Source organism: Enhydra lutris, unplaced genomic scaffold (assembly GCF_002288905.1).
Source record: "Enhydra lutris kenyoni isolate GAN:26980312 unplaced genomic scaffold, ASM228890v2 scaffoldscaffold17, whole genome shotgun sequence".
NCBI classification, from domain to species: domain Eukaryota; kingdom Metazoa; phylum Chordata; class Mammalia; order Carnivora; family Mustelidae; genus Enhydra; species Enhydra lutris.
In genome coordinates, this window is record NW_019154101.1 from 4,363,409 (window position 1) to 4,500,089 (window position 136,681).

General features: G+C 52.6%; 9 protein-coding genes across 13 annotated transcripts; 4 read left to right on the forward strand and 5 right to left on the reverse strand.

Moving 5' to 3' along the window:
- The first annotated feature begins 561 nt into the window (after positions 1–561).
- On the forward strand, positions 562–12,966 carry LOC111147807 (alanyl-tRNA synthetase 2, mitochondrial). The gene is made up of 22 exons (XM_022504051.1): positions 562–804; positions 1,767–1,958; positions 2,503–2,648; positions 2,865–3,032; positions 3,775–3,919; positions 5,976–6,121; positions 6,346–6,454; positions 6,813–6,851; positions 6,953–7,064; positions 7,545–7,678; positions 8,124–8,268; positions 8,527–8,699; positions 8,939–9,052; positions 9,142–9,282; positions 9,947–10,084; positions 10,177–10,286; positions 10,444–10,552; positions 10,850–10,972; positions 11,123–11,233; positions 11,762–11,845; positions 11,961–12,071; positions 12,471–12,966. The coding sequence occupies exons 1-22, from the start codon at positions 562–564 to the stop codon at positions 12,699–12,701; spliced, it is 3,024 nt and encodes a 1,007-aa protein (XP_022359759.1). The 3' UTR covers positions 12,702–12,966.
- Positions 12,967–21,328: 8,362 nt separating this feature from the next.
- LOC111147456 (t-complex-associated-testis-expressed 1) lies at positions 21,329–28,377 on the forward strand. The gene is made up of 4 exons (XM_022503467.1): positions 21,329–21,608; positions 22,512–23,080; positions 25,130–25,579; positions 28,168–28,377. The coding sequence occupies exons 1-4, from the start codon at positions 21,329–21,331 to the stop codon at positions 28,375–28,377; spliced, it is 1,509 nt and encodes a 502-aa protein (XP_022359175.1).
- A 734-nt stretch (positions 28,378–29,111) lies between these two features.
- On the reverse strand, positions 29,112–37,128 carry LOC111147795 (transmembrane protein 151B). The gene is made up of 3 exons (XM_022504033.1): positions 36,976–37,128; positions 34,356–34,796; positions 29,112–33,159 (listed from the first exon to the last, which is right to left on the reverse strand). The coding sequence occupies exons 1-3, from the start codon at positions 37,093–37,095 to the stop codon at positions 32,032–32,034; spliced, it is 1,689 nt and encodes a 562-aa protein (XP_022359741.1). The 5' UTR covers positions 37,096–37,128; the 3' UTR covers positions 29,112–32,031.
- A 4,749-nt stretch (positions 37,129–41,877) lies between these two features.
- On the forward strand, positions 41,878–49,331 carry LOC111147725 (NFKB inhibitor epsilon). The gene is made up of 6 exons (XM_022503947.1): positions 41,878–42,469; positions 44,906–45,008; positions 45,722–45,944; positions 46,911–46,999; positions 47,166–47,405; positions 48,216–49,331. Exons 1-6 carry the CDS (start codon positions 42,102–42,104, stop codon positions 48,279–48,281), a joined length of 1,089 nt encoding a protein of 362 aa, XP_022359655.1. The 5' UTR covers positions 41,878–42,101; the 3' UTR covers positions 48,282–49,331.
- Positions 49,332–50,022: 691 nt separating this feature from the next.
- On the forward strand, positions 50,023–53,473 carry LOC111147501 (solute carrier family 35 member B2). 3 transcript variants are annotated; one of them, XM_022503519.1, is made up of 4 exons: positions 50,023–50,103; positions 50,636–50,829; positions 51,020–51,174; positions 51,929–53,473. In XM_022503519.1, exons 1-4 carry the CDS (start codon positions 50,093–50,095, stop codon positions 52,865–52,867), a joined length of 1,299 nt encoding a protein of 432 aa, XP_022359227.1. In that variant the 5' UTR covers positions 50,023–50,092; the 3' UTR covers positions 52,868–53,473. The 3 variants fall into 3 exon arrangements, with proteins under 3 accessions (XP_022359227.1, XP_022359225.1, XP_022359226.1); XM_022503517.1 differs by having other exon boundaries at positions 50,041–50,293; positions 51,024–51,174; XM_022503518.1 differs by lacking the exon at positions 50,023–50,103 and having other exon boundaries at positions 50,265–50,829.
- A 240-nt stretch (positions 53,474–53,713) lies between these two features.
- LOC111147500 (heat shock protein 90 alpha family class B member 1) lies at positions 53,714–60,229 on the reverse strand. The gene is made up of 12 exons (XM_022503516.1): positions 60,134–60,229; positions 58,513–58,659; positions 58,014–58,220; positions 57,743–57,902; positions 57,467–57,600; positions 57,049–57,357; positions 56,018–56,183; positions 55,471–55,661; positions 55,209–55,356; positions 54,815–55,083; positions 54,219–54,552; positions 53,714–54,097 (listed from the first exon to the last, which is right to left on the reverse strand). Exons 2-12 carry the CDS (start codon positions 58,657–58,659, stop codon positions 53,988–53,990), a joined length of 2,175 nt encoding a protein of 724 aa, XP_022359224.1. The 5' UTR covers positions 60,134–60,229; the 3' UTR covers positions 53,714–53,987.
- An 11,440-nt stretch (positions 60,230–71,669) lies between these two features.
- LOC111147638 (solute carrier family 29 member 1 (Augustine blood group)) lies at positions 71,670–82,025 on the reverse strand. Of its 3 annotated transcripts, none has more exons than XM_022503830.1 (14): positions 81,949–82,025; positions 79,354–79,457; positions 78,094–78,176; positions 76,033–76,114; positions 75,723–75,925; positions 75,493–75,632; positions 75,050–75,184; positions 74,837–74,934; positions 74,607–74,685; positions 74,031–74,128; positions 73,675–73,783; positions 73,359–73,444; positions 72,762–72,961; positions 71,670–72,398 (listed from the first exon to the last, which is right to left on the reverse strand). In XM_022503830.1, the coding sequence occupies exons 3-14, from the start codon at positions 78,120–78,122 to the stop codon at positions 72,287–72,289; spliced, it is 1,371 nt and encodes a 456-aa protein (XP_022359538.1). In that variant the 5' UTR covers positions 78,123–78,176; positions 79,354–79,457; positions 81,949–82,025; the 3' UTR covers positions 71,670–72,286. The 3 variants fall into 3 exon arrangements, with proteins under 3 accessions (XP_022359538.1, XP_022359537.1, XP_022359536.1); XM_022503829.1 differs by having other exon boundaries at positions 78,094–78,237; positions 81,949–82,024; XM_022503828.1 differs by lacking the exon at positions 81,949–82,025 and having other exon boundaries at positions 79,354–79,918.
- A 4,046-nt stretch (positions 82,026–86,071) lies between these two features.
- On the reverse strand, positions 86,072–87,057 carry LOC111147840 (myomixer, myoblast fusion factor). Its single transcript, XM_022504093.1, has one exon. It carries the CDS (start codon positions 86,908–86,910, stop codon positions 86,656–86,658), a length of 255 nt encoding a protein of 84 aa, XP_022359801.1. The 5' UTR covers positions 86,911–87,057; the 3' UTR covers positions 86,072–86,655.
- A 34,384-nt stretch (positions 87,058–121,441) lies between these two features.
- Positions 121,442–133,254, reverse strand: LOC111147672 (calpain 11). Its single transcript, XM_022503878.1, has 21 exons — positions 133,018–133,254; positions 132,590–132,659; positions 130,693–130,811; positions 129,680–129,813; positions 129,326–129,494; positions 126,942–127,025; positions 126,759–126,844; positions 126,479–126,553; positions 126,138–126,298; positions 125,839–126,014; positions 124,869–124,880; positions 124,352–124,563; positions 124,016–124,055; positions 123,849–123,917; positions 123,709–123,766; positions 123,512–123,576; positions 123,186–123,254; positions 122,282–122,360; positions 122,071–122,187; positions 121,570–121,628; positions 121,442–121,468 (listed from the first exon to the last, which is right to left on the reverse strand). Exons 1-21 carry the CDS (start codon positions 133,243–133,245, stop codon positions 121,442–121,444), a joined length of 2,109 nt encoding a protein of 702 aa, XP_022359586.1. The 5' UTR covers positions 133,246–133,254.
- Positions 133,255–136,681: the final 3,427 nt, after the last annotated feature.

The window sequence follows — 136,681 nt, forward strand, 5'->3', positions numbered from 1 at the left end:
GATCATACCTGAGCCGAAAGCAGAGGCTTAACCCACTGAGCCACCCAGGCGCCCCTACTGAATGCCTCTTGAATGAATGCTGATATTACCTCTCTTGGCACTCTGCCTTCTTCCCTCGGCCCAGAAACACAAACATAACACACGCGCAGACACATGAAGTTGAATCCATGTCTGTTCACTGCAACTCCAACCGTAACCTTGCAAAATTAATAAACATAACAATTACTACTACAATATAGATTTCTGGAGAGCAAGGATTTTTGTTCAAGTTGTGACTAACATACTTTAAGGGCCTAAAACAATGCCTAGCACTAGTAGGCTCTAAGCGAATATTTGTTTAATGACGAATGAATTAAGGGCCTACTAGGTGTCAGGCAGCTGTGCTAGCTAAACCTAATCCCGCTTAAATCCCCTTCCCAATCACTCTACCTGGGCAGTAGAGGCTGCCTTGAGTCCTCCTACCGCCAGGGACCGCTGTAAAAACCGCACGGCTTCCTTTCCAAGTCACCGTCTATCTCCGCGGTGCCCTTTGACCCCGTGAAGTCACTGCCCCGAGTTAAGATGGCGGTATCGATGGCAGCCGCCGCCGGGCGACTGAGGCGGGCCATTCGAAGGTCGCCCCTATGGGGGAGCCCCAGCCGTCAGCCGCTCTCATCCGAGCCTTCTCCAGCCCAGGCCACGGCCGTACGGGACGCCTTCCTGAACTTCTTTCGGGACCGCCATGGCCACCGCCTGGTGCCGTCCGCTTCCGTACGGCCCCGTGGCGACCCCAGTTTGCTTTTCGTCAATGCCGGCATGAACCAGGTGGGGGCTGAGCCACCCTTATCGAGGGCGGAGTTTGTGATTTCCCACCCCACCCAACCCTCCCCGGGAGAAAGGCGCCGCGGGATTGGGCGAAAGAAGAGAGGGGCGGAGCTCATGTCCTCTGGGGAAGGGGCAGTTCGTGATTGGGCTAAGTGATTGGGGACACGAGTTTGGGCTTGGGGAAGGCTCCACTTGGAAACTTCAGGGTTTGGGTTGAGTTTTAGGGCCAAGAATGCAGGGTGTGTGGGATGCCTGGGTGGCTCAGTGGGTTAAGCCTCTGCCTTCAGCTCGGGTCATGATCTCCAGGTCTGCGAATCGAGCCCCGCCTCAGACTCTCTGCTCAGCGGGGAGCTTGCTCCCTCTCTATCTGCCTGTCTCTCTGCCTACTTGTGATCTCTCTCTCAGTTAGGAGGAAAAAAAAAAAAAAAAAAAGAGTGGAGGCAGACTGGTGGAGGAAGTCTGGCTTCATTTATTCATGCTTAAAATAAAAACTAATAATTAGTATTGCTAGACTGTGTTCTCTAAGCTTTTGACTTTGAGCACCATTTACCCTCTGAATTTGTCTTCATCTGTAAAGTGGGCGAGGAAGGGGAGTATGTTAACCTTAGAGGCTGTTAAATGCTGACTTGTGAGACCTGCCCTGTGGTCTCGGTTTCATACCCTGAGGTTATTGGGTGTGGTTTGGAAAAGCTGAAATGGAGGATGAAGCCATTCAGTGCCGTGTTACCAGCCCTCTTTTACCTTGCCTAGTTTACTAGCAGAGGGTCTCTGTTTCATGATTTATCTACCCTTTGTCTGTTCCACACACACTGGAGATGGGTGCCTCCAGGCTCCCAGATTGCCCTGTTGGCCAAGACCACACTGTACTCTGAGGGCAATAGTAAGCCTTCAGTCTGAATACCCCACTCCCCACCTCTCCTTTCTGCTACGGAATGAGAACTGAGATCTTCATGTGTTTCCAGTTCAAGCCAATCTTCCTGGGCACTGTGAATCCACGAAGCGAGATGGCAGGTTTCCGACGTGTGGCAAACAGCCAGAAGTGTGTGAGGGCCGGAGGACGCCACAGCGACTTGGAGGATGTGGGCCGAGACCTTTCCCATCATACCTTCTTCGAGATGCTTGGCAATTGGGCTTTTGGGGGTGAATATTTTAAGGTGAGTCTCCAGGAAGCCCTGGATTTAAGAAAGGGTCAGTAGTCAACCAAGAAGAGGCTGGAGATTAGTCCTGTCTCCATTTTTAGTGTCTGCTTAGACAGAACTCATACTGGACACAGAGGCGAAGTGCTAGGTGAACATGTATGGTAGGAATGTGTTTCACTTCTATATTGGATTGTAAGCTCTTTGAGGGCCAGGACTGTGCTTCTTGCCTAATGGCTAATCAGTAATTGTATGAATAAATGGTCAGGCAGAAATACTAAAATGCAGGAGTTAGAAATCAGCCCAGCTTAAGGTGGAAAGACAATTTCATGAAAAGGAAAGGACTTGAAAAAAAGGATTTAGAGGAGGGAAGGAGCTTCCTGGGCAGGGGGGGGAAAGAAAGAAAATTCAAGCAGAAATGGTCCAGGTTTGTTCTGGAAACAAGGTGGGCAGTGGAACTTTGTCTTAAGCTGAGAGCTGAAACTCATATGGCTTGATTGGCACTTCAGTGGGGCCCTCTTCTCACGTTCCTCCTCCCACCCCATGTGGGTTTCCCCTGCAGGAGGAGGCTTGCAGCATGGCCTGGGAGCTGCTGACTCAGGTCTATGGGATCCCTGAGGACAGGCTCTGGGTCTCCTACTTTGGTGGTGACCCCAAGGCAGGGTTGGACCCAGACCTGGAGAGCAGGGACATCTGGCTCAGCTTAGGGTAAGTTTGCCTCTGCCCATTATGTCCACTCCTGGAGGGCAAGAGGACTGGCAAATAGTATCAGCATCAGTCCTCAGAATCTCAGCGAATCCTAGGAGATTGGAGTCAGCCCTAGTTGTCCTCTTGCTGAGCTTAATAGAGAGGCTTTCATGGCTGAGAGGGTTCTGGCTCTCAGGTTTGTCTGTCTCCCTACCACTCACTTGGCTTTCTTCTCAGGGTGCCTGCCAGCCATGTGCTTTCCTTTGGACCCCAAGAGAACTTCTGGGAGATGGGGGACACTGGCCCTTGTGGACCCTGTACCGAAATCCACTATGACCTCACTGGTAGAGTGGGAGCCCCCCAGCTGGTGGAGCTTTGGAATCTGGTCTTCATTCAACACAACAGGTAATAGGGGCTGAAGTGGGAGGGAAATCCCTGGCCAGAAGTGGAAAAGGTAGCAGTCAGGAGACTTTGATCCATTTCTTACAAGAAACCCCAAACATTTAAATGGTGCTTACTGTGTGCCAGGCACATTTCTAAGTACTTTTCAGATAATAACTGATTTAACCCTAGACTGCTCATAACAGTTTGTTTATTTTCTTAGAGAGTGGGAGAGCACAAAGGAGCAGGGGGCAGTGCAGAGAGAGAGAGAGAGAGAATCCCAAGCAGCCTTTCTCCTCAGCGAAGAACCCAGTGCAGGGCCTAGTCCCATGACCCTGAGATCATGACCCGTGCTGAAATCAAGAGTCAGATGCCCAACCAACTATGCTCATAATGGTTTAAACTAGTCACTGCTGCTCTCAGGCCTCAGCTCTTTTATCACATGCTGAAGCTGAGCTTCATGATCTCTTAAGATTTTCTTCTAGCCTTGACCTGTCTCTTTCTCAAGGCAAAGAATTCTGTCCCAGAAAGGGCACATGTGGATTCAGGCAAGGGCCCGAGCAGGGGTGTGGGTGGAGATCACCCTTTACGAGAAAGTACATATAGGAACTAAGGCCATCGCTGTCTGCCTTTGGTGGGGAGGGGTGGAAACTGCCTTCTGGTTCCTCCCACTGTCAGCCCCCTCTCATTCCTCCCCTGCACGGGCATCTGCCTCACCCCTGTAATCCTTTGTGGGGCCTCACCTTGCACACCCTTCCCTGGCCAGAGAGGCAGATGGAAGCCTGCAGCCCCTGCCCCAGCGGCACGTGGACACAGGAATGGGCCTGGAAAGGCTGGTGGCCGTGCTGCAAGGCACACGCTCCACCTACGACACTGACCTCTTTTCCCCACTGCTCAAGGCCATACACCAGGTGAGCCTGCTTCTTCCCTTCCAGCTTTGGCTTTCCATCTTTATTAAGAACTCTGCATAAACAATGACCGATCAAGGATACCAGAGTCAAAAATGAGGTTGGGGTTCATGTTTATTACCTGATATTACCCCTAACTCCTTCCTTCATTTATTCAAAAAATATGTGTTGAGTGCCTCCTGTGGGCGAAGTCCTTTGTGCTTGGTACGGCAGAACAGCAGTGAACAGAAAAGAGATCACGGAGATTACATTGTAGCCTAAGAGATAAATAATAAGTAAATGTATTTAAGAACAAGATGGCAGATTTAACCAAGAATGCAGATTGTAACCTGGCAGTAAACATGGGTGATAGTAACTAGGAGAGGGTTGGGTCCAGAGGGCTCTTACACCAAGTGTTTGGGGAAGGCTCACCAAGGACATGATCTCTGAGCTGGAACCTGAAAGAGGAGGAGCCAGCCACAGGAAGCTCATTTCAGGTAGAGGGGACAGCAGGTACCAAGACCCTGAGGCAAGAAAGGAACACAAAAGTGGCCAGCTAACTAAAGAAGAATCACATGGGATATAGCTGGAGAATGTGTCCCTGAGATTTCACTGTCTAACAAACCACCTACCACTTTGTAGTTTAAAGTAACAACCAGTTAGTTGGTGTAAAAGCCTGTGGGCTAGGAAGGTTGGCTGGGCTTTTGTCGGGTCATTCTTTTGGTTTTCTTGAGTTCATTCATACATCTGTAGTCAGTTGTGAGGCAATTCTACTTCTGAGGATCGGCTGGCTGGCTGGCTGTTTGGGGCAACGCGGGGGACCAGTCTGTGTCTGGTAGCAGGCTAGCTGGGGCTTGTTCACGTCACATCACAGCTCAGCAAGGTTTTAAGAAGAGCAGGCACACACGAGGACTCTTGAGGCCTAGGCTCAGAGCAGTGTTAGCTGCACCTCATTCTGTTGGCCGAAGCAAGTAACAAGGCTAGCCCAGATTCAAGGGGTAGAGAAACAGATTCTGTCCCTGGATGGGAAGCAGCTGTGGTCACACTGTAAAGTGGCACACACATGGAAAAGGAAAGGATTGTGGCCCTTTTTGCAGACAATCTACCGTACAAAGGAAGGCTGGAGTCAAACCTTGTGGGGCCTTGAAGTCCAAAGTGGGGCTTTTATTCTAAGTGTGATGAGAAGTGTTCTGAGGTGGGGCGGGCCATTCTTGTTGCCCTGGGGAGGGTGGGCTGGAGGGAGACCTGAGATGACACTAAGAAGCCAACTGGGAGGCTAGTTCATCATCCAGAGAAGAGACAATAGGGCAGGGGTTAGGCTGGTAGCTGTGGAAGTGGAGAAGAATAATTGATTTGAAAGATCTCACAGACGTAGGAGCAAAAGGCCCCAGTGATGGATGGGATGGGATGGGGAAATAAAAGTTAAGGCCTGCTCCTGAGTTTTTGAGTGGAGTAGCGTGGTAAGTGGCAGGACTGTTCATGGGGGCGGGGGGGGGGTGGCAGAAGGGAAGTGCCACCAAGACACAGATTTGGAGCTCTAGGTGGGGAGCTGGATGGACCAGGCATCTGATTCCGAGCACTTCCATGGAGGCACAGCTTACGACGTACACCCTCCCTCCCTGCCCCCCACAGAGGTTGGAGGAGTGGGTGTGGGCCATGGAGAGCGCCTGAGCTCAGGCAGGCCAGATTCAGATCTCAGATCTGCTCCAGTGCGATGCAATATGATGCATGGCCTTGAGGCATTAAGCTAGTTCCTCTGAGCCTCTGTTTCCTCTTTTTAAAAAGAGGCCAGTAATACCAGAGCAGGATGTTTTGGATATTAGACAACGCGTCATTCAAGCACCCACCCATTCTCATAGCAGAAATTCAGTACGTGATCACAGCCGTGATCATTGTTAGGGCTGAATGTGGCCCCGGTGGGACAGGGAGCAACTCCTTTTCATGTCGGAAGCTTCTCCATGTTCCAGATGTGATCAGCTTTAGGGGGTAGGGCAGATGCTCTGGTGCTGATGAAGAGTACCCCACCTGGGCCACGTTAGGCAGGGCCAGCAGCCACATCTCCTTGTCTCCCACTTGCCAGGGTTGCGGGGCACCCCCTTACTTGGGCCGGGTAGGAGCAGCCGACGAGGGGCGCACAGACATGGCATACCGCGTGGTGGCCGACCACATCCGCACACTCAGTATCTGCATCGCTGATGGCGTCTACCCTGGAATGTCAGGTGCCCCGTGAGTCTGGAAGGGCTGCAGGGAGAGGCGTGTGCTGCTGGGGGATTGCAGGGGAGAGGAAGGAAGGAGATGGAGAGGTAGGTCAGGTTGAGATGGCAGGAGGAGTGGGGGAAGGGTGAGGGCTCCAGATGGAGAGCACACACTCTGGACCTTGCCCTCCCCACTCTCCATAGTGCTGACCAAGGGAGACTGGGGGTTCATAGCTGGCCTCTGAACCCCTCTAGGCTGGTTCTCCGTCGGATCCTCCGTCGAGCTGTGCGCTTCTCTACAGAGGTGTTGCGAGCACCGCCTGGCCTCCTCAGCAGCCTGGTGCCCATCGTGGTGGAGACACTGGTGAGGGCAGAGCTTACCCTGCTGAGCCTCCCTGGGTACTCGGGAAACTTGCAGCTGAGCCCAGACAGTGCCCCCAGCCTAGGCTCTCTACCCTAAGTGTCCAGCCCAGGTCCTGTGGGGCTGAGAAAACTGGGATTGCATACAAGAAGTGGGGAGCCCTCAGGAGGTCTCCTTGCCCGGGCAGCTGAGCCTTTGAGTTTGGGATCCCCTTCCTCCTGTATTCCCTATTTGGCTCCATTCCCCATCCTTCGATCTGAGCTGAGCTCCCCAGGCAGGTGTCCTCAGGGAAGCCCAGGGTGGGGAGGTATGGAGTGGGTCATTTGCCTTTCACACCTTCTCAACCCTCCACCTCCCTCAGGGGGACGCTTATCCAGAATTACAGAAGAACTCAGCCCAGGTACTGGCTTCAGATGGGGAGGCAGGGGCCAGCAAGATGGGGTGGAGAGCGGCTCTCCTTCGGAGGAGGTCTAACTCTAGTCCCTCCCTGCCCTGGTTCAGATAGCCAGCCTGATATCAGAGGACGAGGCCGCCTTCCTGGCCTCCCTGCAGCGGGGTCGACGGATCATCGACCGGACCCTGAGGCGCCTGGGGCCTGCTAAACTGTTCCCTGGTGAGTGAGGTGCCTGGCCAAGGTGTGACAGCCTCACGCAGGCGAGCCAGGGCAGGCAGAAGAGGGAGCTCGGGCAGGCCTGTGCCTAGCATCCACACCCACGTTGCCCCATGCCCCTTTCCCTGCACTGTCTCCCAACACCTAGACCTCTCTGTTGCCAGACACCACCCTGATTCTCTCCACTTCCCCACTGCCCAGCTGGCCCTGCCTCCAGTTCCTGTTTCCCAAGGCTGGCTTCTTTCCTGGAATGAGCTTCTCATGTCCTCTGAAATGACAGATGACAAAGGAGTACCCTGGGTTACCCTCAGCTCTGGCCTGACCCCTGTCCTGGACCTAGCCGGGGTAGGCAGGGGACACTTGTGCTTGGCACCTGGTAGCTTCTGTGTGCTTAGAAAGCCCTGGCCCTTACTCCTCCCTCATTCCTTTCCCTTTGGGCTATCCCTTGCCCCCCCCAACACCCTTTGTCTTCCTTCCTCAAAGCTGAAGTGGCCTGGTCCTTATCGCTGTCTGGGAACCTGGGGCTCCCCCTGGACCTGCTAGAGTTGATGCTGGAGGAGAAAGGTGTGCAGCTGGACTCGGCTGGGCTAGCCCGACTGGCCCAGGAGGAGGCCCAGGTACAGGCTGGGGAACACCGTCCCAGGGTTCTTTGGGGACAACCAGATCCCCGGCCCTGAGTTCCGGGGGGAGGAACTCTTAAGGACAACAGGAGGCTGAGGTGAGGTCTGTCCCCTCACCTCTGAATGACCCATATCCTGGCGAGAATACAAGTGCAGTGGGCTGACCAGGAGCAGAAGGGGAGAGACCAGCATAGTGGCCTAGAGAGGGGACCTCCAAGGGCAGCGGTGGGTGAGGTGTGGGAGGGAGGCCTGATCCTGGGACCCTGCGTGAAGGCCCGTTCACTGACCAGCCCAGAGTCTAGCAGCCAGCCAAGCCCTGGCGGCTTACTGAGGGGGGCTGCGGGGTCCACACAGCCGTGTGGCAGGGACAGGGCTTTGGGGAGGCTCAGGTCCCATGGCACCATCCACATGCCCCTCCCAAACGCATCTGCCCATCCCGCAGCACCGGTCACAGCAGGCCGAACCTGTTCAGGAGCAGGGACTGCAGCTGAGTGTCCATGCACTGGGGGAGCTGCAGCGCCGAGGGGTGCCTCCAACGGATGACAGTCCCAAGTACAACTACTCCCTGCGACCCAGCGGGGGTTATGGTGAGAGTCTGGACGGATGCTGATGGCTACAGGTGTACCTGGCGGTGACTGGGGAAGGAGGGCTGTGACAGGAAGGAGGGCGGCCATGGTTGCTCCCGGCCCTGCACATTCCTGGGATAGCCCCCAGGGGTCGCTGTGACACCCAAAAGGGCCCCGTCCTCTCCAGCCACGTGCCTGTTGGCTTCAAGTAAGGCACAGACCCACATCCCAGGTCCCACACCCTGGCCTAGCACCGACAGCGGTTCTTCTCCATGGCAGAGTTCAGCACCTGTGAGGCCCAGGTGCTCCAGCTGTATACAGAGGATGGGACCTCCGTGGCCTCCGTGGGGAAGGGCCAGCGCTTCGGCCTCCTCTTGAACAAAACCAACTTCTATGCCGAACAGGGGGGTCAGGCTTCAGACCGAGGCTACCTAACGCGGGTGGACCAGGAGGTGAGACACACACACACACACACACACACACACACACACACACACACACATGACCAGGAGGTGAGACACACACACACACACACACACACACACACACACGACCAGGAGGTGAGACACACACACACACACACACACACACACACGAGTGAATTTCTGCCCGCCCAAGCTGGGAAGGGAGCCAAGGGGAGGGAAAAGCTACAAGCCGCCACTCCAGAGCCATGGCCCCTGCCCTTCCTCAGGATGTGCTGTTCCCAGTGGCCCGGGCCCAGGTCTGTGGAGGCTTCATCCTACATGAGGCTGTGGCCCCTGAGGACCTGAAGGTGGGGGACCAGGTGCAGCTCCACGTGGATGAGGTAAGGACCCCACCACTGATACTTGGGATATCCTGCCGCCTCCCAACTCTCCCCACGCCCCAGCATCCTGGGTGACCAAAGTGTTTCAGGCCTGGCGTCTAGGCTGCATGAAGAAGCACACGGCCACCCACCTGCTCAGCTGGGCGCTGCAGCAGGCCCTGGGCCCTGGCACGGAGCAGCGAGGTTCCCATCTCAATCCTGAGCGCCTGCGCTTTGACGTGGCCACGCAGGTGAGTGGGTGCAGAAGGGCTTCAGGTGATGCAGCAGGCTTACAGGGAGGTAGTCAGGTGGGGGGGGGTGTTGGGGGTTCAGCCAGCCCAAGGACCTGAGCCTCCCATGGCTCAGTCACCGTGAAGCCGTGGGGGGACATCTTGCCCTCAGGCTCCTGGTGCACCAGGGAGGGGGCCGGCCAGACAGTGTCCAGAGCCCTCCTTTCACCTCCAGCCACCCAGCTTCCTTGTTCCTGCTGTCACCCAAGACCTTCTTGCTCCAACTGAGCTGCCCTCCCTCCCCTGCCACCCTGTCTCCCTTCCCTCCTTGCACATCAGGCTCCATCCTTGCCCTTGCGCACCCCCCACCCCACAATCCTGGGTTTCTCTTCTGTTGGGCTGCCCCTTGTTGGGTGCTCCCTTGGTACAGAAGAGCATGTTCGATTCTTCATCAACTTTCAGTGCCTAGTGAAAGGCCTGCAGTTCCCGGCAGGCCCCTACCTACTCCCAGGTAGCTTTCTGAGGAAAAGAACTGCCTGCTCCTTGAAGGCTGAGTGAGCTCCGCTCTGGGCTAGCCACTGTTTCAGCAGCGGAGGGTAGTCAGCCAGCTGACTGCTTCTTGCCGTGTCAGTTACTGGCGTGGAGCTGACTTCCTCAGTCTGTCCGTTTTCCCCCACCCCACCAGGCTCCACTGACCTCACAGCAGCTCCGGGCAGTGGAGGGCACTGTGCGAGACGCTGTGGTACAGGACAAGCCAGTGTACATGGAGGACGTGGCCCTGGCACGCACTGCCCATGTCCCTGGCCTACGCTCTCTGGATGAGGTGAGCTGCCCGCCCCCCACCAGTGAAGAGCACCTGCCCCCTGCCTCCCCACACACAGGCTGGGTAACAGACTTGTCCCCTTCCACCCTCAGGTGTACCCAGATCCTGTGCGGGTGGTGTCAGTGGGGGTGCCTGTAGCCCATGCACTGGACCCGGGCTCCCGAGCTGCACTGCAGACCTCTGTGGAGCTGTGCTGTGGGACGTGAGTCACTCCTGCCTGCCTGCCTGCCCTCACCTGGGGCCCCAGGTCCTCACCCTTCTCTGGTCTTTGGAGCCACAAGCCACTGGTTCGGAGCTGAGGCTGCTCTTTCCTGTGCCACCGTCCCCACCGACTTCCTTCTCTGTACCCCTGGCCGCAGGCACCTGTTGCGCACGGGGGCTATCGGGGACCTGGTCATCGTTGGGGAGCGCCAGCTCACCAGGGGCACCACCCGCCTGCTGGCCGTCACTGGGGAGCAGGCCCAGCAGGTTAGCATGCCAGCAGGGCCCAGGAGGCTGCTGGATGGGGGCATGGGGGGCAAAGGGGCCCATGCAGCTGACACTCCCAGGCTGGGGGATGGCGAGCAGCAGCAGCAGCGGGATTCAGACCTGTATGCTGATAGGGCAGGGCCGGCTGCTGGCAGCTGCTGTGATTGGCCAGTGCTTTGAGTGGTCCTGATGGTTAAATATTTCTGATTTGGCCCCCACTGGCAATGGGTTGAGCCCCTATCCTGCGGAGGCAAGAGTAAGCCAAGCGGCCCTGAACATTCTCTTCCATCCCTGCAGGCCCGAGAGGTGGGCCAGAATCTGGCCCAGGAGGTTGAAGCAGCCACAGAGCGGCTGAGTCAGGGCAGCAAGGATGTGGTGGCGGCTCAGAGACTCTCCAAGGACATGGGACGACTTACCGATGTGAGGGTCACCCCCACCATGGACCTGCTCCCCACCCTCTCCTGGCCCTCTTCCCTTCTCCATGTCCGCCCCCCCGCCCCATTCTCCCCCTACCCCAACTCCAAGTCTGTAGCTCAGGGAAGGGCCCAGCTGATGGGCTTCTGGCTGTAGGCCGTGGACCTGGCTGTGATACCCCAGTGGCAGCGTCGGGAGCTTCAGGCCACGCTGAAGGGGCTGCAGCGGCGCGCCAACACGGCTGTTCGGAAGCTGGAGCTGGGGCAGGTAAGAAGAGGTTCAGCTGACACACTCGGCAAGGGTCAGAGCTGCTGGAGTGGCACACCGAGAAGCCTCTCGTCCTGACATGGGGGGCGGAATGGGTAGCTCCTCCCTCTCCCGCCCACTGGGCACCATCACCAGGCCATCCTGCCACATCCCTCTGCCAAACTGTTCCTCTCCTTCAACTCCCAAGTCTGGCTCAGACTCTCCCTCCAGGAAGCAGACTGACTTGATTAAGCCATTCAGCCCTCATGGCTCCTTGACTGTAGATCTGCCTTCCTCCCGCCCCCTTTCATCCATCTGGACTCCAGCCTTAGACCTTGACCTTCAGCAGCATATTTGTGAGGATCTGGAGCTCTGGTGAAAGGACAGAGATGGGGGGAGGGGAGGGACACAGAGCCCCTGGCACCTCTGTTCAAAGCCGAAGACCGTTGCTGGGGGCGGGAATTTCTGGACTGGGGCTCACTGTGGACGTTGGGGCCGGTTACCTTCTTGCCTAATGCCCGTGCCATCCTTCCTGCCCCCCTCCCCCAGGCTGCACAGAAAACCCAGGAGCTGCTGCAGCGGCACTCACAGGGGCCCCTGATTGTGGACACAGTTGCCGTGGAGTCCCTCTCAGTGAGCATTGGGGCTGGGGGTGGCCCCAGTGTTCAGAAGAGGGAGGAGAATCCTGGGTGGGAGGCAGCTGGGAATCCAGAGAGCAGCGGGCTCACCATCTCCCTCCCTTGCCCAGGTGCTGGTGAAGGTGGTGCGGCAGCTGTGTGAGCAGGTGCCCGGCACCTCTGTGTTCCTCCTCAGCCCCCAGCAGCTGGGGCATGTGCTATGTGCCTGTCAGGTGGCCCAGGTGAGGGATGGAGGAAAGGAACCTCCCCCACCCCCAACCCTTCCCGGTCCAGCCCTATGGTTCCCTACCTTTGATTCCTCCGAGGCAGGGTAGAAGGGATGTATAGGGACACCCCAGGACGGGCATAGGGCCATCTCTTAGCCCTAACCACACCTCCTGACCAGAGAAGGCGCCATGAGCTCCCCTAATTACCGCCCTGCTCCAGGCCGCACATCACTTGCAAACAAATAGCAGACATTCATTAACCTCCACCCACGTCCCCAAACCCCACCATCTCCTTACCTGATTCCCCTGCCATGTGCCCAGCTAATCACCATGATGCCACTCTTGAGGGAGATGGAGTGGATGGTGGCAGGCAGGGATGCCCTGCATTACTGTCCCTTCTGCATCTGTCCCCAGAGTGCCACGCCAGCCTTCACAGCAGAGGCCTGGGCCCTGGCAGTATGCAGCCACATGGGGGGCAAGGCCTGGGGCTCTCAGGTGGTGGCCCGGGGCGCTGGAACCACCGCTGACCTGGAAGCTGTCCTCAGTACCGCACGAGCCTATGCCCTGGACCGGCTCCAACCCAGCTCACTCACGGACTCGCATAGACTACACAGACAGCAGACAGGCCCGGGCCAGGAGCCCTGAAGGAGTTGGCAGGACCTCCCTGGAGGCTGAAGCAAAAGACTAAAGGCTGGAGGCCAAGCAGCTAAGCCCAGGAGGGCCACCTGGGGCCAGGCCCTGTGCGGACACAAGGAGATGGGGCTGTGGAAGGCAGAGTGGACCCAAAGATACATCCCTCTCTCACCGGTTGAATGTGGAGCCACGACTGTCTTGGCTGTGATTGCTCATTAGGAAGTATTTTCACCAAGGGGCACCTTGGTGGCTCAGCCGGTTAAGCATCTCCCTTCAGCTCACATCATGATCCCAGGGTCCTGGGATCCAACCCCACATCAGTCAGGAACTCAGTCAGAAACCTGCTTCTCCCTCTCCCTCTGCCTCTCTCCCTTGTGCTCTCTTTCTCTGTGTCAAATAAATAAATAAAATCTTTTTATTTATTTATTTGTTTGTTTGTTTATTTCACCAAAGCTAGGAAGCTCCAGAAGGTCTTTTGCTTATAAACAAGAGCAGTTTTCCCCACCCAGCATCCACATCGGAGCCATCCTTGTCGCCCCTGCTGCTCAAAGGGCTTTCTATGCCAGCCTGTTCTGGGCACCCACGAGGGTCTCCCTGGCCACAGAGACCCAAGCCTGCCCTATGAAAGTCACGACAGCAGGGCAGATCCTCTCTGGTGCCACTAGTTTCATTAACAGCGACTTCCCATTTTCATGAAGGGCCTGTAGATAAAATGAGCAACAGGTACTGGTCAGTTGCTGAGAATGTGGTGAGAACCAAAGGCCTAAAACTTGCTGCTTTTGTGGAAGCTTGCTGCTAGTGGGGAAATACACAATGAAGAGAAGGAAGCGGATGTAAGGCAGCGATGAGGTCTGCAGAGAAAGTGGGACAGGGATCAGGAGGGTGGGTGACTTTGTTGTTTCACCGGGAGGTGCCATCTGAGGGGAGGGTGTGAGCCACGAGGGTATCTGAGGGAGGAGTGCTCCAGGCTGAGGGCACAGTGCAGAGGCCCTGCGGGGGAGGTGAGGAGGCACAGGGAGTGGTGGCAGGTGGTGGCGGGTCTGGAGAGCTGAGGGGTCAGAGGCACGTGACTCTTAAAGACAAGTTGCACAGCACCTGCCCCAACCCCAAGCTGAAGCTGACAGAATGAATGTGCTCAGCACCCAGCCAGACTCGGAGCTCCAACTCTGTTCCCAGATCTCTGTTGCTAGAGGAGGGAAAGGACCTCAAGGGATCCATCTCCAAGTCAAAGGCTCCCTGGTGACCAAGTTCTGGGGCCGTTTAGTTAAAACTATAAGCGCAAAGCATGGCTTCTGGCACAGTTTCTCATTCTAATCGCACCGGTTGAAAGGGCTTGCAAGGGGGACCAGTCCCTGCCAGGATGGGATGCCGAGGATTCTGCTGGGGCTCCGACTGCTTGCTCAGCCCTGTGCACACAGCGGCACGCCGCGCCACAGCAGCACGCACCCGGTGCACACGCGGGTATATTGCTCACATGCGCACTGGCCCCCAGCCCCGCCCCCTGGCGACGCGGGGCGTCCCTAACGACCGGCGGGGCGTCCCTAACGACCGGCGCGGCTGAGCGGGGGGGCCTGCAGGAAGGTGAGTGCCCGGGCACCGAGAGTGGGTGAGGTGAACCCCGGAAGAGAGGACGCTCCACCCGGGGTCTCCCTAACTCCCCCTGCCCCAACTCCCGCCTGCCTGAGGTTGGCTTGGCTCCGGGCCTGTCTGTCCCCTCAGAAGGCCCCCCATCCCCACCCATTCGAGGCGGAACTCTTGCCTCTCCCCCTTTACGGTCACATCTGCATACTGGCCCAGAGGCTAAGGGTCTGCAAGTAAAGGGGTGCGGGGGGGCACCATGAGAAGAAGGAAGGGGAAAGGAGCCTCCGATAAGGTCGTGGAGGAAAGCAGTCTTGAGCCCGGTGCCGCAGCCTTCTCTGAAGGGCTGACTCCCACCCCCAGCTTCTTCGGGCTGCAGTCCTTCCTGCAGGTCCAGAAGCTTCGGCACCTCCCTTCCTCCCTCCCTCCCAAAGCATGGTTGGTTTCCCTTGGTTACCAAGGATGAGCAAGGGCCTCTTCACCACAGGCAGGTTGGGGGAGGAACTCGCTGCCCTTTGGAGCTGAGCTTCCCTGTTGGGTGTCTGAGCCCAAGGCAGGATCTAGGGGTGGGAAGCGAATACCCTGGAGTCCTTTCTAAGATAACAGACCAAGTGGTCAGGAGTTGGGAGGAGGGCCAGGCCCAGGGTTGTGATTAAGTGTGTTGTTTCACTGGGGCCAGTCACCCAGCATGCTGGACCAGGCTCTGTCAGAGAACTTTGGTGTCCCTCTTTTGTGATTTCACAAACTGAGTGTTCCCGAATGGGAGTGATATGGCCTGCGGTAGGATCTGATAGGGGCACGAAAGACATCAGGGGAAGTCAGACAAATGTCCAGGTCCCCTGAGGACACGCCCAGGGAGGGTTCTCCTTGGGGGTCCTAAGGGGAAGGGGAAGCTGAGAAAGTAGAGGAAGCACAGTGGGAGAAGTGGGTGCAGAGCAGAACCCATCTAGCTGAGCCAGCCCTGGGGGTGGTGCCAGGGGCACAGAGGTGCTCCGGCTCCTCAGTTAAGAGGAAAGCAGGGGAGAATGAGGGCCAGAGATGTGATGAGCAAGAAGGGGACAGGCTGCTCCCCCAGCCTCTTCAACTTTCCCCTTTGGGCAGGGGGAGAAGCTTCTGCCCACGGTAGTTAGATTTAACTGGGGACTTAAGAAGAGTAGAGAAGTCTGAGACGTCCAAGAAGAAAGAATGTGCTAGACATTCAGGCACTGATCCCAGGTCTGTGAGGAACATCAAGCGCCCAATGTGAGCCATGGGGCAGGAGAGCACAGCTCTGCAGGATGTTCTTGGGTCCCCAGAAGGCTGAAGGATACAGGCGATGGCGCAGTTCTGTGGAAGGGCCTGGTGCCTGGCAGTGAATTAGGGGGTTGAGGGAGGCTGAGTTGTTTAGGCCAGCATCAAAAGGGTTAAACAGAGATGCCAAAAGCTCATGAGCTGGGAAAGTGGGAGGCCCACTGGAAAAGTGATGTGAACACCCGATCTCGCCAATTTAGGAAGCAACCCCAGCAGCTCATTATTTGTTTACACTTTTGTACATGGAAGTAACGGACAGCTTTGGACAGGTATCAACTCAAACCTTAGCTTTCCCACTTACCAGCTATATGCTGCTTAGCAAATTACTTGTGCTTTAAGCCTGTTTCCTCATTTGTGCGATGGGGATAATAGTGTCATAATAGCAATAATAGTCCTCAATAATAGTCCTCAATAAACATATGTAGGTGAGGCCTGTAACATCTTCATCCCAATATCTATCACATATTTTGAATGCTGGCTCTGGGCCCAGCACTACATGAAATGTCTCACTCACATCAACTCCTTTAATCTTCTGGATAATCTTAGGAAGTCAGTACTATTCATTTCCATCCCCATTTTACAGATAAAGAAATGGAGGTTTAGTGGGGGTGAAATGACTTACCCAAGGTCTCACAGATGCTGGGGGCTCAAGACCAAGTGGAGATTGGGCCTAAGGCAATCCTGAGTCCTTAGCCAGCTGCCTCCTGGTGTGCAAACTCTTTGACAACCTCGCACTCCATAAATCACAGCTGTATATAATCAAGGATATGGTTCCCAGAACACTCATCCAGCTGATGCAAACCGTCAAAAATGAGGACAAGCTAGCTGAACAGGGACATGTTGTCCCTTTATATTACCTGTGCTTGGGCACATAGAGAGTGGACTTTAACACCTAATACTTGGAGTTAGGGCCTGAATGTGATTTCAGGCCCCTGGACCCTGGTCCTAAGAACACAGAGTGGGGACCTGGTTGGAGGGAGGACTGGCCTTTCTACATGGACTGTGGTCCTGTGTTGGGTTAGGTTGATGCTGGAGACACAGCAGGTGAAGCCCAGTGGGCCTATGAAACAGGTGCCGGGAGAGGAAAGGTCACAGGCTATGCCCCCACTTTCCCCATCCTCGGGTAAGTTGTGCCTTTAGGGACACCAGGTGGTGACACAAGAGGCAATCACTCCTCAGGGCCCCAACCTTCTCTCTGGAATGTCTGAAAAGATTACTGCCCCAGAGAAGGATCAGAGTGTTCAACACACTTCCAGTCTTCAAACTCTGGGGCTATTAGTCAAATGCATCAGCTGGTTATTCCACCAGACAGAATTCTCTGTCTGCCCCACAGTTTCCCTACAGAGACAAAGCTCCAAGAAGGACGGTGGTTGCCATTTCAGGAGCTGTCCTCCTTGGGCCTTTGGGAGCTGTCAGGGTGCCCCTGGGCCCCTGGCTAATGGGTATCTATCCATCCCTCAAGCTTCCAGGGAGGGTAGCAGCCACCTGCTACCACCCTCAGCTGCAGACTGGTGATGCCTAGGCCAGACTGAGGCTGCCCCGTGAGTAGGGGGAGTCATCACAGGCCCCCCCTGACTTGTGAGCTCTCCACATTCAGTGGTGTGTTCTCCTTGCCCCCTTCCTAACTTGCCTTTTTGGATCTGAAATTCATTCACACTGAGGTGTGGATGACTGGTAAGAAGGGAGATAGATATGTATTTTATTTATTTAGATATAGGTATATAGTTAGGGGCCTGAAATTTCCATAGCGGGGTGCCAAGTTCAGGTTGCTCTCTTGGTCTGGGGAGGCCTTACCTGACAGGTTCTCTTTGCATAAAGATAGGACCCCAGCTTCCCAGGGAGCAGGGACATGCCTTCTTTCCTGACGGAAGGTGGAAAAGTGTGGGGAGCGACTTCGAAGAGCAGAGTACTGTGGTGAGAAGGAGGTTCCTGCCCTCAGGCCCTGGGCCCAGCCCTCCTAGATGTCGGAGCACCAGTCATTTCTCCATCCCTGCAATTCGGCTGAGAAGCCCGCCCCGCCTCCACTGTAGAGTGGCTGTTAAGCCCCATATGACAGCAGAGCTCTGAAAGGAGCTTGTAACTGCTACTTGCCGTGTAGCTCAGGTTGCTGATATGTCCTATGGCTGGAGAGGTGAGAGGGAGGCTAGAGTGATCCCGAGTGATCAGGAAAGGATGAGTCCCCCGAGTTAGAGGCCAGGCCCTGTGTATAATAAGCCTGGGGGCCTCTGGTCTTCAGCCACTGCATTGAACCGCATCTACTGACGTAGGATTTTTTCCATAATTCCATTCACCAAACTGTGAGCCTATCCAAACGGTCAGGACCCTTTGGTCACAAAAGGGTTAGAAACCCAACTCAGCTTCAGCAAAAGGGACCTATTAGAAGGCTGCCAAGTAAGTCTCAAAACCAGAGGCATTGCTGAGGAGCCAGGCAATTCTGGGACGTCAGACTTGGGGACCGAAGGTACTGGGTGCTCTCTGTCCGCCCCTCTTTTCTGCTGGTCTCCCCCAGGCTTCATTCCCTCCTGCTGCAGGGAAGGGAAACAGCCTCCAGCAGCAGGAGAAGAATACCCTTGAAGGACATCCGCCCTGGTGTCTACCTCCACCTTTCCAGCTGCTCTAACAAATCCCAAGAAGGGCCCTGATTGGCTGGCATCAGGCATCCCTGAGCCAATCACCCTGACCAATATGGGACACTCCTATTGGCCAGAGTCTGTTCTCAGAAGGGGCAGGGCAGCTCCAACACCTTTTCCAACACCAGCTCCAGGCACCCACCCCTCCCATCCTCCCCTTCGCGCCCCCCCACCCCCCCGTCCCCGGCTAAAGCAGACCTGACCTGGGATGGGGATTAGTGGAAAAAAGAGTCAGAAACAGCCCCTGCACCTCAAGGAGCTCATAGTCTAGCGTAGGTGTGGAGGGTGGTCAGTCAGATCACTGAAGGGATACAGGTACAGAGGTCTGATAAGGGCCAGGGATCAGGGGCACCGCCCCCGCAGGGAAGGACTATGCTTCCCACTCTCTTTAAGTTTTTCTTTAAATTCCAGTTAGTTAACAAACAATGGTTAATCTGAGCGGAGGTGGATGGGGGATGGGTTATATAGGTGATAGGGAAAGCGAAAACTGTCAACTCCCACCTTATTAGGAGGTTAGTGGTTTCGACCTTTGCCCTACAAATGACATCAGACCTGGTAGTATGGAGTTTCTGTAGACGCTGCAGGACGGTGGGGGTTCTTTCTACAAGCGCCACGTAACTGGAGCACATGGAGGGACGCTCTGCCTCTTCCTTCTGAGGAGAGGGCTCAGGACCCTGGAGCCCACCTTGGGGTGGGCCCTGTGGTGTTAGGCCCACAGGGGGCCACAGGCTCCAAAGAGTAGCAAGAAAGATGAAGACCAAACCTCAGGAAGAGATGTCGGGTCCTAAGACAATGAAGCCCTAGAAAGTGGAACCAGCGCCAGCCAGGTCCAGAGGGCAGCTCACCTGGACCCAGGTGGGGTGTCCCAACAAGGTGGCCTCCCAGGAGGAAGGAGAGGGAAGGGCCTCCCTGGATGGATGGTGAGACTAGGCACCCTTGTGAGAAATACCTAGAGAGTGGGCTCCAGGGCAACTCCAGCCAGAGACCTGGAGCTCCCCCCACCCAGGCTGGGTCCTGTTCCCTTGGGTGTGGCCCACAGTGTGTCTTGGGATACATCCTGGTCCAGAGAGAATACCAGAAATGTTTTCAGCCAGAACTCTGGAGGGAACTTTTGGCGGGAGCCCCAGCAGCCCAGAGGCAGAGCTGGCAGGAGCAGGGCTGGCCTGTTGTCTCTTATCTCCTTGTGTGGAGGAAAGATGGACTGCCAGGCCCCTCCATCCTAATCCAGCCCAAACACCGCCACTGCCCCTTTGTCTGCTGCCTTCCCTCTAGAGATAGGGAAGGGCCTCACTCAAGGATACCACCTCAGGTCAGCACTCAGAGGTGGAGCTCCAAGGTACTCTCTCCCCAACCCAAGACCCCTGTCCCCCACCCCCAGCCTCACCGCACTCCCCCGCCCACCACCACCCCCAGTACCGGTTTAAGACATTATCTCAGAGGAATTTCCACACCCGCCTGCAGAAGGAAGATATTATCCTGTGGTACAGATAAGGAAACTAAAGCTCAGATATGTTAAGTAAATTGGCCAAGGTCACCGGCAGAGCCAGAAATGCAAAGTCATCTGGCACCTCCAAGTAGCATACCCTCCCAGCCACACCCTCTGAGGGGCTATTAGTCAAATGCACCAGCTGGTTATTCCACAAATCCGGACACAATCAGTTTGTGAATTTGCATTTGATTTGCATAAGGGTATCACAAATACATAGATATCTTCCATACACTGCCCCATACCCTTCCACCCTCTGTGTGTGCCTCTGTCTCTGTCTCTCTCTCCCCCCCACCCCCACCCCGCCCTGCACACAGCCAGACTCTTCCTCCTTGCGATGCCTTGTGGACTGGGGAGTACCATCTGGTCCCCTCCATCTGCCAAGGACACCTTTGCTGGTTCAGAGTGTTCCTTCCCACCGGGCATTACACAGTGCACCGAGTCAGGGAGCAAATCGGAGGGGAAACTGCCGGGAGGAGGAGCTCGGTGCGGAGCGGCCCCATTTCAGCCTGCAGCCGCGGGGCAGCGCCGATGCAGCAAGGAGTCACGAATGGACAATCGCGGAGGAGGGTCCCCAGCCCCAGATACATCCTCTCTTCTGTCTCCAGCCCAGATTTAGCTGCCTTTTCGCCTCCCACGCCTTCCCGCTGCCGTCTGGAATGTCGGGAGGCTGGGAGAACTAGGAAGACTGGATCGGGATATTGGTGGCGGGGGCGGGGCGGGGGGCTGGTCGGCGGAGCCAAAGCGCTCAGAGGGGAAGAGGGAAGGTGCTCTGGACGGAGCATGGGTCTGGTCCCCCACCCCCCCTCCATCCCCCGCCCCCCATCTTCCTCTCTGCCTACACTATGCAAAACGGTAGCCACTAGCCACACGTGACCTTATCGAGCCATCTGATTGTGAAGGCATAGTATAAAAAAATGTATATAAAATATCTCATTCGTTTTTATATTTATTACATATTACAAGGATAATACTGTGGACATACTGGGTTAAACATAAAATTAATTCCACCCATTTCCCTCTTTTTTTAATGTGGATGCTAGAAAATTTTAAATAATATATGTGGCTTGCATTTTGATATGTGTTGCATTTCTATTTGGCTTGCTGTCCTCAACTCCAACCTCCTGGTTAGGCAGTTGCTGTTTTGTAAAATAAATACAATAAATATTTTTTTAAAGTAAGTACCTAAGTAAGTGTCCAACATGTATCAATTACTTACCATTGCTGTGTGTGTATTATTGCCCAAAATGTGGGCCTGCCCCTTGCTATAGTTGTACGGGTCACAGTATACTATGCCTCTTTGGATGCGTTATTTTACATTATTCACTTGTCCTGCTTCTCTTAGAGGTAACTACCATCCTCATTTCACAGAGGAGGCACATGAAACTATAAGAGACTCAGTAACTTGCCCAGGGCCACACAGCTAGCCAGTGGGATTTGTGCCCGGATCTTGTCTACTCCAGAGATGGACCCTTGAGAACCACTCTGTGCTACCTCTCTTGCTAAACATCCACTGAGGCCCTCCAAAATTAAGCCCTGCACCCCTCCTCTCCCTCCAGGTTCCCACAGGCATTAAGGACCTGCCCGTGTGAGGCACTCCTCATCACAAGGCCATTGCCAAGGGACTACCTGTCCGGAAGCTGCCAGTCCACAATATGCAGGAAACCCTAGCGACATCGACCTTGTTGTTGGTCCCCAGCCGATCCTCAATCTCCATGCAGGACAAGTTCTCCACTGCAGGCCAGACTTCGAGTGCAGGCCCCCAGCCCTCAAAGCCCTCAATCATCCCACCCCATAGCAAGTCCAAGGGCTGGAATTCTGGGACCAAAGTACGTCGGATGCGCCGGATTATAGCCGAGGATCCCGAGTGGTCCCTGGCCACCGTTCCCCTCCTCACAGAGCTCTGCATTCAGCACATCGTCAAGAACTTCCACAGTGAGTTTGTCCCCACCCTGGGCAGAAGAGAAAGGCCAGGGGTAGGACAGGTTGGGTGGGGACTGCCCAGAGGCTCGGCTTCAGAGGCTGGGTCCTGGGGCAGCCCCAGCCTTTCTCAACATGGCTGTCCCGCTTGGGGGGCGGGGGGTGGACAACTTTCCCATTCTCTCTGGCAAAACCCAGCCCAAACCGTATTTACAGAACACCTCCTCCAGTAAGCCCTCCCTGGTGGACCATCCTCCATTCCCTTGGCCTTCCCCAGTGTGTGTATGTTCTTGGTTTGTTCTGTACTCTGTGCTCTGCAAATGGCCATCCTTTGCAAAGATGAGCAGCCAGCCTCTCCTAGCAGATGGGGTGCTCTGAGGGCAGGATCATCATATTATCTACAGCACCTACAACCCCCTGACCTACAATATATTCGCCTGACTGATTTACTGTCTGCCTCCTCTCCCAAGGGGGAGTGGTTCCCTCTGTCTTGTTCACTCTTATATCCACACCCCTTAGAACAGTGTCTAGTGCACAGTAGGTGCTCAAACATCTTCTTGCTTTAAGATGAATGAATCAAATCATTTGGGAATCTCAGAACTCAGGATTATCTCCTGCATCAGACCAAGTGATCACTGAGGGCTAGACCAGAGATCCTTGCTTACACTGGGAGCTCTGGGAAACCAGATACTAAGCTGTCCACCTTCAGGCAGGGAACACCCAAAGCCTGGGGCTGCATCTCCCCCCTCAGACTGAGCCTCCCTAGGAGTAAAGGCTGTCTCCCCTCTCTGACTGAGGCTCCCTGAGGGCCAGGGAGGGTCTTGCATTCCCTTGGTGCCCATAGGCAGGCCCGGCCGCTGGCATCAGGCAGAAGGCTCCCCAACACTGTGACTCCTGCTTTCCTTCCTGTTCCCAAAGACAACCCTATCCTGAAGCGGCTGCTTCCAGAGCACCAGCAGAAGGTGCTGAACCACTTGTCACCCGACCTGCCGCTGGCAGTGACCGCCAACCTGATCGACGACGAGAACTACTGGCGCCGCTGCTGCGAGCAGCGCTGGCCCGTGTGCCACGTGGCCAGGCACGGCGGCAGCTGGAAGCGCCTGTTCTTCGAGCGGCACCTGGGGAACCTGATCAAACAGTTCATCCCGAGCACCACGGACCCTGCCGTGATCCTCGACCTGCTGCCGCTCTGCGGAAACTACGTGCGCGGGCTGCGCGTGGACCAGTTCCTTCCGCCGGTGCGGCTCCCGCCCCAACCCCGGAGCGGGGAGCTGTCCGACTCCGGCAGCGAGGTGGAGATGGAGGAGCCCGCCACGGACCACTACCAGCTGTGTGACTTGGTGGCTGGCCTGAGCCACCTGGAGGAGCTGGACCTGGTGTACGGGGTCAAGGACTGTGGCATGAACTTTGAGTGGAACCTCTTCCTCTTCACCTACCGGGACTGCCACTCGCTGGCGGCCACCATCAAGGCATGCCACACCCTCAAGGTACCAGCCGGCCCTGCCTTCCCCCACCTCCCACTCTCAGCGCCTGTCTGATTCCCTCTCCCCTCCTGTTCCTCCTCCTCCATCCCCATCTTCTCCCTCTTATTTCCTTCTTATTCACTGACCAAGTGTCTTTGAATGCACTGGGCACCAAGCTGGATCCTGGGGATGCTAAGATGAACAAGGCACTGTCCTCCCAATTCAGGAGCCATTTACTCATCCAAGGAACACTTGCTCCCCAGGCCCTATCCTAGGTGCTGAAGATTCAAGAGGGAGCGAAATTATACTATTTGTGCCCTCTGGAGCTAACAGTCTGGTGGGATAAAAGGCACTCATCAGCAATCATGTAAATGTGAAATTACAACTAGGATAGGCTTGCTAGATTTAGCAAATAAAAAATACAAGACATCCAGTTAAATTTGAAACTCAAATACACAACGAATAATTTTTTTTAGTAAAGTATGTCCCAAATATTCTGGTTGGAAGGGGGAAAGCCTGCCCAAAAATCAGAGAAAGAGGAAAAGGGGGATGTGGCCCTGAGTCACAGAGCCAAGGGAGGGGTGCGTTTCAAGAAAAGGGGAAGGCAGCAATGTGGGGGGGAGTGATGCTAAGGACCAAATTTAGCAAACCTGGAGGTCACAGAGATGGAACTGTCAGTGGAGTGCCAGAAACAGGGACCAGATCCTAGTGGTTTATGGAAAGAGTGGGAAGTGAGGAAACAGGATGGCTGTGATCAGCTTTTTCAAGAACTTGGCTGTGAAGGGGGCGAAGGGGAAATCAGTAATACATGAAGGGTTGGGGTTTTCTTAAAAATATATTGGCATGTGTTTAAAACCAGTGTAAAGCTCCTTCCAATAGCAAGAAAGCAGCTGAGTCCAGGAGAAAGGCACAGGTTCGCTGAACAAGGAAGGTTCCTGAGATTGCAGGAGGGGTGGGATTGAGGAAGGTGGTGGGACAGTTGGCTCTGGGCAGAGGAGAGAGTGGATGTGGTGGGTAGCAGTGGGCTACTGTTTGGTATTAGGAAAATGAGGGGTTCTCATTGAATGGCCAGGGTGGTCGGAGGAGACTTAATTGCTGAAAGGAGGCTGTAGGGTTTTGAATCACTATCCCCTGAAGTTTGAGGAATCTGGAGAAGGTTGAAATTATTGTTTTAGAGGAGGAGAGAGTAGGTTGTCCAGAGAAACAGGGCTGAGTTGGAACACAGCATTGAGGGTCTCTTGGTGGTTCCGGCAATAACAACCAGTCCTGTCATGTGACATTTTCCATCATCTTGGTTGCTTGGGCACAGATATGCAGCAAACAGAGAGTGGGGTTGATCCAGAGTTGGAGCTCTGCCAGATAGGTGCAATGAAATGACAAGAGGGACAAGAGGCTCTAAGTTGGCCGAAAGGGACGTAAAGAAAGGGGACTGAAGGACAGGAAGAGGGTGGAGAGGCCTCAAGGAAGAGGGAGGAGTGGAGGGAGCTGGTGAGAAGGGGGAGGGTTAGAGCTCCCATCTCCAGTATTCCCCACGCTAGTCCTACCCCATTCTTTCATCTTTTCTCTTCATCCTTCCATTTCCTGTCTCTCACCCTGGTTCTTACCCTGGCATCTCCCTCCAAGAGTTCCTCTCCTTGCCATGGTGGATCTTAGCCAGCTGAAGAGGGCAGAACGAGGGGCTGGGGCATCAGACAGACCCGTATTCAAACCTGCCTCTGGGGCTTGATCACCATGTGACCTTGAACAAATGATCCATCCACCCTAAGCCTTCATTTTCTATCTGTAAAGTACCTAGGTTGCTGAGGGTTCGAGGTAATGGTTATGATACCTTCTAGCAGTATGTCCAGCATGTAATTTCTTGATAAATGCTAGGGTTTCCTTCTATTGCCCTCCGTCAGGTCTGCACTGATCTGCCATGTGGGGGATTTCTGCTGTGCCCAAAGGCCACTCAGGGGGCCAACAGCAGGTGAGCAGGACCTCAGGCCTCCCTGCCCCCCCCCACCTGCAGAAGGCAGGCAGACAGGCAGATTCTCCCTGGCTGCCAGCTGCCGCATACCCTTTACCTGCCCACAGATCTTCAGGCTGACCCGAAGCAAGGTGAACGATGACAAGGCCCGCATCCTAATTCGTAGCCTCCTAGATCACCCTGCCCTTGAGGAGCTGGACCTGTCGCACAACCTCATCGGTGATCGGGGCGCACGTGCTGCAGCCAAGCTGCTGAGCCACAGCCACTTACGCGTGCTCAACATGGCCAACAACCAGGTGCGGGCACCTGGTGCCCAGTCTCTGGCTCACGCCCTAGCACACAACACCAGCCTCATTTCCCTCAACCTGCGCCTCAACTGCATCGAGGATGAGGGCGGCCAGGCACTTGCCCATGCCTTGCAGACCAACAGGTGCCTCACCACCCTGCACCTCGGGGGCAATGAACTGTCTGAGCCCACTGCCACGCTGCTGTCCCAGGTGCTTGCCGTCAACACCACGCTCACCAGCATCAACCTCTCCTGCAACCACATCGGGCTGGTAAGCCGTAACCTTCTGGGGCCTTTGGGAGGTGGGTGTGGGATCCAACTGCCTTGGGGTGCTTCCAGGGTAATTCTTAACAACACAGACTTCACCTCGTTCTAATCACAGCTCTGCCATTTTGCACTTGGTGAAATTACTTACCCTTTTTGGGCCTCCATGTCCTTATCTGTAAAATGGGGATAATAATAGTATCTACTTCTAAGTGGGATACTAGTTGTTTCTCGGAGGATGAGTTGTAAAGCAGTTAACATTGCAGGCGCTGGCTAGGATATCAGTCTCGCTAGCTGTTACTGTTATACAGGGTTATATCCTATGCTAGGCACTGATATCCCTCAGTGTTCCTTTATTCCTTCTGGTTATCTAGCAGAATGTGTATTCCTTTTTTTCCCCCCTTTTTTGAAGGTTTTGTTTTTAAGTAATCTCTACATACAACATGGGGCTCGAGCTCACAACCCTAAGATAAAATGTTGCATGCTGTACCAATTGGACCAGCCAGGCGCCCCTAATAGAATATGAATTCTTTCTTTCTCTCTTTCTTTCTTTCCTGTAAGATTTTTTTATTTACTTCCGAGACAGAGAGAGAGAGAGAGAGAGAGAGAGAGAGAGAGAGAGAGAGGTGGGGGAGGGGCAGAAGGAGAGGGAGAGGGAGAGAATCTTAAGCAGACTCCTGGCTGAGCCAGGAGCCTGACACAGGGGTTGATCTCATGATTCTGAGATCACAACCTAAGCTGAAATCAAGAGTTGGACACAACTGACTAAGTCACCCAGGCACCCCTATAATGTGTACTCTTTTTTTTTAAAGATTTATTTGTTTGTTTATTTGACAGACAGAGATCACAAGTAGGCAGAGAGGCAGGCAGAGAGGGGGAAGCAGGCTCCATGCTGAGGAGAGAGCCCAATGGGGGCTTGATCCTAGGACCTAGGATCATGACCTGAGGTGAAAGCAGAGGCTTTAACCCACTGAGCCATGCAGGTGCCCCAGAATGTGTATTCTTAACCCCACTTTACAGATGGAAAATTGAGTCTCAGAGAGGCTAGTGAATTGCCCAAGAGCACCCAGTCAGTAGAGAGTGGCAGGGCTGTGATTCAAACTCAGGACTGGTTGAATACCAGATTTATTTATTTGGGGCGCCTGGGTGTCTCAGTCAGTTAAATGTCTGCCTTCAGCTCAGGTCATGATCTCAGGGTCCTGGGATCAAGCTCCATATCAGGCTCCCTGCTAAGCAGGGAGTCTGCTTCTCCCTCTCCCTCTGCTTTTCCCCCTTCCCCTCCCCCACTCATGCACGCTCTCTCTCTCTCTCTCTCTCTCTCTAATAAATAAAATATTTCTTAAAAAGAGATTATTTATTTATTTGAGAGAAAAAGAGAGTGTGTGCTCAAGGGGCAGAGGCAGAGGGAGACGGAGAATCTCAAGCAGACTCCCAGCTGAGCACAGAGTTTGATGCTGGGCTGGATCTCTGGACCCTGAGATCATGACCTGAGCAGAAAACAGCAGTCAGACACTTAACCCACTGAGCCACCCATGCGCCCCACCTGGGTCCTTTCTGATAGATGATGTCTCTCATTTTCTTGACCAAGTCTCAGAATAAGAAATGCAGTTTACACGAACACCTAGTGAACATATCCATCAATATAGTATCATTGAAATGTATTTTTAGTGCTTGTGATACATGCGGATATTTTCCTTTATTTTCTATTCTACTTCATTTTTTTTTTAATGCATCTGCAACCCATTAAGCTGGCTTTGCTCTTGGGTCAAAACCATGGAACACAACCATTCTGCCTCTCACATAAGTCTTACATCGAGCATGGCCCACCCAGCCCAAAAGCAGCTGGAGCTGTGAGGACTAGTGAGGAATACCCTCCATCGAGAGAACAGTCTTGCTCAATCTCTCTCTCTCTCTCACACACACATGCACGTCTCCACTAGGGGTGCTTTTGGCTACAAATAACAAACCTGAACCAGGAAATGGCTTAAACAATATTCATTATGTCCCATAATCAGAAGCCCCAGGGTAAGGGGCATCTGGAGTTGATAAATTCGCCGGCTCACTGCCACCATCTGCTCTGCCCACCCAGCCACATGGCCATATTCTCTTGGGTGCTTCTCTCATGGTCCCAAGATGGCTGCTGCTCCTCACATAGGGCCATGCTCAGAGGCAGAGAAAGGGAGAGCACCCCTCTCTCTTGTTCTCTTTTCAGAGGGAGAAGAGCCTTCCCAGAAGCCACTCCCTCTATAGGTCCTCCTCAAATGTCATTAGTCATATTTGTCTCACACACCCATGGCTGAATCGGGGGAGGGCCATTACCATTATTGTCACAGAGCCATGTTTTTCAAACCATGAGGGTTGAAAAATCAATTTAGTAAGTCTTGATCACCGTTTTTCTTATAGAATAGAATGGGATGGGATAGGATAGCATAGAACACATTAGTGTGCTGCACAAAAGGTTAACCATTGTTTTGTGAAACTCATTCTAGTCACATCCTTGTATAAATGTATGTATGTGTGTGTACACACATGTGCGAGGGTGATCCTGGGTAGTGATATGAAATGGCCCCCTCCCTTGTACTCCTCTCCTCCCAGGATGGCGGGAAGCAGCTCCTGGAAGGCATGTTAGAAAACAAGACCCTCCTGGAGTTTGACCTGCGCCTGTCAGATGTAGCCCAGGAGAGCGAGTACCTCATTGGCCAGGCCCTCTGTGCCAACCGGGAAGCTGCCCGCCAGCGGACCTTGAATCCTGGCCAATTCATGTCCCCAATCATTGCCAAGGGCCCTGAGAACCCTGTGGGATAAGGTGGGGGACAGGGCTGGGGCAGTGTTGGGACCTGGGCCACTGCCCTAGCCCCCTCCTCATTTCATGCTCGGTCATGCCTGCTGTAGAGTGACACATTAGAAGGGAGAGACCACAGATACCCTTGGGGAGAGTGATCAAGGGTGATGTGGGAAAAGTCCTGAAGGGGGGAGGGGACTGGGATAGGGGGAGAGAGGGGTATGAAGTGGGACCCATCCTCTGTACCCTGGAAGAGGATATTACCAGAACCCCTGAAATGACTGTCTTCTTCCAGGGTTAGGGGAGGCAGAGAAGATTCTGAAACCCTGTGCCAGCCCAGACTCTCCCATGGAAATTGCCCATCTCCCTTACCTACTCTACCCCTTTCCCTTGACCATTTTCCTCTCTAGTAAATAGGTGCTGGACTTCTTTACCTTTAAACATGTGCGTGCCTGCACACGTGGGCACACGCACACTCTCAGTCTCTCTCTCCCTGGGCTACTGCAAGGCTTTGCCTGGCTCTTCTACCCTCACCCCTGTCAATGCTACCTTGCTGTTCCTTGACTCACTGACTCTGCTAAAGTGATCCGTTCTAAAGGCCATTCCATCCCCTAATTCTCACCCCACCCCACCCCCCACAACCCAGCAAGGGGGAAACAGAGGTGACAGGAGGGACTCAGACCACTGCCCCCACCAGGGAGCTTCCACTGGGAGTAGAGCGTGGGGGAGGTGCCACACTGGGGAGGGAAGTCAGTGAGTCATCCGCAACTTTATTATCCACCAGTTTGATTTGTACAATCTTTGCGCTTGGAAATCCACGACAGAAAGGCCACAGTGTGATGCACCCAAATGACAGAGACCTGTCTTCTCCCCAGCCAGGCCCAGCCCACCCCACAAGCCCTTGTCCTCAGCACATATGGAGCCTTCCAGTGGCCCTCCAAGAGTCCCCATGGTTCTGTGGCTGCCCACAGAAGTCACATCAGCCCCCAGGGCCACAGGAGGACCTGACAGATTCAGGCTGAGCCCCATCTCCCCTCCTCCTCCCGCTGAGAGGTCCAGAGCCTCCAGACCTGTGGTCTTTCCACAGGATGGGTCATGGGCTGCAGCCACAGCCCAGGGGTGCCTGCTCCCCAGGGACTCCTTCCAACAGCAGGCGCCATGCAGAGCACCAAAGGGGGCTTGGGAGCGACTGCACTTGTGTGCCTGTCTGGGCAACCTAGAGTCTGTCTGTGCCTGACACCCTCTGACAGTTCTGGAGTGCAAACGTGTAGATGTGAGGGTGTGTGTGAGAGTGTGTGTGTGTGTGTGTGCGTGTGTGTGTACATAGCCACAGCTGCTAGCAGAAGTTCTAATTAGAGAAACAAGAACATTCAGTGTAAAGTTTAATTTTAGAGATTAATTAATTTTCTGGTTTTCGTTTTCCCTGGCAATCAATAAAGCTACCAAGAAAATAGACCAAAGAATCAGTTTCTCTCTAAGTCTGTGCGTGTGTGGAAGGTGAGGCTTTCTGTGTAAGAAGACCTAGGCAGAAATGGTCAATACAGGCAAAAATAATAACAGGGTTCCCCCATCCCCTCCTCCTAGCTCAGGCTCCATCTCAGTAATGGGCCTGAGGGAGAAGGAGCTGAGTCCCTCCCTCTTTGGAGCCGGGAAGTGGCCAGGCTGCCTCCACACAAGGGCATGACATCCGGGGCCAGCTGGCCAAGAACTGGGGCCTGAGGCCACAGCTCACCACCTGGACCTCACAGATGTCCCTTCAGAGGAAAGAGGGGTGCTCCAACCGCCAGGGCCCCAAGGAGCACAGACTCAGGGTTCAGGCAGGTTCAGTGACAGCAGTCAGGTGGCCACGGGTGCCCAGGCCCAGGGAAACTCAGTGGGCAGCTGTTCCCTCCTGCCCAAGCCTCCTGTTCTCCAGCTGCCTCTGCCTTCCCACTTAGCCATCTCCACAGGAAAGTAAAGCTCAATCCCAATGGGCCATGGGCCATGGTGTCCCCACAATCCAAACCTCCCAAGTCCCCTGGGGGAAGGGGTACGGGGAGCCAGAGATGTTGCATAGGTGGCAGTCATGCCCTTGGCAGGTGTAGTCCTGGCTAGGCTGGAGGAAGATGGGAGAGGAGGCTCAAGGAGGGGAAGAAGGAGCTCTGGCGGCTCCGGTGAAGTGAGGAGCATCAGGGGTGAGCGATGCTGGCGGGCCCCAGGGTTATCCTCTCCAGCTTGAAATGTGAGCTCAGTCCCTGGGCACTGAGTCCACTGGGAACGCATTAGGCAGGGGGGTTGGGAGGGCAGGGGGCACATAGACATGCACACTGAAGCACATCAGGGTGGGAGTGCTGGGGGAGAAAAGGCTGCCTCAGAGCTTTAGGAGAACAGCAGGTAGCAGGGTGTCCTTTGGAAGACCCTGGGGCACGCTGCAGGGCTTCAGCACATGGGATAGATGACAGAGGGGTTGGGCAAGATTTAGAGAATTTCCGCCTCTGACCCTGCCCCTAGAATTGAGTATTTCTCCAGCCAGGACTCATGAAGACAACCTCAGCCCTGCAGAGGTAATGTGTGGGGGCACAAACCGCTCTTCACACCACCATCCCCCACAAGTCTGGGGAAGGCAAGGAAAAGGTTTCATCCCAGAAACCCCTACCTTTGGCGGTCCTTTCCGTCTCCCTCCACTGCCCACTCCCACCTGCTATGAGAATTCCCCTTTGCCACCTGGGTCTGTCTCCCACTCTTCCCACCCACGCATTTATCTTGACCAGCTTTAATGATCGTGTGTGGCAGTATCCCACTCCTCTGAAGGGAGAGCCCTCCCAGAACCCAGGCCAGGACGCTGCAGAATTTAGAGACAGGACTGAGGTGCATACTGTCCACATTTTGCCTCCCTCCTCCCTGGGCAACTGTTCTTCAGGGCCAGAGAGCAAGAGGGAAGGGAGGAGGGTGCCGCAAGCAGTGTGAGTGCAGTCCCTCCAGGACCCACACTCCAGGGACCCAGCTAAATAAACAGCAGTGGAGAGTGACAGAAAGGAAACCCCGATGTTTGGGGCCAGCGCCAAGAAGAGGATAGCAACATTTGCACGGTTTTGAGATGGAGCGCCGGGGCTGACATCTGGCCCCAGTCTCAGACCCGCTAAATTCATTAGCTGGTTGGAAGCCAGCCCTGCTGTTCACCACCGCTCCCTCCGCAGGGAAAGGCTCTGGTGGGGCTAGGCAGCGAAGGAAGGAAAGCCCCAGTTCCCCTTCCCCACGCCTCTAAACCTCCCCGCTGCATAGCCAAAGCCTCGCCCTTGAGGCGGGCCCCACGCGGTGCCACACAGCACAGTCGCCACTAACAGAAGATCCATTGAAAGGCTGGACGGGAAATCGCGAGTGTGAGAGTGTGCGTGGAAGAAGGTGAGGTGTCCCCCTAAGAACCGAGCGGCGGGCTGGAAGAGCCGACTGTGCCCGGGCTGGGGCTTCTCCAGAGCCGCCGATCCCCTCCCACCCATCGGTCTCTTTATGTACAGGAAAGGCGGAGGGTCCGGACCCCATCGGGGTCCGTCCGGCGCACCCTCGCCTCCTGGCTCCCCGCGCCGCGCCCAGCACAGCCTCAGTCACCATCACGACTCCCCCTGCTACAAGCCAGGGACACAGTCCGACGGGGGACAGGAGGGAGGACGGAGGGCCTGGCGGGGGAGGAGGGGCGGAGGTCACAGTGAGGTCTCTACGCAGGAGCCGTGGCGGTGCAGCGGCCGGTGGCTGTGGCCCAGACACCCCTCCTGCCGGTGCACGATGAGTACCGGGAAGTAGAGGGCGTCGTGGTAGGGTGGCGGCGGCCCGGCCTCCTCCTCGTCGTCGTCCTCGTCGTCACCCATGCTGGCCTGGCTCGACAGGCGCGTCTGCTCGGTGGGACAGCTGGCCTCGTTGACACTACCGCTCCGGCTGCGCCACAGGCAGCTGCGTCGGGAGCCGTAGAGGCGGCCGAGCGAGAAGCGGCTGCCCCCGCAGCCCGGGCCGCCACCGGGCCCGGGGCCCGCCCGCGGGCTGGCGCAGATGCTGAGCGCGCTGCGCGAGAAGATGGACGAGCTGCTGACAGCGCGCTGGCAGTGCTCGCAGCTGCGCCGGTACGGGGCCACGCCCGCCGCGCCCGGGCCGCCCACCCCGCCGTAGCGGCACGCGGGCGCGTACCCGCCGCCCACCGCCCCCGCGCAGCGCGCCCCCAGCCCCGCCAGGTCCATGAGCACCGCCTCGGAGTAGCTGGGCACCAGCTGCTGGTTGGAGCGGATGTGCCACTCGAGCTCCGTGCTGTCCACCGTGTTGACCCGCGGCAGGCGGTGCGTCAGCGGGGGCAGCAGCTCGTCGCTGGGGCTCAGGCCGCCGCCCGCGCTGCTCGCCGAGCCCGGGCCCTCCAGGCCGAAGAGCTTCTCCACGTGGTAGTGCGCGTAGGCCGTGCGGTACTCGGCCAGCACGCGCAGCGGCCACGACAGCGTCAGCAGCGCCGCGGCCCAGAAGGCCGAAGAGCAGGCGTACCACGGCGGCCGGGCTGGGTCCGGGAAGGCCACCATGAACTCGCGGAAGTCCACGTTCTTGAGGTGCATGCCCTCGCGCGCCTCCATGTAGTCGTCCAGGCCCTCGTTCTCGGCGAAGAAGCGCGCGCGCTGGCACAGGTAGGCGTTCTCGGCCTCCACGCTGGCGAAGCTGAAGCACTTGGTGAAGCGCAGGCGCGTGGCCGGCGCGCCCTCCAGCCCCACCAGCGCCTTGGACACGTCGCGGACGCCGCAGCGCGCGTAGTCGAACTCGGCCTCCGCCACGTGCGTGTTGACGCGCTCATGGTAGACCTACGGCGCCGGGGAGGGCGGCGGGAGTCGCTTCTGTCGGCTCACCCTCGTCCGCCCCATCGCGCCGCTCTTGCTGCCCGCTCAAACCCCGAGCCCGCCCCGCTTTCGAGCCCGCTTGGAGCCGGGTGGGATCTTATCATCTGCTTTGCAGAGCCACGCGGGCCCTCAGCGTCTTCGGTTAGAGAGGAGGACCGGCGGGAACTCAGACCTCCCGGTGTGCATGCTAATTTGAATTAAGCGCTGCTTCTTCAGGGGGTCAGGCGCTGGCCTTGAACTGCCCGTCGGGTTTGCCCGACCTTTTTGCCCCATCTCCCAAGACTCACGCTGCCCCTTCTTTCCTTTTACAAGTGTGTTCCCCAGTGGGCCGAGGAGCGCCCTGTCGACCGGTCTACCTGTTCCCACCTTAGCTCTCACCCATCCCTGATTCTCACAGGCCCCAGGCTTCTGTTTACCCATCCCAATACAGAGACGGAGGTCACCCTTCCCTGAGAAAAATCTCTTCCCGCAGGGTTCTAATAATGCCTAATTCTGGCGGGTCCAGGCTATGCTAATTAGCCCCCACCCCCACCTTTCCATGGGGCCTCCCGTGCCTACCTCCGCCTCTTTGCCAGCAGACTCCCACCTCTGGGAGCCTCAGACTTGGGATCCAGGGCCCTGTGTTTGAGTCTAGCACTACCTCTTAGAAGCTGCAGACCTTGGGCAAGTCATTGAGCTTAGGATTCCTTACCTTTGAAAGAGGACCTGGTAGCAGCCACCTCACTGAACGGGTGAGAGCATGCTGTGAGATAATGCATGGGAACCCATCTCCAGCCATTACGCACTAAGCATTACAGACCCTGGAACCAGACTGCCTGGGTTCAAATCCCAGCTCCACCACATACTAGCTGTTTGACTTTGAGCAGGGTACTTAACCTCTCCAGGCCTCAGTTTCCTCATCTGTAAAATGTGGGTAGTAGTTACCTACCTCAAAGGGTTGTAATGAGGATTAAAGCAATGATGCAGTATTATCACGTACATCGGGCAGAGCCTGGTTGTTGGTGTTTACCATTATTATTATTACGGTTGTTACTGCCCTCCTGTTTCAGTGTCCATAAGAACTCACTGCTGCCTGTGCTCCTCCCCCTGGGGGGTAGTCCGTCAGGTCCCAGCACCCCCCTCCCATTTGGACTGGCCTGTGCTCCCCTCCAACCCCTCACCTGGGTGGTGGTGTAGGCGTCTCCATTGCGGTATCGCGTGACCTGGCGGGTGCGGCGGACATAGTGGTAGCTGATGGCCTTCCACCAGATACAGGGCGTGGCCTGCTGCATGCGGCCCACACGCTCCCGCACGCTGCTCACATCAACACGGTGCTGCAGCTCATGGCGGGCTTGGCAATGCCAACACTCCACCAGGTAGACGGCGTACAGCATGAGCAGGAAGGCCAGGGGGATGTAGACATAGCCGTTGGAGCAGGGGCTGTCGTGGTACATGAGGCTGTTGCCCTGGTAGGTGCTGCTGAAGGTGAGGCGGGTCACCGTGGTCACGTGGCACCAGGCCACGGCCCCCAGACAGCCGTACATGAGCAGCGAGAGCAGCAGGCACTTCCAGTGGGACTCACGGCAGAGGGACTTGGTGAAAGAGGGCTGGATGGGACGCTGCTGCTCAGATGGGCAGGGGAAGGTCCAAGATGAATGGGAAGTGAGACGGAGTGGCAGGACCCAGCACAGAGATGGATGGAGGTGTGGAAGCCAGCATCAGAGATGACAGGCAGACAGGGATGTGGGGAGGAAAGGTAAGACCGAGAGGGGAGCCGAGGACCAAAGATAAATGAGGAAATGACCCGAGTGAGACACAGGGGCAGGGAAAGAGAACAGAATGCCAATACAGGGACGTGCAGAGAGAGACAGACACCCCAAAAGGCAGAGAGGGATGGGAGCCAGAGGTGGAGGGAGGAGGCCCGGGTGGCAGAGAAGACACAGATGGATAGGATGACACCCAGAGAAACAGAGTCCAAAGACAGATGTTAGATGGCCATGAAACAGGAGGTGTGGATGGGGAAGACAAGGGAGGACAGACAGGCATCAGTGAAGGCAGGTCCCCAGCCAGGACTCCTTCCAGGTGTTTCAGGAAAGCAGGGAGGGACCCATTTGACAACACCTTCCCACTTAACAGGTGGGGCCCTCACATCTTCCTGGTTCTTTGAGTCCTGGGTTCTGGAGGAGCCAGTCCTCTTTGACCCATCCATCTCCCCATCCCTCACAGACAATTAGTCTCATACCTCCTTTGGAGGGGTGGGGGGGGTGCCCAGGAGACATCAAGCTCTGACTCTCCCCACATTCTGACCTGGAGGCCCCCTCTGTAAGTCTCCTTCCTGGACCCTAACATCCTTCCCTGTTCTAAGATGAGAGGCATCTCTGAGTAGAAGGCATTTCAGAAGGAGATATCCAGAAGGGCAGAGGCAAGTGGCTGGGGGACGGGGATGAGGCACTGGGTCACAGGGGTAGGGAGGGAGACATCTGCAGTCCAGTCATTTGTCAAAATGATTCCTGGAGCTCTCTGGGGGGCCTATTAAAACACTTGGCCCATTCTGTTCTATGGTCACCCCAGTGAGTTGTTTACACATCTAGACTGGGCGCTCCTGAGGTCAGGGTCTCAGTTCTCCTGGGTGCCTACCATGGAGCTGGCACCCAGCAACCACTTAGTAGATGAGAACTGAGTTGGATTTCTGGTGGTGGGCTGTGCTTTCCCACTTCTCCTCCCTGCTGTCTATCTTTAAGGAACCCCCCCCACCCCTCAACACAAACACCCCCCTGCTGAGATCCTGATTTCCTCCAGTTCCCCAGGCCTGACCTGGAGGCTAGCCACAGGAAGGGAGAAAAGGGTGGAAAGGAAGGGCACAGTCACAGGCAGTGGGCCCTGGGCCTGTGAAATGAGAGGAAAGATCTGGAAGTGCAGATAGGTAGGTGGGCTAGGCAGTAGTACACAGCATATACAAACAAGATTAGGGTAGATGGACCTTTTCGGGAGCCTTGTCCTTGGGGGGTGTGCAGATGTGCACCTTTGTGTCCCTGCCTGAGTGTGCACGTGTCCCACGGAGAACACATCTGAAAGGGTCTCTACCTGCAGGTCTGTCCCTGCCCACGTGCTTCTGCCCTAGTGCAGTGTGTATGTGTGTGCAAGAGTGTGCATGGGAGGCCGGGGGGGGGGGGGAGAGCAGTGCTACTGGCACCTTCCTTAGTCTCTTTGTTTCCAGGTTCAGAGGACTGAAGAGTGGGGCCCCCGACTAGGGAAATGCTTATTTCCAACACGCTGAAGGATTCCTGGGCTCAGGAACCCCCTGGGAGTGGGGGAACTGCATGGACATTGGGAGGGAGAGGTGCACACACTCCCAGTGACCCCAGGGGGAATCGCCTCTCTACACACTTGACCTCAGGACCACAGTTCAGGTACCACCACCATTTCCCCATGGTACTCTCCTGCCTCTGTAGCCCCTACAAGTCGCCCTTCCTGGCCTTAAAGATCGAATCCCCTCGGCGAAACAGGATTCCTGCCACCGTCCCCACCCCATCCGCCCGGGGTCCGCGAGGCTCCGCCCCTAGGCCCCTCCCCCTGCCCAGGACCCCCCCCGAGCCCCGCCCCCGGCGCAGCCCCTTCCCCGCTACCGCGGACAGCTCCGGCCGCCGGTGGGGGCATCCGCGCGGGACTGCGGCTGCGGCGGCCGACTCGGGGTGCGGGGCGCCGGCCGCGCTGCGGCGGAACCGGCGGGGACCGCGCGGGGCGGGGGATGGGGGACCAGGCTGCGGCCGCGCTTGGGGAAGGGGCGCCGCCTGTGCTCACCTCCTCTCGGGCGGGGCCCTCGTCCGCCGCCGCCGCCGTGGGCTCCTCCGGGACCCCGGGGCCGCCACCTCCGCCGCCGCCGCCGGCGCTCTCTCCCGCGGCCGAGCCAGGGGGGGACATGGCGTAGAGGGGGTGCGTCGAGCTCAGGGCTTCCCGGGGGGCTGCCGGGGGCCGAGGGCATCCTGCGCGGGCCCTGGGGAGGGGGCGGGAGGGGGCGGGGCCCTCGCTGCTCCCCACCCCCCGCCAGGGGGGAGGGGGCCTGGAAAGGGCACCGGGGGTAGGGGGCTAGGGGCTGGGGGTGGGGAGGCGGGCTGGGGGGCCGGGCCGGGGGGGCCGGGGCCGGGGGCGGGTGTCACCTTGAGGCCCTCGCGGCGCCGCTCCGCCTCCCGCCCGCTCCCGCCGCCGCCTTTTGTCTGAGCCGAGCTGGAGCCAGCGCGCCCCCCCTCTTCCTCCCAGCTCAAGAGCCCCGCCCCCGGCCCCCCAAACTCCGCCTTCCCCAAGCCTACCTAATAGCCACCCCCCAAAGAGAAGAAGCAACAGGGGCTCCCCGCACCCCTTCCCCACTCCCAGCCTTGCTCACCGCACCACCACCACCCCCCATCCTGGCAAGATCTGTGCCGCAACTCCTACTGTCCCTTCTCCGTGGAGGGGGCACCAGTGGTTCAGCCAACATCCCTCCCCATCGTTGGTTCCCGCAAGTTCCTGGGGCCGAGGGTGGGGGAAAGTAAATTGAGCCGTGGAACCCTAGGGAAGATCTTTATTTCCAGTTGGGTGGTAACGGGTTAAGGCGGGAGCCAGCCTTCCGAGGCCAGATCCAAGGGCGCAGAGATGGAATCGCGTGAAAGAGAAAGGACTGGAGCTAGATGTGAGAAAGGACTAACAGAGGGCAGAGGGGAGGACATGGGAACCAGCCTTCACAGAGCCATTTTCCTTCCCTAGAGGAACAGCCCCAGAGAAGCAATGAAGTGTGTGCCTTGCCCTAGGCTGGAGAACAGGAAACCTAAATTCCAGTTCTTAATCCTGGCTCTGCCATTAAGCGGTTGTGTGACCTTGGGCAAGTGCCTTCCCCTCTAAGCCTTAGTTTCCTCATCTGTGCACTGAAGAATTTACCTGGACCCTCTCTAAGGCTCTGCCCTTCTTCTGTGGGTGTGGGAGGCAAAATCACAGACCGCAGGCCAGGCTGAGTGACTACAAGTAGCCTACCCCTTCCTGCCATCCACCCACACTGCTTTTCCCTTGTACTGCCTGGGTCAGGCAGAAAGAAAACTGACATGCATTCATTATTTCCTGGATGGATCCATTCAATAAACAGGCATTAGGTACCTACTGTGTACTCTGTTCAGAAATGAAACATACGATATTCTACCCTCAAAGAGCACAAAGTCTAATGGGGAGGGGGACCAATCATTGTGATAAAATAGTATAAATGGTATGCATATTCAATCCATGTGTGCACCCTGTGGAATCCTGCTGTGTGCCCAGTGCTACATTAGAGTCTTTGACGTATAGTAATTGGTCCCCTATTTGCCCACTAGGAACCAAAGTATAAGAAGTGTGAGTGATTTATTTAAGGTCACAAGCTAGTACTCACAGAGCTAGTCCTAGAATCCAGACCTTTCCCATTACAAAGGCCATGGGGATATCTGTGGGTAGGAAGTTAGCTTAAGGCAAAGTTTTGGATAATCCAGTCTTTGGGACAGGGGGCGAGCGCACTGATCTGCTGGGATGGCCACCTGAGGCAGAAGAGCCACTACCTCTCTCCCACCCGCCCCCAACAAACCCAATCCTGGTCCTGCCTCCATTTGCCTATTCTCCTCTTTCCAGGCAAAGTGAAGGTCGCTGGCTGACTGCCTACTGCTTCCAAACTATCCAGCCTGAGGTTCCTCCACTCCATGGGTGGGTCATTCCATCCTCCAGACCCAAACAGAGAAAGGGTGGGGTCCTGAAGAGGCTGGCTTCTCCCTCATTCTCATGGCAGAGGAAGACTCTCACTTGGGGGCTCACTCCAGTGCCTCCCACCCATATTTTGTGGGAAACTCTACCTCACATCTAACTCCAACCCCTCTTCTGGTCTCAGCCTGTTCCACCTAGTTCAGTCCTCACTGCAGACAAAGTGCAGAGTCCCCAGCCTGACCCTTTCCTAACTCAGATAGGAGGCTCCCACTCCCCATTTAGTTGTTGTAATCTTGCTCCTGTTTCCCACTCCTTTTGGCCAACCCCAGAGCTCCCAAGAGATAAAGGACCCCTGACAACTAACCCCCGCTTCTCCATTCACACACATTACTCTTCCTTGCAGCTCAGGGGAAAGAGGGGTGAAGGGAGGGGGCAAGGAAGGAGCCAGCTGACCAGCTGGTCACCATGGCAACGGGGCCTGCTTCTTGAAGAAGGAGCCTGGCTGGGGTGGGTGGAAGCTGGGAGTGGGGGCACTAGAAAGGGAACCAGAAAAAAACAGCAGAGAGAAAAGAGGACTGGTGGGGCAGAGGAAGCGAAGTCAGGGCCCTGACCATGCTGAGGCCCGAGTCAGAGTCCCCAAGTCATCTTTCGAAATGGCACTGCATGATCCCTCTCCCCATTCTGAAGTGTCCCCTGAAGGGCTTCCTGTCAAAATACCGGCAAGGTGCTGGAAGCCATCAGTGACTCAATGCTGACCTCATGTGGCCAGAAAAGGGGCTGGTACACACCTGTTAAGGTTCCAAGTGAGACTCCAGACTGAATTGGGATAGGTTTTTCCTTAAATTCAGCCTCTATCTGAAGGCAAGTGTGGTTCACTGCATACTCCTGCATTCTTGTGTCCTTCGGTGGGTTCAGATGCCCCAACTCCTTAGACCTTTATAAAGGAAACAAAGTTTCAGTGAAAATGTTTTTCAAAGTTTTGGATTAGGGACAGGAGAACCTGGCCCCCGTTCTTCCTAACTGTTGGATCTTGGGCAGGTTCAGTTCTCCTCTCTGGGTTTCAGCTTCCCAACTTTAAGATGGGGATGTGATAATGCCTGATCTGAGCCCAAGTAGTCTGGGTCTAGAGTTCCCGGCTGTATTTTTGCTCTAGACTTTGAGGATGAGAGAGGAACATGTCAGGGGAGGAAGTTGAAAACCTCTGAAGTCACACTGACCTCAAGGGAAGGAGATGCTTCAGTTTCCTTGGGCTTTCCCCTCATGGCTTCTCACTGCCTCATGCTCAACCATATTCTCCACTCTGGTTCTCCACAGGGATGAAGAGCAGTGGGCCATCTCCTCCTGGCTGCCCACGATGCTTCTCTCTTGATTCACGCCTCCAAGCACACACACTGGGTACCTCTCTTCTCTCCAGTCCCTTTCCTTCCCCACACTCCACTGGGCAGTCGACCCGCTTTGTGCCCCCAGGGCACCCTATTCTCACTCCTGTCTTTGCGTAAGCACTCTGTATTATAATTGCTGGGAGATTTTTGAAGGCTGGGACCATGGGACATTTTTGAGTGGAGGTGGGGTTAGTGGTTGTTGGTTATTACTGTTACTGTGATACTTAGTTTTGCTTCCAGCAGAAAGACCAATGTCAGACATACAGGAAAAGCCCTATATGTATTTGTCAAATGAAGGAATAAAATGAGGTTACATGGAGGAGGGCAGTAGGAAAGCTGGTTCATAGCTGTCTGCACTCACTCCAGCTTCCTTACCCCAATGCCAGAGTTGGAAAAAGGAGATGTTCCCTTAGGGATGATATTCTAAGGGCATTGCTGCCTCTGGGTTGATGGCACTTGAGGTAGGGGATGAATCACGGGGCACGGATTGGGGCTTACCATATGGGTGGAGTTTGCTGACAACCTCCCTAGGCCCTTTAGGCCCAGGGAAAGCAGGGACAGGGAAGGAGGGAAGATGTGCTGGCATTGGGGCTGTGGCTGTGGTGGGGACCTCAGGAGAACATGGCCCAGCATGTCTGGGGCCTCCCCATTCTGGCCCCACCATGAGGAACTAAACTTCCCTGATCACTCGGGGTAACCAGATGTCGTAACCGCCCAGAGCCAGTGTTTCATCCCTGTGAAGAATGACCATTCTGCTTTTTTAGACAACAAAAAATATGACCTGCATATCTGCATTTTTTTAAGATAACAGCTTGCCTGAGAAAACCCACTTTCAAAAAACCAAAAATGAACAAAAAAACTGTCCTTGTGCCCAATTCTATGTGATCTAGGAAGTTGACTCAGGAGACCCTCTATCCAGGATCCAAAGACAGAACTGCTCCTTTAAAGACAATAGGTATCCCCTTTCTTTCCCTACCCAAACTCCTGGGCACTGATAGAGAAGGAAGCCACAGAAATTGAGAGAAATGGGTAGGAGATAGGAAGCAGTGCTCTCCTTGCAAGTTGCGTAGCCTGTGCAGACGATTAATAAATATTTCTTTAAAAGTAAATGAAAAGAGGGGCTCCTGTGTGGCTCAGTCGGTTAAGCAGTTATCTTCAGCTCAGGCCATTGATCCTGGGTTCCTGGAATCAACCCCCAAGGAGGGCTCCCTGCTGGGTGGGGAGCCTGGTTCTCCCCTCCCCCTGCTTGTGTATGCTCTCTCTGTCACAGAAATAAATAAAAATATTTAAAAAAACAACAACTACAAATGAATGAATGAATGGAAAAAATGGAAGAAAGGAAGGAAGAAAAGAAAATGCATGGAATTAATGAAAAAAAGGAAGGGAAAATATGGATGGATGGATGTATGGATGAATGAGTGGGTGAATGAATGAGTGAATGGGTGAATGAATGAATGAATGAATGAGTGGGTGAATGAACGCTCGAGTGACTCAGGACCGGGTAACCCCTGACTCGAAGCCAACGCAGAGGGCGGGGTTAGGGGGATTCCGGAGGGAGGGGCCTCGGTCCGGAAGCGCCTGTCGGGGGCGGGGCCTGAGGGGCGGGGCGAGGGAGCGAGTCCGACTGGGCAGTCCAGCTACCCCGAGTAGCCGCTGCCGTGGAAACCTCCAGAGCTCCGATCCTCGCCCGCGCTTTTCGCCGACTCCTCGGGCTGCCGCAGCCCAGGAAGGAGGCCACTCCCGGCCGGGCGCTAGCTCTGCAAGGCGGACCTGCAACCCGGAAAGGCGGCGCGGCGGGGCCCGGAGCCGGATCCTGCTCGGACCTGGCCCCCGCGGGCCGGGACCGCTGGCATGTCGGAGGCGCGGAAGGGGCCGGACGAGACAGATGAGAGCCAGTATGACTCGGGCATCGAGTCTCTGCGCTCTCTGCGCTCCCTGCCCGAGCCCACCTCGGCCCCAGCCTCTGGGCCCTCGGATGGTCACGGCCCCCAGCCCGGGACTCATCCTCCGGGAACAGCCCAGGAGCCACAGGAGAAGGAAGATACAGATGGGGAGCGAGCTGACTCCACCTATGGTTCCTCGTCGCTCACCGAGCCCTTGCCCTTATTGGGGGGCACAGAGACCGAGAATCCAGCCCCACGCTCGCCGCTTCCCGCCGCGGGGGCGCTGAGCCCTCAGCAGCTGGAAGCCCTCACTTATATCTCCGAAGATGGAGACACGTGAGTATGGGGTCGAGGCTGAGACAGAGACCCCTTCCAATGGATGCTAACTGCTGGCCTGCCAGGATCTTCAGCAGGCCGGGAACCCAGTCTGTGAGGATCCCTCAAAACACCCGCGCTGGAAGGGGCAGTCCCCACTCTCTCTTCCAAACTCTAGACTTCACACTCAGCCCACTTTTGAGCTCTGGCCTGACCCGGACCAGAGGCCCTGGCATCATCTCTCTGCCCTCCCTTTGGGAGGTGGGCAGAGCTGACAGGGCCCTTGCCAGACACCTGGAACCCCAGCTAGCAGCCCGGAAAGCTACTAATAGCCCACCCCCTGGAAGGGAAAATTCCCCTGACCAGTCAAAGTGCTTTTTTTTTTTTTCCCCTTGCTGGGGGAGAGCACATCTTTGTTTGCTCAAATCTGGGATTCCCAGCCCCCGACCTCATAGTACCCTGTCTCAAGGAACAAAAGGTGCCAGTTACAGGTTGCCAGTGGGGGTCAGGGAGCTAAGGATGGGGGTACGGCCAGGGAGCAGAGCTAAGGCTAGCTCTGAGGAAGAGGGGGTGACCCAGGCTGGGGCACTCTTGCCCCAGCAGACAGACAGGCGGCTGGCTGCCCAGCTCACTTCCTTCTCTGCTGCAAAAGGGGAAGTGAGGGCTGGAGTCAGCTTTACTAACACCCTCCACCTCCTGAGCCCCCCAAGTCCTCCTCACTGTCCTGTCTGATCCCTTTACTTTACCCTTTCTCCCCCCAGGTCCAGGTGAAGTTTGGTGGGGACTGGGCTAGGGGGGCAGGCAGTTGAAATAAGAAGCATTTTGTGTGGGAGGGACTGGCCAGTTGAAGATTTGCCCCTTAGGAAGAAGAAACACTGTCAGGTGAGGGGGTGGCTGGGATTTGGGGGAGAGAAACAGAGTGGAGTGTGCCAGGGTCCCAGATCGGGGATGCTGAAATGAATCGGGGTCGGGAGGGTAGAAGAGGCCAGAGGTGTCTGTCTTGACCAGCTTTTTGGAGATGGGAGGGTCCTAATCTTGGGTGGCCTTTGACAAAGATAGTCTGTGGACCGGTGGGTGGGAGAGGAATGACCCCAGGCCTTTTTTGTAACCTGCCCAGATTACCAGCCCACAGGCCCAGAACCAAGATTTAGGGAGCTCCGTGTGGAATCCCTGACTGACCTTTGATCTAGGGATTGAAGACTTCCGATACTGCTGTCCTTTGTTAGCCTCTGGGTTGCAGCCTTAATCTAGTTAGAGACAGGTGTTGTGTCTAGACTGTGGTGGTGGGGGGGCAGAGAAGAGGAGTCAGGACTCCCCAGGAGGTTCCTAGGGAGGAGGGGGCGCTCTCTTCCCTTAGAGGTGTCTGGCCTGTGGGACTTATGGAAGTGGGATGAGGAAGTGGGAGGAGGGGAGACAGGGAGAGAGGGAGGTGGCTGCAGGAATGTGACCTAGAGAACAGGCCCTGGCCGAGGGGATTTCCAGCGCGGTTCCTCCCGCCCTCCCTCTGTCACTCTCTCTCCTGGGCCTCTCCTGCCACCAGCCACCAAGCTTGCCTCCCTCCCGCCTGAGCAGCCCCCTCCCCAGCCCAGATGTGCCTTTACCCAAACTACCCCTCAGGGCGGTTAATGCCCCAAGGCATCTGTCCTGGCCTAGACCCTCCAGCTCTGGCTTTCATTTTCCCCACCTGATGTGGGGAAACCCCAGGACTGGAACTTCCCCTCCCAGCTGCCCCCTCCCACCTTAGCAAGAGGCTCAGACTCTTAGGCCCCCAACGGACGCACATGTTCTGCACCGCACAGACCTCCCCTTGGAAGTGTAGGCAGAGTGGGGGATGGCCTCTGGTCAGGCCCCACCGGGTCTGTGCTGTCTGAAGACTGACCCTCTTGATTCCCCTGTAAATGGCAGCAGGACAGGCTGCCTCGCTGTCTCCTGCCTCCTCTTCCCAGAGCTTCTGTTTTCTCTCCCTTTCAGTGTATAACATTGAGTTGCTGAGAGTGGGGGTAACCCTGCTCCTGCCCTCTCAATCCTCCCTGTTGAGGTTGGCGGAGGTGGGGAGCTCAGCCCCGGAAACCACGTCTCTGCTATCTCGGCGGCTTTCCTTTTGGCTTCGAGCTGCAGCTGGCCTCACAGGGCCCTGGGACCAGAGGGGAGTGGGGTGCGGGCAGCCCAAACAGGAAGGACCTTGTCCCATCAGCACCCTGCCCATGCTCCCACTCTGCCGAGGCCCTCCTGAAGGCCAGAGATGGGAACTTGGAGCTCCCAGCCCCAGGATCCTGGCTTCCCATACCAACCCTCACTTCCTGGCCTAAACTCTCACTTCCTACACCCACCCTATGAGTGGCTCCTTAGAGATTGATGTGTTCTTCCTTCTAACCCCAGGACCTCAGGCCCCTAGCTCACTGTCTAGGGCCCCACGCCCTGACACTGAACCCTGTTCTTGCTGCCTCCCCCTCCCAGGCTGGTCCACCTAGCGGTGATTCACGAGGCCCCAGCTGTGCTGCTCTGTTGCCTGGCTTTGCTGCCCCGGGAGGTCCTGGACATTCAGAACAACCTTTACCAGGTAGGGGAGGGGAGAGGGTGGGCTGTCCCCGGATACCTATCCCTGCCCCATTCCTAGCAGCCACATCTGCACATTCTGGAAACCGTATGCGAGACACTGGGATAGAAGCTGATGATACAAACATGAGCAAGACACAGCCTTGGCCCATGAGGTGCTCGAGCATGGGCTAGGGGACTCATGTCCATACCTAACTGCAGAGCATGTGACAAGACTAATGATAGAGGCACATACCAGCTCCTGTGGGATCCAGTGTACATGGGGAGCAGCCAGGGGATGCTTAACATGGGAGTGGCATCTGTGTGGAGCCTTAGGAGTATGGCTCCTAAGGTAGAGGTTGCCTGGTACCTCTAGTCTTCCCTCCCTCTGACCTTTCCTTTTCCCTTGGCCCCTGGGGATAACAGAGGTCTCCCCAGAGGTGGAGGGGGTAGACCCTGCCCCCATCTGTCCTTTCTGCAGGGGCTAAGAGGACCTGCAAGAAAAGCGGGGGCCCACTTCCCTCACCCTGCCTGCAGACCTGGGGGGGGGGGTGTTTCCAAGAGCTGCCTTGGCAGTGACAGAGGGAAGGGTTTGGCAGCATTTCCTTGGAAAACCAGGGCCATAGCCTTTCTAAGCGGCCCTCAAAGTGTGGCAGCTGGTAATTCCTGGGTCCACCCTAGCATGTTGCCAGAGGGAGGAGCACATGCCAGTAGCCCTGGGCCCCTCTGTGCCTACAGACAGCACTCCATCTGGCTGTACACCTGGACCAGCCCGGCGCAGTTCGGGCCCTGGTCCTGAAGGGGGCTAGTCGCATGCTACAGGATCGACACGGTGACACAGCTCTGCACGTGGCTTGTCAGCGCCAACACCTGGCCTGTGCCCGCTGCCTGCTGGAGGGGCGGCCTGAGCCAGGCCAAGGACCACTGCACTCCCTGGACCTCCAGCTGCAAAACTGGCAAGGTATGGGCAGCCTCGGGGCCCATGGGATGAGAAGGGGGCAGGAGAGGGACTCCATTCTCAGGGACAGGATGCTTATGGCCTGTCCGTCAATGCACCTCCAGTTCCAAGCACATAGGTACTCCATACATCTTTGCTGAATGAATGAATGAATGAATTTGATTGAGAATTTACTGAGAACCTACTATGTGCAAAAGAGAGAGCTAAACCTTGCCCTCAAGCTATTTAGTTTAACAGAGATTAGATTAACTCATTAATTCACGTATCAAAAATGTACTGAGGGCCTTCTGTGTGCCAGACATTATTCCGGGAGTGAGACTTAATTTGTGAACAAAGCAGAGAATGATGGAGGCCGGCAGTAAGTCTAAGCAGGGAGTTCTCTAGCAGGTTAGCAAGCAGGAAGTCCTGAGGGAAAAGTAGAGCAGAGTGAGAACTAGAATGTGGGGGATGAGGGTAGGCGTGATTTTCAAAGAGGATGGCCAGGGAAACCCTCAAGGAGCAGGGACGTTTGAACAGACACTTTGAATCTAGTTCTGGCATCTGGGGAGGGGCTGGGGCCTGGGGATCCTGGAGAGCTCTAAAGATGGTGGTTTTGGGACAGGGCTTGAAGGCAGATAGAGTTCAGATAGAGTTTCAGAGAGGTGGGGGGTGGGGAGAGAGAGACTGGGGGCAGGGTATGCTTGTGGGGGTAGGGTGCGCGTGTATGTGGGGTGTTACTCAGCCACCTAACCCCTGAAGCATGAAAGTTTCAATAACATGACTTTGAAAAGGTGGAAACTTTGAGTTCCTTTCCCCTTAGACTTTTGAGGGGGTTTTTCAGGTTTGTGTTTGAACAGTCCTGTGCTCAGAGGCACTGAGTGGGCAGTAAGTCCCTTGGGGCTGAGGGGCAGGGAGGTCCCTGAAAGTGAGGGAAGGTGGGGGAGAGTTGGTGGATACAGATGAGTGACCCCCAGCCTCACCCCATCCCAGGTCTGGCCTGTCTCCACATCGCCACCCTGCAGAGGAACCGGCCTCTCATGGAACTGCTGCTTCAAAACGGAGCTGACATCGACACGCAGGTGAGGGGGGCCGGTCATGACCCAGCCCTGGGCCTGCCCCACCGCCTGATCAGGCCCTGGGGCCCCTGCCCAGCCATCAGGAGGGGTGGCACTTCTCATCTGGAGCCCCAGGGCCTGGCAGGATTCCTCTTGAGGTCCCATGGCTGACAGCCTTGTTCCCCTGCAGGAGGGCACGAGTGGAAAGACCGCGCTGCATCTGGCTGTGGAGACCCAGGAGCGGGGGCTGGTGCAGTTCCTGCTCCAGGCTGGTGCACGTGTAGATGCCCGCATGCTCAACGGCTGCACCCCTCTGCACCTCGCAGCTGGTCGGGGCCTCAGCAGCATCTCATCTGCTTTGTGTGAGGCCGGCGCCGACTCCCTGCTGCGGAACGTGGAGGACGAGACTCCCCAGGACCTGGCTGAGGATGTAAGAGGCTCAGGCTAGGCTCCGTCTCCAGGAGCTCCCACACCCATAGCAGAGCCAGGAGCTGTGACAGCTGAAAGGGCCGAGGAGTTGGGATTCTGGGGTGTAATCCACATCCGTGACTCTGTCACTCACCCTCTGTGGGACTTGGAGTGAGCCTCTGCCCCCGCCCTCTTAGTTGGTCAAGACCAGGGAGCTCAAACTTGGACTCTAACAGGAGCCCTGCAGTGGATCAGTGAGGCAGGCTAGGTATAAAACAGGGTGGTGAGGCCTGGGGGGGATCAGAGGCTCTGCCCTACTTGATTTCAGCTGATAGTCTCAGAGGAGGAATGTGTGCCAAGTACTTCCAGGTCTTGGAATTTTTCAAGAGAGGTGGAACCTAGATTTCCTGTACAGTCTTTCCCATTTAAAAATGTTCAGTGTAAAAAAGGATTCGGGGGCACCCGGGTTGCTCGGTCAGTAGAACGTGTGACTCTTGATCTCAGGGTCATGAGTTCAAGCCTCACGTTGGGCCTAGAGCTTACTTAAAAAAAAAACAACCCAGACCCATAGGCTGTATCACCTCTGGTGTCCTTATTAGCTCTGATATACTGACATTATCTTAGAGAGTGAGGGCTTGCCTAAGGCTTCAGGGCTCTGTCTAGCCCAGAGGGGCCTCTATTTGGGGGATTAGTAGGAGGATTTGTTCCCCGATATCCTTCGGCTGTCATTCGGTGGAGAGGAAAAGGCCCAATCTGTCTCCCCAGCTCCCTTTCTCTACTGCTGCCTTTTGCCCATGGGCCCTGATCTTGCTTCTCTCCATTCTCTTCTCAGCCCTTGGCTCTTTTGCCCTTTGATGACTTGAAGATCTCTGGGAAGCCACTGCTGTGTGCTGACTGAAGCCGGGGCAGAGTCTGGGGCCCGGAGACTCCATCTTTTCCCATCTGGAAGCTGGAGCTTTAGCTGCTGCAGCTTGGGCCCAGACAACGTGCCCTCCTGGTGTCCTGAGGACTGCTGAGGCCACAGCCAGGCCAGCACAGTCCTGAGCTGAGAGGAGGGATCACAAGTGAGAGAAGGCCAGTCTAGAAGGAAGACCTTCCTAGGTGGATGGAGATTCTTGAAGACTCCGAAGCCCCCGGTATCCTAGGCAAAGCCTGTTTGCCTCTAGAGAATGGCAGGGGCTCTTGTTTCTACCCACGTTGGGTCAGCCTGAAACTGCCAATCAGTAGGAAAACATGGACTCTCCCGAGTGAGGAGAGAAACTGAAATCAGCAAGCAGGACCCTGAGGGGTTCCATCTCACTGCTGTTGAGGACTCTTAAACACTGTTGTTTAAAGACTTCACACAGAAGGCCCTGAACTGAGCCTTTGGGGAAGGGGAAGTTTCAATAACATGACACTAAAACAGCAGAGACCTTTAAAAAGATCCCCCCTCCCAGAGTCATTTTGCGCACACACGTCTGTGTGCATGCATTGGGGATATTTAGGTAGGCCTGCCTTGTGACCTTATGGTAGAGACAAAGAGAAGGAAATTGCTCCCTGAGCAGGGTAGAACCTTCATAGGTGTGTGTGTGTGTGTGTGTGTGGTGGGAGTGGGGGGGAGCTAACAGTCCTCAGGCCTCTCTGTCCATCACAAACCCTTGCCCTTCGTGTGGAAACAGAGGGATAAAGAGGAGGTGAGATGCGAAGCCCCCCCCCCCAGGGGGGTTGCTCATCACTGCCTTAGAGGAGCCTGGAGAGAAGGGCTGGCCTACGGAGGGTAACACAAGGGAGCTATGGCTTTGTATGTTTTTCCTTTCATTCCACACGTTTGAAGCCCTTGTTAGGTGAATATGGTCAGTATGGGTATGGGGGAATAAACCAACACAATCTCTGGCCACTTGGATCTTATAGTCTAGTGAATGAGGCAGCCATTAAAATCATAAACAGCCAAATAAATATGTAATTACAAGTTGCAGTGGATTCTGTGAAGGAAGAGTAAAGTGAGGAGAACACGCGTTGGTGGATGGCCTTTGGGTAGTCAGGGGAGAGCTCTGAGGCCTGTCATCTCCAGGCGGGACAGAAGGGTGAGTAAGGATGTGGGGGGGAGCGTTCAAGGGAAGGCCTTCGGTGAATTAGAGGACCTGGCCAGTGGGACTCCGCAGAGGGTGAGTGAGGGGGCGAAGCAGAAGGGCCAGGTCATGCAGAGCCTCGAAGGTCATGAGTTGTTGGGGGACAGAACTGCAGCCCCACGGAGAAAGGAAGGAGAGATCTTCCTGTGAGAAAACGCGAAAGGGGTAAAGTGAGAGTGTTTGGGACGTAGAACCTCAGCGTCCCCCTCCCGAGATGGCAAGGGGGAGCACCACTACCTCCTGGGTTGGTTGTGAGGGCTCAGGGCGATGGCGAAGCGGGGTGGGGGTGCGCGGCCTGGGGGGGGAGGTCCCCGCCGCCCCGCCCCGCCCCGCCCCGCCCGGGGCAGCCAGGCGCCCGGCTCCCGAGCCGCGTCTCCCTCCGGGCCACGCGGGGGCGCTGTGGCCTGCCGGCGGCCCGGGGCGCTGCGTGGTCGCGGCTGGGGGCGGAGGGGCGGCCGCCGGGAGGGAGGCGGGAAGAGCAGGGTACTTCCGCTAGCCGCTACCTCACTGGCCGCTGCTGGAGGCGGCCGCGGAAGCGGAGGGAGCGCGCGGCCCGGGGACCGCATTCCCCGGCCCCCCTCCGCCCCACGCGGCCCGGACCATGGACGCCAGGTGGGGGGCTAGGGGAGCGGCGGGCCCACGTGACCGAGCCCCCGGGCCACGTGACTGCCGCTGTTGGGCACGGAGGGGCCGGGTGGGGTCCCAGCTCCTGCCGGCCCGCTGGGCCCAGAGCCGGCAGGGAGAGGGGGCGCGGCGTGGACTCGTGCTCCTGGCGAGGGTCCGGGAGTGTCGGGCGGAGGAGGTGGGAACTCTAGCGCTCCGGGATTCTGGAAGGCGGGCTGGGAGGAGGGGCGCCGCCTGTGGCCGGAGCGGCAGGAGAGCGCTAGAGGGAACAGAGGGAACCTGTGTAGTCAGAGGGGCGAATCCGCCCCCGGGAAGGGAGGGAGCCCTGCCTGGCCCGCGCCGGCCTCCGCTCCCTTCCCCCCGCCCCACCCCACCCCGGAGAGAGAGAGGCTCTTTGTCCGGGCTGGGCTGCAGCTGGGGGGGCGGGGAGACTCCGGGCCCTTCTCCAGTGTAGTCCCCTCTGGAGGGCCGAGTGGATGAGGAATTGCACCCTAATCCTTAACGTCCGCTGTCCCCGCAGGTGGTGGGCAGTGGTGGTGCTGGCTGCGCTCCCCTCCCTGGGGGCAGGTGGGGAAACTCCCGAAGTCCCTCCAGAGTCATGGTCGCAGCTATGGTTCTTCCGGTTTTTGGTGAATGCTGCTGGCTATGCCAGCTTTATGGTACCCGGCTACCTGATGGTGCAATACTTCAGGCGGAAGAACTACCTGGAGACAGGTGTGTGCGGAAAGGGTGGGTTAATGTGCAGGGTCCGTTTTATGAGTGCTCACCAGCAGTCCAAATAGGGATGTGGCTTGGAAAGGGAAGGAGGGAGACCTGCAGGCCTGACATCAGGGCAACTGGCTGCTCTGGGGAAGATGAGGTGCTGGGGAGAAGGTGAGATCTTGATCTTGTGTGCCTTTTTTAGGCAGGGGTCTCTGCTTCCCCCTGGTGAAAACTTGTGTGTTTGGCAATGAGCCCAAGTCCTCTGACGAGGTTCCTCTGGCTTCCCGGACGGAGCCGGCAGAGACCACTCCCACTTGGCAAGCCCTGAAGCTGCTCTTCTGCGCTGCGGGGCTCCAGGTAGGTAGGCAGGCGGGCTCCGCTTCTCTTCCTGGGTTGGGTCCCTGTGGACAGGGACTGCACGGAAGCAGAGTTTTCACCCTACCAGTCCCAAGGCTTTCCTGGCTAGTGTGTTATGTGGCCCCCTCCTCCCAGAGGCACACTGTGCCATCATCTTCTTAGAAGTGGTTGGAGGACATGCTGTCTTTTCCTTCTTTTCTCTTACTCTCTTTTCTGTGATGTCTTCTGTGCTCTTACTACACTTCCCCTTGTGGTGATGTGTCTCATATACTGTGAACCCACCGATCAAAGTTTGGGGAAGCCATTCAGCCTTCCCCCACTCCATGTAAGAAGGAGCAAAGATGCTGAGCTCTTGGCATGTTGGAAGTGGGCACAGCTAGTTCTACACATGCTGAACTAACAGGTGTCCCATCTTTTTACTCCCTGAATTGACTGAGCATAGATAGGAAGATACCTGGGATGGAGTCAGCTTTGACTTACCCTTGTGTGGGGCACGGACACAGGGTCTGGACAGGGTCTGGACAGTCTTAAAGCATTTGTTGTTGTGTTTCGCACACACTTATTCTCTCCAAGGTGAATGCAGGCTTGGAAGGGGAAAGGAAACTTCTAGTTACTGCAGAGGGACCAAAATATGTATGCTGTCTTTTAAATCATTTAGACATGTGAGAAAGAGGGAGGTTGTCAAGATGCTTTTTTGTCCACCTTTTCCTTCTCTGGCTTATCTTGTCCCCTGTCCTGGTCCTTCCCCATGCAGGTGTCCTACCTGACTTGGGGAGTGCTGCAGGAAAGAGTGATGACCCGCAGCTATGGGGCTACTGCCACGTCGCCAGGTGAGCGCTTCACAGACTCTCAGTTCCTGGTGCTCATGAACCGAGTTCTGGCACTGATCGTGGCCGGCCTCTACTGCATCCTCTGCAAGCAGCCCCGCCACGGGGCACCCATGTACCGGTACTCCTTTGCCAGCCTGTCCAATGTGCTTAGCAGCTGGTGTCAGTATGAAGCTCTCAAGTTTGTCAGCTTCCCCACCCAGGTGCTGGCCAAGGCCTCGAAGGTGATCCCCGTCATGCTGATGGGCAAGTTGGTGTCTCGGCGCAGCTATGAACACTGGGAGTACCTGACAGCTGGCCTCATCTCCATCGGGGTCAGCATGTTTCTGCTTTCCAGTGGCCCCGAGCCCCGCAGCTCCCCAGCCACCACGCTGTCAGGCCTCATCCTGCTGGCAGGCTACATCGCCTTTGACAGCTTCACCTCGAACTGGCAGGACGCCCTGTTTGCCTATAAGATGTCTTCGGTGCAGATGATGTTTGGGGTCAACCTCTTCTCCTGCCTCTTCACGGTGGGCTCCCTGCTGGAGCAGGGGGCCCTCCTGGAGGGAACCCGCTTCATGGGGCGACACAGTGAATTTGCTGCGCATGCCCTGCTGCTCTCTGTTTGCTCCGCGTGTGGCCAGCTCTTCATCTTCTACACCATCGGGCAGTTTGGCGCTGCCATCTTCACCATTATCATGACCCTCCGCCAGGCCTTTGCCATCCTCCTCTCCTGCCTCCTCTATGGCCACACTGTCACTGTGGTGGGGGGTCTGGGGGTGGCTGTGGTCTTTGCTGCCCTCCTGCTCAGAATCTATGCCCGGGGCCGTCTAAAGCAACGGGGAAAGAAGGCTGTGCCTGTCGAGTCTCCTGTGCAGAAAGTTTGAGGGGCCCGAGGCATGAAGCGGAACAGACCCTCACTGTACCAATTTTCCTCTCCTACTGTAACTTCTGAGGTGGTTGGCTCGAAGGCAGAACGCAGGTTTTTTCTGTTATCACAAACCAGCTCTGGAAGTTGGGGCTGAGTCCAAGAGGCAGCCTCCCCCTTTGCCTTAAGTCACCATTCTCTAGTAGGGATTTTTCTGAGGACCGTCCTCTGTGTGGAGGGGTGCGGAGAAGGCAGAGGCACCTGCCAAAGCCCCCACCCTTTCTAATTCCCTAAAGTTTTGCCCTGTGGGCTCCACCAACACCTCCTGTGCTTATCCCCTACCCTGAGTGGCCCACCCTTGTAGAACAGCCTCCCAGAGACCTACAGTCCTTACTCTGGTGAGAAAAGCACAAGTGTTGTAGGCTCCAAGTGCTGCTTTCCCAGGAGTCTGAAAGATGGGTGCTGTGCTGGAGGAGGGAGATGGGAGAGTCCTGCCCAGTGACACCACCGTCTGTGTTAGTGGATTCCTAGGCTCTGCTCCAAGAGTCAGTTGCAGGTTTTGGTACTCCAGAAATGTAATTTTGCTCTTATAATTTTATTTTATTAAATTAAATTGCTGCAATGGACTTAAGTCCTGTGTTTTGGCTCACTGAAGTGTATGCTTTAGGACAGGGACTGAACACTACATGGTAGTTGGAAGCTATCCTTTAGAGTCAATGTTGGGTGACTTCAAAAGTGCTTGCAGGTGACCTTCGCTTTCAATGTACCAGGAATACTTATCCTCGGAATGACAGCAGGTACAACTTGGGAAGCTAAAGAAACCCAAAGGGCAGCATGAGATCCACTTTACAAGGGACAACATAACTGTATAAAACTGTATCTTCTTTATTTTGCATACTTTAATCTCGAAACAAAATAAACAGGAGAAAAAAAAAAACACAATACACATCCAAACCCCTTGTCAAATAATCAGAAGGGATAAGGGCTTGAGGACCTTCTTTCCTGCCTAAAAGACAGGAGGAAGAAAAAAAAAAAAAACCACTAGACATCAGCAGAGGGAACCAGGTGAACAGGGCCACTCCGGGCTGCTGGGGAGTCATGGGGACACTATACAGAGGGCTCAAGGTCTGCACGTAGAACTAATCTACTTCTTCCATGCGAGAGGCATCCTCATCACCCTCAAGGGGGGGGATCTCATCAGGAACAGCAGCACTGGGTTCCTCTGCTGTCACTTCATCTTCATCAATGCCTAGAAGTAGAAAAAAAATGGCACATGAACTTTGATCCAAATACCATGAAGTTAAATTTGTCCCTGTGAGACCAGCTCCTCAGTTCCCTGTCACACTCTGGTTAACAAAGGTCTTACTCACCCAGGCCTAGCTTGATCATGCGGTAGATGCGGTTGGAGTGAGTCTGGGGATCCTCGAGTGAGAAGCCAGAAGAGAGCAGAGCTGTTTCAAACAGCAGCACCACCAGGTCCTTGACAGCCTTGTCGTTCTTGTCCGCCTCTGCCTTCTGCCGCAGCGTCTCCACAATGGGGTGGTCAGGGTTGATCTCCAGGTGCTTCTTGGCCATCATATAGCCCATTGTGGAGTTGTCCCGAAGGGCCTGGGCTTTCATGATCCGCTCCATGTTGGCCGTCCAGCCATAGGTGCTAGTCACAATGCAGCAGGGTGAAGACACTAGCCTGTTAGAGATGGTCACCTGTGGACAGTTACCAAAACCATGTTGGTTCTATTCTACAAGTTCTACTCTCCGTAGAAACTCACGAAAAGCTGCAATCTTTATACAACATTACAGAAATACCAACCTTAAACCTGTCTGGTAAAGACAAGGAAAGCTCTAAACCAATTAGGCTCCTTAAAACTACTCCTTGTGTAGTGCCAATTCTGACTGGAAGATTCTGAGGGAAGCAGCCCTAAAAGCACTTGTTTGCAAAATACACCCTAGTCCCAGAATTGTTTACCTTCTCAACCTTCTTATCCAAGATTTCTTTCATTAGTTTGCAGAGGTTCTCGAACTTGGCCTTGCTCTCCTCCATTTTCTTCTTCTCCTCTTCATCCTCAGGCAGCTCCAGGCCCTCCTTGGTAACTGAGACTAGACTCTTCCCATCAAACTCCTTGAGTTGCTGCACGCAGTACTCGTCAATAGGCTCTGTCATATACACTACCTCGAAGCCCCGCTTTCGCACTCGCTCCACAAAAGCAGAGTTGGCAACCTGCTCTTTGCTCTCACCTGTAGGGTTATTCAGAGTGACTCAGGTCAGAGTGCTGCCTTCTGCCAGTTCCCAGGGATTCCCAAAAGCCCTCCCTTCCCTCCTCACACCCGGAGAGGCTTTAATCAGATTCAGGCTGACGCACCGGTGATGTAATAGATGGACTTCTGGGTCTCCTTCATGCGGGACACATACTCTGAAAGAGAGGTCATCTCATCCCCAGACTGGGAGGTATGGTAACGCAGCAGCTCAGAAAGGCGGCGCCGGTTAGTAGAGTCCTCATGGATTCCAAGCTTCCAAAGTCCAAACAAAAGTTTTTTACTTATAATCTGTTACCCTCTGTGAATGAAAAATAACCCCCCGCCGTTAATTATTAAAAAAAACTTTCGGGGGAGGGGTATCTGTACCTTTAGGTTTTTAGAAAAAGCCTCATAGAATTTCTTATAGTTCTCCTTGTCTTCTGCCAGTTCAGAGAAGAGCTCAAGGCACTTCTTCACAATATTTTTGCGAATGACCTTCAAGATTTTGCTCTGCTGGAGCATTTCTCGGGAGATGTTCAGGGGCAGATCCTCAGAGTCAACCACACCACGGATGAAGTCTGCAATCAACCAGTGAGAACAGTTAAAAACAGGGCAGGGACACCTGGGTGGCTGAGTCCCTAAGTGTCTGCCTTTAGCTCCCGTCATGATCCTGGGGGTCCTGGGATTGAGCTCCTTGCTCAGCAGGGAACCTGCTTCTCCCTTCTGCCTACTCTGACAATCTTAAAAAAAAAAAAAAGAAAGAAAAAAAAAAGATAGGATTATCTAAATTCAGTAGGACTTATTTCTCACTGCACCCTCACTCCCCATGTTATCTACAATGAAGACATTTCCCCAAAAAAACAAGACCTCACTTTGAGAATGCTGAAAGGATTCCACAGGATTATTAACTACATGAGACCAACACCACACTCACTGAGATACTCTGGTATCAGTTCATCACAGCTGTCCATGATGAACACACGGCGAACGTAGAGTTTGATGTTGTTCTTTTTCTTCTTGTTCTCAAAGAGGTCAAAAGGAGCCCGACGGGGGATGAAAAGCAATGCCCTGAATTCCAGCTGACCTTCTACAGAGAAGTGCTGAAACAAATCCAAGATAAGTCAGTAGTATATTTCAAGAAAGAAATGTTTATCCCCAGGGCACCTGGCTCAGTGGGTTAAAGCCTCTGCCTTCAACTCAGGTCATGATCCCAGGGTCCTGGGATCAAGCCCCACATCGGGCTCTCTGCTCAGCAGGGAGCCTGCCTTCCCCCCTCTCTCTGCCTGCCTCTCTGCCTACTTGTGATCTCTGTCAAATAAATAAAATCTTAAAAAGAAAAGGAAAAAAAATTAGAAAATAAAATGTTTATCCCTACCATCACTTCATTAAATTATTTATTACAAAAATCTTAACAAATGTTCCTTTAAAAAAAAAAAAATCTTCCTGAAGATCAAGGATACAAGAGCTGCCCTTTGGACCGCTGTTGAACAAATTAAGCTTATACCCTGAATTAAGCTATGGCACAGCTATATAACCCTTAAATCAAGGGGAAAACAATCACATTAAGAACCCATCATGGAGGGGCGCCTGGGTGGCTCAGTGGTTTAAGCCGCTGCCTTCGGCTCAGGTCATGATCTCAGGGTCCTGGGATCGAGTCCCGCATCGGGCTCTCTGCTCAGCAGGGAGCCTGCTTCTCTCTCTCTCTGTCTGCCTCTCTACTTGTGATCTGTGAAAAAAAAAAATAAAATCTTTAAAAAAAAAAAAAAAAAAAAAGAACCCATCATGGAGATAAAGTGAGGTCTTTGGGAAGGATGTCCTTTCTTCACCCTGGAAGGGTCATCACTAAGTGAATGGACATGGCTCCATGGCATTCAGTTCCCACCTACCAACCAGCTGGGCAAGTTCTACTTGTCTACTACCAGCCTTCTGCCTGCTCTTACTGAGTCAACATGCAAGGGTTCTCACCTTGACTGCCAAGTGGTCTTCCCAGTCATTAGTAAGGCTCTTATAAAACTCTCCATATTCCTCCTGAGTAATGTCATCAGGGTTTCTGGTCCAAATGGGCTTGGTCTTGTTTAGTTCTTCCTGATCAATGTATTTCTCTTTAATCTTCTTTGTTTTCTTTTTCTTGTCTTTCCCACTATCATCCTCCTCATCTGAGCCCACATCTTCAATCTTGGGCTTCTCCTCATCATCTTTATCTTCTTCCTCCTTCTCCCCTTTCTCCTCCTCTGCCTCATCATCACTGATTTCTTTCTCTCGTTCCTTCTCCAACTGAAAATACAAAAAGGTTTCACAACATGAAACACCAAGGAACCAAAGACTATCCCATTCTCCTAAGCAGCAGACATCAAACATGTGAGGATTACTAGTCTACACTCACATAAAGGGTGATGGGGTAACCTATGAACTGCGAATGCTTCTTCACCACTTCTTTGACCCGTCTCTCCTCTAAATATTCTGTCTGGTCTTCTTTAAGATGGAGAATCACTTTGGTACCCCGGCCAATGGGCTCACCTAGAAAAAACCATTCACAATACAGCATGAAGACACAAAATTAAGTGCAGAATTATAATAAAAAAGATCTACAGAGAACATGCTTAACATTTCTATTACAGATTTCCCCAGAACTCTAACCCAAACAAGAAAGTCAACTTACCATGGTCTGCTCGCACAGTGAAGGAGCCCCCAGCAGAAGACTCCCAGGCATACTGCTCATCATCATTGTGCTTTGTGATAACCACCACCTTCTCTGCCACCAGGTAGGCAGAATAAAAGCCAACGCCAAATTGTCCAATCATGGAGATGTCTGCACCAGCCTGCCAAAGAGTTTTAAAGTCAAACACACACACAGACACACACAAAACTACAGCAAACCAAAGAATATCCACAATAATGAATGGTGCATGTCTAGCTAAAATACCACATACCTGAAGAGCCTCCATGAATGCTTTAGTTCCGGACTTGGCAATTGTTCCCAAATTATTTATCAGATCGGCTTTGGTCATGCCAATGCCTGTATCCACTAGAGTCAGGGTGCGTTCCTGGGGGTTGGGGATGATGTCAATTTTCAGCTCTTTACCGCTGTCCAACTTGGAAGGGTCTGTCAAGCTCTCATAGCGGATCTTGTCCAAGGCCTAAAAATACAAATTTCAATATTATGTTCCTGCTTCCTAAAGCTCATCTTCAACCAAAAAAGAACTTTTTCACTTCCAAATAGCCTCAGTTCTGATTACCACCCCAACCTCGTGCTTAAGCACAATAATTAGTTACAATATTCCATCTAACCCCAGAGAGTAAAGCCAACTTTTTAAAAATCAGAATTTTTAACCCCTCCAACAGCAGCCCCATAAAATGCCAAACCACCTTTCTCCCATTCCCTGAGCATTGAAAAGGAATACCACAAATGAATGTGCCCAAAGCACTCACATCAGACGCATTACTGATCAACTCCCGAAGGAAAATTTCCTTGTTAGAATAGAAAGTATTGATGATGAGGGACATAAGCTGGGCAATTTCTGCCTGGAAGGCAAAAGTCTCCACCTCCTCCTCTCCATGGTGCACTTCCTCAGGCATCTAAAGTAAAAACAGTCAAGAATTACAAAAGAACACCACGACCCCATATTTAACACTCACGTACACCCCAGTCTCAACACAGACTAGAAGAGATTTACTTCAAACTGCTTTGGGTTGACTACTAAACATATTCCTGAAAGCCTGTAAAGACTTTTCTTCAAAGATTTCAGCCTGTATCCCTAGTAGGAACCGAACTTATACAGAAAATTTTAAAAAGATTCTTTAACACAATATACAATGCCAAGGATTGTGGAAAGATATCTTGAAGCCCAAATACTGCAAGTAGTCCATGGGACCCAAGAGCCTCAGCATCAATGGGTAGCTTGCTGGAAATGAACATCCTGGCTCCAACAGGAAAAAAAGAGCTCCAGGTATCTGAAGGAAAAAACCAGAGACTAAGGTTCTATTACGTTATTTGGTAGGAAAGAGAAAACACCCCAAGGTGATCGATTTCATGTTAAAAAAAAAAAAAAGAAAAAAGAGTAATTCAGCATTGGCTCTCCCACGGGTTATCTCAACAAGCACATGTGATTGCTGCCTCAGGGCATAGGGGAAAGATTACACCAGAGACCGGTGGATACCCGCCCAAGAAGCTACTAAGACAAAGAACCGACAAAGCAAAAGCTCCATCGTCGTGACCCCCTCAACACACACGACTACAATGTAGAGCCAAACTAAACACAACTAAGATGGTGGCCGTAGTCCGCGGGCAGACCCTCGTCACTGCCGGACATGCGTCGGCCAGGGCCACGCGAGGAGGGGGCGCCACCGCGCAGTCTCCCTTCGCCCCAGCATCCGGGCACCAGGGCGGGGCGCCGGGTTCCAGAAGCTTCCAGAACAATCTCAGCTCTCTGAGAGGGGCGGGGGAGGAAAGGGCCCATGAATCTTCCAGAGCCTGCCCCCTCCTCTTCCCTCCCCCACTACCGAGACTGCGAGAAAGATCTGGAAGGAGGGAGGAAGCATCCCGGGCCGGAGCCGTCCGTAAACGTCCCTCACCGCAGAACCTTGCAGAAAAGAACCAAAAAGACCTGGAAAACGCTTCCCACAGGGTAGAAGGCAAAGCCAGGCCAATACCAGGCTGTGCTGAGTCACGTCCAGCGCGCACACCCACCACCCTTGGGGACTCTCCAGCGCCCCGTAGCCGCGTCCGGAAGTGGAAGGGCAAACATGGCAGCGTCCCGGGCCGGCGCGGACACCACGTGCAGCTGCCCACTACCCCAAGCCCACTCCACGGCCCACCTCCCCCACGGCTAGTCTTCGCCGGGGTTAAGCACCGCCACCCAGACACAGGTGAAAAAACAAGCCTACCTCGCCAACCCCCTCCCGCCCACCATCCAAACGAAAGGTGGAGTCGTTCTATCCCAAAGACCGCTCCAAACCCACAAAATATAGCCTTTGGGAACGAAACGAGAAACAAAAACAACTCAAAAAGAGCATTCCAGTCAGAATAATCAGAAAAGAACCCCTACCTTACCTTAAAAGAGAAGAGCTGCAAGCACTACAGACCACAGTGGGTAGGGACTGCGTCCGGCAACGACTCCGCAACAAGACCGCACGGGGGTGACTCAAGAGAGCGGCTGTGCGCCCCCAGTCGTCCTATATACGGCGAAACACAAACCAACTGCCCGCCCCCGAATCCTTCCGCCTTAAAGGAAGATGCCCGTCAGCCCCGCACCTGCCGCTGCCCGCCCACCTTGACGTCATGGTCCAAAATAGGGGTGGGGGCGGGAGCTGCAAGTCTCAGTATCTATCCACCTTAAGAGCATGCGCAAGCAATTCCTTTTTGTGGCCCCCATCTCCGCATTTCCGAGGCATTAGCCGTCTCCAAGAACTGAAGATTGGGAATGCTATATGATATAAATGGGGGGCTTAGGGGCGGGGATGCCCCTGACCTTCTATAAACCTGTGAGGCAAGCGCCTCCGAACCCGAGTCCTGGCGTGGAGGAACGTCCAAAAAGATGGAGGGCGGGGATAGAAGCGGCCAACCACTCGGACCTCGGCTCCCAGGTTCGACTTTTTTGCTACAATCTGCCGTACACATTCCTACAGCCCGATAGGGGAAGGGGTTTTCTTTAAGGACGGTGCAGGATTCGAGGTCTAAATTCAGGCAGTCCCCGGATCCCAGCCCTCCCTGGGCCAGAGGGAAAAGCCAGGGCTTCACATCGGGGCGTGGCTCCGGCTGGGGGAAGGGTTCTGGCGTGGGCTGGCTGGGGGACTCTTTGCCTGCGCTCAGCGGAAGGAGCGACGACGGCGGTACTGAGACTACTTCCAGCAGTTTCCAGACCCGCCTTAGCGGCCCCGCCCCGGCCCCGCCCCTTTCCTCCAGGCCCCGCCTCTCCTTTTGCGGCCGGGGCAGTCTGGGCAGTTGCCGCGTTACCGGTACGACTCTGCCGGGGTCCCGGGAGAGGAGGAGGTGGGCTGTCCCAAACTTCTTTATCCTAGGAAGCCACGGGCGGGACCCTGCTTTCCACTTGCCTGGCCCAGCTAGCTTGGCACTCCCTCGGGAGTGGGACGGAGTGTAAAGGGAATGATTGACTGACCCCCTCCCATCAATCACACGGCACAGGGCTGTAGGGGCGGTAGTGCCGGCGCCGCCTTCAGAGAGCAGAGACTGGGGACGCGTTCGCCCCCGAGGTGGAGAGCGAGATGGGGGGGGTACCCTCCCCAACTCCTGCATTCGCCCACGTGTATAGAACACTGAAACATGCGTCTCCTCTGCGTGAGCACATCGAGCCAATTCTCAGTCTGGTTTCATTTTTTTTTTCCGCCGTTTTCGCTCCTGCAGCTGCCAGACCAGAGGTGGGGAGGGTCTCCAGGACCCCTGCAGAGTGGCAGGGACTCTTGGAGGTCGTTTGAAGACACTGGCCAGAGGGCAGCCCGCTGCAGGCTGCCAGAAGTCGTTCCTCGTCAGCTGTGGTGGAGGTCCCAAGCCCCCAGACCTTTAGCCTGCCAAAGAAGCTGTGGGTCTCCATACCTCGCTTGGCTCTGACCCTTTTGCATGCCCTCCTGAAGGAAGGCTGTCCTTGTCTATCCAAGGCCTCATCTAGGAACCCTGTGGGACCCACAGCCCCTCCAGAAGAAAATGGCCACTTCCTGCTCTGTGACCTTGTGGATGTCCATCAGCCGCCTTCCTGGCCCACAGTGTCCTCCACTGGAATGCTGGAGAGGGGTTCCCTCCCACCACCACCATCCCTAGTCCTTCTTCAACAGCCCTGGTGCCCCCTCTTCCTTCCTTTGTATGTTCTTTTTTTTTTTTTTTTAATATTTTATTTATTTATTTGACAGAGATCACAAGTAGACAGAGAGGCAGGCAGAGAGAGAGAGAGAGAGAGAGGGAAGCAGGCTCCCCGCTGAGCAGAGAGCCCGACGTGGGGCTCCATCCCAGGACTCTGAGATCATGACCTGAGCCGAAGGCAGCGGCTTAACCCACTGAGCCACCCAGGCGCCCCCCTTTGTATGTTCTTTATTTATGTGTTAAATTCCACAGAATAAAGGACCCTCACTTTCCTTATCTTTGCCCTACACTCCAGACCTCATCACCCCACTGCCACCACCCCAATTTCATTTCTCCTTACTCTTCTATTCCCCTTCCTTTTGGTGTGTGAAAAACCTGTGACTGGAAGTTAATGGGCTTGGGAAGGGTGCTGTCACCAAGAATCCCCCAGGATTCTCTGTTCCTGATCAAAATCTCAAAGGAAGTGTGTCATCACTCAACATACTCTCTTTCCCTCTGGGCAGAAGGGGTCTAGCAAATGAAAAATCTCCCTAGTTCACAAAGAGCATTCATACCATTTCACTGTCCTGTGAAGTGCTGAAAGTGAGTCACCACATTGTAGGAACTGGGAAAGCAAGGCTTCGTTGAGATCAGTCAGCTCAAAGCCTTGTTATCTGAAACCTTGATTCTTGCTCCAGAAATAGAGTAGAGATGCTGCCTCCCTCCCAGGACCCAAGTCCAGGGCAGGGCAGAAATTACTCCTGTTGATCAGTATTAGGATCTGAGAGCATTCAGGGGTCTTCTAATGGGAAAATCTCAAATCTTGCACTAGCCTAGAAAGACTGCCTTCTTTTCTGGAAGCCTTTTCCCACTCATTGACTCTCACTGAAGCCCCCACAATGAGTGCCTGGGGATGCAAAAGTGCATAAACAAGATGCAGGTTTCAGCCCACAAGGGGCTGCTGCAGGACAAGCATGAATCATAGCAATGTGGGAGAACTATCAGAGACTCCCTGTTCAGCCTGAGCCAGGGGGCAGACTTCGGGCTAAGGCTAGCCAGCCCACGGCACAGGACAGAAATGCATGGAAAGGCACAGCCCTGACAAAAGGACCATAGCCTAGGAGCCCCCGAGGGAGGCAGAGGCACTGAAAAGTGACCCTGCAGGCAGGGCTCAGGTCACAGAGGGCCACAAATGCCATGTGAAGATGTCCTGACCTTAACTTAGAGTTCGGGAAGCTACTGAAGGCTATTAAAAACAGCTTAAACCCCCTAGATCTCCAGAATCCTATTTCCAGCAGCACTTGCAATGCTCACTACTGCCAAGATACCCTTTGTTCCCGACCAGGCGTTAAAGACCCAGGCCAACCTTCTGTCGCTGGAGGGTAGCCAGATGAGGCAAGAACTGACAAACCACCGCCTGCAGCTGGTGGGCCTGTCACTTGTTTTTATTTTATTTATTTATTTATTTATTTATTTAAGATTTTATTTGTTTATTTGACAGAGAGATCACAAGCAGGCAGAGAGGCAGGCAGAGAGAGAGGAGGAAGCAGGCTCCCCTAGAGAGCAGAGAGCCCGATGCGGGGCTCGATCCCAGGACTCTGAGATCACGACCCGAGCCGAAGGCAGCGGCTTAACCCACTGAGCCACCCAGGTGCCCCTTTATTTATTTTTTTTAAAAGATTTTATTTATTTGACACAGAGAGAGAGATCACAAGTAGGCAGAGAGGCAAGCAGAGAAAGCGGGGAAGCAGGCTGCTTGCTGAGCAGAGAGCCTGATGTGGGGCTTGATCCCAGGACCCTGGGATCATGACCTGAGCTGAAGGCAGAGGCTTAACCCACTGAGCCACCCAGGCGCCCCTGTTTTTATATGGCTTATGGGGAAGAACGTTTTTTACATTGTTGGAAAAATCAAGAGAAAGATAATATTTTGGCGTGTGAAAAGTAGAAATTTGAATTTGTGCTTGTAAAGCTTTACTAAAACATAACCCTTCTCATTTGTTTACATGTTGTCTTTGGCTAATTTTACGCTGCAATGGCAGAGTTGATAGTGTGGCAGAGACCAGGTGGCTTGCAAAATCTAAAATACGTTGTCTCTTACCTTTTACAGAGAAGACTTACAGACCTCTGATCTCCTAAAGCAGAGTGAGGTCTTGGAGCCGACTCAGTTGCTGCTCCAACTGGGAATTCTCTTGAGGCTGCACCACTGACCTTTGGAAGGGATCGGGGAGGCTGCCAAGAAAAGAGGCAATGGAGGAGGAAAGCAACCTTTAAGCATCGGGACCTCAGGGATTATTTAAGCTCAGGGAGTAGCTCCAGATCCTTAACTCCAGGAACAGGCACCCTTCCCGAGCTCAGCAGTTGCCAGATGGGTCCTGCCTGTTCCGGTTCTACGAGGCGTATTTATTATCTCCGAACTCCATGGGGAATATGCTGCACTGACATCCTCACACGCCAATGGACTTGATGTTCAGAGATGCTGGGCAGTTGAGCCCTCCCTATCTCATTTCTGATCAGAAAAGGAATGCTTTTAATAGTTCATCATTGAGGGGCGCCTGGGTGGCTCAGTGGGTTAAAGCCTCTGCCTTTGGCTCAGGTCATGATCCCAGGGTCTTGGGATCGAGCCCCGATTTGGGCTCTCTGCTCAGGAGGAACCTGCTTCCTTCTCTCTCTTTGCCTGCCTCTCTGCCTACTTGTGATCTCTCTCTCTCTCTCTGTCAAATAAATAAATAAAATCTTTAAAAAAATAGTTCATCATTAAGCACAATATTTCCTTTATCCCTACCTTGTTATAAATTTTAATCTGAATATCAAAATCACTTTTCTGCATCTACTGAGACTATTGTTTTAAAAAATTCCCTTTATTTATACATTTAATTAATTAACAGACTTAGTAATATTAAACAGATTCCACCTATTTATGTATTTATTTATTTGTAAAAGATTTTATTTATTTATTTGAGAGAGGGAGTGTGTGTGCAGGAGGAGTGGGAGGGGGAGAAACAGACTCCCCACTGATCAGGAAGCCTGAGAGACAGACAGACAGATGCAAGGCTAGATCCCAGAACCCTGGGATCCTGATCCTGAGTGGAAGGCAGATGCTAAACCAACTGAGCAACCCAGGCACCCCTTGATCTATTTATTTAAAATTTTTTGAACTCGCCTATACAATTGCCTGAATCTAATGTTTTCTGTATGGAAACATTTTAACTAAGGACTCAATTCTTTTTAAAAAGATTTTTTAAAATTATTAGTTTTAAGATTTTATTTTAAAGTAATCTCTACACCGATATGGGGCTTGAACTCACAACCCCAAGATCAAGAGTTGCATGCTCCACTGACTGAGCCAGCCAGGTGCCCCTCATTTTTTTTTTTTTTAAGTAATATAGGAATATTCAGGTTTTCTACCTCTCCTTGTCAATTTTGTTTACTAATTATTTCCAGCTGTTTCTTGAAAGCTTTATTATGACATATTCTTCTCTTTGACTTATCTTTTCAAACTCTATTCCATCTAAAGTATCTCTTCATTTTCATCCCTAAAATTGTTTTTCATGTCTTACTCCTCTTTTTCGTGATCAGTTTCACTAGAGATTTGTCTATTTTATTTATATTGATGTTCATGTATTTAAATTTCGTGTGTGTGTGTGTGTGTGTGTGTGTGTGTGTATTTAAATTTCTGCTCAAATTTTTATTATTTCTACTTTCTTTGGGTCAGTTCTGTTGTCCTTTTTCCATTTTCTTAGCTTTAATACCTAGCACATTAAATTTCAACCTTTCCCATTTTCTGACATAAGGATTTAAGGCTACAGATTTCTCTTCAAGTACGATTTTAGCTATATCCCATGTTTCAATATACAGTATTTTTTGGAAAGATTTTATTTATTTATTTGAGAAAGAGCACAAGCAGGGGGAGCAACAGGCTGAGGGAGAGGGGAAAGGGAGCAGTCTCCCCACTGAGCAGGGAGCCCAATGCAGGGCTCGATCCCAGGGTCCCTGGATCATGACCTGAGCCAAAGGCAGATGCTTCTTAACCAACTGAGCCACCGAGGTGTCCCTATAGTATTTTTATTATAATTCAGTTTTAAGGGTTTTCTGATTTGTCTTATGGCATCTTTGTTCATCAGTTTAGAGGTGTTCAACAGGGGTGCCTGAGTGGCTCAGTTGGTTTAAGTATCTGTCTTTGGCTCAGGGCATGATCTCTGGAGTCCAGGGATTGAGCCCCATATCGGGCTCTCTGCTCAGTGGGGAGTCTGCTTCTCACTCTGCCCTTAGTCCCATTTGTGCTTTCAAGTGTGCTCTCACTCTCTCTCTCAAATAAATAAAATCTTGAAAAAGTTCAACAGTTCCATTTTTTTTTTAAGATTTTATTTGAGAGAGAATGAGAGAGAGAGAGAGCGAGTGCATGACAGGGGGTGGGTCAGAGGGAGAAATAGACTCCCTATTGATCAGAAAACCTGATGTGGGACTTGATCCCTGGACTCCAGGATCATGACCCAAGCAGAAGACATTTGCCTAACCAAATGAGCCACACAGGCGTCCCCATTTCCAATTATTTTTATATTATCTTTTAATTATGTTATACACATATACTACAGTGTGTATAATACTGGCTCTTTTGTATTTGAGACTTTTTTGTAAACTAGGGCATGGTAAGTAAAGTTTCCATGCATGGTTGAGAAAAATATTATTTATTGGACAAAAGTCTAAATATGTTAAATCTATTAAGTCAAGCCAGTTAATTGTGTTGCTCAAAACAAACAAAAAACACTTGGAGACTCCAGGGGATGTAGCCTGGAGAAGGCAGAAGCTGAAAGTGGGGAGATCACCCAGGGGTGGGGAAGAGGCATGGTGTTCATCTTTTCTGTGGTAGAATGATGGACTATGAGGGCTCAAGGCAGGGGAGGAGGAACACTCTGTGTCGGAGGGGGCCAAGAGCCCGTTTTAAGCATGTTATGGGGTACCAGATAAAGAATGTCCTGGAGACAGAGACTGATGGCCGAAGTCATGGGCAAGAACAGCCTTTCCCAGGCAAGTGTAGTGAAAAGGCCAGAGTTATGACCTAAGCCATTTTGAAATTGTAACTAGGGTATCTTTGGTACCTACTCTATTAATACACATATGTGTGTGTCTTGACCCTCTGAGGGTATAGTATCAGTGACCTAAAGGGGGGGTGTGAGTGAGTCCTGTGAGTGAGTCACTGTCAGGTCAGGTCTAAATTGTCTGTTGTCCTCCTCCCATGATGTACACCAGGTGTGCCTTTTTGTCTTGGGTGTTGTTCAGTGTTTCCAGGTCCCTTTGACTAAAGTAAAACTTAACCCCAAATCAGTTCAGCGCAGAGTAAATTACAGGCAGGGGAAGGTGTGGGGGGAGGAGGGGTTCTACCACAAACAACCCTGACCTACTTAACTACTCTGCCCGCCACCTGACCCGCCCCAGGCACAAGTCACTGGCCAATGCACAGTTCTCACCTGACTGGATTTCTGGGCCCGGTGCCTGTTTGGCCCACCTGTGCCCAGATAAGGCACTGGCAGGGCTGCGGCAGTGCTACTGAGTGCTTAGGAACTCACAAACAGGAGGGACTAGGGTTAGACATCAGGAAGGACCTTGCTGCTTTCACCCGGGGTGGATTACACAGGAGCTCCTGATCCTGGGAGGCTTGGGATCCTTCGGTATGTTCTGGACTGTTCTGAAGGCTAGGGAGGAAGGTACACCGGGCTCGAGTTATGGGGCGGTACTATCTATCACGAGAGGCATTGTATATCCATCCCCTTCACTGTCTGGGAGTTCTCCCCATCTCTCCGAGTCCATCTGTCTCTCTGCTTATCTGATAGGTAGAGACAGGCAGAGACTTGTATTTACCCAATGCTTTGCGGTTTACAAAATATTTTTCCACCCTTTAAGCATTCTAGCTTCAGTTTTCTGGAGTACAAGGGGCATAGCAACGGTCAGCACCGCATAGGGTTCCTGGGAGACGGGAGGCCGCGAGACACCTAAGAAGGAAGCAGGGTGGTGGATGCAAGCCAAGAGTTGCTAGCCACTGCCCGGGTCCGGAATTTCACAACCCCGAGAAAGGCGGCGCGACTGTGCCTACCCTCGCTTTCCAGACGAGCGGCTCCGAGACAGAAAATGCCTCGCTCAAGGTGACCCATCCTTAAGGGGCAGCGGAGCCGGCCTCAAGACACCCAAACCGGTCTCCCACTGGCCAGCGGTCAGGTGTGAATGGCCGCGCGGCGGCGCAGCACCCGGGACGGGCGACGTCACCACACCCGCCGCCGTGGGGCGGGGCTGAACGGACTCCTGCTCCCGTCGTCTCCCGCCCCGCGTCGCCCCACCCCGCCCCGCCCCTGTCCGGTCCTCGGGTTCTCTGCTGTCAATCGCCAGTCTGGGGCCGGTGGGGCGATTGGCCGGTGTGGAGGGAGGTGAGGTCTGGTTCTTGAAGGCGCCGGGATTGAAGCTAGGGAGAGGAGCAGGGAGCCGCTTCCGTGTGGGACGGTGAGCGCACCAGGCCACAGCTCATCCTGATTGATTCTTGGTGCCACGTGTCTCTAGGGTAATCATTTCTTGCATCCAGGTTCACCCGCAGATTCCTTAAATCACCTTAGCAAGTCTGTACATATAGGTCACCCGTTTGAAGAACAAGGATCTGGGCCGAGAGGATGCGTGGTGTTTGGCAGGCCCAAGATGGAATCCTAGGCTCTGAATGGGAACCAACCCCGAAGGCAGGCGGGGGAGAAGACCCCCACTTTGTGGGGTCCTGCTGACTCATTTAGCAGTTGCCCTGTAGCCTGGGGCCAGAATGCCAACTGGCTCACTGACAGGGAGCACCCGGCCTGCCAAGGTGATAGATGGCTCTCAGTGAGCACCTCCTCTCTTGGAGCTATGAGCCCTGCTAGGGCACTGCCATTGATGGCTTCAGGAGGGGGAACGCAGGCTCTGTTCCTGGGAGGTGCCCATCTCCACACTCACTGCCAACTTGCTCTAGAAACCAGATGGGCCTCACTGCTAGATCTACTGGCTGGCTGGTGTCTCTCAGTCTGCCACTCTTCCTGCGTGTCAAGACTCAGGTTTTAGGCAGAGCCTGCTGGCCAGAAAGCATGGCTAGCTCTTTAAAGTGATTCTGCATTTCTTGCTGATATCCAGTTTGAATCACTATCATGGTTCGACACTCTGAGTACTTGTTTTCCCCATAACTGCAATTTTCCCCTCAGGCCCCCTCTCCCCTGTTATAATGCCCTCACCGTGCTCCTTTTATATACACCTCAAAGAATAGATTCAGACCCGATCTAGCTCCTTGGCTATCCCAGAGGCTTGACTTCTATTTTTTAAGGACAACTGGTGATTTTCCTGGGGCTCTTGGCTTTTCAAAAGCTTAGAGCCCCAACACGTCACCATGTAAGATCAAACACAAGGAAGTGTCCACATTGATGTGGCCACCACCCCAGGGAGGCCAGCTGCTAAATACACAGCCTGATGCTTCAGGCAGAAATGTCACATGGGGGGCGCCTGGGTGGCTCAGTGGATTAAGCCTCTGCCTTTGGCTCAGGTCATGATCTCAGGGTCCTGGGATGGAGCCTCGCATCGGGCTCTCTGCTCACTGGGGAGCCTGCTTCCCTTCCTCTCTCTGCCTGCCTCTCTGCTTACTTGTGATCTCTCTCTGTCAAATAAATAAAATCTTTAAAAAATAAAATAAGATCTTAAAAAAAAAAAAAAAGTCACATGGAAGGTGATGACCAGCACGGTCTGGCAGAGACAGTGACACCCAGCTGATTCTCACGCTCAGTACTTCCCCACCTTACTGGAGCCAGTGCTAGGGGGCAGGGGGAGGCCTGCCTCTTACAGTGCAGGATTGCCTTCAGAGCACCTACTGTGGTCAGGAGCCATCACTGTGCTTGGGCAGGCAGGAGAGCTAGGAGCTCCAGTTCCTCGCCCCCACCTCTCCTGGCTTCAGATGAAGACTTGAGGTCAGAGAACAGAAACCAAGGTGAGACTGCATATTTGGGGCATTTGCATTAGAAAACGTTTTTGGAAAAAATACTCTAATAATTTTCCTCCACATCCATTTGAGTACGGAAAGGAGGAAAGTGACATGATCCGTTTTTCCCTCCTTCAAATCATTGCTGGGGTTGAGAGAAACCTACTTAACACCCATCTCTATCCCTTGAGCACAGGCAGTGGAAACGAGCACCACCACCCAGCTGGCTTGAGGCCTGTGAAGACTGCAGGGAGGGACAATTTTTTGAGTACGTCTGGGAGCCAGTTAAAGCACTTGTAGCCCAAAGGGTGAAAACACAAATAGAATGTAGACTCTATCTCGAAAAACAGAAGCTCTTTCTGGTAGCCCGAGTATGGTCAAGGGCAGGATAAAAGTTAGGTCACCAAGTTACAAGAGCTCTGAGGTGCAGAAGGGAAAGGAATTGTGTAAACTGGCTGTCCCTGCTGGCAGTGTTGGGATGTTAGGAAATGCTCAGCATACTCTGGAGAGAGACCAGTGGAACACTTAGTTCGGCTCTGGATTACTCTGTAGCCATGGGTGGGATGGACTGAAGGACACCTGGGCTGGAGTCCTTCTGGAAGAGCAGGCAGAAGGTGGTGGAGGGAACCCAGGGAAGAAACACAGTGCCCCTGGGAGCTGCTGGTGCCAAGGAAGGCGTCCAACAGGACTCTCAGGTTGGGGTACCATGGGCAGGTCAAGAGGGGCTAAGGGAGAGAAGACAAAAAGCACAGGTTTATTTTAGCCCCAGTGCCAAAGGGCACAGCAAAGACTGGGGCACGCTCAGGGTACCCCTGCCTGTAAATCTGCTAGGAAAGGAGTACCTTATTTTCTGCCGACCTTGGATATATATAGCTTGGTTCGATGTGTACCCTTGGAGTTCACGGACTCCAGTCCTCCGTTTATAATGATATGCTTCCCTACCCCCTGAGAACTTCAGAGCTCATCAAACAGCCCTAAAAATGTTCTAAGAGCCCTTAATGAGGCCTGAAGCCTTCAACTAAATTAAACTGAGAAACAAAAGCCCTGACAGAGATGCCAATTTGTAGCTATCTGCGGGTCAGGGACTAGGGAGCCTCCTGGGCTGTAGCCAGGGTCAGAGTGTGTGTCTGTGTGTGTGTCTGTCTCCCCACATTGGCCAGAACTCTGTTCCCACTTCTGGTCAAGAACAGTCATTTCCATGAAGGGAGATCCAACGGTATGGCTCCCTCCATGAAGCCACTTACAGTTCCATACCATCCCACCAAGTCGGAGAAGAACGGGGGGGGGGGGGGTTTCCAGGCAAGGACACACAGGCCTGTGTCCCCCAGGTGTCAGGGCAGAGTGCCAGATTGGAGAAGGGTGGTAGGGGGCGGGCAGCTGCAGCCTCTTCTTGCCTGGAGGTATGGGAGTGCAGCCAGGGGAGGGGACATTTGTGGGAGGCGGGGAGTGGGCCAGGTGTGCAGGTTTATTGCTGTGACTGAGGGGTGAGGACAGGTGAGGGTGGCAGTGAAGACCAAAGAAACTCTCTAAGCCCAGTCCTGTGAAAGAAGGAATTGAGCAGCAAAGAAAAAACGGCCTTTTTCAGTCTCCGCCAGCAGTCTGGGTGTCCTGGCTCCAGGCCTGTCCCTCCTCTGTGGCCCCAGCAGGGGGCACTGCAGCCCCTCTGAGGCTGAGAGGACTAACTGCCACCCACCCCCACCATTGGACACAGGCCCAGTGCTGGCCAGGGCTCAGCTGGGTCATGCTCATCCCCCAGATTCACACTGCCATCCTGCTGCCCTCTCTAGGGCATGGAGCTGCGGCTGGAGGACACAGGGAGCCGTGGAGGAAGGAGGAAAAAAGAAAAAGGTTTATTTTATCAGAGAGCCTCTGAAGGCACCTGGTTTCTGTTGAATATAAAAAAAGGCAGTAAAATGGCAACTGTACAGGGTGCATGACTGGTAGGAACAAGGCAGGGGGAGCAGGGGAGGGGCATGGAAATGGCGGGGGAGGAGGCACATGGGGAGAATATGGAAAGATTATCCAATGGGACCTTGGACAGACAGTCCTGGGCCCTATCCACTGCTGGTATATAGGCAGATGAACAGATAGACACACACATACACTCTCTCTCTCTGAGCCTACCAGTCTCTGCTGCCGTACTCAAGCAGGGATCAGTCAGAGCCAAGCGTGGTGATGGAGGGGGGGAGGGTGGCTGAAGGCGACTTGAGCAGATGCAGAGCCTGCGTGCCCTCCCTTGATTCTGACCCTCAGGCTCACAATGTCCCCACTGTCCATCCATAGAGGCTCCCTCCTCGGGGCCTGGACACCCAGGCCCAGAACAGGCCGTGAGAAAGCAGAAGCTGGTATAAAGAGAAAACCTCCAGACCTCCCCTGCCCATCCCTCAAGGGGAAGAAAGGCCGAAGGAGCAGGTGGTCAGTGCAGTCCTTCTGTCCATCCATGGTCACACAATATACCGCCACAGGAAGGAGAAGACAGCCCCCAGTGCAAGGCCCAGAGACAGAAAGAAGGCCATGATGGCTCCAGCTGTCTCTGCCTCAGCCGGCTTCACTTTCCTGAAGGCAGGAGGGCAAGGCTTCCTTAGAATGGCCCCAGGAACCCTCCAGCTCCCCGGCTCGCTCGCCCCCCAGAGCATCTGTGATGTGGAGACTTGCCTGAGCACAGAATTCTGCTGACAACCGTCCTACTTTCCCACCTCCAATCTGGCTTCTCTCTCTTGGGGGAATGTGTAATGGGGGCTGTCTCCCACCTTCCCACATCTCCCCCCGGGTACCCTGGGGTGCCCCGCCCTCCACCACGACCCCTTCACCTACATGCCCATCCAGGATCCGGGAGTCTCCCGGTGTCCCCTCTCCCTCCTTGGAGTGGCCACCCTAGAGCTCTAGGTCCTGCCTGATGCCACCAGGGTCCCCACTCACTTGGGCCCGAAGCACATGCAGAGACTGGCGAGGTAGCCATTGGAGAAGGCGAAGGCGGCCATGAAGATGATGAACCAGGCGTCGTGCTCGAAGACCACAGCCAGGTGGTGGCGGGGTTTGACATTGCACAGCAGCAGCAGGGGCACAAACAACATCCGGGCCAGCACCAGGCTTGGCAGCCAGTGGCTGTCCTTCCCAGGCTACGGGGGAGCAGGGGACGCCTGAGCCTGGGCTGGTCCCCAGTGCTCCACACGGGGCCCTTCGGGATCTGAATGGATCTGGTCACCCTGAGAGCGTACTGATTGTGAGGGGGCATGGCTGAGCCGTCTCGAGGGCTGGAAATGTTCTGTATCTGGACCTCCCTGGTGATTACATATGGGTGTTGGAGGGGGTGGTCAGTAACTGGTACACTGAAGACTAGCAGAACTTGCTATACATAGATTACATCTTGGTTTGGTTTTTTTCTTTCTTTCTTTTTTTCTTTTTTTTAAAAAAAAGCATGGTTCCATTACCACCATACTTTCTTGGTTCCCTTTCTGGGTCTCTGGCTGAACTCTAGCCTTGCACAGGGGCTGGGCATCTCTTTCTCCCACTTACCCAAGTAAATACAGCGGTGAGGCTCCGGCCCAACCAGTCAAAGACATTGAAAGTCAAGAAACAAGACACGGGAATGAAGTAGTCTCCTGGAAAAAGAAGAGTAGAGTCAGGGGTGGTATGAGGTCCAGAGAAACGGATTCAGCAACCCTGACCCTCACTGGGACTCAGTTTCCCCAGCTGTAAAAATGGAGGACATGTTTCCAGCCCAGGGAAGGGCAAATGGACCAGGAGAGTTTAGCCAGGGAGACAGAAGCCCATTCCCAAACCTGCTCTAGCCCCAGTCTGCCCCCATCCTGGGAGCCCACGGTGTCCTCACCCCAGGCACTGGTGCCCGCGATGCTGGACTTGACCTCAGCGGTCACGGCGGGAAATACCCCGATGGTGACCATGAAGTTGAAGCAGACGGAGAGAGCCAGGACTAAGATCTGGAGGGAAGGGACCCAGGCCCGTGTCTTCATAGCAGCTGTGCAACAAAGAACCCAGAATCCCCAGCCCCCGACACACACACACACACACACACACACACACACACACCACACAGACCAGAATCCAGGGGAGTGGCCAGTCTCAGGGAGGAAAGGGAGAGGATGGACAGTGCATGGGTTAGGAGGGGCAAAAGTAGGAGAAAAAGAGGGTAAGGGGCAGAGGGCAGAACACCCATGCCCCACATACATTTCTGAGGATGGCTCGGATAGAGTGGCCTTCGTTGGTGGGCTGAGAGCCGGGGGCTGGAACTCTGGACTCTTCTTTGTTTGCTACTGGTTCCTCTCCTGGGGTGGGGGAGGGGGGGAAAGTCCCAGGTTGTGGGAACATCAAGTTGCAGGGAGGACAAATAACAAGAGAGGACACAAACATTCCCGCAAAGGGCTGGGGTTAGCTCGGGGTGGACACCCCTTCCCCGGGGGAGAGTCATACCCTAATACCTAGCCCATACCTCTCAGACCTGTAAATCCCACCTCACAAATCCCAGGGGTCCTGACCTCTCCCAGGAACCTCAGGTCCTATTCCAAGAATCTGAAAATGCTTTCCCATTATCCTCAGACAATTCAAGGGTATCCAGCCTCTTCGCCCATTTCAGCTTTCCTAGCCTTTATTTCCTACTGCTCCCGTCATCCCTACCCCAGTTCACTTTGGCTTCTGGCTTATCACCACTAGCCAATATGGCACACTCCTTCTTGCCCTCTGCGCCCAGGCTGCCCCGTGCTAGGCAGGCCACCCTCCACCCCAGCTTCTGCAGGCTATTCTGACCTTTACTAATGAGGTCCAACTTGGTCTCCTGCTCCCCAGGCCCTTCGAGCTTGAACTGCTGGTAGTACCGATAGAATTCCTGCCAAGTGAGGGGCATAGGGGAAGTGGACTCAGAGACGGAAGATCCAGAATTCCACCCCCCTATGCCAGGTTTGGATTCCAGAACACCACTGGCTGGGAGCCCTGGACCCCACCCCACCTCCACCCCCAGACTTTCTCCACCTCCTTACCAGTCGGGGAAGGGCCAGGTAACAGATGATGGCCAGAACAATAACCCCGCAGGCAGTGATGAAGTAGCCGAAGGCACTTTCTGACAGCTCTGAGCCACCTGCGGGGAGCATGAGAAAGAGCAGAGATCGTCCCCGCTCCCCCCCCCACGCTCCCCGCCCCCCCACGACCAGACCCACAGGCAGGCAGGCAGACAGACAGGCGGCAACACTTACTGGCAATGGCACAGATCATGGCCACTGAGGCGAAGAAGCCTGCCAGGCCCTGACCACTCATGATGGGGGCAGTGTAGCTGGCGGGCAGGAGGCCAGCCAGACCGAACAGGCTGCCTTGCAGGATGGCACCGAACGCTGGAGGCATGAGGCGGGCATCAGCAGGGGAGAGGGAGCAGACTGGGACTTGCTGGCGGGGGGGCGGGGGGAGCAGGGGCCCGTGGGAACACAGGTTCCAGAGGAGTTGTGACACCAAATGGCCCTCTCTGTCCCACCCCCGAGCCCTGGTCCGCACCCACTCGGGTCTCTGGAGCCCTGATCACCCAATGGCATCCAGCCCCTCCAGGGGGAGGAAGGGGCTCTGTTCCTAGCTGACTGTGGTAGTGGGTCTGAAGGATGGGTGGGGGGATGTGGGAAGATCTCTGCTCCCTCCCAGCCCTGCTTACAGTTGATGAGAACGATCTTGACCATGGTGATGATGAAGAAGGGCACGGCATCCAGCTGCACCTTCACCAGGACGGCGGTGATCAGGAACACCAACAGGATGGCTATAAGGCTGCCCAGGATCCGAACAGACTGGGGGATCCTGCCCAGAGGCCAGGGCAGTGAGGCGCGGGGCTCAGCCCAGGGAGAGCGAGAGGTAGAGAGGGGTCAGGCCAGGGGCCCCGGCGCTCACCTCTGATGCAGGAAAGAGTTAAGGCAGGTGAAGAACAGCAGGGGCAACATGGCACATAATGTCATGACATTGTTGAAGATGGCACTGAGCGAGGTCCGCTCTGGGGAGAGCACTGTGGGGGTGGCTGAGGGCTGGGTGTCCTTGCGCAGCTCGGCAGTGACTAAGGACATATTCTGGGACTCGTCCAGGCGGTTTGTGAAATACTGTGGGGGTTGCAAGACAGAAACCTTGAGGCTTCGCTCCTGGCACTCCCAAGTACACAGCAGCCAGGCCCTACATGGCCTCTGGAACCCCATCCCCCCAGTCTCACCCTAGTGGCTGTCATGAAAAAATTCCACGGGAGCAACGTCCCCAGACCCAGCATGAAGAAGATAAGCCAGACAGCTTTGTACCTGAGGATGGGAGAGGAAAAGGGGGCCAAGTGACACACCATCCCACCCTCCTTCCCAGATCAAACCTAAAAACTCCTTCCCTCCCCAACCTTTGGGGTCTCCCGCTGTCCCAGGATACAGGCAACCGTGTTTATTTCCATGTGCCTGAGCCTTCCTATGGGTTTATGTGGAAGGAAAAGTGTTCTGGGATAGGGAAAAGGGCAGACAAGTCCATAGGAGGAGGAGGGCCAGGGAGGGACACAAGGCTGAAAGGCAAGGCCAACAGGACCTTGGTTCTCAGCCCCGAAGACTCGGGGGACCCTGCAGGCTTGGGAACCAGTGTGACCCACACATCCGGAGGTGATTTTGGAAGGCTGGGGGTGGGGGGGTGAGGGAGGAAACAGCCAAGTGTCTTCCACCCCCACGAGGCAGGCTGGAAGTGATTATGCCGTCTGGGCAGGGGCTGTGTGGCTCCCCAAAGAGGAGTTTGAGGTCAAGAAACTCCCAGACCACCCCAGACCTAGTGGGACAGGAGGGTGGGGTAACTTGGGGTGGCTGGGAAGTGAGGGAGCTGTTTTTCCCCAGTCCAGACAGAACTAGCTTTGTAGGTCACACCACACAGGGGAGGCCAGGCAATATGAGGCCACTGGACATCATGTGGGCCGCCAGGAGTAAATAAGTGCCCCCCCTCCCAGCTTTGGCTGGGGCGTTGCCCCAAAGCCCTACACCTCAGGGCTTGTGTGGGATGGGCCAGCCTCCCCCAGGCAGCCCCAGGCCTTCCCAACGTAGTCTCCAAATGTGTCTGCCATATCCTCCCCACAGCGAATGCCTGCTTTCTTGCCCCAGTGGCAGCGACAAAGCCCAGGGCAGGGAAGAAACAGATCTGGCCAGAGTGCAGGGTCTGGCCTCACACAGGAAAGGCCCGGCTGAGTGCCCGAGTGTGGCCTTCTTAGCCATTCCAATACAGTGCCCCCGACGGCCCCCGCGCCTCATCTACCCACGACCCTGAAGAACACAGCTGAGGGCTTGATTCAGAGGACCAGAATGAAGGGAGAAGCTCCTGGCCAAGGCTGCCCAGAACAGATGGTTAGAGCAGGGCTGGAGGAGGGCACCAAGGTGCACGGAGATGCGAGAGGGGTTCCAGAACTGCTACCGATCGTGAGGTTCTGACAGGACAGGCAGCCTGGGAACAGAGGAAACAGGGAGCCACCCAACTGGGGCCTGTCCTTACTAGGTCTCCTTAAATTCCCTCCCATCCAAATAAACCCCACCTCGATTTTACAGGTGGGAAATAGTCGAGGAGAGATTAAGCTACGTGCCCGAGGTCCCACAGCCAGAGGTGGCCTCGTTTGGCAGCCTTTTTGGCACAGGAGGAAGACGGGACGGGCAGGGGTGAGAGGATGTGGTTGGGGGGCCTGGGCTGAAGGAGTTTGAGACCGCAGGCAGGCAGAACTCATCAACTATCTTGGTTCCCAGATTCCTTGGAGAGCTTCAACCAAGCTACAGCCTCCTCCCGCTGCAAACACATACGCATGATCATGGTGGTGGGTCTAATTTAAAGGAGCTAATAGGTTTCAGAGGTGGGGAGTGAGCAAGGTCAGCTCAAGGACCAGGGTAGGCCAGGGTCATCTGAGGCAGAGGCTCAACGCCAGGCCGGAGGGAGAGGGCAGTTCTGCCAGATGTGCTCTGGAACGAGGGGTGCCGCCAAATATTTCCCCAGAGTGATGGGAGGAGGAGCTGGAAGCTGCTAGAGAGCTGGAGAGCAACAGTGGAAACACTGAGAGGCCAGGGAGGGGCTGCGCCGCCCACCCATCCCAGCCCTCCCCAAAGGCACCCCAGTGAAGGCACACATGGCCTCCGCCCCTCAGGCAGACCTGACTCACATTGCTTTGCCGGAAGGCCAGTCAACAGTGGAAATCCCAAATTCCAAAGGACGCAGCACCCAGCCCCCCTTGGAGACCCATGTCAGTTCCCCTGGATGCCCAGCCCAGGTTCCTTACCTGTCCTGAGGCTCGTGACTGGTTGTCATGGTGACAGCGTTCTCGGTTTTGCCTGGCTGAGAGCTCCCTCCTTCTGGCGCTTGCTGGGGGCAGAAGCAGTGTGAGGCCACGTCTTGGCCCTGCTTCCCCATAGACCTCTTTAGACTCTCGTGGGGTAGGCAGCGGGCAGGGCACAGAGCAGGTGAGCTGAAGAGTCCAGAAGGGCCCCCTCCCTGCCCAGCCCCTTGGGACTGTTCAATCTGACCCCTGTGGCCAGTGCTGTGGGGCCCCCTGCCTGCTCAGGCTCTACCTGGCTCCCAGCCTGGCCACCGCTATTTTTATCCAGCAGCCGAAGCAGTTTGTAAGCTGGGAAACAGGAGTGTGGCGAGCAGGAGAGGAGGAGGAGGAGGAAGTATGAGCGAGAGGGAGGGAAGGCCTGGCAAAGAAGGAAGGGAAGAGGATGAGAGGGGTCAGGGACTGCAATGATAATGGAAGGGAAGGAGAGACAGGAGGAGGGAAACAGGAGTCAGAGCAAAGAGGGCGAGGGGAGGAGGGAGGGCACAAAACAAACATTCACCGCAGCTGCTGCTGCTACAGCAGCAGCAGCAGAACCTCGAGCCTGTAGGGAAAGAGGACTGAAGCCAGAGATGCCTCTCCCCAGCCCTTCTCTGCAAGTCTGACCTTCACACCTTCTGGGGGGGGGCCTGCAGTCACGGCAAGACTGGGCTCTGGGGTTCCTGTGCCCTCCTGGAGGGACCCCAGACTCCAGCCTCTCTGCAGAGGGCACTTTAACCTTCCTTTTTTGTCACTGCCCAAGGGTTTCCTAGTTCCTGGCCAGGTTTCTAGGAAAACATTTCACTACCATGTGGGGACACAGCCCTTCCCACAACTAAGCCTGCCCCTCCCCCTCGTCCCCAGTCCTGGCCCCAGGGTCACCCCATCCCCCCTTGGTTCCTCTCTGACTCACTCCCAGGCCCCTGTCCTCTTCCCCTTTCTGAGAGCAAACTTGAAGGGAAGATTGGAGGAGCAGGGGCACAGGCCTGACCTAAAGCTCCTAGCCTCCCTCCTCAGTATCCCCTCTCCTGCTTCCCACTCGTGTAGGAGAGGCACCCTGGCACCAGATGAGACAGCTTTCCCTATGGGTAGCACAGCAAACTAGGCAGGCGTGTGCTGGCGCATCCCCCACGTGCGGGCCTAGCTCTGGAGCCAGGTCTGCTGTTCAGGGTGAGGCCTGCTTCCCCAACCACCTGGGCCTGGGCCTAGGTCTGGGCCAGCACTCACCAGATGCCCAGACTTGCCAGCAGAAGGCTCAGAGGGGCCTGGGCAGTCCTTGGGAGGTAGTCCTAGCTCAGGCTCCGGCAGCAGGCCTTGTCCATGGGCTCCCCCTGGGTAAGGGTCCAGAATGAATAAAGTGGCAGAGGGCGGATGCGGAGAGAACCCCGCAGGCCTTGCTGTGGGAGGGATCGGCCTCATTCTGAGAAATCTCTTACGCACACACAACCAGGAGATAAAAACTGCTCCTGTAGCAAGCCTGGGAGATAAGAGACCCAGCAGCCTCAGCAGGGGAGCTGAGGGGGTGGGGCAATCGCAGGTACAGCCCGTGCTCCAGGTCCCAGCCTGAAGACGGGCAGATGTGGACACGTACCACCAGGGATCCCCCAACATCCTCAGGGGGCTTTTTTCTTCCCCTCCCCATAATTCTTCTCAAGCCCTCCCTGAATGAACTCCAGACTCTCCAAAGGCCTTCCTCAGCCCCCCAGCCCATGCGTGGGTTGTAGGGTGTTGCAGGGTGGGGACAGGAGAAGCACACCTACACACCTCCCGAATTGGCAGAGGGTTTCTTCATTCATCTTTTTTTTTTTTTTTTAAGATTTTATTTATTTGACAGAGAGAGACACAGTGAGAGAAGGAACACAAGCAGGGGGAGTGGGAGAGGGAGAAGCAGGCTCCCCGCTCAGCAGGGAGCTGGACGCAGGGCTCCATCCCAGGACCCAGGGATCATGACCCTTAATGACTGAGCCACCCACGTGCCCCCCATTCATCTTTTCAACAAATATTGACTGAGCATCTCTGCAAGCTAGCCAGGCACTGTTCTAGTCACTGGGCGGGGGCAGACAGAATGGCAACAACAGTTTTTATGTTTTTAAGAAGGATAGGGGCAAGACGGATCTACCCTCGGGGGTTGCCAGAGAAGGCTCAGGACTCAGATTTTCTATTAGGTAGCAGGGAAGGGAACTCCCAGCTTCACACCTCAGCACACCCCATGCTCCACACACACACACACACACACACACACACACACACACACACACGGAAGGGAACTCCCAGCTTCACACCTCAGCACACCCCATGCTACACACACACACACACACACACACACACACACACACACGCCCCCACAGGCAAGATTCCTGGCAGTAAGTAAAAGAACTGGTATAGCTTCAACCCATATGGGAGCTGGGGTGGAGAGAATAGAGTATCTCCCCTTCCTTAGCAAAATCTGCCTTAGGCTGAACAAAGTATTCATTTCAGCCCTCTACCCCTGCTACCCTACCATGTTCTGTTCGCAGCCATCCCCACCTCTGTCCTGGGCACAGTGCAACTCCAGGGGAGCCTCTATCCCCTGCCCACATCCTGACATTCAGCAGGCCAGCCCAGGTATTTTGTTCTTGCCTGCCTTTGCCCAGCAGCAACCAGGGATTTGATACCAGCTCAGAGCCATCTGGTGGCCCTCTAGCTATGCCCCAGCATGCCTGCCAGGATGGGGCTCTGAAAGTAACCACTGGACTGAGCACCTCCCCACCCTGAGGCCCCCAGCACCTCTCATGCGCCCCAGCTCTAGACACACTTCTGTGGTAGCATCAAATTCTCTACTCCCTGGGGTTGCCTGTGGGGCCAGCCACCACCTGCTCCCCTCTTGCCCTAACGACCACACATAAGCTAGTACTAAATTGTCTCCACTGAACAGAAGCTGAGGTTCAGAGAGGTTGAGTCACTTGTGTAAGGTTGCAGAGCTAGTGAATGGGTGCGCTGGAATTCCAACTCAATGGGCAGCTTATTCTAGCCTCCTTCTGGGTTGGAGAGGTAGGTATAAAGGCTGCTTCTCAGCTAGCCCTGTATCTTGGGAGATGAGCGAAAAAACAGGGTGGGGAGACTGAGGTCATCTCCAGTCTGACAAGAGCTTCATGTGTAAGGCATCCCCCACTCCCCATAACACACACATCCCAGCACGGAGAGCTCAACAGGCAGGACAAGTGGGAGGTTACCAAGAGGAATAGGCAAACGGATCGCCCTGGGAAGCGTGATGGGCAGGGCTTCACCCACCTCACCCACCACTACTCTCTCCCTAAGAAGGAAAGCAGGGGTTCTGAGTTAAGGAAGAGTCCTCTCTGGGAGTAAATGAGGACGAGCCCAGGAAGGGGAGGCCAGGAACAGACAACTCTTTCACCTCCAAGACGCCGGCCCGCATCTCCATTCCCCCCCACCCAGTGCCGTTACCGGCGCGGCCCCTCTCCTGTACCGGCAAGATCCATCGAGATTACCCATTCATTCGCCCGCCCCTTGCAAAGGTCAGCTCGGCGACCGCCGGTTTCAGGCCCAGGAGCCAGGTGGCCCACGCCCCGCTCGGGTCCCAATCTCCGCAGAGTCCCCACACGCCCTGGCCCTGGCGCGCCACGCAGCGCGGCTCCGCACGCTCGGCGCGGGGGAAGCAGGGCCCCCACGCGGCGTTCCCTCTGCGCGTAGCGTAGCGGCCAGGCCCGGCCTCCCTGCCCTCGTGGCGGCGGGAAGAGGCGCCTTCCACGCCGGCGGTTCCTGGACTCCCATCCGGTCCCCGACCCCCGACCCCCGACCCCCGACCCCCGACCCGGGCAGCACCTGCTAGCAAAGAGTCCTACCGCGCCGAGATCCGCGCGCCCTCTCTGCAGCTTCCCGCGCCCGCCGGAGCACATTCAAACCCGCCCTCCGCTGAGCCCGCCCCGGCCCGCCGCCGCTGCTCGCTCCCCCCACCACCCGCCGCTGCCGCTTCCCCTACGCCCCGCCCGCACCGCCGCGGCCCCGCCCCAGCTACGCCCCCCCAGCGGCGCCGGATGCGAGCCCCCCCGCCAACCCCTTCCCGGGGCCGCCGCGCCCACACCTCGCCTTACTTTTGAAGACAGGACCTCAGGGCCGTGCCACACCAAACCCTGCCCCGTTATGGGGAACCCGGGGCTGGAGGGGTATCATCCCTAGTGTGCTCCGCGCTGGGGGTTCAGAAACTCCTACTGTCCCTGCACCCAACCCTCTGCCCAAGAGCGGGGCGGACTCCCCTCCCAGATACCCCGCTACTTTCTCCATGGTACCTTTTCCCTTTCCAGCGCCCACGACCTTTACTGCCACTTTCTGCCATTCGCACCTACCCTCTGCTCTCCCAACCCCCACACCAAAGGACCTCTCTGCGCAATCAGTACAGTCAGTGACCTGAGTCATGAGTTTTCCTACCTCTAACACACACACACAAGCACCACACCAACCTCAACTGGAACTTGGAGGGGAGTGCATGTCTTGCGGTGGGTGGTGGGTGGGGTAGAGGCACACACAGGTCTGTAGGCCCCTCCAGATTCACTCTTTCTAAACCCAGAACTTTGGAAGAGCTGAGAAACAGCTGGAGATGGTAAGAGAAAAAGCCCCCAACAGCCTTCCCTCCTGAGTGAATCCTATGTCCTCAGAGGAAGAGGCCAAGCCTTGCTGAGTCCCACATCCTCCCTGGGCTAAGGTGGGAGGGGGTGGGCATGCTGAGGACTGGTCAGCCCTTCTTGCACCTCCAAGGCAGGGGGGAATGATTCCCCTCTTTTTGGTTGGCCGGTAAGTTGGGGGGAGGGGAGGGCCCCCATAGCAGCCCTCAGTGGTGGAGGATAACACAATGGCTGGTGGGGTGTGAAGACAGAAAGTCCAACCCAGGGCCAACACCCCACCTCGCCCCAACTACCCAAGAGACCTGTCCCCTGGAGAAGCCATGGGCACTAATTAGCAATTAGCAGGGGGCGCTGAGGTGGCTCAGTCTATAAGCCCCTGTCTTCCGGTCAGGTCATGATCCTAGGGTCATGGGATGAAGTCCCTCCTTGGGCTCTCTGCTCAGCAGGGAGTCTGCTTCTCCTACTCCCTCCCTCTCAAATAAGTAAATAAATACCCCCCCCAAAAAACCCACCCAACCAATTAGCCTTACTACCATCAAGGATAAGGCAGAGTCATACTCTCCTGCCAGGAAACAGACTGGGCCCTGAAGGGAGGGGCAGTTTTTCTACTTGGGATCAGTGGACTGTCCCCAAGCTACTCCACAAGGGGTGTTCTCAGCCTTCCGGCTCTTCCCACAGAGACATGACACACTATCACCCTCCAGCCTTAACCAAACAGAGGGCAGGAAGAGGGGTACGGGTGGTATTTTTTTAGGCACTGCCCCACGACTCGAGGGCAGCTTCATGTCTGGGTCTCCCCACCCCCATTCCCATCCTGTGTTTGTCCAGTCTCTCCCTCTTCCTTGGCCCCGGTCTCTCTCCCCACCTTCATTTCCCGCTTTGGGCCCGTGGGGGTGGCAGGCCTACGTGGTCAGACAGATCTGCCCAGCATGGCCAGGCCGGTGGCCAGTGGCTGGGGTTGTGTGCAGAGGGGGCTGGAGAGGGAAAGAAACTGGAGGGAAGTGGTGAGGGTCCCAGGCCAGACAGGGGAAGGTTGTTTCCTCTCCCCACCCCTGTGGAGGCCTGGCCTGCTCACTAGATGACAATAGGCAGGACTGTTACGGCTGGAGAGAAGCCCATCTGGCATTCACCCTGCCTGGGCCCCCTGCCAGCATCCACGCCCCTTAGGAGCCCTTCCCTGCCCAGAGATGGTTGCTGGGTGCCAGGGCCCTCTGCTGGACAGCCGCAGGGCCTCAACTCACACCAGCCTGTGCCCTGAGTTTTTCTGGCCAGGCCCCACCAGTCCTGTCACCCTCAGCCCTGGCTTATGTCTTTCTCCCTCAGGTCCCTGGCACAGTGGTAGGGTGAAAAGGGCTGATCCAGCTGCACCCCTGCCCTCTCCCCATTCCCCACTCTATTTGAGACTGTCCCTTGTCCCAGACTCCCTCCTCCTTATTCTAGGCCACAAGCCGCCCCACCTCACATTCGGTCGACTCTCCACAGCCTGTGTCTATCTGTGTTTGGCTTGGCTTGGCTATTTGTCACCAGCACCTGCCTTATGACTGTGCATTCTCATTTTGTTCCTGACTCTGTGTCCATGGCCTCGTGGCAGGGCTGGGACTAGGGAGAGGCCAATGAGGCACTTGCCTGCATTGCAAATTTTAAGGGGACACCAAAAAATTTAGAGATCAAGATAAATAATATTTTACTGAGATTTTTTTTTTTAAATCAAAGTAAATGCAAAAAAGTGATATGATGAACAAAACACCCACATTTAAAATAAAGACAGGATCCAGCCGTCCCAGGACCGGACTCATCTCACTTCCCTCACTTTCCTGGTGGGTGTGTACTCGAGGGTGAGAATGAGGGTCAGGGTCCAAGACTTGAGGTTCACTCCGTCCGGGCTTGGTCTTCCCAGAGTAATTTCCCAGAACTCTGCCTCTACCTTTTGCTCCGGGCATGTCTCTTACCTTGGAGGAATCTGTATATGGTTGGGGGGGTGCAGCGGGGGTGGAGGAGTTGGGGGGTGACTTCCAATGTCTGATAAAAGCATCCACTCCGCGGGAAACCGCAGAGGCCGACCCCGCGTATATCCCCACCCCAACCCAATTAGGGACCCTAACCCCACCTCTCTCCGCCCGTCCCCGCGGGGCGCGTGGGAACCGCGCAGCCCCCGCCCCACCGCCCAGCGGCCGCCTCTGCTCCCCGCGCACCTGCCGGATATGCAGGAGGAGGACGGAACACCCCCCGCCCCCTGTCCCCGACCTGGCCTTCTCACCTCGGGGCTGGGGCCATGGCGGGAGCTCGCAGCCCGCACTGGGTCTAACCGGTCTCCAATGCCGCTGCCGGAGGGAGAGGGGCCGCAACCGGTTACGCCGGCGCCCGCCCCGCGCTCGGTGACCCGCTCTGTCCCGCCCCGCGCCGCTCGGGAGCGAGGAGCGCTTTGGGAGGCCGGCGGCATGGAAGGCCGGGATCAGACTGCAGAGAAGGTGCTCGTGACCCCGGAGGGGAACGGCGTTAGGGGACCACGAGCTGGAACCCCCTTCATTCTGCCCCTTCCCCCAGGTGGCCTTCCCGAGAGGGTCGAGCACGTGCACTGGCTTTGGTGGACGCCTGGAGGAAGCAGATGGTGCCAAAGGGTGGCCGGGCTGGGGTTTGGCGGAAAGCCCCTCGGGGCTTGGGGAGAATGGGGGGCGGTGCGCGGTTCTGGCCTCGCTTCTCCCCCCCCCTCCCCCGGGGCCGAGCTTCTGAACGGTGCGGGCTCGGGATGGGGGTCCTGAAAGAGGCCCACATCCCTCATTTCCCCACTCTGAACCTACAGCCCAAGACTCCTGGAGGGAGGGAGGACTATTGTTTGGGAACAATAAGCAAATTATCCGGAGGCTGAGTGCAAATGAATCTGACAACTCTCGTTTGACCCCTTAGGAGCTGCTCTTTGGGGAGGCGGAAATAATGGGGCGAAGGCCTCTGAACACTTCCACCCAACTCCATCTCTTCAGGGACACAGTGCCCCTCGGGGGAAGCATTTCTACACTGCTCCCCTGGGTGGCTGCCCGTGGGGTCTCTTAGCAAACAAATCTCCCTCTTCCCACACCACTGGGTGAGAAGAATCTCCAAACTGACTCAGGAACTTGGCGTTCTTCTCCTTACCTTGAGCTGGCTAGCCAGACCTCCAAATCGGACCCAAGACTGCTGGGTCACAGTGTGACATACTGACTGAAGTTACACAAGAGAAACAACCTCCAGGAGATGAGGACTGTGGGACAATGGGATAGGAAGCAAAAGGAACTCTTGAGTGGTTTCCCCACCCCCGCCCCCTCTCCACCTCCTCCCCCACCCTCTGGCCACCTTAGACTCTCTCCCTAGGTAGGAGCCTAGGAACTGCGCAGGTGACAGGACTTTCAATGGCATCCCAAGAACTCCAATCAACAAATGTTTATTGAGCACCTGCTGCATGCTGGGCCTTGGGGCAAGACTGCCTCCCTAGGCAACCAAGGTCCTATTACTTTAAGGTAAATCCTGAGTCTGGAAGACAAACCGTCTGGGTTAAAATCTTGCCTCTCAAATACATTGTCATTTTTGCCTGTGTAAGCTCTGTCCCTCCCTGGACCCCATGTCACCATTTGAGGCTGGGGGAGGAGAGTCACTTCCTCCATTCCCTAGAACCAGATGTGAGTAGGAAAGGTGTCCTTGGAGGAGGAATTCAGGGAGGGGGTAATGATCAGTTTTATGCCCGCTAGATGCTGGGTATCCTTGCAGTCATTCCTGCTGGCAGTGGGGAGGCATTGCCGGTCAGACCCTTCTTGTGCTCAGTCCCCCCCGCACCGTGTCTTCCGCACACTGGGTAGGCTGCGCTGTGTGACGGTGCTGGGACTCTCATGCTCCAAAAGAAGGGCTTTCGATGATACAGCCAATGTCAGGGATCGCGGCCTCATTTGAGGGGAGCTAGCCTCTCCCGCCTCTCCTGGCCGGCCACTCTGGAGGCCTCCTCCGCGTCAGGTGGGTGTCTCTGGCTGAGGATGAACAACACACAGCCCAGCAAAGCCTCGCGAACATCCTGTGAGCCTAGGCGGCGGGCCAGTCGGCGCAGCAGGGGCAGGAAGTGCCGGCGGGCCAGGCGGGCAGCAGGCAGCAGCAGGCGGGACAGCAGTGTTCGCAGCAGCAGTGGGAGCAGTGGAGCGGGCATGGCTGGGTCAGTGACTGTGAAGGCAATCCAGACTCTAGGCTTGCCCCTTTCCTGCTCCAACCTCACCTGGCGTAAAACTTGGGGTTTGCAGGCTCCCCCCTATGCCACTTCAGTTTCTACCCTTATGCTCCCCTCCACCTCGATTTATGGGTCATTTTGGCTTTCCAGAGGCCCTTTCTCTTAGCAAGGTAGCTGGGGCAGGAGGATTCTTACCACAGCGCCGATGAAGACACCAAGCCAAGGGGAGAGTAAAGTTGAGACTAGGACTTAGAGTTTGCCCTTCCCAGCCTCCAGGGGCTCCTACTGTTCACTAGATTTCCACCCCCCCAACTCCTTTAGCCAGTCTCCTTCCATCCCCCACCCCATTCACACCCTCAGGCTCCCTGGCATTCCCCAACTCTTCTCAATCCTGTAGGATTTCTTCCATCCCCAGGCAATTGTAAGTTTTCTTCTGAGGCCCCCTGATCCACCCTGACCTGACACTTCCAACCCCCCCAATCCCGCACACCCACCGATCAGCAGTAGCTCTCACCAGTCAGAACCGTGGTTCAGAATGAATCTCTGGCTGAATTTGCCTGCAGGGACACTGCTGTGTCACCGGACACTACAAGACTGCCCCCACTGAGCTCAGTCCACCCTAGGATAGCTGCCCTGGGTGGGGGGAGCCACGAAGAGACAGCTGTGTTCTGGCTCCTGGTATATTGAGGGGCGGAGGCAGCTAGGCTAGAAGAAGTGGAAGGAACAGATGCAGGAATTCTTCCCGCTGGGTACAGAACCCAGACTGCACTTTCTAAGGGTATGACCTTAGGCACAACGATTCTTCTGGTTTCTAGTCCCATCTGTTAACTCAGTCTATTAACTCAGTAAGTGGGAGTTAACGGGCAGAGGGAACTGGAATGGAGCGATGTGAGAGACCCACTTGCCCAAACCGCAGAAGCAGGAAGGCTGCAGGCTAGAGACTCTGGCCAAGAGGGGCCTGCACAGGGAGAACAGGACCTGTGGGCTGTCTCCTGCGGGTAGAGGAGTGGGGTCACCGTCCATCGGGTAGCTGGGCCCAGTTGGACACAGCAGGGTGGCACTCCCACTCAGGTCAGAAAGAGGGAGACCCATTTTAGGACCCTCTTTACCCACTTTTGCCCCAAGATTAAGTGAAGTTCCCAGAGATATCTTGATACAGAGACAGCCTGGGTTGGTTTTGTTTTTAAATACCTCATCCTCCTACTTCCTAAAATGGGTCTACTTTTGGCCTTTCTGGACTCAGAAGAGATAATGGCCATCAAAGTGTTTTGGAAGCTTTATATCTTCGAGAATAACATTTATCCACATCCCACCGCCAGTCTCCATTAGTACCATGACTTGTCTAAAACTGTCAAAGACCTTGAAGAAAAAAAACAAATATCAAACATGCCTGTCCCACTTCTGCCTGGAGGAAGCAGGGGAGAGGAGCTAGAGCACAGATTTATCGACATAGTGTTCCTCTCCTTCCGGGTGCTTCCCTAGCAGATGTGTTGGCCATGGGCCATCCCTGGAGCATGGGCGGGACATACACTGAGTCTGCACATGTGCCAATCCTGTGAATTCATTGCCATTATTATAACCATTGTAAAGACGAGGATACCGAGGTCCAGAGTGGTAAACCAACGTACCCAGAGTCATGCAGCAGATAAATGAACGGCATGATCTCCACCCAGACCTGCCCCTCCCTCAGGCCTTCGGATCTCTGTAAGTGGCAACTGCCACTTTCTAGTTCCTCTGGCCAAAATCTTGGACGTTCTCTTGACTTCTCTCTTCCCATCATGGTTCACTACCCATATTAGTAAATCCTGGTAACTACTTTCAAAATATTCAAAATCTCACTACCTCACTGCTGTCGCCATGACTGCTCTTGTCTGAGCATTCATCATTCCTCACCTGAATTATTGTAGTAGCCTTTTAACTGGGGTTCCCATTTCCCCTTTCCACACCTGTTTCTCTTTTCCATATAGAGACCAGAATGGTCTTTATGAAACATGAATCACATCCTGCCTTCCTTCTGCATAAACTATCCAGGGGCTCCCATCTCACTCAGAGTTAAAGCCAAAGCCTTTCATTATGACCTACAAGGCCTTGGTGGTCTGACCTCCCTTAGCATTCTGACTCAACTTCTATCCTGTCTCTGTCATTCTGCTCCAGCCACACTGGATTCTTTGCTTTTCCTTAACTGTGTCAGATATATTTTCTTTTTCTTTTTAAAGGATTTTATTTATTTATTTATTTGACAGACAGAGATCACAAGTAGGCAGAGAGGCAGGCAGAGAGTTGGGGTGGGGGGGAAGCAAGCTCTCTGCTGAGCAGAGAACCCGATGCTGGACTCAATCCCAGGACCCTGAGATCATGACCTGAGCAGAGGGCAGAGGCTTTAACCCACTGAGCTACGGAGGCGCCCCTGTGTCAGATATATTTTCTGCCTCAGGGCCTTTGCACCTACTGTTGCTCCTTTGCACAAGGCTCTTTCTCCAGGTATTCACCTGGCTCTACCTCTTACTTCCTTAAGTCTTTGCCCGTATGTTACCTATCCATCCTGTTTAAAATTATACTCCTCCAACCCATCTCCTCTGTCTCCTCCCCATCCAAACCTGTTTTACTTATCTCCACAGCAAGTCATTATCTGACATGCTATATATTTTATTTTACTTCCTTGTCTTGTTGCTTAACTGCCTCCCCCACAAGACTGTAGGGACTTACCTCTGTTTTAACTGCTGCCGTGTCCTCAGTGCTTAGCAATAAGCAATGTAAGAATAGATCAGTTAGAGGTTCTGTGATGTGACCCAGACTCAGGTCTGCTTGTCCAGAGCCTGTGCGGCAGATCCCCAGAGCTCCATTGATCTGAATACACTCCTAAGATGTGAGAACCGTACTTGCTATAACAGCTAGAGAGCCTTTGGGAGAGGGGGAACCGGCCATAGGAACCCAAGGAAGAGGAAGTCAGACCTCAGTGGTTCCCTCTGCGACCCCCTGAAGTGTGTAATTTTGAGGGCACCATGGAGTCCCAACCAAGCACTGGCTCACATAAGCCACTGCTGTGACCCCTCCAACCTCAGTTTCCACAGCTGTGAGATCCCTGGACCCTGGACCTGGAACCTGAGGCTTGCCCCATCCCCCATCCTCCATCCCCACCACCCCTCCCCCACCCCAGCAGAGTGAGGGGATCCAGGGCCTGGGCTAGTGAGGCAAGTAAGGGAAACAGGATGTTGTCTCTGGTAACAATGGGGAACCCCGCAGCGGCGGGGGGGGGGGGGGTGGTGGCGGGGAAGCAGCTGCCTCCACCTGGGTGGGTCTAGTCACAGTTTACTGTCAACCCCCTTACCCCCTTGGGATTAACTCCCCTGTCCACCTCCTTCCCACTCTCCCCTGGATTAATCCTTCCCCACACCCGTCAGCCTGCCCCAGACATTTTCCCCAAGGTAGAAAACCAACGGCTCTGCTAAGGATTTCCTCAGTCTTTCCTGGAAAGATAACCATCCTCTCTGGCAACAGAGCCGGCACAGAGCAATTCCTTCTAGTTCCTGATTTAACCTGTGTAATGGATCCTGACCTCTACCCCCCACCCTCTGCTGCTGGGGAGAGGCCAGCAACTTTGAGGAAATTGGCCAAACCTCCTGTTCCTTAAAGTCAATTAAAAAAAAAAAAAAAGGATCTGAGTGCCAACTTGTGAACCTGAGGCCTGTGGACTGGACAGTATGTGACCTCTGCAGTCCTCCTCCCTGCTCCTCTTCCCAAGACCCTCAGGGCCATCTAGGAGCGTTCTGGAGAACCCCCGCCCCCCGCAATTAGGTGTCCATTACTGGGCCATCCATGTCAACAGCAAGCACTGGAGTGCAAGCAAGTGTGTGCCAGGCCTGTGCAAGGCACGGAGGACACGGAACAGATACACTGAGAGTCAGCAGTTAGGGTGCCAGACAGGCAGCAGGGCCGGGGGTGAGAGCTGCCATATAGCTAAGGGCTTTGGTGGGTGTGTGTAAAGATTTTATTTTTATTTGACAGCAAGAGAGAGCGAGAGCAGGAACAGGAGCAGGGGGAGTGGGAGAGGGAAAGCAGGCTTCCTGCTGAGCAGGGAGCCCGATGTAGGGCTCAAACCCAGGACCCTGGGATCATGACCTGAGCCAAAGGCAGATGCTTAAAGACTGAGCCATCCAGGTGCCCCCCCCTTTTAAAAAGTAATCTCTACACCCAATGTGGGGCTTGAACTCACAACCCCAAGAATAAGAGTCACATGCTCCACCCACTGAGCCACACAGGCGCCCCAGGAAAAGACTGTTCACTGAACGAGTGGGGATAGCAATAACACCCTCTAGGAGCTGTGCTGTATGGTGGTCCTTTTCTCTAATGTGGGACTTACCATAACTCCTGCCTCTGACAGGATCAAGACATGGGAAATTACTAGGTCCAGGGCTGGCTCCTAGAAGGGATCCAGTAGACAAAGAGTATCCTTCCTTTCATCCTTTGGTTTTACCTCTGAGTATACCCTGTGTCTGAGGCCAGCCAGTGGGCTGCTCCTTGAAGGCCTGCTGTGACGCACCCTGATGCCCATGACCAGCCCCTGAGAGTGGATGTGGCTCAATGAAAGCTTGAAAAATTAATGGAGGCCTGGGTCCCCTTGAGGCCCCTGGCTCTGTCAGGTTTCAGTGTCCTATTGTCCCCTCTCGGGGATCAGCCATGGCCTGGAGCCCTTCCCATTTGTGGGAAGTTGAGAGCAGTGTTGACCCCTGCACAAGGAACTCTGAAAAGAAGCCAGGGAGGCCTCCTCAAGGGCGGGGGTGCTGAGGGCACAGTTGTGGAGGCCAAAGTTGTAGAATTGGGAGTTCAGCCGTATTCTCTGACACAGCTCCTCTCAGCTGGTGACGATAGTCCCTCAACTATCTGAGTGGAGCTGTGGTGAGGGTCTGAGGCCTGGATATGGTGACAGCTCAGAGAACATTCTGGGAACTTGCAGCTCCTCCGAGGTGAGAGGTCAGGCCCTTGGGAGGGACAGTCCCATACCAAAGACCACCGTTCCCTGCCCACCAATTCCAGGCAATGATAGACCCCTGAACAGGCAACTGGGTAGGAGAACACATACTAGACTTGCTTACCAAGCATGAAGAAGTAGGCAGGGAGTTGGGTGTCGCCTGAAGAGTAATTAGAGCTGACAGGTGGGGCCCTACCCTATCTGCAAGAACAGTTGCTGTGGCCTGGGAGAAGGGGGCCCTGTACAGAATGCAGAAGAGAAGAGCCTGTACAGAATGCAGCCCATTGTCCCCACCGAAACAACTGTCGTTCTCCTCAGACTCCGCTGATAGGACCTGAGGTGGGAAATGTGAGCTCTACCCCCAGCTGACAAGGCCTCACGGGGAAGTCAGTTGTTGGGGCAGGACAGCTGCTCCCTGGACGGTGGGAAGGAGGAGTGTGGACCCCGAGGCAGGAGTAGGAGGTGAGGAAGGACGTGCCTGGCATATTTGATGTGGGAAGGGAGAGTGGCAAACCCCACAAACCCCAGGAGTAAATCTAACAAGGATAGAACAAGACCCTAGAGGTGAATGCAGCACAATTTTTACAGAGGGACCAAAAAAAGAAGACTGAAATATATGCATTAATGTGCCAAGGTAATAGCGGTCAGGAAAGTGTCATGTTAGACAAATGTTAGTTCTCTCCCAAATTAATTGGAAACTCAATGTGATTCCAATTAAGATCCCAAAAAGTGTTGATCTCTTCCCTTTCTGGAATTGAGCAAGCCGATCAAAAAATTTATATGGAAGAAAAAAGGACCTAGAATAGTCAAGTCAATCTGAGAAGAAAAAGAAGAGATAATACCAAGTGTGACCAATCTGATAATACGAGAATTACAACGGAGTGACAAAACACAAAAATCGACACAGTGACAAAGGAACAGAATAGAGAATTTATTTTTCATAATTAAATTCTCAGGGTGGAGTTTCTGGTCAGAAGAGGAGGGGCAGGGTGAGAGAATACAGGGTTGGAAATGGGTCTGGGACAGTTGTCCATCCATGAGGGGGAAGGTAAATTTTGATCCTGTGGATGAACCAACTATAAATGTCTGGGGTAATTGGCTAGCTTAGGTGGTAGAGAATGCAACTCTATTTTTTTTTTTTAAGATTTTATTTATTCATCTGAGAGAGAGAGGGAGAGCACAAGCAGGGGGAGAGGCAGAGGGAGAGGGAGAGGGAGAGGGAGAAGTATACTCCCCACTGAACTGGGAGCCCGACATGGGCTCTATCCCAGGACCTGGAGATCACCACCCTAGCCAAAGGCAGACGCCCAACCATCTGAGCTACCCAAGTGCCCTGGGCCTGCAACTCTTGATTTCAGGGTGGTGAGTTCAAGCCCCACACTGGGTGTGGAGACTACTCAAAAATAAAATCTTTGAAAACAAACAAACATATTCCAGTGGCATTAGAGATCTGAAAGTAACGCTCTGTAATATAGGAGCTGATCTTTAGGAATTTGGGATAGTAGAAGATTATAAAGAAAGTGAGAAGGCAGTCCCTCACAGACTGGGGAAGACTTTTGCAACCCACATAACTGAAAAAGATTTAGTATCAGTCATAAAGTACCTTTTTTTTTTTTTTAAGGTTTTATTTATTTATTTATTTGAGAGAGCAGGAGCAGAAGGGGCAGAGGGAGAGGGAGAGAGAGAATCCTAAGCAGACTCTGAGCTGAGTGTGGAACCCGGCACGGGGCTCAATACTGCAAACCTGAGATCAGACCTGAGCTGAAACCAAGAGCTGGGTGCCCTGCTAACCGAGCCACCCAAGTGCCCCAACAGATTTTCACTGTGGAAGAAACAGCTTTTTATTGGAAGAACATGCCATATAGGACTTTCGTAACTAAAGAGGCAAAGTCCGTGTCTGGCTTCAAAGGTCCAAAGGACAGACTGATTCACTTGTTAGGTGCTAATGTAGCTGGTGACTTCGGGGTGAAGCCAATGCTTATTTACTATTATGAAAATTCTAGGACCCTTCAGAATTCTGCTGGCTCCACTTTACAAGTGGAACAAAGCCTGGATGATAACACATCTGTTTAAAACAGTTTAATACTGTGAATATTTTAAGCCCATTGTTGAGATCTACTGCTCAGGAAAAAAGATTCCTTTCAAAATAGTGCTACTCATTGCCAAGGCACCTGGTCATCCAGGAGCTCTGATAGAGGCGGACAAGGTTAATGTGTTCATGATTGCTGACACAACATCTACTTTGCAGCCCTGGGATCGAAGAGTCACTTTAACTTTCAAGTCTTAGTATTTAAGACTTAGTATTTAAGACCCCATGGGGTGTGGGGGTGTGTGCATCTGGGTGGCTCAGTTGTTAGGCATCTGCCTTTGCCTCAGGTCATGATCCCAGAGTCCTGGAATTGAGTCCCGCATTGAGCTCCAGGCTCAGTGGGGAGTCTGCTTTTCCCTGTCCCCCTGTCTCTCCCCCTGCTTATGCTCTTTCTCTCTTTCTGTCTCAAATGAATAAATAAGATCTTTAAAAAAATACATTTCACGGGGTGTCTGGGTGGCTCAGTTGTTAGGCGTCTACCTTTGGTTCAGGTCACGATCCCAGGGTCCTGGCATCGAGCCCCACATCAGGCTCTCTGCTCAGCAGAGTCTGCTTCTCCCTCTCCTTCTGCCCTTCCCCCCAACACACTCTCTCTCTGTCTCTCTCTCTCTCGTGTTCTCTCTGTCAACTAAATAAATAAAATCTTTTTTTTTTTTTTTTTTTTTAAAGATTTTATCTATTTATTTGACAGAGAGAGATCACAAGTAGGCAGAGAAGCAGGCAGAGAGAGAGAGAGAGGGAAGCAGGTCCCTGCTGAGCAGAGAGCCCGATGCGGGACTCGATCCCAGGACCCTGAGATCATGACCCGAGCCGAAGGCAGTGGCTCAACCCACTGAGCCACCCAGGCGCCCCAATAAAATCGTTTTTTTAAAAGATTTTATTTATTTATTTGACAGAGATCACAAGTAGGCGGAGAGGCAGGCAGAGAGAGAGGAGGAAGCAGACTCCCCACTGAACAGAGAGCCCGATGCGGGGCTCGATCCTAGGACCCTGAGACTATGACCTGAGCTGAAGGCAGAGGCTTTAACCCACTGAGCCACCCAGGAGCCCCTAAATAAATAAAATCTTTTAACAAATCAACGTTAATAGGAGTTTGGAAGAATTTGATTCCAACCTTCATGGATGACTTTGAAAGTTTCAAGATTTCAGTGGAGGAAATAACTGCACATGGGGTGGAAATAGCAAGAGAACTAGAATCAGAAGTGGAGCCTGAAGATGGGACTTGCTGCCGTCTCATGATGAAACTTGAACCAATGAGGAGTTGCTTCTTATGGGCGAACACAGAAAGTGGTTTGTTTGTTTCTTTATTTCTTTCTTCCTTCCTTTTTAAAAGATTTTATTTATTTATGTGACAGAGAGAGAGATCACAAGTAGGCAGAGAGGCAGGCAGAGAGAGAGGGGGAAGTAGGCTCCCTGCTGAGTGGAGAGACTGATGCTCTCCCAGGACCCTGGGATCCCAGGACCCTGGGATCATGACCTGAGCTGAAGGTAGAGGCTTAACTGACTGAGCCATGCAGGTGCCCCAGAAAGTGGTTTCTTGAGATAGAAACTGCTCCTGGTGAAGATGCTATGAAGATGTGGAAATGACAACAAAGGATTTAGGATATTCCATAAACCCAGTTGAGAAAGCTGCAACAGGATGTGAGAGGACTGACTCCAATTTTGGAAGAAGTCCTGCAGTGGGTAAAATGCTATCACAGCATCATGTGCTGCAGAGAAATCATTCGCAAAAGTAAGAGTCAGTTGATGTGGCAAACTTGACCATTGTCTTCTTTTAAGAAACTGCCTCAAGGGCGCCTGTGTGGCTCAGTGGGTGAAGTGTCTGATCCCCGGTCCTGGGATTGAGCCCTGAGTAGGGCTCTGTGCTCAGCCGGGAATCTGCTTCTCCTTCTTCCTCTTCCTCTGCTGCTGCCCATGCTCCTGCTTACTCTCTCTCTCAAATAAATAAATAAAATCTTTTTTAAAAAGTAGGTTTTTTTTTTAAAGATTTTATTTATTTATTTGTCAGAGAGAGAGAGAGGGAGAGAGAGCAAGCACAGGCAGACAGAATGGCAGGCAGAGGCAGAGGGAGAAGCAGGCTCCCTGATGAGCAAGGAGCCCGATGTGGGACTCGATCCCAGGACGCTGGGATCATGACCTGAGCCGAAGGCAGCCGCTTAACCAACTGAGCCACCCAGGCGTCCCTAAAAAAGTAGTTTTTAATGAAGATATGCACTTTGGTTTTTTTAGGCAAATGCTTTTGCACACTTACAAGACTACAGTATAGTGCAAACATAACTTTTAGACGCACCGGGAAGCCAAAAATTCATCGGACCCACTTTACCGCAATGCGTGTTTTGTTAGTGACCCTGAACTAAACCCGCAATATCTCTAAGGTACGCCTGTGTTGGTCTCTCCAACCTCTTACCCTTTTCCTCTGGGTCTCCCTAACTCTCTTCATCTTTTTCTCTCTCTTTCCCTCCCTGCCTCCAACAGATTTCTGGATCCCCAGAAGTAAAGGCGGTGTAAGCCAGCAGATAGGAAACATGATGCTAGGAGGCAGGCCTCTGGCTTCCGGCTGTTCTTGCTCTGGCTTCCGGCTGTTCTTCCGGGAGAGGGTGGGGGAGGGGCGCATCCTCTTTTCTACATTCAGTTTGTCCTTGGCTGTCCAGAAATGGTCCCTTTCAGCCCTCCCTCCTTTCTGTGGCCCCCATAGGCTGGAATTGGTGTTTCAGGCCAGGGATAAGGCTGGCATCAGGGGAGTGGTCAGAGGACAGGTCAAGGAGGGAGAACAGACCTCTACCTGTGCGAGGGGACCTTGCCATGCCACCCCCAAGGCCATCCAGGGGAGCATGGCCTGTGCCCTGAGTCACAGACCCAGAAGGAATATCAGTGGCCACCAAACCTTTATCTCTCTTCTTCTGCCCTTTGTGAATCCAAGTGGAGAGCCCCCGCCCAGGCTGGCCTCTTCCCTCCCTTCTCTTGCCCCATCTCTCTTTTGGTAGTAAATTCTGAAAATATGGGGGAAGGGACTGGAAACTCAGCCAAAAGGGGCTTGGAAGACCTGCCGTGGTGGCTTTGGGGACCAAACATCTTCAGTAGCACTGAAGGTAACTCCATGTAAGTTATAGCGAAACAGGTGCCGTTAAACTCTGTGTAGTTAACTCAGGGGTATTTATTCTATTTGAAGCTGATTGACAGAAAATATGGGCCTGGTTCTTTTCTATGTTTTAAACATGTTGTTATTCTTGGGATAGATAAATAGATATCAACACAAAAATCAACGTACAGAATTACCATTAGAGTTAGAATCGTTCCAGGAGAGAGAGTGGTTTTATTCAAAGAGGGCAGCACTCTGACCAAATAATACAGCTGTATTATATATTATTCAACAGAGACGCAGTGTGATGGTTAAGCAAATAGGCTCTGCCCCGGGTTCAAATCCCAGCTCTCTTCTACCTCCAATGTGGAATCTTAGGCAAATGAATCATTAATTGCTCTGTGCCTCAGGTTACCTTTCTTTGAAATGAAGCTGATTTGGGATGAAAAGGCGTTACTAGGGGTGCCTGAGTGGCTCAGTGGGTTAAGCCTCTGCCTTCAGCTCAGGTCATGGTCTCGGGGTCCAGGGATCGCGCCCCCAATCGGGCTCTCTGCTCAGCAGGGAGCTGCTTCCCCCTCTCTCTCTGCCTGCCTCTCTGCCTACTTGTGATCTCTCTCTCTGTCAAATAAATAAATACAATTTTTTTAAAAAAGGCATTAATACCAGTGAGATACTAGAACGGTGCTGTAAGGACCTATTTAGAAACTGTCCCTGCTCCCCTCCCCCCAGGGGATTTACTTGGAGACAAGTCCCGGAAACCAGCTTCAGGTAACAAAGCCCAGATACAAAGGTGGGTCAGGCCAGGTGGAGACATCCGATCAGTGGGGGGATGCATACTATCTCCCTGGTTACCAAGGATTATGGGCCCCGCCCTTTGGGTGCCAATCCCAATCAAGGTGTAATAGGCTGGTTCAAATGTCTACTAGGGTCCATTGTAACTCAATTGGTCACCTAGCATCACTGTGGAGTTTCCTGTGTGTGTTACAATCTCATTGGCCACCTGTGCGCATGGCCTTTGCCCTTAAAAGCTAGTCTGTGAAACAGAGAAGGGTCGCCCTCTATTGTAAGAGGTGCGGCCCCGAACGTTAGGTTAGATTCTTGATGCTTGGCATGAAATAAAGCTTTGCTTGACCTTCGCTTTGTATCAGTCTCGCTCCTTTAATCATGGACCCATTATTGGGGCATAACATATGGGTCCTCCATCCGGGATTAAACAACGAGAACTGAGCCAGCATCAGAATTTCTGGGAAAAGCCTCGAGGTAAGATCTCACAGATCCACCGATCTCCAGGTGCTCTGTGAGATCGGTTGGTCTGTCTGGGTGGAGCTCCGGGTATAGCCCACCGGGGTGAAGCCGGACACGGCCATGATCCCCAGGGCTGGAGAGGATGCGGGGAAGCCCCTTCCCTCCACTGGTAGATCGCCAGGGGGTTCGAGTCCCCCTAGACAGTTAGGGGGTTCAAGTCCCCATAGGCAGTCAGGGGGTTCGAGTCCCCCGAAGTGGTCACTGGGGGTTCGAGTCCCCCTAGGCGGCCAGGGGGACAGGACAGGACAGGACAGCCAGAAGATCAAAAAGTCCCCACCGGTGGCACGTTCTGGGTAAGAACTGCTGGGCCTGCAGTTGTCTTTGTCTTGTCTTTTTGTTGTCTGCTGTGCTGTTTGTTGTGTTTGAAGGAATGGGGCAAACAGAGAGTAAGGGAACTCTGACTCTTAATGGCTATAACTTGAGCCAACTGGGGTTAGTCTAACTCGAGACAGAGACTTTAAAGAATATTCCCAAGCAGCTGCCGAAACAACTTTGTTTCGGGGACATTCCTTGCCCTCTCTGGCCCATCGGAGACTGCCTAGCCCCTCCCCCTTGCTGGCGGGAAAGCATGGTGTGGGCTCCTCTCTTGGAGCTGATGAGCCCTGGAACTGGGAACCCTTCCTCTGCCTCCTGGTGGCACTTTTTTTTTCTGTTCTTCACTGTCGGGAAGCAAGAAGAGCGCCCCCTGGACCTAACACCCCCCACTCCGGATCTTCCCACCCGGGTCTCAGGTAAACATTCGAAATGGAGTGGGCCCAGGTGGAACGTAAATCTGTATATGAACTAAGTTAAGTTTGTTGGGTTAATTAAGATAAACATGTCTTTTGAGTTAACAGTAGTAAATGTGAAACTTCAGAGTTTTTACTTAAGGTAAAAAAAAATCTGTGTTAAAATCTGTTGAAATCTGTTAACAAAGAGATGACTAGAACTGATGGCTAATTGTCTGTCTCAAAGTTTTAATGGGTAGTTGTTAAAGTAGCTTTCAAAGTCTTTGCTAACCTGAAACTTCAACCAAATGGGATAAAATGCTAGAGCGCTGGTTGCTGGAACTAGGTTTGTGCTCTTGAAATCTGTTGGTAAACATGTTTTGTGCTTAACTGATTGATTAATTTGCCATCTAAAGAATTCTGTTGTAACAGTTCACAATTGGTTTATATTTAATCTTCAGTAGAGGTTAAGGTAATTCTAAGGGTACAAAATTCTGCTAAGTGTAATTAAGCCTGATGGAAATAAGGGAAACAACTCTGTAGAAAAGTAGGAAATAAGTAAAAAGGAAAGACATTGGTATAGAAAAGCTGGTTTTCTCTCTGTTCAAAAATGCAAAGTTTTCTTCGGTTAATTGAAATGTAAATGGTTTGCCTGCCCAGAGTTGTAAATGAGATCTCTTTGGCTCATAAGGCTTCCTTGATATGGTAAGTTACTGATTAACCTTGGGTTGCATTTGGGTAAATGCTGTAATTATTCTAGAGGTTCTATACATTTCCTAAAATTGTAATGTTTTTTTTTTTTTAAAGATTTATTTATTTATTTATTTGTCAGAGAGAGAGAGAGGGAGAGAGAGCAAGCACAGGCAGACAGAATGGCAGGCAGAGGCAGAGGGAGAAGCAGGCTCCCCGACAAGCAAGGAGCCCAACGTGTGGGACTCGATCCCAGGACGCTGGGATCATGACCTGAGCCGAAGGCAGCTGCTCAACCAACTGAGCCACCCAGGCGTCCCTGTAATGTTTTGATAAGGGTCTTCACTTGTTATTTAACCATATCTGTTCTGAGTTTTTTCATTTGTAATTGTTTTAGTTCTCTTGTAAGATGAATTCCGCCTTAAAGGAAATTCATATGGGAAGACTTTCAGGACAAATACAGGTCTTTGATATGTTAAAATCCTGGGAACTGAAATGGGTAAAGATTTACAGAAGTCAGGGCTACATTCAGACTAAACCAGAATTAGTAACATGGGAACTAGATGAACTGAAAGGTTGTAATGTTGTGTCTCTTAATGTTTTAAACATGACTGGTTCTGTAATGTTTGCTCCCCTAGACTAGGGAACCTTTTCATAAGTTACCTGTAACTTATAGAGATGTAAAGGTGTTCATTTCTAAAAATCAAAGCATTCAACTTTTCTCTCTATCTGAACCCTCTGAAACCAAAAGGGCTCAATAAGTATTCTTCCTTGGCAATCAGTTATTTGCATAAGTTCAATAAGAATCTGTTCTCCTTGTAACAGGACAGCATTGGACACTGGTTATTTTACCAAGGCTTTGACTGGAATGTCATATTTGAAAAGACTCAGATATGACCAGCTTAAAGGAACTAAGGTTGACTTTGTAAAACCTGGAGCCGTAAAGCCCTTTGGAACTGTTGGCCTGATACCTTGCTTACAGAGTTCCCAGCAGCCTCACCAGGTGAGTAAAGAATGTCACTCCCTGGTAGGAGGAGGAGCCTCAGATTACTTTGGGCAACTTAGGAAGAGGAATTCACCCAAATCGACAGGTATTACAGGCATGTCTAATGGCAACTACGTGGCTTGGCTTCTGGCCTGGAGAGGCTACTAAAAGTTCAACCTAGCGATTCCTTATAAAAAGTTCTAGCAAAGCAGATTCTAAAAGATCTATATGATTACTCACTGTTCTTGCTGAGCTTATGTAAATAATTAGTCCAAGTTTGTTAAAACTGGACTTGTTTTTCAAATGAATTAGTCCTGATTTGGATATCTCTGGAAGTGGTTATTTTAGAGAGAAAAATTATGTTTTAATAACATGGCTTTATGGGTGTTAAATTCTAGATTAGATTGTTATTGAATGTTTGTTTACCTAAGCTAGACAACTTAAGGTAAACTTCAGAGAAGTTGCATGATAACTCGTGTAAACGATCTTGCTTTTGTCAGTCAGTCAGCCCCAGATATAAGGAGGAAACTTCAGAAAATTGAAGGATTTGAAAGGAAGAATCTGACTGAGTTAGTGGGAATAGTAGAAAATTAGTAAGCCAAATACATCAGGGCACTCATTTGGGGACACGCAAGTTTAAAGAGCTTATAGGCAAGCAGTTCTAGGTTTCTAAATTAGGGCATATGGCTCAAGATACGGTTGATAGATGTGTTCAATGTCAGGCGGTAAATGCGGAAAGAACTAGAATGGGAAGAGAGAAAAGAGAAAGAGGTTGCTATAGCAGAAATGACTGCTCAGTCTGTACTCCAGTCACTGCAGGCATTACAGTCTGTCTTAAAAGAGCCCATACAGGGATCCAGACTGCCCACATGGGGACAGAATCGGAAGTGGAGCCACATCCTCTCCAACCCAGGGACTTAGTTTGGATGCGCTGCCTCCAAGTGGGAGGCTTGGAGCCTCGCTGGAAGGGACTGTTTACTGTCATCCCGACCACCCCCATAGCAATAAAAGTAGAAGGCATCAGGGCCTGGATTCACGCAGGTCATGTCAAATGAGCCGAGGATGAGAACACCCCCCAGAGGTGGATGCCACTGCCAATGGACCCCGCCAATCATGGACTAAAACTAAGACTCAAAAAACAATGAGTTCATTAAATTCTTTGTTGGCCCTGTTGTTAAGATATAGGCAGGAGGTATAAGCAATTGCTAATAAAAAAGGGGGGGCTTAACTTACTGTTTGTAGCAGCCATTAAAAGGAGGGTATAGAACTGGCTAAAAAGTCAAAGATTTGACTAGTCTCCAAAGAAAAGGGGGGAATGTAAGGACCTATTTAGAAACTGTCCCTGCTCCCCTTCCCCCAGGAGATTTACTTGGAGACAAGTCCCGGAAACCAGCTTCAGGTAACAAAGCCCAGATACAAAGGTGGGTCAGGCCAGGTGGAGACATCCGATCAGTGGGGGGGGATGCATACTGTCTCCCTGGTTACCAAGGAGTATGGGCCCCGCCCTTTGGGTGCCAATCCCAATCAAGGTGTAATGACTGGTTCAAATGTCTACTAGGGTCCATTGTAACTCAGTTGGTCACCTAGCATCACTGTGGAGTTTCCTGTGTGTGTTACAATCTCATTGGCCACCTGTGCGTGGCCAGGCCCGACCACATGGCCTTTGCCCTTAAAAGCTAGTCTGTGAAACAGAGAAGGGTCGCCCTCTATTGTAAGAGGTGTGGCCCTGAACGTTCGGTTAGATTCTTGATGCTTGGCACGAAATAAAGCTTTGCTTGACCTTCGCTTTGTATCAGTCTCGCTCCTTTAATCATGGACCCATTATTGGGACATAACAGGTGCCTGCCCGGTAAATGGTATTAGATATTAGATATTAGGTATTAGGTATTAGATATTAGAACGGTGCCTGCTCAGTGAATGGTAGTACTGTTTTTTATGACATACCCACATCTTATTTTCATTCATCATGTTGCCATTTGCAAAGTATTATGATTCATGTATGTGGTCCTTATAATCTCCTTAATGTTCTCTTCTCTAGACAGATGAAAGAACTAAGGTTCAGAGAGGACCTCTGTAAGAGTCTGGAAAGGGTGGCAGGAAAGACAGCAGAGGGAGAGGAGTTCGCACATCAAACGCAGGAGGGTTCCAATTCCAACCAGGCCACACTGGCCCTACAGGAGGCACCTTAGGTGGAAAACTTCGAATGCTCCAAATGGGGAGTGATCACGTTGGCTGGGAAACCCATTCTTTCCTTAGTCAACAAACATAGTTAGTGTTCCTGCACTTGAAATACGTCAATGAAAGATAGCCCTGCCCACCCCACCTCCAGGGTTTCAGTAGGGGAGACAAAGGATAAACAGGAAATCACAATAGGGATTAACAATTGTGTGCGAGGGAAAGTGCCTGGCACCATACGAGGCCAGGACACCCAGCCAGCATGGAGCAGGGTGTGTGTGGAACTTCTCAGAGGCGGCCTCCTTCACATTCCACAGAACTTCAAGTTGAGGCCTGGAGGAGTGGCAGGTTTGGGGTAGGGTGTGGATTGGAGGTGGGGGTGGAGCTTCAGAGAGGGGTCAAGAGGAAAAGGAGGGGGGAACATTTGATAAACACTGGGCAGAGGATGGGCAGAATGTGACACACAGTCATGGGAGACCTGCAGGAGATAGCGGGAACAAAGTCCAGGTGAGGAAGAGCTTGAGCAGAGAGAGAGGCCAAAGAATGAGGTGACTTCAGGAAACGTTTGGTGTTTGCAGGGTGTGGGCTGGAAACAATGCTTGGGCGAGTCTTGGCCCTCCTGACTGGAAAGTGGGATCTTTCTGGGGGATAGGCTGATGAGCCCAAGTTTCCAATAAGGTGAAGGTGCTTCTGAAGACCCATGAGATGGAGAGTCTGACTTCTCTGGTAGGAGTGCTGGCAGCAGCCAAGCTTAGGCAGGGCAGGGCAATGTGGGGGAGGGAGGTCCAGGAGAGAGAGGTTTGCTGCAGTGGGCATAGGCAGGAGGGGCAGCCCCTACCCTATGGAGATGCAATAAGCAGAAGAAACCCGAGAGGTGTGAAAGTGCAGGGATAATCAGTTCCCAGAGGGACTGGGTAGATTCTAGAAGTTTCTATCATGAATAAATACACACACAGAGGCCTTGAGAAGCAGGAAGTGGTTATCCTGGGAGGTAGACTCACAGGTGAATGTTGGTTTTCTTCTGTATGCTTTTCTCTATTTTCCGTGTTCTAGTGAGACTGTATAACCTGGGAAGCCAGACCAGGGACATGGTAAAAGTTATTAACACCCAAGAGGAGTCCTCAGTATAGAGCCAGACATCACCAAGAGGTCAGATGTCACCAGAAAGAATGAGGAACTAGACAGGCTTTGGAATGTGGCTCTGAGAGGGAGCACGTGGCCTGAGGAAAGCAGTACCTCCGGAGGGAAGGGGGAGGTGAGGTCCACGTGGCAGGCATGAAGAAATCCCAGGGAAAGACAAATGACAGGCAAAGGGGAATATTTGCAGCCCCTATGGCAGACAAAGGCAAATCTCCCTAAAATAGATATAGCTCCTAAAAATTTTTTTTAAAAGATTTTATTTATTTATTTGACAGACAGAGATCACAAGTAGGCAGAGAGGCAGGCAGAGAAAGAGAGAGGGGAAGCAGGCTCCCTGCTGAGCAGAGAGCCGATGTGGGGCTCGATCCCAGGACTCTGGGATCATGACCTGAGCCGAAGGCAGTTGCTTAACAGCTGAGCCACCCAGGCACCCCCAAAATTAACTATTTTAGAATAATTTTAGATTTACAGAAAAATTATGGAGATAGTACAGAGAATTTCTGTATCCCCCACATCCAGCTTCCCCTATAAGTAACATCTTACCTGAGTAAGATGTTTCTTACATCTTTACTTACAAATGTTTATTATAATTAAGGGCCAATATTGATACATTAATATTGACTAAAACCCATACTTTTTTTTTTTAAAGATTTTATTTATTTATTTGACAGAGAGAGATCACAAGCAGGCAGAGAGGCAGGCAGAGAGAGAGGAGGATGCAGGCTCCCCGCTGAGCAGAGAGCCTGATGCGGGCCTCGATCCCAGGACCCTGGGATCATGACCTGAGCCGAAGGCAGAGGCTTTAACCCACTGAGCCACCCAGGCGCCCTAAAACCCATACTTTGTTCAGATTTCCTTAGTTTTTACCAAATGTTCCTTTTCTGTGCCAGGATCCCATCCAGGTTACCACATGACGCTTAGCTATCTTTTTTCCTTAGACTCCCCTTGGCTGTGACCGTTTCTCAGACTTTCCTTGTTTTTGATGACCTTGATTGTTCTGAGGAATACTGGGCGGGTGTTTTGTAAAATGTCCCTCTAGTGGGATTTGTCTGATGTTTTTCTCATAACTAGACTGGAGTTGTTGGGTTTTGGGGAAAGAAAGCACACAGTTAAAATGCCATTCTCATCACATCACATCAAGGGTACATGCTATCAACATGACTTATTACCATTGATGTGGACCTTGATCAGCTGTCTGAAGCAGTGTTTGTCATGTTTCTTTTCTCTCACTTTTCATACTGTCCTTTTTAAGTAAATATTGTATTTATTTATTTGAGAGCAAGACACAGCATGGCTGTGGGGGGAGGGGCAGAGGGAGAGGGTCTAGAGAGGGGATCCCAAGCAGGCTTCACACCCACCGTGGAGCCTGGTGTGGGGCTCGATCTTATGATCCTGAGATCATGACCTGAGCCGAAATCAAGAGTCAGATGCTTAACTGACTGAGCCACTCAGGCATCCCTAAAAATTATATTTTTAAGTAATCTCTACATCCAACGTGGGGCTCAAACTCACAACCTCAAGACTGAGCACATATGCTGTACGGACTGAGCCAGCCAGGCATCCCCATACTGTCCTCTTTGGAAGGAAGTCACCAGGTGTGACCCACTTGAGGTGTGGGGAATTATTTTCCACCTTTGACATACTTTCATCATTGTGGGTTTTTTGCTCTTGCTTTGAGCATTTCCTTACTTTCTGGCAAAAGATGCTCAGGGCTCATCTTAGACCTCTCCTGCAGCAGCCCTAGAATCAGACATTTCTCCAACAAGCCCCAGTTCTGTTTATTGGAGTTTGGCATTACAGACCACGTGTTGGGTACTTGGTGTGTTCAGTGCTACTGGAGAGTCATTGCTTTGGTCCTCTCAGTTTCCAGAGTGAGGAAATGCATTTATGTATACTGACCCTCATATGTACATATATCTATAAATACATTGTATATAATCATCTGTATCTATATTAAGCTGAACATGAATTCATATTGCCAACTCCAAGTCTAGTTTATGGCCATATAGGAATATTTAGCTTCTTCCCCTGGGTTATCTGTAATATCCCAAAGATCTAGATTTTTTAAGTGAAAAAAAGACAGTGCAGACTGATGAGTATAATTAGCTACCTTTGTGCAGAGGGCAGAGAAATAAGAATGTATCTTTGTATTTGCATAGAGAAACTCCAAAAGGTTGTATAGAAATCTACTGAGAGAATAGAAAATGTACATTCACACGGGAGCTTGCACCCAAGTGTTCATAGCTGCATTGTTCATAATAGTGGGTTTGATGGTTTCACAACAATGTGAATGTATGTAATGTCACTGGACTGGACTTAAAAATGGTTAAGATTGGGGGGGGGGGTTGTCCCTGGCTGGTGCAGTCCTTTAAACATCCAGCTGAGGTCAAGACCTTAGGATCGTGGGATTAAACCCCTCATCAGGTTCCACACCAGGCAAGGAGCCTGCTTGGGATTCTCTCCCTTTCCCTCTGCCCCCTACCTGCCTCTCAAATAATAAACAAATAAAATCTTTAAAAAGATAGCTAAGATGGGAAATTTTACATTCTATTAAAACCATCATTTAAAAATGTACAAAAAAGCTATCGTGTTCATTTTGCTTTACTATTTTCCCCTCAGAATGTTTTCAGGATCTTCTAGCTGTTTCTGTGTGGCCTCCCATCCACTGCTTCTAACTGCTGCATATAATCCATGGTTTTTGTAGCACATTTTATTTTGTTTCTTTTTAATTTTTAAAAAAATGTTAAAATATTTTATTTATTTATTTAATAGAGAGAGAGAGAGAGAGAGAGAGAGAGTGAGCACGAGAAGGGGAGGGGTAGAGAGAGAAGCAGACTCTCTGACAAACAGGGACCCTGAGGCAGGGCTTATGTCCACTGATCCTAAGATCATGACCTGAGCAGAAGGCAGACGCTTAACCAACTGAGCCACCCAGTGCTCCAAACATTTTATTTTTTTAATTGAGAAATCCTTGACATACAACATTATATTAGGTTTAGGTGTGCAACAGAGTGATTTCATGTTTGTGTGTGTGTGTGTGTGTGTGTGTGTGTATTTTATATATATATATATATATATATATATATATATATATATATATATAAAATGAAATGATCACCACAGTAAATCTACTTAACATCCATCACCATACATAGTCACACAGTTTCCTTCTTGTGCTGAGAACTTTTAGGAACTGTTCTCCTTGCAGGGTGCCTGGCTGGCTCAGGCTGTGGAGCATGTGACTCTTGATCTTGGGGTTGTGAGCTCGAGCCCCACGTTGGGTGTAGAGATTACTTAAAAACAAAATCTTTTAGGGGCGCCTGGGTGGCTCAGTTGGTTGGGCAACTGCCTTCAGCTCCGGTCATGATCCTGGAGTCCCGGGATCGAGTCCCGGGTTGGGCTCCCTGCTTGGCAGGGAGTCTGCTTCTCCTGCTGACCTCTCTCCTCTCATGCTCTCTCTCTCTCTCTCTCTCTCAAATAAGTAAATTTAAAAAATCTTAAAAAAAAATAAAATCTTTTAAAAAAAGAGCTATTCTCCTAGCAACTTTCAAACCTATGATACAGTATTATTAACTATGGTCATGATGTCGTGCATAACATCCCCATGACGTATTCATTTTATAACTGGGCATTTGTACCTTTTAGACCCCTGTCACCAATTCTGCCCAACCCCCATCCCCACCTCTTATAACCACCAATTGGTTCTTTATATCTTTGAGGTGGGTTTTTTTTTTTTTTTGCCTTTTTGTTTTGTTTTTAGATTCTGCATATTAGTGAGATCCCATAGTATTTATCTGTTGTCGTCTGACTTGTCTCACTTAGCATCATGCCCTCAGAGTCCATCCACGTGGTTGCACATGGCACACTTGAGACCCCATTTTCTCAGAAACTGGAGGACGAAGCTATGGTGATATTCTGAGGGACCTGAGAAGTTGGGCTGAGGGTTTGCCTTGGATGTGGCCTCATCTTTCCAGAAAAATGGGAGGCCAGGGAGGGGGTTCTGAAGGAAATGGGGGCAGCTGTGGAGAATGACGGTTAGTCATCAAGGTGTGAGGTCTAGATTGTCGCACAGCCTCAGTTGAGACCACCCAGCATGAGCTGTGCGGGTTGCAGGCAGCAGGGGCCGGGGCTTCCCCAGCAGGACCCTAGTACCCCATGCTCTGAAGAGAGAAAGCTACCCACACGGAAGGCCGGAAGAGAAGAGGAGGAAGTGTGGTGACATATCCTCAAAAGACAGTGAGGACAGAGTGGGAATGGTGTTCTGGGGTGTTAGGCGGAGGGAGGAGGCAGATGAAGATGCATACTGGGCAGCTGTCATATGGCAGAACTCTGGGTTTGGGGAGGGCTCACATGACAATCCAGGTGAGTAACACTCCCTTTCATTGTTCAGCACACAAATTACAATGGGGCTTCTTGGAATCTACGTGTGGTGATGGTTAGTTTAGGCCTGGGGAGTGCTGACTGCATGCCAAGCACTGAGCACACTTTCATCTCAGTTGTCTGCATGACACCCCCTGGGAGAGCCACTGTCGCCCCTGTTAAAAGAAAAACCACAGGCCCAAAATGGAGTCACTTAGGTTAAGGCCCCACATCAGCAAATCCAGACCTGACACCTAACCTTACTGCAGTTTTGACCCCTCCCAGGAATGTGACCTCTAAGTAGTCAACCTAGAATTTCCTGCGCAGCACTAGGAAATTTACAGATAGACCCATTCCATTTCCCTTGCCTAAAACAATACACTCTGCTAATTACTTCCTTTTTCGGCTTCCTCTCTGCCTTTACAAACCTTTCATTTTCTATAGCTGGATGGAGCCTTTTTTTGTTTGTTAGGTGGGATGCTGCCCGATTCATGAGTTGCTCAATAAAGCCAATGTGATCACTTCAACTGCTGTTTAACAGATTTGGTGGCCGTTGCAGATTGAAGAAGACTGCTGATAGGCATGGTGTCTGCGAACCCCTTTTTGAGTTCACTGTCTTTCTCACCATTTCTGAAGGCCATGGGTAAGTCTCTTTCAGTTGGGAGCTGGGCTCTCTTGGCGATGAGCTCTGGATCTAATTGGTTTCCAGTCCAGGGCTTAGTGGGTCAGCTTGAGCTGACAGGTGGTTCCAACTGAAACCGGAGGCCCTAGCCCTTGGTTCAGTCTGCAGGTCCTCGGTTGTTTGGAACTTCTTGCCCAGGTCCAATCTGAGATCCCCAAGTCTGCCTGTGGAGTTGCTGGTGGTGCACAGGGCCTTGCTACAGGCCTGTATGCAGTGTTGTCTAAACCCCAGCCCTTGCTTCTGTCCTCAGATGCCATGCTGGGAGCTGCTGGTGACCGCCATTGTCCATTTGTTTGGAATCCATCTGCATTCCCATTGTTTAAGGTCGGCAGGTCCAGTCCTCTGCCCAGTCCCTAGTTCTCTGGGTACTGCTGGTGTCCACAGTCTGTTTCTTCAGTTTCTCGTGGTTTCTGTTAATGGGCTCCTGGGGTCAAGGCTCATGCTTTGGGGGTCTTGGAGGCCAATAAGCCACAGAAATTGGTGGGCATGTGGCGAATGCTTCAGAGTTGTTAGAGCACATGCCACCTGACCCAAAGATCCCTGTGTCAGGACAAGTTGGTCACAGAATGGGTTAGATCGGCACTAACCGCCAACTTCAAGAGACTTCCTGTGCAATGAGGTGACACAGTGTGAACCACGACAGAACCCCAACTCCACGGGGCATCTTTCTAAGGGACTAATCTGGTTTCGAGAAATCCAAAGGCTAAACTGAAAAACAAAACAAAACAACATAATAGAGAGAAGTAAATAAATAATGACGGTGGACTCCTTCACTTCTTTCTTTCTTTTTTTAAAAGATTTTATTTTTTTGAGAGAGAGAAACACAGTGACAGAGAGAACACAAGCAGGGGGAGTGGGAGAGGGAGAAGCAGGCAGCCCGATGCAGGGCTCGATCCCAAGACCCTGGGATCCTGACCTAAGCCAAAGCAGACGCTTAACGACTGCACCATCCGGGTGCCCTGGATCCTTCGTTTCTAGAGAGCCCAGGGTACCACCTTCCAGGGAATCTGCTTATTTTTTGTCTAAGAACTACCATTCCGGAAGCTATAAATGTCTATAAAAATGGCAATCTTTCTAAGCATGATTTGTGTCCTGAAGAACTTGGCTTTGTAACTGCCGGGTAGGGGGCCCCCAAAATAAGGCTGGATGGAAATGCGAGTTGCACCTCATTTACAGCTTGAACATGGCTGGACAGAAACGTGGGCTAACCTCCATTTGCGGCTAGGGCCTTAGCAAACTGCTAGCAGCCCTCAGGGGAATTATGGCCGAGAATTACAGTGGCCATTACGAAGAACATTCCAAACAGATAAGATCCTGTGAGCAATGCACGTAAAAACAAAGGCTTCAAAATTGCAAAAATAGATTAATTGAAAGTTTCGTTGCAAAAAAGCTGATAAAAAATTTAAAAGACTCAGAAGTCATACAAGCGACTGGAAGACTGTCATAATTCTTTTTTTTTTTTTTTAAAGGATTTTATTTATTTATTTGACAGAGATCACAAGTAGGCAGAGAGGCAGTCAGAGAGAGAGGAGGAAGCAGGCTCTCTAGCAGAGAGCCAGATACAGGGCTTGATCCCAGGACCCTGAGATCATGACCCGAGCTGAAGGCAGAGGCTTTAACCCACTGAGCCACCCAGGCGCCCCAGACTGTCATAATTCTTATTTCTTCTGTCCTTTACTCAAATACTCATTCTAGTTATCCTCTGTCTGAACTGTCTTTACATGACTGTAGACAGAAGTCCACCAAGTTAATGACCTTACAGAGAGCCCCATATCTACCTTCAAGGAGCTCCCAACCCCCTACCCTGACCTGTGAGTCCCTTCCAGAACTGATGGGACTCAGGGATTTCCTGGTAAACTGCTACATTATTCTCTTAGGCAGCAAAGGGAAATCCAAAAAGCAAAACAAGACCAAACCTTGCCAAATTCTAGTAAATATTAGAGTTACACTCCTTCCTCTTCAAACCCCACTCATGCAACTGATGAATCCCTAAACTCTTCCTCTGAAACTAATAATACACTATATGTGAATTAATTGAATTAAAAAAAAAAACAAAATAAAACTTGGGGCACCTGGGTGGCTCAGTGGGTTAAGACCTCTGCCTTTGGCTCAGGTCATGATCTCAGGGTCCTGGGATCGAACCCCGAGTCAGGCTCTCTGCTCGGCGGGCAGCCTGCTTCCCTTCCTCTCTCTCTGCCTGCCTCTCTGCCTACTTGTGATCTCTGTCAAGTAAATAAATAAACAAAATTTAAAAAACAAACAAACAAAATAAAACCAAAAAACCTGCTTAGAACCTTCAGATGGGATCCTGGAAGAACTGATGAAAGCTGGCTAAAGACTTTCCTCTCAGCTAAATGTACCCAGAAACAAACAAACCTTCCAGTGTAAGTGAATGGCTGTATCAGTCCTCCGCACCCAGCTACAACCCAATTCTTTAGAAGAGGGAGTAAAGGCGACTGTCCCTAATCTTACAAATCTTTACAAAACTGAACATGGAGTTCTAGGGACAATTCAAAGTTCATCTATTTCTTTTATTTTTTTTTTTAAATATTTTACTTTATTATTTATTTGACAGAGAGAGACCACAAGTAGGCAGACAGGCAGAGAGAGAGGGAGAAGCAGGCTCCCCTCTGAGCAGAGAGCCCGATGTAGGGCTTGATCCCAGGACCCTAAGATTATGATCTGAGTTGAAGGCAGAGGCTTTAACCCACTGAGCCACCCAGGCGCCCCAAAGTTCATCTATTTCTTTACTGATCCCCAAACCTCCCCTATTTATCTCAAGAGTCTTGTAAATTATTGACTTAGAAAAAAAACTGAAGTCCTTCTTGGAGGGATTTGAACTCTCTCCCTGGGACTTGGGGATAAAAATATTAAGCATAGAAACCTCAGGGAGGTCATTCTTTTTCTCTGCTCCCCCTTTTAAAATTTATAACTGGAAGTCTGTAGTCTTAATTCCCCTTATCAGAAGTTCTTATCAGAAGTAGAACAAAAGGGAGAAAGGCCATTTGAAATTTTGATGAATGAAAAGTCATGTGTTTTCTCCACAAATGTTAGTAGAAGCATCTTTAGCCATCCGAGCAGATGACCTTAACTTAGTCCATCTGCCAGAAAAACAGTTTGGATCCAACTGTTCTTTCATAAAGGAGGGCTTTGCATTTTCATACCCGTATCATGGCTAAAAAATTTAAAACAACAACTATAACGTCTCTGTTTATACGTTTATTGTAGATGGGTGACATTTTCTGCCTCTGGATGGTATTGCTAGAATTGATTTGTAAAGACTTCTATTTAACTGGCTTAAAAATAAACACTTATAAATTAAGTATTTCTAAATCTCAGAAATATAATAGAAATTAATCCAAATGTTTTTCAGGTTCATGCAATCTGGGAAGATATTTGGTATTAAAGCTAAGTTGGCTTAATTAAAATAGACATATCTTTAAAGTTATTAGCATTAAATATAATACTTATATCCTACCCAGGTTTACTAATCAAGTAAGATCATGCTATCTCTGTTCCAAAATTTGTCAACAAGAAGAATAGCTTGGGACAATGGTTGATTTTATCTAATGTTTCCTGAAGTTTCTGCAGATAATCTAAACATAATTGTTAAGAAAAAATAAATTGGATAGATGTAAATAAGATAAAAATTTTTTAGATAAACTTTTAAAATAGTTTCCTCATGGGGCGCCAGGCTGGCTGGGTCGGAAGAGCATGTGACCCTTGATCTCAGGGTTGTGAGTTCGAGCCTCACACTGGGAGTAGAGATTACTGAATTTAAAAAAAAAGTTTCCTCAAATCTTTTAAACATCTTCTTTGTCTTGTTTTTAAGTAGGCTCACACCCAACATGGGACTGGAATTCATGACCCTGAGAACAAGAGCCACATGCTCCACTGACTGAGCCAGCCAGGCGCCCCTTCCTCAGGTCTTCTTGGTAACCTGGTATCTTCAAGTTTTGCTCAGTGAAGTGATGAGTTACGTTAAATTCACAGAATATCTAGATCATTTCCAAACAAGACAAAACACTGAAACGTTAATTATTGAATGCAGGCTTATCCTCTTTTGCTCCTTTTACAGAGGAACTAAAGATAATTGCATCTAGATTTGAGGAATTTGAGAAACAAGACAGAGGATCTTAGGGGAAGCGAGGGAAAAATGAAACAAGATGAAATCAGAGAGCGAAGCAAACCATAAGAAACTCTTAATCTCAGGAAACAAATTAAGGGTTGATGGAGGGGAGGGGGTAAGAGGGATGGGGTGGCTGGGGGATGGACATTGGGGAGGGTATGTGCTATGGTGAGCGCTGCGAATTGGGTAAGACTGATGCATCACAGACCTGTACCCCTGAAACAAATAATACATTATATGTTAATTTTAAAAAAAGATAACTGCATCTCTTAGTAAACATTTTTTATGCCATGTTGAGAAATTTTCTATTTAAAAAAACCATGTTTCTAGGGGTGCCTAGGTGGCCCAGTTGGTCAGGCATCTGACTCTTGGTTTTGGCTCAGGTCATGATCTTGGGGCTGTGGGATCAAGCCCCACCACGGGCTCCACGCTCAGCCCAGAGTCCGCTTGGGACTTTCTTTGCCCTTCCCCCTGCTCTATCTCTCTCTTAAATAAATGAATACATCTTAAAAAAAATTTTTTTTAAAAGCATGTTTCTAGAAGTCATAATAAGTATTTATAAGTCTGAAAATTCACAGCATTTTTTTTAAAGATTTTATTTATTTATTTGACAGACGGAGATCACAAGTAGGCAGAGAAGCAGGCTGAGAGAGAGGAGGAAGCAGCCTCCCTGCTGAGCAGAGAGCCCGATGTGGGGCTCAATCCCAGGACTCTGGGATCATGGCCTGAGCCGAAGGCAGAGGCTTTAACCCACTGAGCCACCCAGGCGCCCCTCACAGCATTTTTAAAAAGATTTTATTTATTTATTTGTCAGAGAGAGTGCACAAGCAGGAGGAGCAGCAGACAGAAGGAGAAGCAGACTTCCTGCTGGGCAAGGAGCCCAAAGTGGGGCTCGATCCCCTGGACCATGACCTGAGCCAAAGGCAGATGCTTAACCGACGGAGCCACCAAAGCTCCAGACATTTCAGAGTATATGTTAATGTAAACAACAGTTCACAATCATTTACTTCTTAGTTAAGCTTTCTAAGGGTTAAGAATTCTAACCAATGCATGTGATTATAGCTACAAGAAATAATAAGGAGCATCTCTGCATGCAAGAAAAGCAGAAAACAGGATGTGTGCTTTCAGTAAAAGAAGTTATGAGGAATGGAAATGCATTTTTGTAGATGGAAATTATAGTAATTTTGTCCCCAAATGAGAGTATTTAAAGAGGGAAAATATAGGACAAAATCTGAATGTAAAACAGAAAGAAAAAGAAAGTAGTAGATCTGTGGAAAAGGAATTTTTGAAAAAGAATTTTAATGTGTGATCAAGCTGGCGAAGATGAAAATGAACTTATTTAAAGATAAGTTTAGGACTGGGTGGCTCAGTCAGTTGAGCGTCTGAATCTTGATTTCGGCTCAGGTCATGATCTCAGGGTTGTGAGATCAAAACCCACCTCTAGCTCCATGTTGAGCATGGAGCCTGCTTAAGATTCTCTCTCCCTCTCCCTCTGTCCCCCACCCCACCCCCGCACACGCTCTCCTTCTTTCTCTTTTTTTTTTTTCAATTTTATTTTTTATAAACATATATTTTTATCCCCAGGGGTACAGGTCTGTGAATCGCCAGGTTTACACACTTCACAGCACTCACCATAGCACATACCCTCCCCAATGTCCATAATCCCACCCCCCCTCTCCCAACCCCCCTCCCCCCATCAGCTCTCTGTTTTGTGAGATTAAGAGTCACTTATGGTTTGTCTCCCTCCCAATCCCATCTTGTTTCATTTACTCTTCTCCTATCCCCTTAACCCCCCATGTTGCATCTCCTCTCCCTCATATCAGGGAGATCATATGATAGTTGTCTTTCTCCGATTGACTTATTTCGCTAAGCATGATACCCTCTAGTTCCATCCACGTCGTCGCAAATGGCAAGATTTCATTTCTTTTGATGGCTGCATAGTATTCCATTGTGTATATATACCACATCTTCTTTATCCATTCGTCTGTTGATGGACATCTAGGTTCTTTCCATAGTTTGGCTATTGTAGACATTGTTGCTATAAACATTCAGTGCACGTGCCCCTTCGGATCACTACATTTGTATCTTTAGGGTAAATACCCAGCAGTGCAATTGCTGGTCTCTCTCTTTCTCTTAAAAAAAAAAAAAAAAAAAAATAGGGGCACCTGGGTGGCTCAGTGGGTTAAAGCCTCTGGTTTCGGCTCAGGTCATGATCCCAGGGTCATGGGATTGAGCCCCACATCGGGCTCTCTGCTCAGCAGGGAGCCTGCTTCCTTTCCTCTCTCTTTTCCTGCCTCTCTGCCTACTTGTGATCTCTGTCAAATAAATAAATAAAATCTTAAAAAAAAATTATACGAATTTCTATTTGGATACTCTGTGCACATGTAAAAAAAATTAAAATGAGTTTTAATATCAAAAGTACACTGCTGCAAAATTAGCAGTTAGCATTTCTCAGGGCACGGGGCAGGCTCAGTGGAAAGAGCATGTGATCCTTGATCTCAGGGTTGTGAGTTCAAGATCACAGGGTCATGGGCTTGAGCCTCACATTGGGTTTAGAGATTACTAAAACAAACAAACAAACAAAAACCAAAAAAAAACTAAAAGAAAAGGATAGTTTTCAGGGTGCGTGGCCCCTGGCTGGCTCAGTCATTAAGCATCTGACTTCAGCTCAGGTCATGATCCCTGAGTCCTGGGATGCAGACCCCACATCAGGCTCTCTGCTCAGCGGGAAGCCTGCTTCTCCCTCTCCCACTCCCTCTGCTTGTGTTCCCTCTCTTTCTGTGTCTCTCTCTGTCAAAGACATAAACAAAATCTTTAAAAAAAAAAGGATAGGGGTGCTTGGGTGGCTCAGTGGGTTAAAGCTTCTGCCTTAGGCTCAGGTCATGATCTCAGGGTCCTGGGATGGAGCCCCGCATCAGGCTCTCTGCTCAGCAGGGAGCCTGCTTCCCTTCCTCTCTCTCTGCCTGCCTCTCTGCCTACTTGTGATCTCTGTCTGTCAAATAAATAAATAAAATCTTTAAAAAAAAAAAGGATAGTTTTCTAGATTATTGATCTGCTCACTCTTTCTTTTTAGATTAGTGATCTGCTCTTGGGACGCCTGGGTGGCTCAGTTGGTTGGGCGGCTGCCTTCGGCTCAGGTCATGATCCCGGCGTCCTGGGATCAAGTCCCGCATCGGGCTCCTTGCTTGGTGGGGAGCCTGCTTCTCCCTCTGCCTCTGCCTGCCACTCTGTCTGCCTGTGCTCGCTCTTGCTTCTCTCTCTATGTCAAATAAATAAATAAAATATTAAAAAAAATAGATTAGTGATCTGCTCTTGATAAGACATTGTAAATAAAGTTTTTTTTCTTTACCTTTAATGTAATCTGCCTAGAAACACAAAGGTTCTGTTTGCCTTTATTGGATCTTTGATTATAAAAAAAGAAAAAACCTGAATCTTTTTAATGTTAAAAGAGCCAAAATTTTTTTTATAACTCTTTAACTTTCTGTATTTGCCTGCAGAGTCTTGTCACTTTGATAACTAGATAACTAAGTATTGTGAAAGTGACCTATGATTCTGTTTGATCAAGTGCTTTAAAACCTTTTGATATTTTTCGATGAACCTCCCCCAAATCAAATCCGAAATAGTTCTTTTGGCCTTGACCTAGCTTTGGGTTATTTCAGAAGTTTTCCAGAACACATCAAAGAATTTGTTCCCTCTCCTTTTAAAAAGGGAGATAGCAAACTAATTAGGTTTATTTGATATATTAAATTACATGGGGAGCATTGTCAAATAAGTAATACTAAGCCTTCTTTATATTATGTCTGTATACATGTTCCAGAAATTATGTAATATTCCTGGAAATCTGATGTGACCTAGTATAATGTCAGGGCTTATAATTCTAATTACTATCTTAAAATGTATGTCCCCAAAATAACCACATGTCTTTGTCAATTGCATTACAATGAACTCTCATCAGATCTTTACCCAGGTCATTTTAAAGTCTTTTATCATTTATCAGTAGTTATTGCTGTACTCAGAGACTTCTACAAAATTTCCTGCAACTGTGCTTTATCTTCAGAGGAATTCGTGGAAGGGAATCTGACAAGTACTCTCAAATACAGATTTCTGAAAACGTTCCGATCATACAACTGAACTGGTAAGAACAAAGACTGCCCTTGAACGTCTTTGGAAGGGACTAAGGGCAGGTCCTCCTCACCAACCAGATGACAGCCAAACTTCAAGGGCTTAAACCTTGGATGTGCATCTTGGAGCTGGAGAAGGCTCCACCTGACATGGATCCTACACAGCCCAGGAGACCGCCCAACCACGTGATGAGGAAGAGAAGTAGCCACATCGAGGTAGACTGCTTCCTCCAAGTGGCCTGATCGAGACCTCACGCTTTAACTGAATAGGAAAACCTTTCTTCTTTTTCACTCCGGCACTGGCCTGGAAAGATGACATCATCAGTGTCTCTTGGGCCATTGCCGAGGGAGATAACCTTGGCCTTTCAGACTGCTGGATTTGACATCCAAAACTCCTTATCTGTCCATTCACCCCGCCACTTTAGTGAAAGTGGTTTGGGCCCTGTCGGGTTTGTCCTTTGTCTTTGGTAGTTATCACTGTCCGTGGGCCTATGAATGTGTAGAAGGCTGGGACACAGCCAGGCAATGCCTCTCAGGGTTTCTCACCTCACTGGGCCCCCAACTTTTTACAAGTGGAATTAGACATCTCATTGGTTGACTCTCTGGATTTACATCTTCCAGTTAGAAAAGACCTACTAGGAGACATTCACAACTCAGGATTTGCTCCCTTTGACAGAGCCATACTTTCCTGGTTAGGAGGAAACATAAATAAGAATATGATTGGGGTGTCTGTGGGGGCTCCGTTGGTTAGGCGTCTGTCTTCGTCTTGGGGTCTTGGGATCGAGCTCCCCATTGGGCTCCCAGCTCAGTGGAGAGCCTGTTTCTCCAGCTCCCTCTGCTGCTCCCCCTGCTTGTGCTCTCTCTCCCTTTCAAATAAATAAATAAAATCTGGAAAAAAACAAAAAAAGAATATGATCAGAAACCTCTCCTTAACTCTTAAAGGAGTTAACTCTTAACTCCTTAACTCTTACTCACTAAGACAATAGCGGCCCGACAAATCCTTCCAGCTCTCCAGACGAAACTGTTCTTTATAGTAGGATAGCCTCCGAGCAAAGAGGTGTCTGAGCTGTGGCCAACCCCACTTGCTGCACCGGGATTGACTCTTCTGGGGAAGTTGAAACTCAAGGGCACAGGATCGCGGGGTGTCCCTTTGACTTATTTGATTCTCATTGGTTTGGGTCTGAAGTGTACTCCAGACATTAGGGATTATCCTGTTTATAATAATCACAATAACCTCCCCGGTGCATTGTGCTCTCTCTAAAGCTTTAAATGCATGTTCCCAGCTGCTGACCACCCAGCATGTGATCTCCTGAAGACTGGACTGTCAGAAAAACAAAGAAGAGGACAATGAGCTTAAAAATTATGAACTTTGGGACACCTGTTGACTCAGTCGGTGGAGTATGCAACTTTTTTTTTTTTAAACATGAGATTCTTGGGGCGCCTAGGTGGCTCAGTGGGTTAAAGCCTCTGCCTTCGGCTCAGGTCATGATCCCAGGGTCTTGGGATCGAGCCCCGCATCAGGCTCTCTGCTCTGTGGGGAGCCTTCTTCGTCCTCTTTCTTTGCCTGCCTCTCTGCCTACTTGTGATCTCTGTCTGTCAAATAAATAAAATCTTTAAAAAAAAAAAAAAGCATGAGATTCTTGATGTCTGGGTTCTGAGTTCAAGCCCTATGCTGGGTGTAGACATTAGTTAAAAACAATTGTGAACCTGAAGTTGTAACCTATGACTAACCATAGTCGTAGAATGCCTTACATTTTGATCACCTGTCTCAGTTAAGCTTAGAATCTAATCAAAAGGAGATATTGCTAAAAAGAAAATCACAGGCCCCACATGGAGTCACTTATGTTAAGTCCCCACATCAGCAAACCAAGACTTAATACCTAACCTCTTTGTCATTTCAATCCCCCCAGGAGTGACTTCTAACCAGTCAACCTGGAAGTCCCTGAGCAGCACTAGGAAATTTACAGATAGGCGCCTCCTGTGCCCCTTAGAAGGGAGACCTTACCTAAAACAATACCCTCTTCGCTGGTAATTCCCTCCCCTTCCCCTCCTCTCTGCCTTAACAAACCTTTCTTTTCTACAGCTGCACAGAGCTTTTTTCTGTTTGCTAGGTGAGATGCTGTTGGATTCATGAACTGTTCATAAAGCCAATTTGATTTTTTAAATTACTCAGTGAAATTTTTATTAACGTCGCCAGTCCACAGTTGAGGAAAAGGAAACTGTCAGAGAAATAAAATAAGTTGCCGAAAATCACCCAGACCAAAGTTGGCAGCATCTCGCGCTAGGGCAAGGAACAAGAGGTGGGGTCAGCATCTTGCCAGGCTTCCCAGAACCCGCTGGGATTCCCCAGAACCTCTCCAAACCTCAAAGGACCTGCTAGTTTCCAGGCCACCCCAAATGATCCCTGCCCTGCCCCCTTTCTTGGTTCCTTAGAGAGCAACTCTGGGGAGAAAAGGTGGCAAAAGGTGGGGTGCAGGAACCCAACTTTAAGAGGCTCCTTAAGAGAGCGTGACCTCTCAGACAAGATTTGTAGGGAGCAGAGGAAGGAAGAGGGGTGTGGCCTGTGGAGATGATTTCTGGGAAGTGGTGGGAGCAGCAGGGGAGGGAGAGGGTGGCTGACTCGGTTTCATCTTTGAGGACACAAAGGAAGCAGGGGCCAGGGCTGGTGCAGAGAAATCAATCACTGGATAGCCTGGGCCAAGGGTTGGGGGTGGGTGTTGGAATCCCAGCCCCCAGCTAAGCATAAGAGGGGTGGGTGGATGTCCGTGCAAATGGAAAGAAGCCTCAGTGCAGGGCTGCAAGAGGAATTTGAAGCCAGCCCCGCACCCTCCCCCTGCCCAGGACAAAAGTGCACACAGACACAGGAAGGATCTAGATGCGTTTAAGGTCAACAGGTCCCCAAGCTAAGGGGATCTGGAGGCAGTCTCTGTCCAAGAGGCTAAAAAGCTTGCAAACACAGGACCGGGTGCCCAGGCCAGAGATACCAGAGGGAAAACCATGGAAAGATCTGGAAGGATAGGTGGATGATGTGTAGTTGAGGGGGTGTTGTAGGTGGTCTGGGCTTCTCACTGCAGGGAGTGGATGGAGGCTGGGGGAGGGGGGATCTGGGGTAGAGACTCCAAGGTCCTTGATCCTTCCTGCGAGGGCAGTAGTTTGTCAGGCACCAAGTCTCTAAGCATAAAAATTATTTGAAACAGAACACCTTTCAGGCAGGAAGGAACTCACATGTTGCCACAGTTCTCGACCCTATGGGCCTCATACCCAGGAGGGTTGGTTCATTTCTACCATCAGCTGGCTGGTGTGGGTGTTAGATTTTTGACCTTTGAGATGCCCACACTAACACCTTTGCAGGCCCCAAAAGAAGAGAAGAGGTTAGGCCCTGTGGGTCCCTAACTTTGCCCCAGTGCTGTCTCCCCTGATGTTGCCCCCTGGTACCCTGCTCCGTACAGTCAGCTGGGAGGGCCTGCTGTGCTTTTAGCAACCCTGGGACCGCACATAAAGCCGTCAACAGCGCCCTCTAGTTTCGTGACAGTCCTGCCTTCTTCCCTGGAAGTAGGGTGACACCCTGAGAGCTCCTGGGGCCCCTCTTTGGGGCTGGGGAAGTGATTTCCACCCCCGCCCGGAATTCTCTGGCATAGGTACACGGAGACACAGAAGCCAGTGGCATGGACTGTTTATTATAATAACGCTCCCCATGTGAGGCAGAGAAGAGGGGGGCTGTGCCAGGAGGGATAGTCAGCAGGTAGATGTGAGCAGGAAAGTGTGGAGAGCCTCCACAGCCACTAGGGAAGTGACAATCTTGGTAAAATATACTCAGAGAGAGAGATAGAGAGGGAGGGAGATGGGGGAATCCAGCCACCAGAAGCAGGCTGGGGAGGAAGGGAAACACGATGGGCTGGGAAGGTGGATGCTGGAGGGCTTGGCGCTGGAGAAAACCTTGGCATCCGGGGCCACTAGCTGGAGCCCATTCCATCAGCAGAGACCGCAGAGCCCAGAGCAACAAGGAGGCCCCTGCTCTGGGGCCAGAAGCCCCACAGTGGTGGGGTGCTGGGGGTGGTGGGAGCCAGGCTCCTCGGGGATCCTCTATCCCCACATGGTGGTCTGCAGCCACTATGGGGAGAAAAGCAGATCCAAGGATGGGAGAGGGCATGGGCAGGATGGCTGGGGAGCCATGAGTTGGGGGTGGGTGCCAGAAGATCCCTTCCATGTACCTGGTTCAGATTCAAGCGAATATAGCCAGTATTCTCGGGGTCCATGGATAGAAAGTATGCTGTTTCACAGAGGAGGCAAGGGGAAGGGTTTGGGAGCTGAGTCTGTGGTTGGTAAGACCCATTTCCCAAGAGGCAGGATGAAAGGGAGGAAGAAGCTGTTCCTTGCTGCTTGCCAGGTAACCCTTTGCCCAGAAAGGGATTAAGGAGAACATCTCACGGCCTTGCCATGAGCCATATGCAAACCCCTATATTCAGGACCTCCACCCTAGGAGGGCAATACTATTGTTGCCCACATTTTATAGATGAGAACAGAGGACAGAGGCACAGAGACATAAATGACTTGCTCAAGGCACAGAGCCACCAACTGGCAGAGCTGGGATTTGAACCCATATCATCTGTGCTCTTAAGATGGCGTGGTCTGGGAGCCCTGCTACTCGTGTGGGTGTGTAGGAGACGGCCCTTGGTCCTTAGCCCAGGGTGGGGAGCGGGCAGAGGACTCACTGAACATGGCCTTCAGCCTCAGGAAACAGCTGATGAAGCTGTCAAAATCCACAATCATGTCGTCGTTTGCATACCTGGCCACCAGCACCTGCGTCACCTTGTTATTCAGTTTGATGCCTGGGAGGGAGGGGAGTGCGGAGGGGGAGTCCAGCCCTCTGGCTGCTGCTTCCTCCCTCCTTGCCCCCAAACCCTCTCCTGACCCCCTGCTAACCTGCCTTCTCGAGTGCCAAGCGCATCTCATAGGAGTTCAAGGTGCCCGAGTTGTCCTCATCACACTCTCGGAAGATGTCCTGAAGGGACGGACAGGTGAGGTCGGGCCGTGTGCATGGAGGGGCGGTGGAAATAATGAATTTCTTTAGAACAGGTAACCTACAAGGGCTGCCCAAGACCCAGGGCTGCCTGCCTGGGCCCACTCCCTGAGTGCCCAATCTCGTGACTGTAGGGGACGTCTGGCAAGGAGAGAGGGTTGGAACCCGAGTCAGTGTTCTGAAAGACCCACTCCCAAATGGGCCCTCCGCATGTACCCTTTAAGCTAGCTGATGCCTGGGTTATACTTGTTGTTAAATATTCTGACTGGCCAGTACACCAACACTTCAACAGACCTTGCCCTGTTGCCCCACATGAGCTCCTTACTCGCTGGGGAGCCTCCTTCTCCCTCTCCCTCTGCCTTCCTGCCTGCCACTCCCCCTGCTTGTGCTCTCTCCCTCACTGTTCAAATAAATAAATAAAATCTTAAAAAGAAAAAAGAAAGATGATCCTGTCCTGTCCTGTGTATGCGTGTGTCTAGTTGGGGGCTCCTGTTCTAGCATCATCCTTACTGATCCCATCGCTCTTGAGGACCTCCCTTTCTGCCCACCACAAACTACCCTTGCAATTTTTTTTTTTTACCGTCCATTTCTTTTCTTTTCTTTTTTTAAAAAGATTTATTTATTTATTTATTTATTTGACAGACAGAGATCACAAGTAGGCAGAGAGGCAGGCAGAGAGAGAAAGGAGGAAGCAGGCTCTTCGCGGAGCAGAGACCCCGATGCGGGGCTCAATCCCAGGACCCTGGGGTCATGACCCAAGCTGAAGGCAGAGGCTTTAACCCACTGAGCCACCCAGGCGCCCCTTACCGTCCATTTCTTGATTTTTTTCCACAAGATCTGGAACTCGGGAAGCCCCAGCTTGCCAGAGCCATCTTTCTGGGGGGTGGTCAAGGATGCCAGTGGAGGGAGAAAAGAGGGAAACTTGGGGCCGGGGAAGCAGAGGGGCTCTCTGAGTGGGGGGCAGTGAGACCAGGGGTTCCTGTGCGAGTACAAGCCAGAATGGGCTTCTTTTGCTACCTCAGAGCCGAATCCCCAGCAGGAAGGAGGACATGGATGGCCAGAGAGGGGCCACCTCTTGGGGGCCAAGCTTGGGGGTGGGGGTCAGGGTGGGAGACCGCTGGATGAGAAGATACATCCATGAGGTTGACCATACAGCGGCACACGTCTAGGCCGAAGCCCTCGGTCCTGAAGTTTCTGACTGTGAGGGAGGGAAGGGGCGGGAAGACATAAGGGGTGAGTGGGGCATTGCGGGGGATGCAGGAAGTGGTCGAGGTGAGGAGGAAGCTGCAGGGAAAAGTTGTGAGTGGGGGCTGGTAGTTGGAAGACTCACGTTTGGTGACCACCTTGTTGAGTAGCTTCTGTAGCTCATACATGCCTATCTCCTTGTCCTAGGAAGGGGGACAGTAAACCTCTACTCTGACACCTTTACCCTGGCCACCTCCTTTGGGCACCCAGCCCTCAGCCTCTCACCTCCCCTCCTGCCACTATCTCAAACAAACGTAGGAAGTCCGGATCTATGTCCTTCTCAGAGAATTTCTCCTGCAGGGAAAGGAGTGGGAAAGGAACCCATTCCAGAAAGTTCCTTCACACTCCCCAGGTGCTTCCTCTCCTCCCTCCACCCCACAGTATCCCCTCACCTCCTGGAGTAGCTCAGCATAGTTGGTTTCATCCAGTTCCCTGAGCAAAAGTGAAGGAAGCCTTGGAACTTATCCGGGATCAGGGAGACAGGGATTTTAGTGGGGGTGGTCATGAGGAGGTCATGTCATGTATCTGAAGCAATGTGGAACAGGCTGCATGGGATCCGGGTTCTGATTCTGGTTTGCTCCCAGCTGGGACTCCCCACTCGTTGTGCCTCAGTTTCCCTGACTTAAAATAGGGGTGGAGTTGGGGAGGACCCGATGACTGCTCCCTAAGGGTGACATCCTGGAGCTCTCGGGCAGGTGGTCTTGGAGCACCAAGGTAGGGCTCCTCACCAGGACTCGCTGTGCTTCTCTGTGAAGACCCGAAGCAGGAAGTCAGCATCCTTGTGGGGCTCAAAGGTGGAGGGAATGATGACATATTCCCCTGGAGGCAGCCGGAGATGGCTGGTCACCTCCCGTGAGTTAGTGAAGATCTCTGAGAAGCCGTGGTCCTGATACTTGATGAAGAAGTCCTTCTTCAAGCGAAAATCCTGGATGTTCTGAAACTATATGAGCCTTGGAGGTGGGTACAGGGCTGGCATGGGAAGGTAAGGAGAGGCGGACCCCAAAAGTGAAGCTGCACTGGGCACAGTTTGTGGGAAGCGTCGCCACAAACTGACCAGTCCTGGACACCACCCAACTGGCAGGCAATCCCAGGAAGATCCCCTGCCCCAACTCCCACCCGGGGCCCCAGGGCACTGGAATCCTAACCCAGTGGCCCCCAGCGGCCCTGAGAGCCCTTGGCTGAATTCCACCCTTTGCCAGAGGTGGGGCAGCGCCTGCCCAGAATCAAGCCCCACGTCTTCTGTACCTCCTTTGGGACCTAGGAAGTGAAGAGAGAGAGAGGTCAGAACCCAAGGATGGTGAAGGTGAAGGGGCTCAGGCCGGTAGAAGCCAGAGTGTGTGTGTGTGTGTGTGTGTGTGTGTGTGTGTGTTGGGGGAAGTTAAGGGCACTGGGACACTGGTGGTGGGGTGGGGCATGGGCTTGAATAGCTCAGAGTCCTAGTGTTAATACTGATAGTCCCTAAGTTTGGAAGAGCAAGGTACAGTTTATACAAAGGAAAAAGGAGAGCACTTTCCTAAACGCAAGCATTTTCCACGGAACACTCCTACCCTGCAGGAAGCTCATAGGTGATTACTGAAATTGAGCATTGAACATAGTTTGTAAAAAGGTGGGTTAGACGAAGATAAATGGGTTGTTCTCCTATAGGGATGACCAGAGCCTTTAACACGCTGATGTCCTATACATCTCTGGGTGGGAAGCAGAGAATATAGCCTTTCCCGAAGGACCACGTCTAACCTTGGAAATATCTGGAGGAATGTCTGATGTCTGTTAACCTGGTGGGTTCACAGCCTAGAAGGAGGGCAAGACTTGTGTCTACGTTTGTTCACTACTGCCCCAGTGGAGACTGGACTGGGGCCTGGCACATAGCGGGGGCTCCATAACTATTTGAACAAATGATCATTTATAGGGTTTTGCAAAGTAAGATTTTGGAAACATTGTGAGGGATTTGTCTTGGCTGCTGGAGTCAGTGCTCGGTGTGGGGTATCTGGGGGAGACTCGGGGATAGTGCAGAAAAGGCTCAGAGGGTCTGGGAATCAGGACACAGGCTCTGGGATGTCAGAACACAGCCTTGGGGGTGCAAACTTGGGCAAGAAACCTCATCCCTGACGCTCCATCTCCTTCCTCGTTCCTATTCGTAAGGCCTTTGGAAGGGTGTTGCAGGGGTGAGGCCAGGAGAAGGAGCAAGACTGGCGGGAAGACCTGCCGGAGTGCCCACCTCGTAGATGACAAAGCCAATGGTCTGCAGCTGGGCTCCCCGGGGCCGCGCCTGTCGCCAGTTCTTCTGCATAAGGGCCACCAGGCAGGTGCACACGGCTTTGTTGTCCTCCGGGTTGTCCTCGTCATCCTCCTCAGGGAGAGAGATCCTAAACTGGGGGTTGCTCCAGAATGTGTCTGTGAACGAAGCAGGTCAGCATGGCTCTGCCCTTCCTTGGGGTGGACGGGCTGCCCAATCCCGGGCCTGCCTCCTCGACAGAGCCAGGTGGGATCTGTGGGGCCCTGTGTCCACTCACACACCTGGGTGGTTCCTACAGCCCCCCGCGGTGCTGCCGCGCCGCCAGCTGCCCTCATAGAAGGTGGTGTGCCAACAGGTCTTGTAGTCCCCGGAGAGGGCATCGGGCGTCAGGTGACAGATCTCCAGCAGCGTGAAATTGTCCAGGAAGTCTTCGTAGGACATCCTGTTGGGGGGGGGGGGGGCGGGGGGGGAGGGGGGGGGCCTGCGGCATCTCCATACCCATAGGGCCCCCCTGCCCCCGCCCAAGGAGCCTCTCCATCAAAGGCACAGGTGGGAGGGTGGCAGAGGAAAGGAAGGAACAGGGCAGGGGGGCAGAAGGAAGCCCACCCCAAGCTGTACTGACCAGAACTCCCCGTCCTCCTTCCGGAGCAGGAGCTGGCTCTGGAGGTCCGGAGACACACTTTCCCACTCCCTGGCGCTGGAGCAGAGACAGGCAATGGAGGGACGGGGCAGGGCTAAGGAGGCATTTGGTCCCCCCCAAGGAATTCCCCCACCCCTGAATGCCTGCCTTGTGGGGCTCCTGAGTTGAATGGAGAATCTCCTGGGGAGGGCTTGGCCAGTTTGTCAGTGGTGCTGTCTCGCTCTGCCCCTCACCCCTGATGGTGCTGGTCAGGGACACTTACTTGTCACTCCAGGCTCCATTCCACTCGATCCGGCCCCAGGGATTCCGGACCCGAATCAGGGTTTCTGCCCGGCCTTGGTACCAGACCTGGTGGGAGGATGTGGCCCAAGGTCAAGGACCTCAGGCAGGAGAGATTCTCGGCCTTCTCCTGGGTCTCAGGGGAGGGTGTGCTTGGCAGACTCACATCCTGTATGCCGGTTACGGAATAAGCATGCCCTCTCACCAGCATCTTCTGGGTCAAGGTCTCCAACTCGCTATTGCTGGTGACCTGCAGAATAGAGAAGGAGAGGAAGTCAGGATCCGGTCAGAGGCACGGGGGCGCGCAAAGAGATGTGAGCATTCTTGGGGTTCAGTTTTTTAAAAGATTTTATTTGAGAGAGAGAGCATGAGCAGGGGGAGGGGCAGAGGAAGAGGGAGTAAGGAGCTGAGCAAGGAGCATGATGCAGGACTTGATCTCAAGACCCCAGGATGATGACCTGAGCCGAAGGCAGATTCTTAACTGACTGAGCCATCCAGGTGCCCTGGGATTCAGTTTTTGTTTTTGTTTTTTTAAATTAAACCGGGTATTTGCAAAGAATTGTAGATTCCCAAGCAGTTGTAAGAAATAATCCAGGGAGGGGCACCTGGCTGGCTCAGCCAGTATAGCAGGCGACTCTTGGTCTTGGGGTCATGAGTTCAAGCCCCGCACTGGGCAGGAAGCCTACCTTAAAAAAGAAGCAATCCAGAGAGATCCTGCGGATCCTGTATCCAGTCCCCCTGCAACCCCCCATGGTAACATTTGGCAAACCTATAGTACAATATCAACACCGGGATGCTGTATTACAATACCGTAATATGTCAGTCTTCTACAAATGTCCCCACTCTTGCCAGTAGTCCTTTGTGTATGCTCTGTGCAATTGTACCACGTGGGTAGTACCCTGCCCCACAAGCAGGGTCCCACTGCAGGACCATCGCAGCACCGGACATGTTCTCTGTGCTGCCCTCTTATGACCATGCCTGCCTCTTCTGGTTACGCTCCTCCCTGCCCTCTCACAATGGCTCATCTGTTCTCCGCTTCCATTTTATTTTTTTTTTTATTTTATTTTATATTTATTTATTTATTCAGTTTGGAGATAGAGAGCGTGTAAGTGCGGGGGCAGGGGGAGAGGAGTAGAGGGAGAGAATCTTCAAGTAGATCCCCGACCCCTGCTGAGCGTGAACCTGAGCCTGGCATATCCTAGGATCTGAGATCTTGACCTGAGCCAAAATCCAGAGTCAGACATTCAAATGATGGAGCCACGCAGGCGCCCTGTTCTCCATTTTAAAAACATTTTGTCATTTTGGGACACCTGGCTGGCTCAGTTGGTGGAGTGTGCGACTCTCGGCCTTGGGGTTCTGAGTTTGAACCCCATGTTGGGTGCAGAGATTAATTAAAAATAATATCTTTTAAAAAAATTTATTTATTTATTTGACAGAGAGAGACACAGTGAGAAAGGGAACACAGGCAGGGGGAGTGAGAGAGGGAGAAGCAGGCTTCCACCTGAGCAGGGAGCCTGACGTAGGGCTCCATCCCAGGGCACTGGGATCATGACCCAAGCTGAAAGCTTAATGACTGAGCCACCCAGGCACCCTCAAAAAAAATCTTAAAAGGGGTGCCTGGGTGGTTCAGTCGGTTAAATGTCTGACTCTTGATTTTGGTTCAGGTCATGATCTCAGGGTGGTGAGGTCGAGCCCAAGTCAGGCTCTGTGATGAGTGTGGAGCCCACTTGGGATTCTCTCTCTCTCTCTCTCTCTCTCTCTCTCTGTGTGTGTGTCTCTAAATAATAATAATAATAAAAAATAAAATCTTTAAAAAATTTTGTCATTTCAAGACCATTAGGGAAATGGAATCATACAGCGTGGAACTCTCTTAGATTTTTTCCATTCAGCATAATTCCCTTGGGATTCATCCACGTCGTTGCATGTATCAATATTTCATTTTCTTTTATTGCTGAGTCATGGCCTATGGCATAGGTGCACCACAGTTTAATGATTCACTCATCGAAGGACATCTAGACTGTTCCCAGTTTCTGACCACGATGAATAAAGCCACTGTGAACATTTGTGTGTGGAATTTTGTGTGGACATAAGTCTTCATTTCTCTGGGATAAAAGCCCAAGAATGCCAACTGTGGGGTCATACGGCTGCAGTCTGGGTTCATTTATTTATTTGAATAAATATTTGCTGGGCGTGTATAGTATGCCAAGCAGCACCCTGAGTCCTGGCATACAGCAGTGAATGAGACAAGTCACTGCCATCACTGACTGAAACAGCCAGGAGAAGATAGACTGTGAATAACGACATTGATAAGTAAGACCATGACAGAGCACCATAAATGTTGAGGAGAAAATAAAAACAAAGTAGAGAGCAAATGAGGTTAGGAGCAACTGATTTAGATTTGGAGGTGGAGAAGAGAAGCCAAAGAAGGGGCATTTGAACTGAAATGTAAATGAGAAGGAGCTAGTCATGCAGCTCCCTGTGGGAAAGACACTTCTAGGTGAAAGCCACAGCAGGTGCAAAGGCCCTGAGGCAGGACCAGGTATGGCTTACTTCGATGGAGCAGCCCATGAGGGAGGATCGCTCGATGGCCTTCCTGAGCATCCTCAGCAGGTTCCGAGGGGGCTTCTGGAGTTGGAGGCTATAGGTCACACCCCCTGTGAAGTCCTCAAAGCCCTCCACGGTGTTGCCCCCCGACAGCGCTTCATAAGACCCGTTCAGCCTGTGGGCACAGAGAGGGCACTTTTGTGCTCCCGGATAGAGAGGTCAGCTTGGGCATGGGAGGGTGAGGGGAGGGAAGGAAGGGATGCCCTGACCTCCGTTTGCTTTTTTCCCTGATTCCAGTTGCCCCCCTAGCTGCCAGCTCTCAGGGCAGGCTTGGAGGCATGCCCAGCTTGGGACACTCACTTGGCATATGCCTTCTCCAGCAGGGCGCTCCAGAACTCAGTGCGCTCGGCGGAATGCACAAACACCAACTTGCCATTCTTTGTGGGCAGCCGGTCGTCCACCACCACGTCCACCCACTGCCCAAACTGCCAAATCTGTGGGCAGCAAGGTGGACCTCAGTGGGGCTTAGGGCATCTGTCTGCCCAGGCCTTCCTCCAAGCACAGGCATGCACCCCCTCCCACACACCCCCACACCCCCACTCCCACTCCCCCCACGCACGCACCCACCCCCACATCCCCCACTCTCCCCCTGGGCGCGCGCGCGCGCGCGCACACGCACACGCCTTGTATAAAAACTGTGTTACACGAGCACCTCCTGGTGGCCAGGATCAGGGACACGCCTGAGGCAGACAGCCCACTCCCCAGAATGGCTGAGGGGTGTGGGAAAGGCAATGAAAAGCCTGAAGCTTGTCCCCAGCCTCATCTCCAGTTTCTGTCCGGGCCTCCCGAGAGACACCACCCGCATTTTGACCTTGGGCTTCAGGATTTCTGAGGTTTTAAAAAAACTCTTGTGATTCTCAGAAACATTTTTGTGATGTGAGGAATTTGTCCACATGTCCCTAAACTTAAGGAGCAGATTACAAAAATATGTGACCCTGACTGACTGTTGACTCCCAGTGTCATATACACAACACACATAAACACGCACACGCACACACACTTCTACCAAGAGAAAGAGACAGAGAGACAGAGAGGGAGAGAGAGAGAAGCAGGAGAAGGAGAGCCACAAACTGATAACAATTATTTTCTTTCTGGGCTTTAAAAAATCAGCTTACATGATTTCTTTAGTGAGCAGACATTTCTCTAATAATTAGACAAAAGCCCACCCTAATAAATGTCATTTTTCAAAAAGAAAAGAAAGGTAAATTCCAAGGACATATCATTCTTCTTCTTCCTCCCTCCCCTTTTTTTGTCTGTCTGTCTCTCTCACACACACACCACAAAACAACTCCGGCTTTCAAATCATCCTTCACCTGAAAATGGAAAATGCCAGCATAGTTTTTCCTGAAGCTCTGCCCCCTGGGTACCACACGATACAGCAGTTTGGGGCATGTGGTAAGGGAACCAATGGCAGCCAGCAGCCAGCAGTCCCCTGGAAAGACAGGAAGGGAGTTGCCTCTCAAGCCCTCCCATAGGTGAGTGTGCGTCCCAGAATCCAAACCCTAAAGGAGCAGGAACAGCCTCTGTGGGCCCTCCCCCACAGAGATGCGCCTCTTTTGACCTTCCCCCTGAGGAATGTTCAGGAAGAAATCTAGCAGGGAGAAACTGGGCTGAAGCGACAGGCTCTGGGGGCAGGGTGGCGGGGGGGGGGGGGGGGGGGTTGTGTGTGAGCCTTTTTACCTTTCCTATTAGGTAACAGATTCACAAATTAGAGCCACATACTTTGGTTTTTGGATTTGTGGAGGAGATATTTGGCCTTTGTCTTGCTCCTTACCCTGAGATCTGCTGTGGATATCTGCTTTGTGGAGACAGCCAGTATTCTCCCATCCCTTGAACAAATCCAGTCATCTTCCCCATACTACCTGCCTTCTACTTCTACTCTATGATTACATTGGTGTAATAATCAAGAAACCACTCCCTGATGTCACCCACTTAATACTGGAGACCCAAGCGGCTTAGTCTGTACCCCAGCTGGGTCCCTGGGGCTAGGCGTTGATGGGGGCTAGCGGCAGTATCCCTAGGCCAAGGTCATCTATTGAACTCTCTCTTCTGGGTACCTCAGACCTTGCTGGGTGGGGCTGTGGGCACGGTGGTACCCTGAGTGAGTGTTCCAGGCCAGGCTGAGGCCACGGGTACTGGGAAAGCATCTGTGATTACCAATGGCCTCCTGGCTGCCTGGGGTACCCTTGGTGAGGGGAGGCAGAAGGTGGGGAGGGAAGGTTATGGGTACTCCAATCCTCCATTGCCAAAAGGACACATAACCAGGAAGAAGCCGGTTCTCCTCCCACAGCCCGGTGAGCCATAGAGGCAGACATGGGGCCCAGGGTTTCCTTGGCTTCCTCCCTGCCCACAATCTGTCCTTTTCTCTGCCACAGATTCGACAGAACTCAGGCTCTGGTCTTATCCCTGGAGAAACAAGGAGAATTTGGAGGAACCCTTCCTGAGGGAGGAAGCTATCCCTTGGGGCTGTCATAGGAACCCGTGGGAGAGTGGGCTGAGGAAGCCAGTGCTCCTTTATTTGATACATCAGACTGAGGAACTCCTGGCACCTGCAGTGGCTTAAAAGTATGTCCACAAGCTCTTTGACAATCCTCCCCTCAGGAGGCGGAGCCTAATTCCTTCCCCTTGAGTGAGGAGTGAGGGTCAGATTTCCAGCTTGCTTCGAACAAATGGAATATGGCGGAGGTGACCTGAGTGTTCTCCTGAGAGGAGGCTGCAAAAGGCATGATGGTTTCCTCTCTGTTCTCTCTCGGGTCACTCTGTCTGGGGCAACAGCTAACAAGTTGTGCAGACACTCAGATGGTCCTAAAGGGAAGCCTGATATCTTGACTGTAGCCGCATGAGAAACTCTGAGCCAGACTCAACCTGGTATGTTCCTCACAAATTATGAGGTGATAGATGTTTGTCATTGCTTTAAATCACTAAGTCTGGGGGCAACTGATTGTTTAGCAATGGGTAACTAACAGACCACCCAGCTTACTCTCAGACCCAGACAGCAGCAGGAGGGACTGGAATTGCACCAGGGGGAACAGGGAGAATATTCCTGACAGTCTTGCTATCCTCTTCAGAGTGGAAGGGGAAGAGAGATCATCTGAATCTAGGGGTCCCAGCTCCCCAGCCTCAAAAGACACCCTGGCACACCCACCTACCTCAGCCATCTTCCTCATTTCACCCCTTCCTTCCACACTAGTTTTCTTGCTCCCCACTCACCAAGTACGCCTTGGCACACATCTGTTGGACTGAGCCCGTTCACGATGAAGTGAGGAGTGCTTGTGATTTGCTGTGGTGAAGGAATAAAGATTTTAGGGGGTCCAGGACAACCCCTCCCAACCTCCCTCTCACCATTCCTGGGGAACGACGTCCACCTCCAAGTTCTAGGGGAAAACATGGCACCTGAGGGGGAAGGCCGCAGGACCAGCTTGGCAGAGTTGTAGGACGTGACAGCAAAGGTTAGTGAGTGACTTTCCCAGGGGTTCTCTGAGAGGTTTGGCTTAAGCATAGCCAGAACTGTCCCCAGGCCTGATCCAGGGTCAGGATAGGAGGTCGGGGGACCAGAAATATCGAAGTGATGGGGGGGGTCGTGACAAACAGCCTTCCCACTCTGACGAGCAGTCCCTGCCTCCCCTCCCAGTACCCACACAAGGCCGCTGCCAGGAGATGTTCTGCACATTTTTGGAGCTGGGGCCCAGATCGTTGAAGCCCAAGGAACTGGGTTCGGCGGGGAAAAAGGAGTCCTCGAACAGTTCCCCCCTCCTCAGACAGGCTGCTTGCAGGTCCTCATAATTCTGGTTGTTGAAGTTCTCGGCATTGTGGTGTTGGCCTACGCCCTTGGCCCTGAGCCGGTTCTGGCTTATGTGGGCCGCCATTCCTTGATCCGTGAAAATGGACTCTGGTTCACAATGAAAAGACAGTTAGCTCAGTTCAAAAATGGACAAGGGGTCTGGATAGATAGTTTCTCTGAAGAAGATATAAAAAAATGCTTGACACCGTTAGTCGCCAGGCGAAATACAAACGTATCACAATGTTCCTCCACTTTGCACCCTCTAGGATGCCTGTGATAAAAAGGACTGATAATAATGACAGTCGGCGAGGGTGTAGAGAAACTGGAACCTTCATCCATTGCTGGTGGGAATATAAAAGGGTGAAGCCATTTTGAAAAATAGCCTGGCCATCCCTCAAATAGTTAAACATAGGATCCTGACCCCAGGACCCAGCGATTCCTCCTCTAGGTATATACCCAAGAGAAAGGAGAATGTATGTCCCTATAAAACACTTGTACACAGATGGTTGTGGCATTATTCGCAAGAGCCAAAAAGCAGGAAGGAGACCCCAAGCGTCCATCAGTTGATAAATGCCCCAGTAAGACGAGAAACACACATACAACGGAATATCATTCATACAAGGATATCATTCAAAAAGAAATGAGTTGCTGGGGCACCTGGGGGGCTCAGTCAGTTAGGGTCCGCCTCTTGATTTTGGCTCAGGTCATGGTCTCAAGTCATGAGGGCTCTGCACTGAGCGTGGAGCCTGCTTGAGCTTCTCTCCTCCTTCTCCCTCTGCCCCTCACCCCACTTGCGTGTGTGTGCGTGTGTGCATGTGTGCGCACGCACGTTCTCTCTCTCAAAAAGAAGAAAAGATCTGAAGTACTGATCTGCGCTACAACATACATGAATCTCAGAAACATGGTGCTAAGTGACAGAAGGCAGTGACAAAGAACCACATACTACATGATTCCATTTATGTAAACTGCTCCAAATAGGCCAGTCTATATAGAGACAGAGAGTAGTGGAAGGATGGGGTCTGAGTTAAACAGAACCCAGTTGGTGCCGCAGTATGGGAGGCATCCAGAGTGGGGAAAAGAAGGGGCAGCTCCAGGGAGGGGCGGGAGGGTTCTAGGCTGTCTAGTGGGGAGACCCAGATTGAGTCCACAGAGGGCTGAGTTCCACAGAGGCAAGAGCAGGGGGTCTCCGTGATTCACCGTCCCTCAAATTGGCAGACAAGGAGAAGAGTTGCACTAGCAAAGCTAACAGCACTGGGCGCCTGCTCTGTGCAAGGCACACCAGCCCCCAGAAAGATCCATGGAATATTTTCAGTGACCGAAAGAGGAAGCAGGGGCCCGGAGGTCAAGGAGCATGCCCAAGGTCACGGGTGAGGGTTGTGCGTGGGATGCAGTCTGAGTGCAGACCCCAGACGAGGCCTGTGACCTTTCCCTGACAATCCCTCTGGAGGGAGGCGCCTCTCCTCCCCGGGAAGTCCCGTGGACTACCACCATCTTCCCGTCTTCATCCACTAAGGGGATTATGAGCCGGTGGCAAAACTTCTCTGATGCCCCTTGACTCTTCCCACGACCCCAAACAAGCACACCCGTTCTCCAGTCCCACAGCGGTGTCTCCTGGGGACTTCCCTAGGTCCAGGAATGCCCCTGTGGTCTCTCATTGTGATCCTGACAAACCCAAACCAGGCTGCCACCGAGAGGCCCAGCAACTTCGAGCTCAGGCAGCCGTTTTTCCACTGCCCTGAACCACTTCTGCCTCAGTGCCTCTGCCTGGAATCATTTCTGCTTCCACGCACACATCTTGTCCACTGGGAAAGTCCTGCGGTGCCTTGTAGGCCCTGATCAATGCCACCTCCTCGGGGAAGCCCTCCCCTAATCTACCCACACAGAGTTTGGGGCTGCCCTCGCATCTAGCACTTTCCTTTCTTGGGACACCCATCGCTACCGGCTCTGAGTTGGCTTGTCTGTGACCCCCCAAGGTGGAGGAGGGGGCTCCTCTGTCCACCACTGGGTTCCCTCTGTCTCACATAGTACCTGGCCCCAGCAGGGGCGCAGACATACTTTCAGTGGATGGATGAATGAATGAATGAATGGGTGGATGCCTTGCATTGCACTCTAGTGATTTTTCATCTGTGTTTGCAAGTCTGTTTTCTCTCTCCTGCCCTGCCCCCTACTCCCTGTCCTGCTCTGGTCCACAATGGAGTAGACGTTGGCAGACATATATTTATTATTACTTATTTATTTGTCTCCCTTCCTGGAATGAAAGCTTGTGAGGACAGGGATTTCTGTTTGCTGCTGCACCGAGCACGTAGGAGGTACTCAGTAGATGTTTTAAATGACGTGCCCCAGCACTCCTAGAAGGGAGGAGGGTCATGCATGTCAATTTCTCCCTGTGAAGGGATAGATGGGTTCCTCCCTGGGACTCTCCATTCCATTAGGGAGAGTCTCCTATCCCCCCAGATTCCCGGTAAATGGTGTGCTCTACAGACCTCAACCCAGCACTGCCCAGAGGCCACGACTGGGCTGGGGACCAAAAAGAGCTCACCTCAGCCCAGGGAAGCCGGAGCATTGGTGTAGGCCATGAGCAAAGGCCCTGGCCCCCGCATAAAGGCTCCTCGGGGGTCCACTTGGGGTCCCTGGGGCCTGTAGACTCCTGGTCTCCACTGAGAAAAGTTCACTGGCCTTCAGGATTAGGGTGAGTTTGCTGGACGGACTCGGGATCCTGCCCTTTGCTTCTTCTACGGAGCCTATGGTTTGTGATGAGACGATAATAGGAGTCTCCCCCAGTTGTAGAAGGGACTAGCACTTACAGAGCTGTTATAAAAATACTAGGACTGCCTGCAAAACCTGGTTCTAAATTATTTCCATGCATTAACTCCGGGAAGCCCCATGGCAACAACCCCAAGGGCTGGGTTTGTTATTGCTCTGTCTCCCTGCTGGGGAGGGAAGAACCAAGGCCCTGAGAAGTTGAACTTGTTCAAGGCTGCACGCCTGGTGCAACAGTCAGGCAGGGGCAGACCTAGGCAGGCTGCTCCGAGCTCCTACCCGTCACTCGTGGCCTCACCAGGAGGGAGCCACGGTGCAGGGGCCGAGGCTGGACTGGAAGGGATGGGGGGTCCCTCCCTTCCTCCTAGGTCTTTGTTCAGTCCCTTCCTCTCCCTCAGGCTGGATAAGGTCTTGGAAAAGGGGTCTGGAAGGCAGCTGATTCCTCTTTAGCAGAGCTGGTGCCCTGGGCTGCGCTGAACCGGGGTGAGTAGCTGTGTGACCACGGGCGAGTTGCATTATGTCTCGGAGCCTTGATTTCCTCATCTGCATACAGGGGCCGCTGTGTTCTACCATGAAGGGTGTTTCCGGATGACATGATGCAAGCTACGTGAACTGGCCTTCAGCAGGTGCTCAGAAAATTTGGGTTGCCTTTCCCCCAGGGACCTGGCTGGGGAACTAGTATTTCTTGAGTTCCTACTGGCATCATACAGCAGCCCCCCTCCCTCCTAGGACTCAGTGATCCTAAGGAGGGAGGAACGTGT

Bases quoted from the DNA above. Each gene is read 5' to 3' on its own strand.
- LOC111147807 (XM_022504051.1), top strand. From the start codon at position 562: ATGGCGGTATCGATGGCAGCCGCCGCCGGGCGACTGAGGCGGGCCATT. The intron at 9,283-9,946 runs GTGAGTGGGTGC...CCACCCCACCAG, and splicing joins GCTTTGACGTGGCCACGCAG to GCTCCACTGACCTCACAGCA. The intron at 10,287-10,443 runs GTGAGTCACTCC...CCCTGGCCGCAG, and splicing joins GTGGAGCTGTGCTGTGGGAC to GCACCTGTTGCGCACGGGGG.
- LOC111147456 (XM_022503467.1), top strand. From the start codon at position 21,329: ATGCAGGAAACCCTAGCGACATCGACCTTGTTGTTGGTCCCCAGCCGA. The intron at 21,609-22,511 runs GTGAGTTTGTCC...CTGTTCCCAAAG, and splicing joins CATCGTCAAGAACTTCCACA to ACAACCCTATCCTGAAGCGG. The intron at 23,081-25,129 runs GTACCAGCCGGC...ACCTGCCCACAG, and splicing joins AGGCATGCCACACCCTCAAG to ATCTTCAGGCTGACCCGAAG.
- LOC111147795 (XM_022504033.1), bottom strand. From the start codon at position 37,095: ATGTCCCCCCCTGGCTCGGCCGCGGGAGAGAGCGCCGGCGGCGGCGGC. The intron at 34,797-36,975 runs GTGAGCACAGGC...CCATCTGAGCAG, and splicing joins AGGGCCCCGCCCGAGAGGAG to CAGCGTCCCATCCAGCCCTC. The intron at 33,160-34,355 runs GTGAGGGGTTGG...CCGGCGCCGTAG, and splicing joins ACGCCTACACCACCACCCAG to GTCTACCATGAGCGCGTCAA.
- LOC111147725 (XM_022503947.1), top strand. From the start codon at position 42,102: ATGTCGGAGGCGCGGAAGGGGCCGGACGAGACAGATGAGAGCCAGTAT. The intron at 45,009-45,721 runs GTAGGGGAGGGG...CTGTGCCTACAG, and splicing joins TTCAGAACAACCTTTACCAG to ACAGCACTCCATCTGGCTGT. The intron at 45,945-46,910 runs GTATGGGCAGCC...ACCCCATCCCAG, and splicing joins CCAGCTGCAAAACTGGCAAG to GTCTGGCCTGTCTCCACATC.
- LOC111147501 (XM_022503517.1), top strand. From the start codon at position 50,093: ATGGACGCCAGGTGGGGGGCTAGGGGAGCGGCGGGCCCACGTGACCGA. The intron at 50,294-50,635 runs GTGGGAACTCTA...CTGTCCCCGCAG, and splicing joins GGGAGTGTCGGGCGGAGGAG to GTGGTGGGCAGTGGTGGTGC. The intron at 51,175-51,928 runs GTAGGTAGGCAG...TTCCCCATGCAG, and splicing joins TCTGCGCTGCGGGGCTCCAG to GTGTCCTACCTGACTTGGGG.
- LOC111147500 (XM_022503516.1), bottom strand. From the start codon at position 58,659: ATGCCTGAGGAAGTGCACCATGGAGAGGAGGAGGTGGAGACTTTTGCC. The intron at 57,358-57,466 runs GTGAGTGTAGAC...TTGTATTTTCAG, and splicing joins GTTACCCCATCACCCTTTAT to TTGGAGAAGGAACGAGAGAA. The intron at 54,098-54,218 runs GTGAGTAAGACC...TTCTACTTCTAG, and splicing joins CATGATCAAGCTAGGCCTGG to GCATTGATGAAGATGAAGTG.
- LOC111147638 (XM_022503828.1), bottom strand. From the start codon at position 79,737: ATGTTGGGGGATCCCTGGTGGTACGTGTCCACATCTGCCCGTCTTCAG. The intron at 73,784-74,030 runs GTATGTGGGGCA...CCTTCCCTCCAG, and splicing joins TCCGAGCCATCCTCAGAAAT to ATCTTAGTCCTGGCTCTCTC. The intron at 72,399-72,761 runs GTGAGTGGGGAC...TCCTGCCTTCAG, and splicing joins TGCATGTGCTTCGGGCCCAA to GAAAGTGAAGCCGGCTGAGG.
- LOC111147840 (XM_022504093.1), bottom strand. From the start codon at position 86,910: ATGCCCGCTCCACTGCTCCCACTGCTGCTGCGAACACTGCTGTCCCGC.
- LOC111147672 (XM_022503878.1), bottom strand. From the start codon at position 133,245: ATGGCGGCCCACATAAGCCAGAACCGGCTCAGGGCCAAGGGCGTAGGC. The intron at 123,918-124,015 runs GTGAGGGGATAC...CTTTCCCTGCAG, and splicing joins ATGCTGAGCTACTCCAGGAG to GAGAAATTCTCTGAGAAGGA. The intron at 123,577-123,708 runs GTGAGTCTTCCA...CCTCCCTCACAG, and splicing joins CAACAAGGTGGTCACCAAAC to TCAGAAACTTCAGGACCGAG.